Genomic DNA, 140,926 nt, shown 5'->3' on the forward strand with positions numbered 1-140,926 from the left:
CTCTACAAAATATCAGAATATATTTTATGCATTAATTATTTGTAAAAAAATTACTAGCAATTCTTTTTGTGTGTGTGTGTGTGTGTGTGTGTGTGTACAGGATTGTAATCCCATGAGAATATTATTTTTTTGTGTGTGTAAACTACCCCTTTTAATATCATTCACTAATAAGCGCCATTGTTTTCCCAGGCAAACAAATAGTTCATCCAATAACCAGACACTGATTAGAATGGCTGACTAAACTATTGATTTCTTGACTTGGCTGGAAACAAAAAATAAATGAACCAACCCCCATGTGTGAAATACAAGTCTCTGAGAAGAGTTCTATTTATTCTCACACACAGAAACGCCTTTCATACAATCAATGCATTCAACACACCTTCTTCTCTCTCAATAGACAGACAATGCAGAGAGAAAACAAGAGACAGAGAAAGAGATCGGAAACACTTCCTCAATGTTGGATATGACAAAGGCTCGCAGGTGAATTTCACATAGGCAAAAGCAGTAGGAGTGGACAAAATTACATTCCTCATCTCTGGTTGCAGAGTCACTGGGCACTACGGTGACACAGCAAAATGAACACGTAACAGACCAGGAACTTCCGCACACTTCCATACAGCCTATTATATTGGACTTTTACTTCACATGAATGTGAAGATGAAGTTGCATTACAAAAATGAATGAATGCAACCAAACGGTAATCTGGAGGGAGGTGTGCATAATGTAACTGAGCCAAACTGATAAGTACTAGAAATTCATAGAACCACTTCTGAACAGAAAGACAGGTGACGAGAGAGAGAACATGTGGTAGGGTCAGTATGTTTTAATGAGCAGTTTTTGTTCTGTTACTGGGTGGATTTAAGACTCTGACCATTAGAATGTTAATCTGTTTAAAGCCAATCACACTCTTGCCTGAAGAGGGGGAGTACAATCACACACTTTCTCCCTCACACACACATACACATTCATTAGCATTTAGCCCAAAAACATACACACAATAGGTCATTTGCAGACCCAAAACATACATACACCACCCCCTCAACCCAAAACACATACACACACCCAAAAGAAATATTTATTGCTTTGAGTCAATGCAATTTTCATTTAAGTTTCATTTACTCTAAAGTTAGTGGTTTAATGGTTTAATAAAGTCTTTAGCTCATCAAGGTTGCACTTATGTTAACAAAAATACAGTGCAAACAGTAAAATGTCATTACATCTGTTTTTTTGTTTTAATACATTTTTTTAATGTTGTTGTTTTTTATTGCAGTTTAATTTCCTCTGATAGCAAAGCTAAATTCTGAACAGAAATTACTCCAACGTGCTGCTTTGGTGTTAGTTAAACATTAGTTTTTAAATTATGGACACTGTTATTATTATTAAAATGTATTTTAAAATGTAACAAATGTCTTTACCATCATTTTTGATTACTGCGTCTTTAAGTATTAATTACTTTCAAATTAAAAAGTGTTGAAAGTTAGGAAAAAAACACCATAAAAGTTCCTTTTAATAAAAAATTAAAAGAGACAGTTGTGTAATCATTTTGTATTTATTTAGTTACTTATTGAGTATAGGAATAATATATATATTTTTTTTAAAATAGGAAGAAAATTGAGACTAATTATTATCGCTTCCTACTTATTATAATTGAGAAGAAAAACAGACATTCAGGTATTTGGATCTTAGAAATATTGAATAGTGTCTGTTAAATGTATACGTGTTAACATCTTTAACTTTTTCATCATTGTGCAGTTCAATGCACATAAAAGTTTAACTTGATTCCAGAGATTGGGGATGTGGACATCAGCTCTTCATTTACCACAATCATTCTCACTTAAAAAAAGATGAACAAAATAGCAAAGAGTATATTTTGACTGTATGTGAGTGACCTTGTCCTCTGGCTGCACTTCTGAACTGTTATCAAAGCTGATCCCTCTTTGTCTCAGCCTTGGACAAATCTCATACATATAACTCTATACTCTCATATCCCGAGACAGGCTTACTAAAAAAGTAAACTCACAGGTAAACTCGTACTAAAATAGTCGGAACGTCATCTGCAGTAGGCTGCATCTGAAAAGTAAACACGTAATGTAACCGGAAGTACTGTATCTAAAAACTTGTAGTAAAATATTTTAATGTAATCGGCAATGCGATCTAAACAGCAATCTAATGAGTAAAACGGACAATCTTAAAATTCTATCATGAAATAAGGCAATTAATGCAGTTCTGTTCATTAGAATACATGGTGTGTAAAGGGATATTTGTGTTGTGTGTGTGTAAGGGGGATTGTGGGATGAAAGCAGGGCGCGCGTGCTTAAACCTCTGTGCTGTTAGAACAATCGTTCTCCTCTCCATCTCGACCCGCTTTTCAGATTAAGTTTATTGCACAAATTCCACATCAGCTTACAGCACAACGTCCGATCTAACGTCTTCAAAACACGCTCCTTCTAAACCAAGTTTAAATTAGAACCCCGTACAGACAAACCCAAACCGACATCCGAAACTAAAACCATTTTGCGTTTTTTTTCCGATGCGTTCGCGTTTATCTTCGAGGACATAAGTAGATTTTTGTCAAATTTGGCAAAGTTCTGGAGATATCTTTCAGTGACTGCGTCCCCGGAGGATAGTTAGAATGTTCCTAAAGTTAAAAAGACACAAAGAGGCATAGTGTGAGAGGGTTTGATTCCAGTAAATTGTCCTGTTTTGTGTGTAAATGAGTGCTCGGGCCCAGCTGACACAACACTGAACATTCTGAGATAACACAAGCCTTCTCTTCTTCCTCCATTCACTTTCACAAAGCCATCTAGTGGTGTAAAAAGCTACTGGCTTTTCAAGTTTTAGTTATCGAGTTCAAAAGTTTCTCCATAATGACCTAAATAACATGAACAGTCTTTGTGCAGATGTTTTTCTTCTCAAACACTACCTCTGCATGGACACTTACAGTGAAGCTTTAAACATGGTTGGGAATACACAAAAAAAAGCACCATTTAAAAGGATAAATCAGGTCCAGATTTCTACTCTCTCATCATTTACCCACCCTCGTGTCATTCCAAACATGTTTGACTTTCTTTAAAAAACTTTGTGTGTTTATTTATTGTCAATAAGTCGATGGTAACATCTTTTATAAACTAAAATCTTTTGATATTCTATTCTGCATTCTAAATCTCAAATTAGATTAAAAAAAATATATATATAAAATATATATATATATATATATATATATATATAATATTTTTTTTATTATTTATTTATTTAGTTAGTTCATTTGAATATTAGCATAGGAAAACAAGGTGCCACATTAATTTTAAGCATATATGTAGTGTTTAATGAAACAAATGGAAGAAAATAGATTTCATTTGTTTAGGTAATACAACTTTTGTTTTCAAGGCAAAAAAAAATCTACACACTAGTCTTTCAATATGACATTTATCTCACTTCATTGCCACATGAATTTATTGACCCCTGTATTTTGTGCATTTATACATGGTATAACACTGGTACCATTCAATTTATTACAGAATTTGAAAAGTTCCCTGCCACTTTTTAATGCAATATCATTTTAAAAAGGCAGTCCAGCAAACTTGTCTTTCACTCTCTAGTTTCAGTTGTTGCCTGTTACAAAGTAATCAGATTTTAGAAACAGTCTAGGAGTGCTTGTCAGCAGTTTCCATTAGATACTGTTTTCTGCTCTTGGAACTAAACGTTTCTTCAGCGATGACGTTTTTAATCCTGTCACCATGTTGATCACTTATTGCTAAGTGTCTGCTAATTTCAGCAGCAATCGTATTTATAATCGTTCTGAACACTGATCATCATGAATATACTGTATTTCCGAGGCAGCCAAGCCGAAGTTCACAATGGTCACATTAGGGTTCAGAGGCCAAACCAGCAGCAAACTCCACCAAAGTACGTGTAGGTCTTCCAGACATTCCTTTTCTCAGGTATGGAACTTCATCCTTATTGGTCATGACTCCAGCAATGTCGAGGTGAGCCCAATGATCAGCTGTCACAAACTCTCTCAGGAAGGCTGCGGCAGTGCAGGCGCCACCTGAACTGTGAGGTCACACACACACACACACACACACACACACACAGTGTTATGGCAACTCAAAACATGCACAGTAATTATTAGGGATTACAAAACAAATATACTACTATCCAAAGCTGCTAAGAATTTCAAACGTTTTTTGAAATAGGTCTCTTATGCTCACCAAGGCAGCATTTCATTTACTAAAAAATAAAAGCACCTATGTTAAAAAATAACTGGATTGTACAAATGTAGAACATGGCAGACAGTTTTCCTTTTCACATAATCCTTCAGATATCATTCAAATAAGGCAAAATGATGCCCGGTCTGTTGGTCTGTTTAATTAACTGTTGCGATGCTGTGACATTATAAGACACATATAATATAAATTATTACAATATAAAATCATTGTTTCTATAATAATATACTTTATATTTATTTCTGTGATGCAAAGCTTTCACATGCAAAGCTGATGATTTCCATCAGACAGTAGTCCAGTCTCACAATCCTTCAGAAATCATTCAAATATGTGGATTTACTCAAATGATCAATGTTGGCAACAGTTGTGCTTCCAAATATTTTTTTGGAAACCTTCTTCAGGAATCTTTGATGAATATAAAGCTAAAAAAAAAAGCATATACTCAAAATATAAATCTTTCTAACAATGTAAATATTTGGTATCACTTCTTTTTCAAAAGTGTAAAATTTAAAAAAAAAAAAAAAAAAAAAAGAAAAGAATAAAAATAAACTTTTGAAAAGTAGTGTATATTGTTAGAAAAGATTTCTATTTTAAATTCTATACATTTTTTTTTACAATCAAATAATTCAGAAAAAAAAAAATCACATCCAAAAATGATTAAGCAGCATAACAGCTTCCAGCACTGATTATAAATCAGCATATTAGAATAATTTCTGAAGGATCTTGTGACACTGAAGACTGGAGTAAAGAGGCTGAAAATTCAGCTTTGCATCACAGGAATAAATTCTATGTATGTATGAATCCATCTCAACAGCCTTTAGTTCACATAACACCCCAGTCGAACCATGATCTGCTATTAAAAAAATGTAAACAATGTGTTAAATATGTACCGGCTATATTTTCCAATGTTGTTCAGATCTGCCAGAGCGCTCTCTGTTATTTGTTTGGTGTAATGGTGAAACAGTGGCATCCTCCACACCCTGTCACCAGTAACAATGCTTGCCTAGGAGTACACAAAAAAACAAACAAACATATGAAGACATTAGTTTCCACAAAGCCATACAGCATGGAAGAACAATGCCAATGACGAATGGTATTCAAGTGATTTTAGCATTCAGCTTATTACCTTATGCAGCCGCTCCCACAGCCAATCAGAGTTAGTAAACACGCCTGCAGCAGCAGAACCTAAGGCCACATCCATGGCACCTGCCAGAGGAACAAAGACAGAGAGAAACCATTAATACAGTATGAGTCCGTGTGAAACCGAAAGCATGAATGCAGCTTGTGAGTTGATACCTGTAAGCGTAGCTGCATTTATTATTGCTCTGGGTTTGAAACTGTGAGCATAACACAGAGCATCAGCCAAAATCAGTCTGCCCTCCGCATCAGTGTTGTCAATCTACCAAAGAAAAAACAATGTTCTCTCTCATTTCTATTTCTTACTGAGAATATCTATTTGTCAGAGTCTATAGGAATTTGAGCAGAAACATCATCAAATTCATAAAGTTGTCTTTTGGATGTGATTAATTGCAATTTATTGGTTGACAGCACTGATATAATCACATAAGAAATGTACTGTTTATGGACTTTACACATTTTTTTTTTAATCAAAATATTTTTATTCAGCAAAGGCACTAAAACAATGCAAAGTGACTAACTGTTGTTATCTGTTGATAATAATAAAAAAATGTTTCTTGTGCACCGGATCAGTATATTATAATGTTTTCTAAAAGAAACCTACCATAACAGGTATAAGATATAGATTTTCCATATATATATATATATATATATATATATATATATATATATATATATATATATATATATATATATAAAATGGAAAGGTTTTTTAAGTTTACTTAACCCTTGTATTTTAATTTAAAGCTTATTTTGGTTTCAGCTTGACAGAGATAAAATAATACTTGTCAGACACCCATTTAAAGACCCCTGGAGAAACTCAGGATAACTTTTTTTTATTATTTATAATGATAACATATGATGCAGATGTCAAACAGTAACATGCAGTCTCTTTGTGCACACAGGTACGACATATACAGGAGGAGAGTACCTGAATGGTTTTGCCATTTTTGGCACGGACAACATCGCCTGGTTTATTTGCTTTTCCACTAGGCATGTTTTCACAGAGTGGTGCCAAACCTGAAATAAGAAACAAGATTAGTCTGTGTGCCAACGGTTACATCAGACAGCGTCTGTGACAGTGGACAGACCAATGATATTGATGGGGAGTTTCAAAGCTGCTGCCGTTACTACAGCAGAACACACAGTGGCTGCTCCACCCATATCTGCTCTCATGGCATCCATGCCAGAAGAAGGCTTCAGAGAGATCCCACCGCTGGAATGAGACGGACAAACTTATTACTTGCTTAAAAATCACAACTACTGATGTTTTTAGGTAAAGATATAATTACCTATCGAAGGTGATTCCTTTTCCCACCAACACAAGAGGAGGCTGGGCAGAGTCTAAACTGCCTTTGTAATGCAGCTCCAGAAAGATAGGGGGCTCCTCTGAGCCTTTAGAAACGCTCAGAAAAGCCCCCATTTGCTCACTCTCAATCCAAGACTGAGGCCTTCAAAATGAGTAAGAAACAAACACAAGAGTGTCACGTTGCTTTCTGATTAATGAAAAGTATGACAGACTTTGATGAACTTTGACACTACCTCTTGTGGACAGCCACTTTGTGAGCAAAGGGTGAGAGTTTCTGCTCTATAGTGTTTGCGAATACAGTGGGAGTGATGTGATTGGCTGGAGCTTCCATCAGTTGTCTAGCCAGGTTCTGCCCGTCCCCATAAAGAAGACCTTTCTGCCATGCTGCTGAATCCACACTGCGAAGAAACAGGAAAATCATTCTTAGGATGAGCGTAAGGGGCGCCATGCATGTGGCTTTATTACAAATCATGGAATAAGTCTTCTAATATTTAAACATCCGTGTTTTATGTACCTCCTGTACGGTTGGGTTGTGACACGGACCTTCTTCTTGGTTTTGAGCTCATCGTATTCAAAAAGCCCGAGCACAGCGCCCTCTGCTGCTGACTGCCCATCTCCACAAGGGTCCACCTCCACATGAGCTATTTCCAGGTCCTGAAGCTGCCTGCAGCCCGCTGCACAGACAGGAAAATGTTCAATACATGTACTGTGAACAACAAACTACTTATTCCACAAGACAACAATTACATTGTGTTACACAGTATTATATTTGTAAATAAAAAGCAGAATGAACAACCTTCAATACTCAAGTTTTTGTTCATTTCATTTATGTGAAATCATTTTTTTTGGAGTAAAATACACTTTCAGACCAAAGGACAGAAAGATTTTGAATATTTTTAAAGAATTTTCTTCTGCTCATCAATCCCGCATTTATTTGATTCAAAACATAGCAAAAGTAGTAATATGGTTAAAACAGCTTTCTATTTAAAAACATTTTAAAATGTAATTTATTGCTATGATTTCAATGCTATTTTACACCAATCACATGATGCTTTAGAATTCTAATATTCAGATTTGCTGCTTAAAAAAACATTAATTATTATTGTTATTACTGAACACAGTAGAGTTGTTTTTTAAGTTTCTTTGTTGAATAGAAAGTTAAGAACTGAATTTATCTGGAATAGAAATCTTTTGTAACATTATAAATGTCTTTATCAGTAATAATAGTAGCTATTTACATGACAAATATGATTAGAAATTACAAGTATAACAAATACAATAAAAACCAGCAAACAAACGTTCTATTAGATTATTTTTTTACATTAACAAAATAAAAGGTTCACTTCATAAGAGTTTTCTACATATATTAAAATCAGGATAGTCCAACAAAATATGTTTAAATGTCTTTATCATCTATTTTGATAAGAAAAATATATATGCTTGCTACTATTTATTTCTATAATTCATCATTAATAAATATATTATTTATATTGATTGAACGCTTTTATATTGTATACTGTATAATGATTCAAAAGCTTTTTATTTTAGATAAATGCTGAGTTTGTGGTATTTCTGTTTATCAAAGAATAATGAAAAAATACTCTGTTTTTACTCTGTTTAATAGACTGTTTTAAATATCGATGACAATAAATAATAATATTGTTTCTTGAACAGAAACTCAGCATATTAGAATGATTTCAGATGGATCATGTGACACTAAAGACTGGAATACTAATAATGAAAATAATCACAGGAATAAAATATGTATTTTAAAGTGTAACATTTTTCACAATATTACTTGTATTTTGAATTTAAAAAAATCTTTAAGAATTCTTTTAAAACACTCAAAAATCTCAGTGTCCAAAACATTTGACTGGTAATACTATGACAGGTTTTCTTCAGATTAACCTGAACACAATGATATCATTTACCTGATACAGCTGCACGAATGTTTTCCTTACAGTTGTCCCAGTTTTCTTTTCCACACACACCTGCGTCGCCCTTACCAAGACCAACCACAACTACACTAGGGAAATCCTTCACAAGAAAAGGACTTTTGTAAGAATTTACTGATATACTGTAATCAAGCATCTCAAGGACAGTCAAGATCACGTAGGACTGAGTTCACACCTGATGCAAACCATAGAAGATCCTGCTCTTGCCTTTTTTCAGGGGAGGTCCAGACCTACAGAGCACAGAGGGGGGATTAAAGAACGGATGGTGCAAGAATCGAAGAGACGGACGAGAAGTCAGATGAGTGACTTACATCGACAGCATTTCTGACAGTTTTCCAGAGATCGAGGTGTCAAATGCCGCCGCTGCCTCTGTGAAATGTATCCCGTCATTGTTTGGCTGATTCTCATACACGCCGAGAACTAAACCCTAAATAATTACATTCAAACATAACAACAAAAGCAACACGAACGGCTTGTCAGTGGCCTGTATGTACAGAGAGACATTCAGCGAATTATGAAACTTACTTTTCTTGTGCTGGAAGCGGTACTAGACTTTGAAAAAAGTCTACAGTTGTGTTTTCGGATTACAGTAAGCAACGCCCTTCTGAACGGTATCAACATTATTCCTAAAGTTATGAAACAGACTCAACCGTGATGGAGATAAACCTTAGAAAGCCACACGTGACATAAAAGGTTGAAAATCGCTCACAGGCGCAGCTACTGACGTCATCAAAAGACGACATTTTATTCCAAAATAAAAGTCAAAAATGTATTTTAAGTCATACATTTTAATGGACTTGCTTTGCCATCTGTATTTAAAAATAAATAAACTCTGTAAGGACAAGATGATCTTGTTTAATTTAATTCAACATTTCTATTCAACTTTAAATTCAAACAATAATGACAATTTGTATGTTGTATTAGTTCATAAACACTTTAAAACCAGCATGCTTGGTACCAACTTTTACATAATTTAATCTTAAATAAATAAACAGGACACTTATATGCAATGTTGAAAAATAATATTGTGTTTACATTTTAAATACCTGGTTTATTGGTTCCTTTCGAAGTTTCGAAGCGATTTTAAACGTGCTATTAAATATTAATTATCAATTAAAACCCGTTTGATTAGTCTCATCAAACAGTGTATTTTACTTCATTTCACCGTACCTTTTTAACTCTAGGCAATTAAAGTATAAGTCTTGCTGCCAAAAGATAGCGCTGAAATAAAATCATGTACAAGATTATGTAAACAGTGCACGAAGAATAGACATAGAGCACGAGTATTTAACTTTTGCGCACTATTTTGTAAGTGAATTAAAGTGGCCCAACATTCTCTCGAGGCTACTGCGCATGACTTTCTGACTGCTCGTGTGAAGTAGGCTCGGCCTAAATGTTTTCATCCCGTTCGAAAGCGAAATTGGCCTCGAACGGCCGCCGATCGAGGGTAAAAGAAGGCGAGAAGTCTAAGCCGTCGATGCGTGTATTGTTACGACCGCTGAGTAAACGGGCATTTTAGAGGTGTGCGGATTTTGGCGGCGATCGGGAGGAGCTTCCGCTACGCCTCGCGTGTCACTAGGCCCGCTGACCCACATTCGCGAGACCGCTCGCTCGAGGAAGTGCGCGCATGAAATTCGGCATAGGATTTCTGTTTATTGCACCGATTATTCAACGCAACGCAGCGCCGCATCGTGATCTCGGGGCCAAGGAGCGTATATCTGACAGGCACCTGTGCGAGTGTGTTTTTTGGTAGGTACCGAATGTATTTATGTTGTTAAAGGCAGTAGTTCCGCGATACGTACATGCAGCTGTGCAGGAGGAAACCCACAGTGTGTGTAAGAATTTGAGAAGAAGTATTAAAAAGTAATATTATCTAAGTGCGGATGTAACTGTTCATGCACTGACGTGACATTTCATTTATCTTCATGACAAGTTTGGTATATTAAGGACGTTTTCTTACAACGCCAGTGTCCTCGTTTGGAGGATTTGACTTGAATTTGAATGAATGATCGGTATGTTTGTTATTACAGCTGTTTTGGTTGCAATTTCCATGTAATTATTTGGCTGGAGTGGAATGATGAGCGTAATGTTTGAGGCTTGAGGTCTTACTAGCATACTTTAAAATACACACTTCAATTCTGTCATGATTTGGTCTGATGCAGAGTGAGTGTGACTATTTGAACCAGCAAGTGAAAATGTGGTAAAGGTCTATATCATTTGTAAAGGCAACTATTTATGTTGAGTAAGCGGTCATGTGACCCCAAGCTCTGTCCGTCAATTAACCTTTAACCTCTGACCGTGGCAAGTCAGAAACATATTGAACTACGCTGTTAATTCTTCATTTAATTTATCTGATTGTTTGTTTCCACAGGCTTTCACGTTGGCAAGTCGTCTTCACCGATGTCTTCCCTATGCGTTAGGTTTTTTAACCCCAGACCGATCCATAAAACAGCTTTATCATGAGCTCCAGAGACAGGTAGAGCTCAAACAAACTTGTTTGGGGTTTTTGCTGGAATAAAGCTTTTGTAGAAACCGTGATACGTTTTTCATGATTCTTCAATGAATGAAGAGCAGCATTTAAATTGCATTAGCACTCCTTCATTTCTGTAACGTTAGAGGTTTCTTTTTAGTCACATTTGGTTAATTTAATGCGCCCTTGATGAATTAGGGTATTAATTATTTCCCCAAACGTTTAAATTGTACTTAAATTAATTTAGACGCTTTAGTAGCACAATGTAGTAGTTAGATACAGTTAATGTTTTGATTCATGCATGCATAGCAACAACCTGCTTATTAAAATATAATTACAATTTTATATGCATTTTCAGTGTCCCACTTTCTGCATGTACATATTAAAGAAAGTACATTAGGAGTTGGTCGTCAGCATTAGTCTATTTTTAGAAGCACATGGCTTCTGTTTCCTTCTCTTTTTAGTAATAAAAAAAAAACAGGAATTCTGTGACGCAGACATGTAACCGTATTGCAGAAAAGAAAAAATGGTTCTCCATCATAAAGAGAATAAATGTGTGTCCTATTTTAGGGATGATTGTAGTGTTTTTGATGGGCTGATGGAGGAAGATGAGAAAGATAAGGCAAAACGGTGAGTTAAATTGCTCTCAATTAAATTATTACTTATTAAATATTTTTGGGTATAAAATATTGTAGACATGAGTATTTGAATGTGAAAAGCTGCATTTCTGAAATTCTGCGTTCTTGCAGTATTGCATTGTTATTAAAAACACCAGCGTTTTTCTGAGTTTACAGTTCTTCAACATCTGAACTAGGCTTATTAATATGGCTTATGTTTTTCATTTCTCTCATGAGCCAGGAAAAGAGTAATGGAAAATGTCAATATCATAAACGCATCATAAAACCTTGTTTAAAAGCAGCATTTTCCAGGTTCTGCTTACATGCTTCTGCTGTTGGTGTAAAGGTTAATGTTTACAGTAAAAGTTTTCTTCCAGCATGCCTAAAGTGATGTTTTTATGATGAATAAGCACTTTCAGCCTTCTCTAATGCTTTGTTTTCTCAACTTTATTATCTTCAATTACAGAGTTTCAAGAAATAAGTCGGAGAAGAAAAGGCGAGACCAGTTCAATGTTCTCATTAAAGAGCTTGGCACCATGTTGCCCGGAAATACGCGCAAGATGGACAAGTCTACAATATTGCAGAAAAGCATAGACTACCTGTGCAAGCACAAAGGTGAGGCAAATAATTACTGCAATAATGAAATATCTGTAGTATTATTTTTCCATGGCACCCATGCACACAACAGGTGTGTGTGATGGGTTCTAATGCATACACACACACACAGAAAACTGTTTACATCCAAGTGGAATGCTGTAATAATCACTTTTCACAATTAATTTATCACAGTAAAAGTTATAATCTTGATTTATTACGCTGTTCTGCTATCACGCTACTCATGCAGTTTTTGAAGTATGCGTGTTTTGAGCCATATGCTAATTTTCTGTATGCATTGTATACCTGGATAACCTACAAAATACCAGAAAGGTGTAGTAAAAATCACCTTATACATTTTTGAGGGAAACATTGCAGAATTTTTCTTCATATAATGGACTTTAAGGGGTTGAAGGTCCAAATTGAAGTTTGATTGCAGCTTAAAAAAGGCAGATAAGAAAAAAGGTATCTAGTGAAATGGTTGGTCAGTTTTTCAAAAAAAAAAAAAAAATAATAATAATAATAATGTACATACTTATTAACCACAATTCCTTGACTTGCACTCTGACTACATGTGTTATATAGTCATGTTAGAAAGGTCACGTGTGACGTAGGGTTGGAGGAGAAAATGAGAATAAGTGCAGCCTCGGTGAACATAAGAACCTTCTTTTAAAGGTAACTTGATTACCGAGCCAAAATGTAGGTAGTGTAGTCTTTGAGCAACTGAAACATTCAGATCCTAGGAACACGGTTTCTAAGGAATTGTTTTTGTTCACATGCAGAAATTGCTGCACAGTCTGAGTCGAGCGAGATCAAGCAAGATTGGAAACCTCCATTTCTTTGCAATGAGGAGTTTACACAGCTGATGCTCGAGGTATGACCCTGCTTCGGGCAATATGTGTGCTTGTATTTGTTTTTCTCTTTCTGTTTCATCCTGTTGTGAAAGATGTTACCACTAATAAAAAACGAGTGCATCCTCATTTATGTTAAATGTTTTTACCCATTACTTCTGCATTTTTAGTTTATGCATTGAAGCTATTTTAGTAATGCATTTTTATGTTGGTTTTTTTTTTAAGGCGCTGGATGGGTTCTTCATAGTGATGCTGACAGACGGCAACATCATTTACTCCTCAGAAAGTGTAACTTCTCTGCTTGAGCATTTGCCTGTAAGTGAGAGCTGGCAGATTGTTTGCAGTCTGTTTGAAGATTTAATTTGGTCTTGCAATTGCTACATTTTATATTTGTCGTATGTTCATATATATGTAAACATGTTTGTTTCAGTCGGATATGGTGGATCAGAACCTTTTAAACTTTCTACCATTGGGGGAGCATGCAGAAGTCTATAAAGTGCTGTCCTCACACCCAGACATTGAAAACCTCAACTCTGATTACCTCAAATGTGAGTATCCAACCCCAAACCCCCTATCAGATATCTGTTTTGCGGTGGTATTTTTCCCTGCTCCGTAGGGCTGGGCGAAATACCAATTATTTGTGGCGAAAAAATTAAGTGTTTATTTGGCCATTAATTGTTTGGTTGTTAAATTGACTAGCTGTGTAAGATCCTTTCTTGACTGGCTTGTATTGAGAGCATTAAAAGTAAAGAGCATTCCTACACTTGAGTAGCAAAAATATCATTCAAATAAGAGACTAATTGTCTTTTTAGCATTTCAAAATGACATTAAATGAAGGATTTTTATGCATATACATAAAAATGTATGTTTATGCTTTATTGTATGTAATATAAATTTATACTTTCTTTACATTGGAATTTAACGTATTTTTATGTATTTCTGTCAATTACATTCCTTTTTTCGATTTTTCTTTCACTAGTTTCAAAGGCAGCATTTCTAATAGAACTAATTTTTCAAGAAAACAGTTTCAATTTTAGTTCACAATTAACTGTTGAGTGTTCATTTTAAACGTGAAAGCTTTATCACTTAATAGTCTTGTCCTGCTTCCCACTGAGATGGAAAAAATGACTCTATGCCAGTGTCTGCTGCCTCAGCATATTTGCATTGTACAGGAGCGATTCTAATTCATGCGCCTAATGTTTTTTCGTTGTTGTTCGTTTGTCTCAGCCAAGAACCAGATGGAGTTTTGTTGTCATATGCTCCGAGGTTCTGTGGATCCCAAGAAACCGCCTGTGTATGAATATGTCAAGTTTATTGGCAATTTTAAGTCACTCGCCAACAGTGAGTGTTTATTTTCCTCCTTGATTTAAACCGACTAAATACTAGACCATATGTTAACCGCGTTCATTACTGCCCAAAGCAAAATGTATAGACGGCCAATTTCTTTTTCAACACAAATCTCCACTTTGAATGCTCTCCCAGTGCCTCTTGCAACCCGAAATGGCCTCGAGGGAATTTTACAGCACTCGTTGCAGCCTGCCTTCGATGATAAAGTCTGTTTTATCGCGACCGTGAGGCTCGCCAAACCCCAGTTCATCAAAGTAAGCTGAAAATCATCAGAGCAAAAATAGATCCCCCATTACAAATACTCTGAAAGCAAACAGCCATAGACATGCATCGTAACAAAGCACTAGCGAAAGCATTCTAATATCGACCTGTTTGTTGTTATTGATTACGTGCAGGAGATGTGCATGGTAGAGGAGCCCAATGAAGAATTCACATCTCGACACAGTCTGGAGTGGAAATTCCTCTTATTAGATCACAGGTTTTCACACTTACTCAACAATATCATTTCCTCCGTGTTTGTAACGTCCAGTTTTTCCTTCACTGAGATAATCTGTGTGTTCTTTTGTTACAGGGCGCCTCCTATCATTGGCTATATGCCCTTTGAGGTGTTGGGAACGTCAGGCTATGACTATTATCATGTAGACGACTTGCATTCATTGGCCAAATGCCACGAGCATTGTGAGTTTTAAACTAACTAACATTTAACATTAACTTTCCTTTAGTGGCGTATTTTTCACACGTCTCTATTATTCTCTGTCTGCTTGTAGTAATGCAGTTTGGAAAAGGGAAATCGTGTTATTATCGCTTTTTAACAAAAGGGCAGCAGTGGATTTGGCTTCAGACTAACTACTACATCACCTATCACCAGTGGAACTCAAGACCGAGTTCATCGTGTGCACGCACACAGTTGTGAGGTACGCAGAGACTCTGATTGAAAGATACCATGAGCGACCTTGCTTCTGTTTTAATTTTGAGTGGTTTTTGTCTTTTAGTTATGCTGAGGTGCGAGCGGAGCAGAGGAGAGAGATGGGTATAGAGGAATCTCCCCCTGAGCTGCCCGGAGATAAGGTGAGATGCTTCTGATATAGTAACCTTTCAGAAATAGTCCACTAATGTGATGTAATGGACAATGGCTTATCTAAGAGAGGCTGCGATTAAGTTTTTTCATTGCAGTGGTGAAAAAAACGCCCGTTTATCCAATGCGAGGTTCAGTATTGATTGACTTATGAGATTGAACTGAATGATTAACAGATTAATGTGTCTTACTTATGGTAAGTGAACTTAATGTTGTAAATACATTTTATTATATACTTGCTGACTGGAGTTAGATAATAAATATATATGCACACACACACACACACAGCACTGTTGCGCTGCAGAGTTCTCGAGTTCGAATCCCGACTCAAGGACCTTTCTCCAAACCTGTCCCCTATCGCTCTCCCACTTCGTTCAAAGGCAAAAAGGCCAAGAATAAATTAAAAAACAATTGTTCTCCGTATCAGTCATGGCAAAAAAAATTCCTAACTTTCCTTTCACTTTCCAGCAGTCTCAGATTTCTGGCTCTGAATCGGAGTTAAACACCTCCAGACTGAAGGAGGTTCTGGAGCGCTTCAGTAACAGTCGCACACCGTCAACCTCCTCAAGGAGCTCCCGCAAGTCTTCACACACCGCCGTGTCTGACAACACCTGCACCTGTAAGCCTTCAGAAGAACTGAAAGTGTGCTCTTCTGATGTGTTTTCCTGGTTTTGTGCCCGTTTCAATCTCTTGTTTCTGTATGATTTCATTAGCAACTCCCTCTAAGCTGCAGATGGACGTGAGCACTTCACCCCGGCCCGCCACCGTTGACATGACACCCCAACGTCGCTCTTCTATCAGCACCCAGGTGAGACTTGTACATTAATCAATGTCAATACTTGGCAGTAATTATCTTACAAAGCAGTCCTAACAAATGGTTGTGTCTCATAGCAGCCCGAGTAATAATTGTGATCTTATTGGCATTATTTTTGATAGTCCATGAGTTCTCAGAACACCAATCAGACTGAATCTCCGGTCCAAATCAACCAACAGCAACAATCTCAACCACAGCAGCAGGTTCAGCCTAATGCCCTAGTAAGAGTCTGGTTTTATTTTTAGTGGTTTCCTATGTAAGCCCCTTTCCACCACTGAATTGAGAAACAAAAATATAATTGCAGCTTTTCGTTTCACAACTGTGACTTTAAAACTTGCAGTTGCAAGTGAATATATTACAATTCTAAGGGAAAAAAAAGTCATACATTTTTTTTCATTTTAAAGTCAAGATTTTAAATCACTGCCAGAAAAATCTGAATTGTGAGAGGGAAAAAGTCCTTTTTAAAAAAAAAAAAATCACAATAAAGTGAGAATTTCGAGATGTATACAAAATCTTAAGAACATTTCAATCTTTTTCCCCTCTCAGCATTGCACTTTATAACTCACAATTGTTTATAATACAATTGTGTGCTTATATTATGTAATTCTTAGGATTTTTTTTTTGTAATTCAGTGGTGGAAACAGCTTCCATAGTTTAGTTTTTTTAATTGACTTGCTTTTGATCTTCGTCCATGACACCATGATTTTCTGTGCTTTTTGAATGTAGTTCTCTGCGCAGTTGAACGCAATGCAGCACCTCAAGGAGCAGTTGGAGCAAAGGACGCGCATGATCGAAGCTAACATTCACAAACAGCAGGAGGAACTGAGACAGATTCATGAGCAGCTCCAGAGGGTGCAGGGACAAGGCCCTCAGGTACACATGTGTAACTGTCTGAATATTGCTATTGATTTTTGTTGTTATTAAGAAACAAAAGCCTGGGATTCACGATGGTGTCTTTCAGATGATACTGCAGCAGTCGGGTGCTGGACTGAGTGTACAGTTGCCGCAGGCTGGAGGAGCACAGACTAACATTTTAGGGATTGGAGCGCAGACCGGGGTTGTAACTATACAGGGCCAAAATGTGACAAGTACAGCACAGAGCGGGACTGTTCCACAGCAACAAGCCGTTTCACAGCAACAGGTTCCTCGGTCCCTGCCGCAGGGCTCTTCTGTTACACAGGTGACTTTTATCTTTTTTGCTCTGACAACCACTTGATTAGTCTTTTATTAAAAATGTAATGTCCCTAATGTATTCTGAACTTTCAGATACAGTAAAATCGGGTCCTTTTAAAATGTGTTATAAACGTATACTACCATTCAAAAGTTTTTAAAGTTGTAAATGTTTATTAAAGACATTTTATTAGACTGCATTTGTTAACTAAATTAAAAAAAAAATTAATATCAAGAAATATCATAAGTGTCACATGATCCTTCAGAAATCATTCTTACATACTGACTTGGTTGTCAAGAATCTTTTTGTGCTGCTTAATATTTTTGTGCAAACCAATGCATTTTTTTCCAATTTTTAAACATACATTTAAAAACATTTATTTTCAAATAAAAAAAATATTTACTGACCTTCTTCGTCTTCTATTTTTTTAAAGAAATAACTCTGTTGCTGTTTAGATGTAAGAAAGACTTTAACTGACATTTGTAAACACTACAGAACTGATTGGTATTACCAGTACCTTTTAGTTGTGTATTGCCTAGTAGCTTTTAAATAGCTCATTAACAATGACATAATCTTCTGTTCTCCACTTTATTTGGTGACATCATCTAAATGCATGATATCATTTTTGTCTCTTTCTCTCGCTCTCTTTCTTTTTCTCAGTGCGGTCCTGTGTATAATACCATGATGATCAGCCAGCCCGCCAATGCAAGTGTTGTGCAGATACCCAGCAGTCTGGCATCAAAAATAAATCAGGGAAATGCAATCAACAGGTGCATGTCTTTCCTCCATATCTCTTTTTTTCAGGACACCTTCTACAAATATTATCGTTATTATTGAATTATGTAAATATTTATAACTTGGTCTTTCTGTGTCACTCTCAGGTTTCCTGCCGGGCAGCAGTTGGTTACTAAGATTGTGACGGCTCCAATGGCATGTGGCACCGTCATGGTACCCACAACAATGTTTATGGGTCAGGTTGTCACGGCTTACAGTCCGTTTGCACAGCAACAAGGTCAGACACAGACCATAGCTCTGCAGCCTCAGTCAACGGTTCCTGCAGAACAGCAGGCTCAAACTACCACAAGTCAACAACAGGGGGCGACACAGCAACCAACAAAGCAGCAGCAACCATTTTTACAGGTAAGCAAGCAAGCGCACGTTGTAGTTTAATTTTGAGTCTACTGAGCTATGATTCGGTAATTGGTATGCATCACTACATGACATTCTATATGGTCTTCATACTAGTTCAGTTTATAAGCTTTCTTATAATCCTTTTTGTTTAAGTCAATATTTAAAGACCCTTTGTAAACTCTGGTACTTCTGTTTTGGGTAATCTCAAAAATACAATGGATATACAATAATGATTGTTATATAATATTTAAATATTTCAAGTAAATAGCTTTATATGTATCAAAGACAACTTTTAAACATTTATAATATAAGAAAAGTTGAAAATTGAGCTCCATATTAATTGAGTGTCAAATCAGCATAATCAATTTATTTCTAAAGGATCATGTGGCAATGAAGACAATGAGTTAAATGAAGATTCATCTTTTAAATCACAAGAATAAATTAGCAAATTATTTTAAGAACCACTGAGCCTAACAAATCCATTTAGATAGCCAAGTAAAACTTCCATCAGTTTATTTAATTAATTTATTTCAGGAGAAAATGAGTCAACTTTAATTTTAAATAAAGTGTTTGAGCTGTATCTAATTTTCTGCTATGTATTTGTCAGAGCACACGCCTTCTTCATGGCAACCAGTCCACACAACTGATCCTGCAGGCTTTCCCTATTCAACAGCAAGGTACATTTCCTCAATCACAACAGCAGCAGCAGCAGCAGCTGAAACCACAGACTCAAAAACAGCAGAAAGCAACCCCTTCTCGTCAGACTGACAGCACTAGTGCCAAGACTCAGTAACAAGGATGAATGCAGCAGTCAGTCCGATGGAGGAGCCGGCTAACATAGTCTGCTCTAGGAGATTATTGGTGCTGTATTTCATTTTGAAATCTCTACAATAAAACCGCTCTTCCTGGAAGCACCTTAGAAGATTTTAAGACAAGAAACTCCCTCAACATGGCAGCTGCGTGGAACACAACACCACCAGATGGACGCTGTGGCAACCGTGCGGAGCGTTTCACCAGACCAACAGGTGGTTGCCAAACTCATTATTTATTTCAACAGCAGAAAGCGTAGGATTGCTGGCCTTTGCATGGTCTTTGCCAAACAGAAACCCTGTTCTCAGTCTTTCACTGTAAACAGCCCAAAGAACTGAGTTTGTACAGTCTTGTGTACAATACCATGTAAATACACAACCGTAAAGGAACAAAGCAAGATACGGAATATTTTATATGCTGCATGAAAAGTGTAAACTTTCATTTGTAATTCCAGTTTTATGATTTCCATTTGTAAGTATTATTTTAACGTTTTTATATTATGCATATAGTGATGCTTCCTACTTTTAACCCTTACCTGACAATGGTCTCTTCATGTATAGTTATTGCGTTTAGTTTTTTTTTTTTTTTGGTTTTGTTTAGTTTTTTTGTGGGGAGGGATTATTATACCCCATTGTCCCTGACATACAAAAAAAATATCCAGTTTACATTGAGTTGTAATTATCACACACATTTGATGCAGAAGAATCAAAGTTGATGGTTTTAAGTGCCAAAATTTAGCTGCTTTGTTTAAAAAAAAAAAAAAAAAAATCTACATCTAGCTTTTTGTTGAATGTTGATTTGCTTTTTAGCCAAGTCATATTAGTCCAGTAGAATGTTTTTGTGCACCTTTCCCCTTTACTTATAGCACTTATTGTGTTCATACACACTAAAATAGTCCATTCTGCTAGTAATTGTGACCTAATGGTCTTTTAAGTTACTTTGTGTATGCATGAACAGTACACGTATTTCTCAAATGAGAATGACACGCCATGAATAAGCTTTGAAATCCTCATTCATTTTTGCTTTGTTCTCCCTCATGGATTTGGGAGCTATGCAAGAAGCCACATCCAGGGCACAGCGTTTCTGTTCGTGTGATTGAGGACGGTCTAGAGTACTGTGGACCTTTTTAGATCCCATTTTCAGGAAAAGAATGAGTATATTGTCTTCTTCCTATTTTGTTCCAAAGTTGTAATACGAACCGAAGCAGGGTTATTGTGCAGCTGTAGAGTCTTAAAATTAAGAGTGATCTTCCTTTTGGTGTGTGTGTGTGTGTGCGTGTAAGAGAGAGAGAGAGAATTTAAAGTGCGGGATATTATATCAATAACAGTTTGTGACACTTCCAGTATCGCTGTTTTGGTTGCTACTGTGTGTATTAAGCCCAGCGATGACCAATCAGTTCTTGCGTTGCAGTAACTTGGCATTCTAGATGTTTCCCCGTTGGCTTGTTGGCTATATACCTCAGAAATGGTTTTATATACAAAGTATTCAAAGCAATTTTATTTTCATATGGCAAAAGACTTCCGTGTTAACAGAATTGCTGTGTATAGACCGGTAGCACTGTTAAAGGTATATGGAAACTGAATAGATATTTGACATTGACTTTTGGAATTCCAAAAGTGGAGATGCCCCTTAAAAGTAGATGCCCAATTTTATTTTTGTTTTTGTAGTGTTGTGTTGTGAGGTTTGTAAGATTTTATTATGCACTAAAACCCTCAGTTATGTTAGCTGTTACTGTTGGAACCAGTGTTTCTCATAGTGTGTACAATCAAAAATGACTTTAAAAAATATATGCCCCCAAAAAAAGCTACTGATAAGCTGAAGACAGAACCGATACGAACTTTGGATGTCCCTGAACATTTCAACCTTCTGTATCAATTATTATTATTGTTGTTATTGTATGCAACCAAACGATTGTGCACTTTTGAATATGATAGTTATTTGGTTTTAACCCCAGAAATTTCATAGGCATTTGTCCTGATGAATATCAGCAGGTTGAATGAATAATGAAAAAAAAAAAAATGAATCGTTACACGAGTCCAAAGGCGTTTAACCCTAAAACGTGTTTATTTTGCTCCTACTGAATTGCTGTGCATTTCAGTGTAAAATCATGTTAACATAAATGTTTGCCCACAGATGATATTACCTTCAGTGTGAAATTGTAGGAACTGTCCATTGTCAGTTTACCAAAAACCTTTTTTTTTTTTTTTTTTTTTTTTTTTTTTTTTTCTCCACAATATTCAACCTTGAAATAAAGCAAACAATGTTATTCACATCGTCTACTAAATTGTCTGCTTCAAGATTTACTTTTCATTTTGGTATTTTTAAGGTGGCATAAATTCATAACTACAGTGCTAAATGGAACAGCTAATTGCTCATGCTAATTAACAGCAAACATTTCTGAACTCTTCCATTGTATCGCCAGAGAAACCGATAACTAGCTAGTTCAGATGGTCAAACACTGCACTTCAGCATAAAATATATGCATCATTTTTAGGAAATGGCACAAATAATGTAATTTTAAAAATACACAATTTCTACATCTTTTACAACTTTTCATTTATTTTCAATGATTCTGTATAAAAACAGGCGCATTTACTACTTGCCTTTTCCAGACATAACACTCTAAAAGTTGAAAAAATAGCTGACACTTCACATATTTACAGAGTCAAATCTCATAGCAGGTATTTGTCACAGTCAACGTTCAAAAACATTTTCATTCTTTTTGAGACCAACATTCCATCTTTCAATTGTGGTTAAGTCAGCTGGATTCATTTTTGGAATAACTTGGAATGCATAAACGTATCAGAATTAATAAGATAATTATTCCAGATATGTTTATCACCTTTTAAGCATGCTTCAGAACAGATACTTGTCTTACTCCAGGTAATGTAGCCAGGTTAGCCACTTTTGAAGAATGGAGCCTATAGTCAGTTATTAAAGGCGCAATGTACAATCTAAATATGATTATCTCAGTTTTACACAGCAACAAACAACTTGTATATATATACACATTCTCAACAGCTCAAAATTTCAAGTCCAAACTCAAACAAAAATGGTCAAAAAAATGAACACATCCTAGGTTGTTAATAAATATGACAGTTATACCAGTAAGTACAACTTGAAGCTGAGATGGGGATCTCATCGTAGATACATCAATGCAATATAGCACTCACTCGAGAGTAATCGCATGCTGAAAATAGTACAAATGCATAAACGAAAACCTCCATTCGTTGGTATTAAGTGCTTTAGATAGTGACACATTAAACCGGAAACCACCTTGTTTTTTACCTACCTTACTGTTCAGTTGAGACGTACTTTCAGGTCAAAGACAAAAGAATACACAACACGACATCATCACAGGTCACTACACAATGATGTCATCAGTAGAGCTGGTCATTTATCTGATGAGGTAACATTAGGTTCTATATCTAAATGCTCGCCTGGCCACGGTAGCTGCTCATGCACTCAAAATACTATGCAGATCAATACCATATAAACGGAGCCCAGCTGCATTTAGAAAAATACATTAACAGTTACATGACATGCGTCTTGAGTAATTTGAAATATAATGGAAGACGATGTTAATGGAGATGCACTGAGCCAAAGCAGGAGATGCCCTTAAATGCCACAATTACAGTTAGAACTTAAATGGAGGATAAGGCTTTTAGGTCAAACCTACTGAGAAAACGAGGCAAAACAAGGAGATGAGATGCCGTTTATATGCTTTCATTCTCCAGAAAAACATCATTTGTTGCCTGCAGCAGGGGTTGAGTTGAGGCTGTCGAGCTGCCCACAGAACTCAGCCTTTGTGCCCTCTGCAGGCCTGGAGGAACAAACGCCTTGCAGCTGCTGCTAGTGCTGAGATTCAAGTAATCCTGCAAGACACGGTTGGAAACCTGCAGTAGCCGTAGAAGCTGGTTCAGTTACTGCAATTTTGAAGCTACGCTGACCGAGTCAAAACTTACATGTCTGGTGGTTTCCGACAGCAGGAGTTCAGTCCTTTCCACCAGTTTCTTGAAGGTTGGTCTCTTCAGAGGGTCAGCACTCCAACACCATCTCATTACCTCATAACTGAAAACACATAAATGCCTCGTCATCATTCTTTTAAAAAAAATTTATACTTTATAATAATACAGACAGGAATATGTATTATTGTTTATTATGTATGTTTATTATGTATATATAAATACACACATATGAGATATATTTTGTAAACATTTAAATATATACATTTATATGTGTATATTCTTATTTGATGTTATGCATATATTTAATATATATAAAAAGATTCTTAAATATATACATGCATGAGTTTGTGATTGAATGATTTCTGAAGGATCATGTAAATATAAAAATTGAGTAATGGCTAATGAAAATTAATTTTGTATGAAAATCTGTTGTTACATTATTTAAAAAATCTAAAAGGCAATTATCAATTATATATGGTTGATATAATATATACATATACTGTATGTATATATATATATATATATATATATATATATATATATTTATTTATTTTATTTTATTTTATTTTTCTGCAACAAAATAACATGCAATTGTGACTTTTTCCTCTAACAGTCCAGAACAAAAGAAAAGCTACTATTTTGAGAAATTTCTCACTAGTGTGTATGCCATAATATGAAGCACTGAACTGTTCATAGACAGTAAAATAAATTCTCTTACACTTCAATTGGGGCAAACTCAGGTTCACTCATTCTGTATCCATCTTGTATCATCTTATAGAATGTGGAACCGACTGGAATACCCGGATATGGCGTGTTACCTGCAGGAAGATTTTCACCTCATGAGATCTTTATAATGAGTCACTCACAGGCACTGTATTAGGCGTAGATATGATATTTAATAGGCCTGATACCAGCTCATACAGACCCAGAGAGAAGATCTCCCACAACAGAATGCCGTAGGACCAGACATCACTCTCAAAAGTGTACACACAAGCAAACAGGCTCTCTGGGGACATCCATTTAACTGGTAAGCGTGCCTAGACAGAAAACACAACACTCTATTAATGCATCCTTAAATACATCTCGTTTTGTGTTCCACAGAAGAAATAAAGTCATACAGATGACATAAGGCTCAGTAAACAATGATAGATCTAATAGATCTAATAAAATCTGAAAATGCTGTATATTTTGAATATTAATATAGAGACCCGAGTGTGGTAAATGATAATACTACTTCCTCACATTTCCTCTCAGGACGTAGCTGGAATCTCTTGTGATGTCACGTGCCAAACCGAAATCACATATCTTTGCTACCCGACCCTGAGTCAGTAATACATTCCTGGCAGCCAGATCTCTGTGAATACACTTAAAATACACAGCAATACAGATAACAGCAATTTGTTAGTCAAAAAAGGCATTCAAGAAAGGATAACGTTTGCAGATCTGCATGTTCAACTCACTCTGAACTTGAGAGGTGAATAAGCCTAATACACACTTACATTTTTAGAAGTGAGGAAGTCCATGCCTTTAGCCACTTGATATGAGAAGCTGAGTAAGTCCTCAGTATCCAAAGAGAGATCATCTTTGTCATCGCACCATTCTGAGAGAGATGATACAGAATGAAAAGTGTACGATAACGGATGTTGCTTGCATTCTTTTGAGATGCACGTACCTGTCTGAGTCGACCTCTTCTGATACGACCTCATGGGCATGTATCCATTATCAGTGCCCTCTCTGTGTGCGTGCATGCATATAATAGACGTGTATAACATTACAAAAACCCAACAATGGACATCTATACATCTCCACCATATTTCTCACACGCATATTTTACCTTGAAGGCTGTGTTTGGCTGAGCAGATTTTTGTAATATCCATCGCCTGTTTTGGAACTGAAAAATGCATCCCGCTTTCTTCTTAGAAAGTTCAATAGGTCGCCATAGCAACAGTATTCTGTGATCACCAGAATGGGGCCTGTTGGAAAATGTCCAAAAAAATTTCAAAATATAATATTTCTCCCTTTTGTCATCCTAACCATGTGTGATTTTATTCTGTGAAACATTAAAAAGGAGATGTTTATTCTATTTTTCTGGTAGAAATAGCAAAATGAAAAAGTGCAGCTCGGATATTTTACTAACATCTTTTCTTGTGTTTTAAAAAAAGGGACTGGAATGACGTGAGTGAAAATGCATATATTTATAAACTCATAAATGCCTTAATCTGTCACCACTATTAATCGCATACCTCCGACTGTACAGGCACCAAGCAAGTTGACAATATTTATATGATTGCCGATGTAGCTCAGAACCTTTAACTCCGACATTAGAGCCTCTTTCTCAGTGGAGTGAGCACTCGCTTTGGAAAAAGATCAAAGACATTCATTTTTTAGATTAAATACATTAACACAGTTAAAAATATACTGCAGGAAAACAACAATAAACCCAGGTTTTATGTATTTTAACAACCAGTGATTCGAGTCTTTATAAACATGCTTTATACATGTTACATCATACATACTTACGTTTTAGCATTTTTACAGCTACAGTGGTCACTGTGTCTGCTGAGCAAAGTCCATATGCTGTAGCTGCCACCACTTTACCAAATGCTCCAGAGCCGAGGACTTTACCTTCATCGTGACAAATAACAAACCTTTAGTTTTTATTTACCATTACTACTATGAAATTCACACAAATTAAATAAACAATCTACTAGATGATTCTTGTAGTTCAATAGTATTTTTAATTATAGTACATACGTTATCATTAGAAATTTAGATTTATCTTATGCTTATTTATTTGATCACAGACACAGTAAATCAGTGGTTTTATTAAACTTTATCGCAATTCAAAATAACAGTTTCTGTTTTAAAACGCTATTTATTTCTGTAAAAGCAAAACAGAAATTTCATAAATATGCTGATTTGTTACTCAAAAATATTTATCATTATTATCAGTGTTGAAAACTGTGGTGCCGTTTCGATGCATAGAAAGTAAAAAAAAAATTATTTAGATTTTGTCAGTTTTGATGTATCCTTGCTGAATAAAAGTATTAATTTAAAAGAATAATAATAATAATCTTACTGACCCCAAAGGTTGAATAGTAGTGTAGGTACCTTATATTTATATTAAACGTAGTAAGAAGGCTATGCAATTATGAAGGATTCAGATTACATAAAGATTATAAATTATAATATGCCTTTACCAAAACGCAGTCTCTCCCTTGGAAACTCCCATTTGGGGTCATAAGGCAGCTGCGTTGGGTCTATGTAGGTATAATTGTTGCCATCAAAACTTTCGATCACCTTCCAGTGGATCTCATATTTGGGTTTCTATGACAGAAAATGCAAATAAACAAACTGAATTCATAACTAACAATTTTATGCTACTTTATAGTGTCTAGTGTGAGTGTTTTGGCTCAGTACCTGCATGTATTTGTAGAGCAGAACCACCAGAAAGAAGCTGAGCAGAACAGAAGTAGACACGACTCCAGAGAGCAGAGGGGTGAAGAGTTTATGAGGCACTGTTCTCTCTAGGGCGAGAAACCAAGCAATTCATAAATATACAGATTTATAAATACAGAAACCATGTGTGTTTTAAAACAGTTCTGTTAATTCTTCTTAATTCACTGTGCCATATTAATAAGGCTAGAGTTGTCTGTGAGTGTTTTAAATCTGTTGTTCAGAGGATTTTAAGAGCTTAGCTTCAGTATCAAAACCTAATGTGCACACGCTGCACAAAATAATAATCCCTTGTATCTGTCAACAAGCTCAGTGTGTGTCTGAGAACGTTCAGGGATTATCTGTTACCAGCTGTGTGTGTGTGTGTGTTTGTGTGTGTCTACTGCTTTCAGTAACAAGGCATGAATGACCCACCTCAACAGAATGACTGTTGTTTTGGTATGTCTGGGGAAATTAGCTAATAATCAGCTATGAGCTTATAAAACTAAGTAAATTAAATCTGACAAAATCTCAATTTGGCTGTATGAATCTCAGTTAACTGTACAATGTATTTTACTGTACATTTTTTTTAAATGAAGCATCTTATGCTCAAGCCTAAATTTATCCACCTAAATATATTAAAAACAGTAATAATGTTCATTATTACAGCAGAAATTACTTCAGTGTCACATGACCCTTAAGAAATCACCGTAACATGCTAAATGGTGCTCAAGAAACATTTTTTAGTTACTAAGTTATTTATGATGAAAACAGATGTGTTGTATTTTGTGGAAATGGTGAGATAAATAAATAAAGTTTAAATATATGAATACAATTATTTTTTTCTTTCTTAGAGGTCCAATGAGTGTGTGACAAAACTACATTTCCCATCCTTCTCTCTGGCACAATAAAAAGCATCTATTACAGACCTAATGCACATTCTTTGCTTTTCATTTTGTTGCATTAGTGTGAAAAACGCTTCCTGCCTTATCACTAAGTGAAAAAAGAAAAGTAAACATGAAAATGCATCCATTTTGTCCAACTAAAATCACTTGAAACACATCACATAGTAATTATGACTTCTGAACTTGTAAACAGCAGTTTCCCAAAGGACCTGAAAGCAGCATTAGAGTTTGGGGAAAATCTGTAGAAATCTTCTGGGCCTGAGACCGAACTACTATGCTACAACAGGACTGTAACACCCATACACACTGAAGGGGACACTAAAGTAGAGCGTGACTTCCAGCACGAAACATCGGTTTTAACACTAAAAGAGCATGAGGGAATATAGAAGAAGCAAAACATTTAATATTTGGGTCTGATTTAGCTAGCAACGTAAACATAAGTGTATTTGTGTTCTCACCGCTGATGGAAAAGAGGGTGTACGCCTGCTCTCCCTGGGTTGTTGCCACACACTCAAGTGTGTGAAATTTTCCTTTGCTGACATTAAGTCGACTATCCACCTCGCTTCGTCCGAATTCTGCCCCTGACACTTTGACCACTGCAAACTCCTCATCTGCCAGTGTCGCATTCAACAGATGTGAGCACCTGTCAATGGAGAGAAACGCTATTTAGAGCCAAAATAATATGACGGAAAACTATTACAATATTTTTTTTTACCACATTTGACTAATTAAGAAACACTATTCTGTTCCAGAAAGCTTACTGCAGTCTCGTGAAAGCATGACTGTGCAATAGTTTGTTTACTCTGGTACTTGCATAACATAAGTCAGAGATGTGTGCTATTGTACAGTTGCTGAGTGTCTTATAGTGGTTTATATTAGCCTGTGAGTCATACCGTGTATGTGGTGGCTCACAGTAATACCAAGATATTTTTGGGACAGGATATCCTGAAGCGACGCACCGCACCTGTCCATCAACTGGCCCCTCCTGGGAAACTATCACGGGTTTACCTAAATAAGAGGTTTACTGTATTTATATGAAGGCAGTATGAAAATGAAGTTTATTTAAGCCCCGTCAGTCATCTGAACTTACATATAACATGGACAGTGAATGACTGATTGACAGATGCATATCTGTGATTGGCTGAGAATGTGTAGATCCCGCCCTCTGATCCATGAACTCGAACCAGCCTCAGTTCACTGACGTACCTGCAACATCCAGACCAGCTATACTCAATATCTGTGTGCGGTTCACATAGAAATGTTAGAAAACACATACACCCCAACAACATACAATTAATATTTTTATGTATTCATTATTTAACATTCAAATAATGGTGAAGTTACCACAGAATTGACTGTGTGTGTGTGTGTTTACCTGTACTGCTGGTTGTGCAGTGTAATGACGTGTTCAGATGTGTTTTTGAGCTGTTGATTGTTATACATCCAGTAGACTTCGATGGGACTGGGGTATGAAGTCATCTCCACGCTAAGGGTCAGGCTTTCTCCCTCCCTCACCTCCACCACCCTGTCCTCTCGCTCCGTAAGGTTAATGAAACCATGCTCTGCCACACACAAGCAGACTTCCTGTTGTTCATCCTATGAAGAATCCTTTGATAAAATTAATATTTAACAATGTATGGTTAAAGCAAAAACCATGCATGAAATAGGGGACTTATTTCGTAGTTTATCTTACTGATTTTACTACGTGGCCCATCTGGCTCTTCTTGCTCTCTTTGGTTGAAGTCAATGTTTGAAAATGACAGTTTGATCCAGCTTCAATCCACATTTCTTACCGTAAACCTCCAGATTGACAGTTGCCATGGAGACACCTTTCTCATTCCTCGCAATACAGCGATAAACTCCTGAGTCATTCATCTTCACAGATTTGATGTGCAGTCCTACTGAGCGCTGATATTCTCGAGAACCCGGCAAGATGTTTGATTTTTGGCTTTTCTCTGCAATCTAAGTCATGATTAACAAGAACAGTCCCGGTCAGGTACTGTGCTTACAGAAAGTAATCTGAGATTATGCGATAAGTGTGTGGATCTAACCGTTTCAGAAGGGATACTCCAGCTCAGGCTGATATCAAAGTTGCTGTTGATGGTGCTACAGTTGAGCACAAACTCCTGACCCTGGATCAAAATCACATTTTCGATTCTGGATAGGCTGATCGATGGCTCCGCCTCCGGGACTGTATTACAAACAGCAAATAGGCACATTAATACATATAGGTAAACGATTGTTAATTTTCGGTAACACTTTACGATCACTGCCCACTATGAATCATTAGTTAAGCATTAGTAAATAGTCAATTTATCATTTATAAAGCACTGTTCCAATATTAATAAGCATTAGTAAGCAGTTTATTAATACATCTATACATTTTGTTCTTGAGCATATCTATAATGTTTAATAATTGTATTTTCGTACTTTATTAACAATGAATTTTTAATTTCTAAATTATTATGTTATTTTCAAACCTATTATTTAGTAGTTAGCGGTAAGATCATTTAGATAGCTTAAATTATTAATAAAATGTATAAATGTACATTTGTAAATCTTCTTATTATAATAGTTGCTCAGTGTGGTAATAAGTGCTTTATTAACACATATCCCTGCTGTAATTCATGATTAGGTCATGTAGTTATAAAATATTTAGTAGTTGCCAGTCGTCTATTTTGTGAGCTCATCTAAAGTGAGGTCTATTTATACCTAGTAAAGCATTTAAAAAGGAGATTTAAAGGCTCATTTAACTTCCATTTTTAAACACAGCACAGAGGGAAAACACGGACATATCTTTTCAAGATGCAAAATAACATACTGTACATCTGTACACTTCACAAAAAAATTCCAAACAAACCTCTGCAATTTCATAGAAAACAATAAAATGAAAATTTGAGCACTGTATACAGTTTAATTCTTTTTGCATCTTGAAAGAAATATGTCTGAGTTCTGTATCCTTCTGTGCTGTGTTTGTTTTTTTCTGTTGATAACATTTACTTCCATGCTATATTTTCCCTACTATGGAATCTGTTTGGTAACCCACATTCTTTATCTTCTTTTGTGGTTAATATAATAATAATAATAATAATATAATAATAATAATAATTAAAAAGTAAGTTGTTCCACAAATTGTTGACAGAAATGTCACTTTTGGGTGAATTATATACCTTTTCAAAAACTGTTCCTATACACACCTGGCAGCACAACCAAGTTATACTGGCTTGATTTCACAAGTTTTTCATTCATCTCTCCCGCACAAATGTAGCAGCCCTCAAAAGCTCTGGAGACGTTTTTGATGGTGATCCCTCTCTGAGGATGAGCACTGAAGGTGAGGCTTGCTGGGAGACCAGAGCCACCGCAGGTCAGAAGAGACAGATGACCGACGGCTGGATCTGTTACTAAACAAGGAAGGGTGCCATCCTCTCCTTCCCTCACCAAAAGGCCACCTACCACGGGCCGCACAAAAGGGTTCTCTAAATCTGACAGAAAAAGTGAAAGGGGAGACATTTTAGTCTGAGAAAATATAGCGAGAGATGAGAAAGGAGAACAAAAGATATGCAAATCAAAGAAGATTAAGGAATGAAAGAGTGCAAAACAAAGGGTGTTACATTAAACGCTGGAAGGATTTTTATATGAGGAAATATGAGTGTGTGCAAAAGGTTTATCGCAATTTAACTGGCAAAACACCTATGTCATTCAGTGACAGTTAACAATAATACAAATAAAGGAAAATAAACCAGATATACACTAAGGTGTGGTTTGAGTACACAGCTTAAGGACATGCATTTGTGCTTTAACAAAAAACCTATTCAGGCTGTAATACTCCTTCAGGACTGAAGTGTGGGAACTGAGGCCAAAGGACAAACAAACCTTAAAAAAAAAAAAATATATATATATATATATATATATAGCGACACGCACAATCAAACTTACCTTTCACATAGATGTAGATGGAGCTCTTCTCTTCTGTTTGAGTGTTTTTACAGGTGTAGCGGCCCATGTGCTGTACCTGTGTAGAGGTGAGGTGGATGATACGAGCTCCATCTTTCTCTAGCCCTCCATCAATTTTCCGACCTTTTTCCCGCATCCATTGCACCTTGCTCGCCTCTGCATCGTCATGACAGCTGATTTGCAGTTGTCCACCTATTGGTATCACCAGATGAGTGGCATTGGGAGTGATAACAGGTTCAAACCACCCTGGAATACAAACACATACAAATCAATTCACTGTGCATACAGAGTCAAGGCTAATCAACAGCAGAATCCAGCAATCACTTAATGCATCGCTTCAAGAGTCAGCAAATCTTTGAAGGTGAGAAGGTCTTTATGGTAGACAAGCAAAATAAAAAAATGTCAAATAAATAATAATAAATATTTAGCATAAAGTAATTGTATGGATATATATATATATATATATATATATATATATATATATATATATATATATATATATATATATATATATATATATATGATCCATACAATTACTTTATATATCTTTTTTAATGTAAATTATGTATATTGACTTTACTCACTTTATTCACTATTTTTCCTATTACAAATATGATTTTATGCAAACAATAAAATACATTTAATTTAATTTATGATAGGTGGAATATGACTTGGTGACATACTTCGTGATATTCATCCAAACTGTTTTCTTTAGCGTTCATATTTTAAACAATTAGCGTTACGTTCTCCCATTAACCATGACTAAATCATGACTAATCAGTTACATCACCATGATTTATTGTCCAGATGAATCAAACGTTACAACGCAAGCGAACCAAGTGAAGTAAGGTTTTGTATGAGGTGCATTAGTGACCAAGACAGCCAATTTTTCAGGCGAAGTCTGGATCCCATTTACCTAACGGACCCGAGCTTTCCCGCTAGATTAGAACGTTCAGTCATTCGCGTAATTCATACTGGCGCGAAAACACCAGCGGAATAAATAGCGAAGAATCGATCAAAGCAACACTCATAACATCCACAGCATTTCAAGGATATACAATTGTTTCAGGGATGGGTTTTAACGCCCATTCCCTTGACTGTGTTTACTAAGTGTCCTGACAATTTCTGTCAATGTTGGCAATATTGGGTTGTTACGCTTCATCCGGAAAAAAATTAGGCTACTAAAGTAGGGTCTTGAGTTAGAAAACATACTGAAACCATTATCACACGTAGCTAACTATAATGGGGTGAATCTTACTCTTTTTTTTTTTAGTTCTGAAAATATTTTTCCTTGTGTTTAAAAACAATATATTGAAAAAATAATTATTATTTCGAGCTCGTAAAATAAAAGCAGCAGTAACTCGCGATAATCTCACCTAGTACAAAATGCTGCACGTGAACCTTCTTCTCAGACTCGAGCAGCTAACGACAAACTGACCATTAGTTAAGAACAGTTTGTACTGTGACTGTCATTAATGTATTTCGATAGTTATTGTGATCGTTATGTTGACAGTAGTTTTGTTAGTTTGCCGACTGCTCGTTCTGCCCTGGATTTATTTGAAGAGACTCTAATTACACGCTAATTAATTATTGACACTGTGCACGACACGGTATTCGCGAGGTGCTTCAGTTAACTCCCCTAATAACTCAAATTAATCGACGTCTTTCTAGTTCAATAAATGCATAGATAGACACAATAAATCAATTATTAAACAACTATAACTATGGAGAAGGCACACTAGAGCGTAGCCTAGCTGCAGATGGACAAAAAAAATCTAACTGTTAACGGACATCATCTGCATCTGTCGTCAAAACAATTGGATAATTCTCGGGATATTAGCCTAATCATCCGCTAATAATTAACAGTAGGCTACACATACGGATTACGTAGGCAACATGAATAGGAAAAAAATACAACAAAAAATAATAATAAACATTTTTTATCTGAACAGTTGAAAATATTACATGTTCCTACCTCCAGGTATGGCGAATAAAAGTAGAACTGTACATAAAAACCAAATGTGCCCCATTCCGTCAGTCTGTGTTCGTGTGTCTGTACATTAGTAGGACTCTCATACACAACTGACACACTCTCTCTCTCTCTCTCTCTCTCTCTCTCTCTCTCTCTCTCTCTCTCTCTCTCTCTCTCTCTCTCTCTCTAATTCTCTGTTCTCACTCTGTGGCAAGCCTTTTTAACACTTACGCCCTCAATCAACAGTAGTAGTATCTATTTTGCTACTAATTGCTTTTTAGTTTATTTATTTCTAAGTATTCCAATATTGATGTGTTTTTTTGTTTTGTTTTTTTAAAACTATATTATTCAGTGAAATTTAATCTGCATTGTTCATCCTTCTGATCATTTATTTAATTGGAGAATAGGAGTGGGGTATCATTATGATAAAAAAAAATTCTCACATTAGACGCAATTAACAGTAGCATTTTATTAAGTAGTTTTTGAAATCTCCATTCGCTACTTTAACATCTCTATTGTTTTCCTCTCATGCCTAATGAGTTTAGAGAACACTTGACAAGAGATCAGAGACCATCTTGAGTTATTTTTTAGTTACCTCTGACCATAGAAACCAGTCGTGCTTGAAGTCCCGGTCATGTTTGACTACTGCATGTTTATATTTCTGTAAAACAGGAAGCCAAGGCTGATGATTTATGTAATCAGATGTATAATCACCCCGGTGTGTTCAAAAATGTGTATTATGAATGGGAATACATTTCATATATATTTTACTTAGAAGAATGTCTAGGAGTATCGATAATTAAAACAGGTTTGATTTTTGTGAATATTTAAAATAAAAGATCAAAAGGATTAACAATGCAGATTTATTTAAGTCATGACTGATAACAAATATTTTCACTCTTTTAATCCACAGCAGGGTCTCACATCCTCTCGCTCACAAGTGCTTGTCATTGTGAGTGTCTGTTTTGTTTCTTTAGTTTTGTTTTCTCAGGGCAGTGTTGCCACCTTGTGGAACAATTGGTAACTGCAAAACAAATTCAATGTCCGTGTGCAACCCGGGTGGCGAGCATTCAATCCGTCGATGAAACTATCCCTTGCATATGTGTAAAAAGTGAAATTGGTCTTTAGTAGTACTACTATATTAACTTTTTATTTATCATATGTAATGACTAATCAGAATTTTTACATAATAGTTAAATGGAATTAGTTAAACTCACGTTTAGTTAACTAGAATTAGAAAAACTGGAAAATATGCTAGAAACTGAACAGTTGCTACTAAATAATAATTAACACGACTCAATTATTTCTTAGCAGACATGAAATAGGTGGCAGGGAAAATTGCAATGCATCATTTTCAGAAGCGAATAAGTGACATCTGATTTACAGATCCAATAGAATTCAAAAGCAAAAAAAAGAGATGATGTTGATGTTAAAGTAGCTTGCCATACTCTGTCTCCCTCTGCCTATGTTTACCAGCTGCAAATATCAATGTTGTTTTGAGGTTCTTGGTGCATAGGTACTGGACATCACCCAGTCCAGCTGACGTGTGCATACGGGAAATCCAAAGAGAGTTTGCATTAGAACTGCCCTTGTTAAGACGACAAATTGCAATATTCATTATCTTAAGTGGAGGATTTTGGACGGTGTCACGTCTTTTGCAGCAGTTCAGCAGCTCAGTCATTTCTGTGTTGCCAAGGACTACTGACATGAATTTAAAACTTATTGCTCTGCCTGCCCTCTCATGCACGCGTTAATCAATAGAGTTTAAAATGTTGCTGCTCTTCAATGATGACGTGCTGTCTGCTGCATCAGAATCATCTTGAGAGTGTGTGTGCGCATGTGTGTATGACCCTCAGTAAATAGGCACCCAATACACTGTTTCTGATATTGTTTTCCTCTAACACAATTACGGCGACTGGGTCGACATCTTGGCCTTTCTAACCTTCAAGTGGTTTTGCTTTCTCATTTTACTGTGACAAACTTCAATACGACACCTGTAGGAAAGTGCTTGTTATGCAGGGGGCATGTGTTTTGTGTCAGTGTAGCTACCTTGTGTTTGATCAATTATTCATGAATCAGAGCAGGTTTTTGATACTGATAGGTCCTTACTCATCATCTGCAGGCTGTTTGTGAGAGAGATAGAGATGCTGACTCACTGGTCTTTCTTTTCAGAAGTGACTCATTGCTTCTTTTATGGACATATGATCACTTTGCCATTTTGAAAAGAAACAGAAGTCCTTTAGTATTGTTTACTTGTTTTCACTGCTGAGATCAAATGCTTCACTGCTATGCATTGGTTGTGTAAACAGATAGATAGATAGATAGATAGATAGATAGATAGATAGATAGATAGATAGATAGATAGATAGATACTACCAACTGCGCACCACTGCAGTATAAAATTTATCAGTATTAAAATGGCCTTTTAGAACAACGCAGACTGAAATCGAGAGTAGTCTAATGGACTAAGATGCCAACCTAATGAAGTTTGTCCACTGGATTTTTGCTGACCATGCAGACAACCTCATCTGCTTGACCAAGTGACCATTAGGGTCTTCAATCCATAACAGTATGATCGGTGTGTGGTGGGTTTTTTTTTTTTTGGTGGTTTTTAAGTGTTGCTCTATGCATACATATTGAGAGTACTTTGCTTTTGTGGACCGTTTTATCTATGTCCATTTTAATATTGTACAAGTGCACATCCTAAACTGACATTACCCTTACATAAAGGGATAGGTCAGTCAATTTTTTATATTCTGTCATAATTTATTGACCCTCGTCACTGAACTATGAACAGTAAAGAAAGTTTTATTCTAGAGCTGTGGATTTGTTTTGTTAGTGACCAGTCGCTAAAGGTGTATAGACATCTATTGTATCCATTAGCATTCTTCTTCTACTTCTTCTGCTCTTTAGTCTATAATTACAAAATGACTAATTTATTACTCAGAGGACAGTCTTAACATTAATTACAGCACATTTGGAGTCTCTAACTCAAACTCTCTAGCACCACCAAAATTGTTGTTGTAGAATTTTAAAACCGAAAGGGCTCAGAATTCGCTTTTCCTGCGATTTATTGGGTCAAAATTATTACACTAAATTAAATAGATCATCTTTACATCATGTTAACACAAAAACATGAAATTCAAATTCAAATTGAATCATTCACTATAACCTGCAAACTAATTTGCCAAAGAGTACGCCAAATTTGATATGAGTATATGAGTTTTTTACCATTCTGTGATGAACTACATTTTCCATTATCCTTTGCTTGGGCTCATTAAAATGTAATTTCTTTCACCTTTGTGTGATTTAATAGTTTGGTGCTCAGTATATAGGTTGTGTGTTTTAGTCAGTTTTCATTCCTGCTTCCTGTCCTTATTGTGTTCCCTGTTGGATATTTGTCTATGTTTTTCATTAATATACATTTGTTGCACTTAGATCTTCACCTTACCTTGTCCTTGCTACCATCAACATAATGGCTCACCAGAAGATGGATTTTGCAGCAAAACCAGACCAAAACGTTTTTTTCAGAATGGTCGTAATATGGACTATACTTGTCTCATGACACACTTCCAATTTGAAATAGTATGGCTCAGTTATTCACTAATATGTATATTTTTAGTGTGCTGTTATCTTAGTTGAATTAACGCCTAATAAAATAAGTTTGCGAGATGATTTCAAAATCTAGATATTCTCAGAGACAGGAGAAGATATATTCTGATTACTGTGTACAGAATTTTCCAAACTCAATGGAATGTGAAGATTTAATCCAACATAAACCAATCAGTGAATAAGAAAAAGAATAAGAATAAGAGCAATGCAATGCATGCAAATAATACAAATTAGCCATAGTTTTACTACAAATAAAAAAATTGCAGTTGAAGTTAAAGCATTTAACTACAAATTTAACCCTAGATTAACTATGGTAGGCCATTTGTAGTTTTTGTTGTTATACTACAGTAAAACCATGGTTATAAGGGTGTTTATCAGTCATATTCATTTGAATGGTCTGTAAAAGAAAAATACTGTTCATGAGAAGACAAGCACTGATATGGCTCGAACACTGAAGTAGTTGTGCAAGTAATCCATTGAGGCTTATGTGGCGGAGTTCATTTTGTAGAGCCTCCTTGTGCCTGGTGAGGAGGCTATGTTAAGAGTAGTAGCTTCCTAAGATGGCCTCAGCTGGACCCTGGCACAGTTAATTGATTGTCCTGAAGTTTTGAGGATGTCCCTTTACAGTAGGGTATGCTAAGGAGGGAACTAGCTCTAGACATTTTTGGGAGGGAACAGTAGATGCCAAGTTCTGGTGGCCAAAAGAGCATAACCTTCCATAGATTCCAGCATGCTTCAGGATCACAAGCCCAGTGTTTGTATTGTCTTCCACTCCTGAGAATCTCTACAAAATAATTGCCAATCCTGAGCCTTGTCCCATCATGACCACCATGCCGTTCACAGCTGTCATGTATATTGCACTTGAAGCTAGTAAGGCAGTGCCTAGGTAACCAAAGCTGATGCCCCCTCTGGTGGATCCATCCCTGATGTCTGTGTGAGCAACAGGCAATCCAGGGACCTTGGCGCTCTCAACCCAGCATTCTCAGCGGTTCTTCAACCTTTCCCTGCCCTTCCAGTAATGGCAGTCACCATTTTGTATGTCCATGAAACCGCTCAAGAGCCTGCTCCAGTCCATGAGTCCACTCCAGAACCTGCTACAGTCCATGAGTCCACTCCAGAGCCTGATTCAGTCTATGAATACACTTAAGAGCCCACTCCAGTTCATGAATACCCTCAAGAGTCCACTCCAGACCGTAAAACCTCTCCAGAACCCACTCTAGTCCATAAGTCTTCTCCAGGGCCAGCTTTAGTTCATGAGTCCACTGCAGAGCCCAATCCAGCCCATGAGTCCGCTCCAGAGCCTTGTCCAGTTCAACAGTCCACTCCAATGTCTGCTCCAGTCTAGTGTCAGCCTTCCTGCGTGATCCGGCTTGTTGTTCCCCTGCACCATCAAATCTTCTGAAGTGGTCCTCAGCTCTATCTGCTGCACTGTGGTGGTCTTCTGCTTCATCGTGGGGATGCTCTGTCACATCTGCTCTGCCCTGGTGGACTTCTTCTCCATCCCAGCTTCCTTCTCTGCCAGCTCCACCCTGGTTCTATGTTTTACCTCTGTCTCCAGGCCCTATTTTACTGCACGGGCCTTGACCACCACACTCCCCTGATCCACCTCCACTCCATCTCCCTTCTGGATTTCTGTAACGCTGTAATGCTCTGTAATAATACGCTCCTTAAAAAGAGGGCTATGTCACGACCATCAGCTGGAGTGCCCTATCTGTCCAGAAGGGAGGACTCCTCCCAAGTCCTTTACCATTCTGTCATCTACTACATTCACCATTAACCTTTGCTTGGACTGTTCTGTGTGTCCTTTACTAGTTTGCTGCTCACTATGTAAGTCATGTGTTTTATTTTATCAGTGACTTACTATGTACGTCATTGCATTTGCTTTTTTGTATTACCTTTTCTTTAACAAACGTTTGCTACATATAGATCCTTGTCTTATCTCACCCTTGCCACCATCATAACACTTTGTCATCCTGTCTTTTGAATCGAGGATAATACCAATGATGCCATAACAGGTCATATCATCTGCCATATTTTCTTTGAAAAACTACCTTTTTAACTACTTTTTTATAATTTTCAGACCATGCTGGCAATAAGTTTATTAATGAAAAAGAAACTATTTAATGTACCTCGTGATTTTTTATTAGAGTACAGTGGATTTTTTTGTACTACAAAGTACAGTAAATTTGTGTGTGGACATTTGTTTTATTTTCTCTTCTACAGTGAAGTAGTTTAGTTTGTTATGGAAAGTTCAGGATTTTTGTAGTATTTGAAGCTAAATTTTCAGTGACATTTGCTCTCTAGATCCAGCACTGACTGTCCCTGATAGTCCGTTCACAATCTGTTAATCACATTCTGTGATTTGCTTATTTAATAAATAAACAAACAGCAATCTGTGATGGTATCTTCCAGAAAGCCATTTCATGCTATGGACAGACATGACAGGAAATGCATGTTTAACTTACTTGTGAGAGTTCTAATGCAGACAGTTACGGAGTCGGTCTGAAAATTATGCAATCCTGACTGTTTTCCAGAAAAACAAAGAGATTAAGAAATGTTAAGATGCTAAACTGAGTGTCTAATCAAAACAATGAATCTGATTAACTGGGTTACAGAGCACTTTAAATCTCATTAAGCTTATTGGTGTTGGGAAGAAAGCAAAAACAGAAGGCGAGAGGAGAAAGAAAATGTGAGGCTGAGAACTGAGAAGGAGTGGGTTTACTAAAACAGAAAACAGACAGATTGAAATTAATAAAGTTAGACCGAGAAGAAATATGGATGGAGAGTTATGTATTAGTAGAGCGGAAAGAGTGATCAAGATTGCACAGAAAAAGATGCTTAGATTAATAAAGGCAGTTGTCATAACTCAAGTCCAATCATAACTGCATTATAAACATTTAAAACATTCCAGAATGCATTAAGTCTATAAGCCTGTCCAAAACCACAACAGTAGTCATTTGATATTCACAGTTGCCTCAATGAGCATCGCTGCAGTTTAGCTGGTCAATATTCTACTTCCATTCTTCAATCAATATGACAAGACATTTTGACCACAAGGAACATATATTGTATATGTGCCTGACACTAAAGCTAACATTTTGTTTGTACAGCCAATTTGTGTTCTTCACGAGATGTTTTCATCAATACATTTCAGTATGGATTGGAGACATGTTTTGAGACGAAGTGATCTGTGTAACCGTTCTTTTTTTTCATTAGTCATTGCTACTGCCTGTAATATCTTAAAATAAGATAATTCTTAAAATCCTTAGCATCTGAGGAGTGGTCTTCAAAACAAATCAAGAAGGTTTACTGAAAACCTATTTTGTTTTGGGTTTTTTTTATGTATTTTAAATACATAAAAAAGATAAAAGGAGGATAAGAGGACAAAATTTAATGAAGATGAGAAATAGTGAAACCAATAGTCACATATTAATATCCAGTAAGAAGATGAATATGCATACTAATCACGGTATGGTTGGACGACCCCACCCCCAAGTATTTTTATCATTTCATTTGAACATAAAATTTTATAACATTTAGTCAGTTGAAACAGTTAATTCATTTTAATTAAACCGAAGATAACTAAAGTTAAATGAGCCGTGTCTCTGGAAAACAGTCTTCTGTGGCAGTGTTTGCATGTTTCCCTAATTTACACACTTGATTCAGATCATCAGCTCGTTAGGAAAGACCTTCATGAATTCCATAAAATGAGTGTGTCGAGATAAGGGAGACATGCAAAAGATGCAGAGGAAGAGGATTGAAGCTACTTATCTATGGCATTGCATTGCATTGCAAGAACTCCAAGATGCTTCAAGAGACCTTCCTACTAAGCTACTTTTTTTCATTTATGTTTCTGTGTTTCTGAGTAGCACAGAGCTCAACTCAACGAATCAGTAAGATATCACCATCTAGTGGCTAAAATCAGCACCGTTTGCAGCGCATCGGAAATGTTGAACGGATTGAGCTGTTCACGGTTCTGAAGCAAAGCAGGCCGCTGTCCGTGGTGCTGAGGCCTGTGTCCGGTTGATCGTACGGGCAAAATAAAGGCGTACTTCTTTTATGCGACCCCCAGTTCTACACCAAACAAAACAGAATCGATGCAGGTTGAGATTTCCGAGTCATTTGCCCATTTATTGCTTCAGTGACTTAAATCGTTCCCATAAAAACCCTCCCCTTCCTTTCTTTATTTGAATGCTCGGTGACCTAGTATAGTCTCGACTGAAGTGACATTTAACATTTTGAAGCCCTCGTTTGTATGACCTATAAGATTCTGATGTAAAGGAGCTGGAGATATTTGATTAACTGTTATAGCATCCAATAAAAATTCTGGTTACAGCACATTGATTTAAGTGTGTAAGTGCAAGACATGACAATTCGCTCGCATTAGATACAAGTGTGTGTGTGTGTGTGTGTGTGTGTGTGTGTGTGTGTGTGTGTGTGTGTGTGCACGCGCGTGGACACCTCTGGCAACCAAACCAAGCGAAGGCAAGTAAACTGTATAAGGTTTCGTTAGGTGGTAAAGGAGATCCAGCTGACCGCTTTATATCTGGTTTCCTGCCTTTTCCCTAACGCCGTGTCTCTCGCGTTCCTTCAGCGTAGTATTAGAGTATTTAACTTATATACCTACCGCAGTTATACTTTAAAGTGTTACGCTGTTCGCGATGAAGTTTTAAACTTCCTCGCAGCTTAGCGCGGAGCTGGCTCGCTGTAGCGGAGAGAGGCGGGCGTCGCGCGGGGTCGTGTTACTTTGCGCCTTGCTTTTCATAGGAGGAATGGGGTGAGGAGTGAAATGCCAACTCTCTGGAAACAGATCGTGTTCTCCTTCGCTTCCATACTCAGCATCGGCTCTGTGGTGCTTCTGGTCGTGGCGCTGGCCACGGAGCGCTGGGTCACCGGGACCACGCTGTGTCAGACCGGGGTGGATCTGGTGAACGCGTCGAGGCCGGAGCTCGAGCAGTTCACGGGACACATTTACTACGGCCTCTTTCAGGGCGGGAAAACACGAAGATGCGGGCTCGGGATCCGCCGCTCCAAAATATACAGTAAGAAAACTAACCTCTAGATTACATTGTGATTAAACATTCAGTTCGTGCACTTGTGGTTAGAACAGCTCTTTTAGTTCGCTTTTACAGTGTTGTTTATGTTGTTGTTTTTATTCATTTATGAATTAAATAACTTGTGTTTGTTTGCCGTATCAAAGCTCTCTGGCAGTCATACTATGCAGGCCTGTAAAATGTAGCTACACTATTATTAAAAAAAAATGGTGTTATTTATTATTCTAACAATATTTTAAAGATATTCAGACTTAATTTAGATTAAGTCTTAATTTAGGTAGTAGTTTTTTCACAATATTACCGTTTGTAATCTATTTTTGATTATTCAGCTTGAGTAGAAGACAAAAAAACATTATAAAATCTTAGCCCCAAAGATTTTAACAGATTATATTTATATAAATCTATGCATATATTGACATTAACAGGTACTAAACATTTAGGCTACCTATGCTTTTATAAAAAAGTATAAATTCACATTTTTCAGACCTGATCTCTGTCTCTTTCCGTTTCTTTCTCACTAATTCTCCAGTTTTCCCAAGGCTCATCAAAAAAATCAACAGTGGTCTTCACATGATCATTATTTTCTTCCTTTTCACTGCTATTGGCTTTGCAGTGGTCAGTTTAGCTTTCTGTATATATAACGCCAGAAAAGTTCCTTATCAGTCTATTAAAGGACCTTTTGGCCTCTACATCTGGAATTTCACTGCAGGTAAGTCAACGCAACACATAATCTAGAACACAATGTACACACCTCTAAATAAACTATATCAACAATAACAAACTGACTCACTATTACTTCTGATTTCTAATCATGTGTCCGCTCTTTTAATCCCTCCTCTCAGCTCTGTTCAGTGCAATGGGCTTTGCGTGTTTCCTTGCAGCAATCCAGTGCCATCAGCTCACAGAACATGTGGCTAACTACCGTGAGAGCCTTTTCACCCTCGTGATCCTCGAGGAAAATCTTGGCTTCTCCTTCTGGTTGTGCGTTGCCAGCGCCGTAACCCATGGAGCTAACATTCTTGTTGTAGCCTCCAGTAAAATTCATCTGCCTAAAATACAGACTAAGAAACCAGAGGAACCCACGGCCACCGGAGATGACTTTCTCTACTGAAGAAGGATACGCTAAATGTGAAGTCTGTGGAGGAGGCTGTGCATAGAGCCAAACAGAGTGTGTTCATGTGAACTAACATCAACTGAACCTGAGGTGACTTACGGGGTGATATAAGGTGATTTACGACTATGAACTGTGGTAGTCATGATGTAACTGTGCTTTCTATGAGACAGCTTTATTATGTGACAAATACATAAAAGGAGAATCGCTTGAATATGCCGTTTGTTGTGGAGGACAGCAAAAGCTTTTGACTGACAAAGCTTATGGACAACGGCATTAAAGTACGACACTGTGCATGTAATTTAAAAAACGTTACAAGTTATATATGTCTCACCTATTTTCTAGAGCTGTAAAATGTACAAAACATAACAATGAACAACTACTGTCTGATATATAAGAAAAATTTATTTATTCAAGAGTCAATAAACTACACATTTTTTGAAATGTAAAATTTTATCCATTTATTTATTATTGTTTTTAAAGTAAAACATTAATAAAGGCTACAATATTATTAATACTAATAATATTAATATTAAAATATTATATTTACAGTACATGACCACTACGTACGAGCATGACCACTATTCACCCATTTTTGCCATTTCGTTGCCATGAGATAAAAGCAAAAATAAGCATTATTATTTAGCCATATTTTGACTCGAAGCCATCCGGTAACAGCTTATCATATATATGTACAAAAATAGACTAAACGTTTCGAAACATGTCAAAATGTTTCATATAAATGAATATTTTTAGCTCTGTACCTTAAACCAGTCATGTTGCAGAATCATGCACAGATCGAGTCGTTTCGTTGGCTCGAGCTGCAGACAAGAGCAGATCAGATGGCAGCGCTCTGTGCAGAAAGAAAGAAGAGACAACTGATTATTACTTTTGACTTCACACCTTCATTAATTTTAACAGCTTATGTCTAGACACCTTATGACTAAGATCATGTTACGATGATCTTACGCAGTGACAGCCCAGCTATGAACCGACAGTTCAGATTGATTATGATCAGGTCGCCGCTGGCTGGAAACACCCAGCATACAAGCGAGAACAAGAGGACATTCGTGTATCTGTAAGAAATAGAGATTCGTGTTTTATGTGTTGTACTAAAAAAGCATTTAGTATAGATGTCCATTAGCATGCTACTGGAGTGACTCCTATGACTCCTGGATTATATAGAGAACTTCATTTGCATGGATCTAAAGTGGAAGAGGAAAATGATTTATGGTGGTTAATTAGAGGTGGATTCCCAAATACTCATTAAGGTGATTCAAAGGGGAAAAAACTGAAAGAAGAAGAAGAATTTGTGTTAGCAACATTTTGGATTAACATACACAGAAATGATATCATTGCCTTTTTAATCCTGAAGAGACGTGTGAGGTTTTGTGAATGTAAACTCATGAAGCATGAGTTTAAAAACATGCAGAGCATACTTGGTCAGTCTTAGAGTTTAAAGAGGTCAGCTGCTCTCAGCAGTGGCCATAAGATGCACCAGAATGGCTTGCAACAAATGCAAAAGGATAAGGATGAGAAATTACTAGCTAAGTAAATAAGTAAATAAATAAATAATAATGGGCACCCCAAGGCCGTCCTTCACACGTCTCGCTTCATAGACGGCTCCAAATCCTCCTTGACCCAGCATATTTCCTATTTCATAGAAGGAAAAGATGTCTGTAAAAGATAAGACAGACAATTCGACAATTTACACATGCATTTTTATAAGCGCAATTGAAATTCATATGTATTTGTAACAAAGTATTAAAATAACACTGCTTCATACCTGAGCAAGGATCAAATAAGGACCTGGTGTGGCCTGAAGTTTGGAGGGTCATTGACGGTGAGGGCAGGAGGGCATCGACATTCTGGTCAGCCACTGTGCAGGATGGAGTTTGGAGGACTTTTTTATTAATTCTCAGACAACTAAAAAGAACCTTCCGAAATGACTTTTTCTTTTCATTTTGAATTCTTCTTCCTTTCCATATCAGAGCTTTTAGGAGCACCATTCCACTCTGACTCAGTGCAGGCTGCAGCTGGGAGGAGGCATTAAACACTGGAAATCTGGTCTGTTGACATCAACCAAAATTATTATGAAAATAACTTAAATATGGTATCTCATTAGCTCCTACTCATATTACTGCAGGAACACTAGCTGTAAAGCAGGGGTGTCAAACTCCCTGCAGAGTTTAGATGCAACCCTAATTAAACACACCTGATCCAGCTAATCAAGTACTTCAGACATGCATAGTATATGTGTTTTAGCAGGGTTGAATCTAAACTCTGCAGGGCTCCGGCCCTCCAGGAATTGAGTTTGACACCCCTGCTGTAAATTATGAAGTGAAAAATGACTTTAACGCAAGTTTCAAAGCAACATCTTACATCTTTTCATTAGCCTAAAAAGTAACCTTATAGTCTCAGACAGAGAAACTAATTTCTCATAAATCTAATAATATTGGCATGTGTTTCTTTTTGACTGTAGCACAGCAATCTTGTGGGTGTATTTTTTTACTAGCACTCCTGTTTCTGAATAACGCCTTCCAAACCCTATATTATTTATTATTATTATTATTTTCCCTACTTTCACCTCATCTACGGGAACCTGTTGGTAGGAGTGGTGGATTGATTTCCACTGTATCACTAATTTAACTAAAATTCACTAATTAATAATTCAACTTAGTCAAACAAAATAAACCTACTGGTAGGCTATAACAGCCGTCATATCACACCTTGCCATCCCCACCTGATGCAAAGAATAAAATGTATATTACACAGAAGAAAGCTTCCAGAAAGTCTAAAAAGTTGCTCACATGTGAACTACACGTTTTGACCAACAGGGTGCACCATTATAGCAGTTTTAGCAAACCAGGGCCTGATATTAGTATGCCCTGTGGACAGAACATGGATGAGGCTCGCTTTGAACTCTTTATCTGTTTTGTGTACCATTCACATTCTATGAAATATAATTAATAAGCAAATAATTAATAAAAAAAGCAGACTGTGTTAATAGGCTGTGTAAAACTTATAGGTTGTCAAAAATGTAGAAAATTCCAAAAAGGGAAAATATATGGTGTTATGGGTGCGGGTTAACGGAAATTACAGTTGGCAGATTGGTTAATATTGCATGTGTCTTGACGTTTGGATGCATTTTTGTGGGGAGAAGTGGATGGAAACCTCAGTGTATGTGTGTGGGTGGGACACAGGATATCTATCCCACAGCACTCAACCATTAGTATCACACTCACATAAACATGAAAAATCTAATAGAACTGATCCCTGGACATAAACACGGTCCCTTTGTGTCAGGTATTGACCTTCGCTCATTGGAAATTATTGATCACATTCTTTCAAGAGAAAGACAGCCAGAGTAAATCTGCGTGCAAGTGAATTCCACACACAGACATTATGAATATAAAATCAAAAGCGTGGCTTGTTTTATGAATCCCTGTAAATGTGTGAGCAGTGTTTCTGCAGCGATCAAAAGGGCTCTAGAGATTCTAAAAGGAAATAAATAGTCATAAATGCAATATCTCCATGATCCTTTTTGCAACCTGTTGCTTTTGTTGGGCACTTCAGCTTTTTGCTGTTTAAAATAATATTAGAATAATATTAATGTTTACTATTAAGAATTTAGTTTATTGGACATTGCCAAATCAATAGTTTTATCCCAGATTCAGACTCTTTTGTCATAATTAAAATAATAATAAAAAAAAAAAAACACTGTATGGTGAATAAGTCACCACAGTTCTGTACACATTGCTACTTCTCTTTACTCCAATTAAATGTAAATTTCACACAAATACAGTCTCCACAAAATATAGGGATGTACTAGAAAGGGGGTTTATCTGTGGATTGGTGCTCTGAGACACAACAATATGAATATAAAAGCACCATAGGCAGGAAGTAAGCTAAACAGCCATTTGGCTGAGCTTTTATCTAAAGTGACTTTTTTTTAAACAATTATACATCAGACGTCAGCGGTAATCAGAAATATTTGGCTACCAACATTCTTCAAAATATCTTCTTTTGTGTTCCACAGAAGTCACAGAGGTTTGGTAGAAGATTAGAGTGAGTAATATTTTGGCATTACTACTCCATTATGCACATGGGAGCAAAAAACTAATTTTCTACGTCTTGACCATCCTTTAGAACTGACTTAAGGGCGGCCACAGGCAAAGCCTCAAAGACCAACTAAAAGCTACTCTGACAACCAAAAGCAGAGGTCATTTCCTCTATTTGGACTAGGCGCACTGTGCCTAAGTGTACAGGTTCAGACAGCCGAATTTTGTCTATGATTAATCTGTTAGCCTTCTAAAAGCACAGATGGATGTCAAAAAGGTTTCTATTGCCACAAAAAAAAGTCTGTATCAGATGCAATCAGAACACTTGTTTGTATGAATGTGTTTTGTGACTATAAATTATGCATCTGCAGATCCGTTGGATATCGAATCTTTGTAGGTTGATGGGGCCACAGTCAATATGTAGGCTATCCCTATAGAGATTATAATTATAATGGGTTCTAACTGCACCTCTTATGATGGAGATTTAAGAGGGAAATGTGTTTTCATAACTAATGATGTATATTCCCCTAAGGCCACTTCAGTACAATCAGTCTACACGGCTCATCTAAACCAGGAGTGAGTTTGTTAGTCTGTGTGTGTATGTGATCAGGTTATAAAGCATTATAAAAGCAAAAATCTGTGATTGTAAGTAAGAAATCCGTTGTTGAGGTTTTTTAACTGTAAACTGTTGCTTCTAGCATGAATAATAACACCTCTGTCAGTAAAAAAAGCTCATTCCCTGTTGTTATAACATCAAAATCCTGACATGCTGCATGCTGCATGTTAATGTTGCTTGAGCTGTGTATATTTCTCTTGGGATTACTTGAAATATAATAACATCATAGATATTTTAGCATAATTTTTTTTCTTAAAGATTGATTTGTTTTTTAAAAACACAACATTTTTCACTTAGTGAACAAGTCATGTAATGCTATATGTAACGCTATATTGAAAAAACACTCATCTACATTATCTACATGGATAACCTGACTTTAAGTAAACTATTCTCTTAGCTTCCCAAAAAATGGATTTATAAAGAAAAATCTTTAAATGAAATTTTGAAAATGCAGTTTATATGTCAGCTGAGAGTCGGGGGGTGAGAGAGAGAGAGAGAGAGAGAGAGAGAGAGAGAGAGAGAGAGAGAGAGAGAGAGGGAGAGAGAGAGAGAGAGAGAGAGAGAGAGAGAGAGAGAGAGAGAGAGAGAGAGAGAGAGAGAGAGAAAGAGAGAGAGAGAGAGAGAGAGAGAGAGAGAGAGAGAGAGAGAGAGAGAGAGAGAGAGAGAAAGAGAGAGAGAGAGAGAGAGAGAGAGAGAGAGAGAGAGAGAGAGAGAGAGAGAGAGAGAGAGAGAGAGAGAGAGAGAGAGAGAGAGGAGAGAGAGAGAGAGAGAGAGAGAGAGAGAGAGAGAGAGAGAGAGAGAGAGAGAGAGAGAGAGAGAGAGAGAGAGAGAGAGAGAGAGAGAGAGAGAGAGAGAGAGAGAGAGAGAGAGAGAGAGAGAGAGAGAGAGAGAGAGAGAGAGAGAGAGAGAGAGAGAGAGAGAGAGAGAGAGAGAGAGAGAGAGAGAGAGAGAGAGAGAGAGAGAGAGAGAGAGAGAGAGAGAGAGAGAGAGAGAGAGAGAGAGAGAGAAAGAGAGAGAGAGAGAGAGAGAGAGAGGGGAGGGTGATAAACCCTGCAAACCAGATCCACCTCAAGAAGGCATTTTATCCCTCACTCTGCTCTTGCTCTCTCTCACACTTAAATTAATTTTCTCTCTTTTTCTGCCTGAGATGTCGTCTCTGCTGAGGGAGGAGATGGACAGAGTCTTGTTCAGACCGGAGGGACAGAAGCTGGAGGAGTTTATAGAAATAGAGGAGCAACAGCAAGGGCGACATTTTCTCTGCGTTTCTAGTAAGAAAAATCTATTTTTTGCACAATTATTTTAGGTTATATGGACCAAATTATTTTAGAAAATCGATGAGATGCTAAACATGCTCCAAACATCCTCAAGTTCATCTGGGGACAGGATCAGATGTTGTCTGTGGAAAAAAAAAAGAGACTTAAATATGCTTTATGGTTGATATGGTTTGATAAATAAAAAACAAAACCAATGTGTGTTTAGTATCTCAGGACAAAGAAGCTCAGATCTCAGTTGTGCTGTGTCGAAGAGGTAAGCATGCAAGGACCAATAAGCTGCAGAAATATGGTCTGGAGGACAGTTATGAAAGAACAGAGATTTGGGCGCTGGAAAACCTGCTGATTCTGGACGGCAGAGATGCAGATACTGTGAGTCGAGTTTAGCATTCATCCTCCTCCCTGTTGTGATTATACATGCTACTTAACTGCATAAAAACATATTTCAAGACTAAATCTGAGGTAGACTTCATATTAATGGTGTTGTCTTATATTAAGAAGTGGACTGCCTTCATTAGAAGATGTTTAGTTTGCGTATCTCTGCTGTGTTAGGACGATCCCTGCTTCTTGATGCATTTCGACTCGGTGCGGCCCGTCAGAGCAGTGAGCTGCGCTGCGAAATACACACTGGCCCGATGTCTGCTGGCCCTGAGCAAGAAGCATCACCACACAGCACTAAAACTTAAGAACTATGACTGGACGTACATTCAGCCCACTGCAATGTATTCAGATCGTGGCGACTGTGTTGTTCTTGCGCAGATCTGCTTCTATGCCTTTAATCTGGTGTGTCTTTCCTTGTGTCCCGTGCCTCTCGCATAGAGAGACATTTTTAGTCTTGTTTGAAGAATTTCTTTTGAACTGGTCCTAAAACTCTTGATGCTGACAATAAAAAGTTCATTTCAGTGTAACCTATAATACCCTCTGGGAGTGTACAAAGACCATGCTTTGTGTTTTGAGCACTTAGCCATGCTTTGAGCACTTAGACCTACAGTAATTGTAATATAACTCCACGGTGCGGTGAAATCCAATTTGTGCAAATGCAACACAAAAGGGTGTTTCTGATGTGCAATGCTGTGACTTGAATATTAAGAATTTGTATTTATTTAAAAGAGAAAGCAAATTGTGGAACCTGTTTTGCATGTGTTTTAGCTGATTCATAAGTCAAGCTGTAATATATTTAATCACATCAAAAACGAAACTGTGAGACAAACTTGTGAATATTACAGTATAAACTGTTTTAATAATCTTGTCATCTGGCGAAAAATCTAATGTTTTCTCGTTTCTTGTGTAGCGCAGTTTTTCTTGTCCTTGATGTTATTGAATAAAATACTGTGACATCCATCAATTATTTAAAGTCAATTTAACAAATTAAACATAGAACATTGAGCATTTGTCACTGTGTGCAAGACAGCTTTAATTGTTTGCATGCATAATATTCTTGTGACCAAATAATTTGGATATTGTGATGTATTAAAAGTAGGCAATTTAATTTAAAACATATTTACGGCGAAATGTAAGTCTACTTACCAAATATGATATAAATGGTCGTTTTTTTTATTAAAATAAACAGTTCGTGATTACAGAACAAGCGCGACTATCCAGCAAATGTAGTTTACCGGTCATTACACAAATATAGAAAGCCACGACTGGCCAGAATGAATTACGCCATTGAGTCGTGTAAAAAAAATACTATGAAAATATTATGTAAGAGCTTAATCGTGCACTACACTACAACCCTTTTAACTCAATACACAAATGACACTTGAGCCAAACCGCCATGCTGACGTCATACATCCCAGCAATGTTTTGGGTCCATGAATGGGGTGGCTAAAAAGTCGCCTGAATCAAAAGAATAAATTAATTTTACTTCCAATGGCAATGCCTTGTTTGTAATGAACATGAATTATTGAAAAATAAAGTATCGTTTTTTCTAAACGTATTCATGGTTCTGGTGAATTTATTTGTTTGTAGTTTAACTAGAAACTGAAATCTGGCGATAACGGCGCAGCGGAAACACGCCTGGCGCCAAATTTTAAGTTTGGATGATTGAACTGAAAGCTACTACGAAGTTCTTTGAGGTTACTATCACGTAAAATTTTGCAGAGCAGCACGTTTTTATTTTATTTTACGGATAAAAGGTTTATGGTTTGTCGAAATGTACATAAAGTCTATTGTACTAGAGGGTTTCAAGTCCTACGCCGAAAGGACGGAGATTAACGGATTTGATCCGTTTTTTAACGCCATCACCGGACTGAACGGCAGCGGAAAGTCAAACATACTGGACTCCATCTGCTTTCTGCTTGGGATATCTAACCTATCACAGGTCAGTTTTTAACACATAAAATATCATACACGTAGCCATATGTCTAAATCTGTCAGCTTTGGGATGTCAGTGGTTTGTTTGTTCAACGATTTGTTTTTGCTTAATAAACAAAACAAATTTCAGTGGTTCTGTTTTATAAATCACTTCTATAACTTTTAATCAGGAGAGATATTTCAGTCTATTATGGAGACAGAGCATGATAAATTAAGAATGGAAATAGTTTGCAGAGATTAAAAGGCAAAATGTTATGCTTTGCAAAATGTTATGTTTTGGTTTGTCCAACCTTGAAGGTTCGTGCCACTAATCTCCAAGATCTGGTGTACAAAAATGGTCTGGCTGGGATCACCAAAGCAACTGTGTCCATCACTTTTGACAACTCCAACAAGAAACAGAGTCCACTGGGGTTTGAGACGCATGATGAGATTACCATAACACGACAGGTATTCCTTAAGATCAGAGTCCGCTTCGCTTTCGCTGATGGTTAGTAGCACATCTCAAAGAGTGAGTTACACAGCTTGTGATTGTATCGTTTGTGTTGTGCAGGTGGTCATAGGTGGACGCAACAAGTACCTTATCAATGGTGTAAATGCAAACAATCTGCGTGTCCAGGATCTGTTCTGTTCAGTTGGCTTGAATGTTAACAACCCACACTTCCTTATCATGCAGGTAACCACCATTATCAGGAGCACTTTTATTTTAAAGTGAACGGCGGTTTGCAATTTATTTAACTTATGTAATGTTACAGGTCATTTCACAATTAAGCATGTGTGCCAGTTGTAGTTCTTTTCATTCCCAATCACTCCAATTGTTTGTTTATTTCAGGGGAGAATTACCAAGGTCTTAAACATGAAGCCTCCTGAGGTGAGATGTTTGTCATTTGAATATACTTGGTTGTGATCTGCTCACATTTGATTTGTTGTAATTAAGCTTCAAACTGATTTGCTCTTTACTGATGGATGAAATTGCATAAACATTCAGTGTCATTGCAATGTCATGTTTTTGTTTTCGTCTGTGAAATTTTTAATAATTGCACCGTTTTAATTCACAGATTCTGGCCATGATTGAGGAGGCGGCAGGCACCAGGATGTACGAATGTAAGAAGATCAGTGCTCAGAAAACTATTGAGAAGAAAGATGCCAAGCTGAAAGAGATTCAAACTGTACGTATATTTATTTTGTTACTTTATTTAAATCACCCAACAATTGGAACAACCAGTAATTTTTTGTGTATTTGTGTGAAACAGATCCTGGATGAGGAGATCACTCCTGCTATGGAGAAACTAAAGGAGGTATGCATTTTTATTTATATACAAAAATATTTTTGTATATCTTTGTCACATTGTATCCATCTTTCTTGTTTCTCCTCAGGAACGTGCGTCCTACTTGGAGTACCAGAAGCTCATGCGTGAGATTGAGCACTTGAGTCGACTTTATGTGGCGTACCTGTTTGTGTGCGCTGAGGAGACCAAGTTGAAGTCTACTGAAGACCTGCAGGAGATGCAGAGGTCTATCGCACAGCTGCAGGAGGACATGAAGCAGAATGAGGCCAAAGTGAAGGAGCTGAGCGCAGAGATACAGGAGCTGGAGCGTAGGAGGGACAAGGTAAGCAGCAGGGAACAGGAGCGTAGGGTAACATTGGTAACAGTCATAGGGTTTTAAGTGTTTTGTGATCACGTACATTAAACATTTAATGTGCATGTCAAAAACACAGTATAAAGTATAAATGCAAATATATTTACATATATATTTACAAAAGTTTTGTTCACTACATTTGCTAGCCAAAATGAGACGCTTGTGACAACCTTTAATCGTTTTCCAATACGCTCTGTTTTTTATATATATATATATATATATATATATATATATATATATATATATATATATATATATAGCCACAGTAATATCACGATAACAAGACCAGTATATAGTATATATATATATATATATATATATATATATATATATATATATATATATATATATATATATATATATATATATATATATATATATATATATATATATAATATACTTTGTGGTCTTGTTATCGTGATATTACTGTGGCTGAATCCTCTGAATAGCTTTTTCACTGCGAAGATGGCCTAACTGTTCTACTGCTCTAATTTATTAGAAATGACTTGTGGTCCTGTTGGAACCCATTTAAGGATCGCAGTCTGTTAAATGGTGTGGTGACCTTGATTTAAATAGGTAGGGTTTCTTTTACCTGAACAGGTTGGTAAACGTGTACTTGTTCTGTGGAGACTGAAGGTCTGTAATAGAGAGTGAAATGGTGGGTAATGGACTGGCAAAAGTATTAAGTCTTTGTACGGGAAAAGATTTTTGAATTTTTTATGATGCAAATTGATACCTGTTAGAAAAGTGTGCGGTTGATTGATTGAATATTTCTGTCTCCTATAATATTCCATTAGCAAGTCTCTTTTCTTTGTCTGTCTCTCTAGGAGGTTGGGGGGGTTTTGAAGACTCTGGAAGAGACCTTGTCTGAAGCACAGAGAGTGGACACAAAGGCCCAAAGCGCTCTGGACCTGAAGAAACAAAATCTGAAAGATGAGACCAAGAAGAGAAAAGAGCTGGTCAAAAACATGGAGGAGGTATTAGAGGAATAAAAACTTGCATCTCTTAAAAAAAAAATAATAATAAATTTAAACTTGCAATAAGCTTACAAATAGACTTAAAGTAAGTTTCAAGATATTGCCAGAAATCTATTTATATTTATATGAATGTAAATGTTAAAACTGCTAACTTTTATACTACTAGGATAAGAAGATGATGTCTGCTAAAGAAGTGGAGGTTGCCAAGGCTATGGATGGGCTGAAGGCCGTGCAGGAGGAAGGGCAGAAAGATGCAGAAGCGCTGGAGGTGGCCCAACAGCATTTTAAGGCAGTGTCAGCCGGTCTCTCTGCCAATGAAGATGGAGCTGAGGCCACACTTAGTGGCCAGATGATGACCTGCAAGAATGATATGAGTAAAGCTGAGACAGAGGGCAAACAGGTGACCTTTTTGACCTCTAACATCTGTCATTAAATCCAGTAATCGCAATGATGTAGGATTGTTTGTCCAATGTACACTTAAAAATTATGCCAAACAACTGATGATTATGGGTTAATACAGTACCATTCAAAGTCTATTTTAATGTATTTTTGAAAATTATTTTAATGCCTACCAAGGCTCTGTTTTAGAATTAATTTTTTCTTACTGCAGACATTAATGGATTTGGTTCTCAAGAAACATTTCTGATTATCAGTGTTAAGTTGTTTAATATTTAGGAAAGTTTTTTTTTCTTTCTTTTTTCTTTTTTTTTTTTTTCAAAAGAACATAATACATTTGAAATAAAAGTCCTTTGTAACAAATGTCTTTGTCACTGTAATTTAATGCTTTTTAGATAAAACAAAACAAGGTATTATGTTTGTAGGTTGTTTTTTGGTTTTTAGGACGATTGTGATTGTTTATGTTCTGTCTCTTAGGCTCAGATGAAACTGAAACACGCTCAGCAGGAGCTGAAGACTAAGCAGGCTCAGGTCAAGAAGATGGACAGTGGCTACAAAAAAGACCAGGACACAATTGAGGCTGTGAAAAAATGCACAGAAAAGCTACAGGCTGAAATGAAAAAACTCAGCTATGAAGGTACTGAATACATTTTGAATGTGATTTGAATGTGATGGTTGAATTAGGTGCAGTTAATTGAAGCCTAAAAATTTTTAATACAGAATTAAAGTGTCATATTAGTCTTCAAGACAGTTCTTTAAAACATTTTCAGATGGGCGAGAGGAGCATCTGTTGGAGCAGAAGAGGCAGTGTTCACGGGACATCAGTCAGCTCAGAGAAACCTACGAGTCCCTCATGGGCCACTTCCCCAACCTGCGCTTTGAGTATATGTAAGAACATGCAGGCCATTTTCATTTAGACTTATTTCTTATTTGTGGTCGAAACACTTTCATTCATATTGACTCCATGATGCTATGTGTATATGTAGGGATCCAGAGAAGAATTGGGACCGCAGTAAGGTGAAGGGTTTGGTGGCCAATCTTTTCACTGTGACTGATGTATCAAATGCTACAGCTCTGGAGGTGGTTGCTGGTGGTCGACTCTATAACGTAGTGGTGGACAATGAGGTGAGTTTTACTTTATAAAACATGTAGATGTCCTCATACCTTTTGAAAAGTAGTTTGTTTTTTGGTTTTCAACGTGCCTTTTTGCAGGTAACAGGGAAAAAGCTTCTGGAAAAGGGTGAACTGAAACGCAGATACACCATCATTCCTCTGAACAAAATCTCAGCACGTTCACTCAATGACAATGTAGTGCGCACTGCCAAAAACCTGGTGAGAGCTCTGAGGTGTTGTTGATTTGATTTTCTTTTATTCTCAGGGGAATTTTATTTAAAGAAAGGATTTCCACGTGTTGTGTTGCAGGTTGGGCCAGATAACGTGCACACCGCTCTGTCATTGGTAGGTTATGAATCGGAGCTGAGGAAGGCCATGGAGTATGTTTTTGGAACTACGTTAGTCTGTGACAGTTTGGACAATGCAAAAAAAGTTGCCTTTGACAAAGGCGTGAGCACCAAAACTGTTACGCTGGGAGGAGATGTCTTTGATCCTCAGGGAACATTGACTGGAGGTTTGTATGTGTTCATAACTGCACAACATAGTCTCACAAAAGTATTCAGGCCCAATATCAGTTCTCTGTTGATTTCAAAATTCCAAATTACATTGATTTATTAGTTATATATATTAATATATCTGTCTATATATCAGATCATGCATACCCTGAGAAATGACCCACTTACTGTTTGAGCGACAAACCCATAGCTACATCTTTGCTATCATTTAATTGTATTATATGTGTGTGTGACCTTTTATACTGGCCCCCCCAATCTTTAGTTCTCATTATCAGAATCAGCCACTAAAGATCCAAAGTGGTTGACCATAATCTCAGTTATGATACCTGTGGGCTTTTTATCTAGTAGACAGATGAGTTTATGGTCTAAATACATTTATAAGGGAAAGTAAAAAAATTGTGTTCTCTAATAACGTTGTGTGTGTGTGTGTTCGTATGTATGTGTAGGTGCACGTGCTCAGACAGCCTCTGTCTTGTCTAAACTGGCTGAGGTGAAGGATATTCAGGACAGTCTGAGGACTAAAGAGGCAGAACTCCGCACGGTAGAGTCTGAGCTCAGCAGCCTCAAGGGAACAGCTGAGAAGTGAGTCTCTGTACAAAATATAACTTCTCAAAATTCTCACCGAACAATCAGAACAAAAGCACAAGGCGGCAGAAGACTGAAATGTTGCTGTTCACTTTCAGATATCGTCAGCTGAAGCAGCAGTTGGACTTGAAGACTGAAGAGGCTCGGATCCTGGAGACCAAACTTCAACAGAGCTCCTTCCACAAGCAACAAGAGGAGCTGGAGCACCTGCGCAAGACCATCGGTACACACAAATAACACTTGTTTTTGGTTCTTTGTATATAAGCCACATTTATAGCTACATAATATGGGTTATTGCTGCTTTTGCTGGTCTTTGACTATCGGGGTGTTCTGCTTCTTTAGAGGAGTGCGAGGAAACTCTGCAGAAGACAAAAGAGGTTCAGAAGAAGGCGGAAGAGAAGTACAAAGTTCTGGAGAACAAGATGAAGAATGCAGAGGCAGAGAGAGAGAAAGAACTGAAAGCAGCCCAGCAGAAACTAAACCAGGCCAAGAGCAAAGCAGATGCCTACAACAAGAGACTGAAAGAGAAACAGCAGGTACTTTCCTGTTACGATGAGTAACCAGTCAGGCTCCAGACTAACAAAGTTACAATGGTTGTGTCACAACACAACAGCTTGAAGCTGAGCACTTGTGAGGGTTTTTTTTTGTTTGTTTTTTGTTTTTGTTTTTTTTAAATCCACCGGTTTCTTTCTGTAGGAGGCAGATGCAGTAGCTCTGGAGTTGGAGGAGCTGAAAAGGGAACAGACTGGATATGAGCAGCAGATTCAGGCTGTAGATGAAGCTCTCAAAGCCATACAGGAGCAGATCGACACCATGACCACTGAGGTTTCGGCCAATAAGGTAAAAAAATGACTTCTTTTGAGAGTTTAGGTATTTATGGGCAGACTATACCTTAAAAATTAACATTTTGGTAAATAAAACAGTTCTGGTATCTGGTTATCCCATTTATAATGTTAGTGAATTAAAACCAAAACTTCACAATATCTTGAATTATGTTTCTCAGAAGAAAAAGTTATTGATTTTTAGAAAGCTGTGTGGGTAAATGACACAATTGTAGTTTTTGGGTGGACAGTCCCTTTAAATGTGATGCCTTTAGTGCCATAAATGTTAACTGTGTTTCACTTCTTCTGTGTTTAGGAAGCAGTGCGTGCTGCACAGGAGCATCTGTCCCAGCAGAAGGAGGTGATTCTGGGACAGGAGAGAGAGATTAAAGGAAAGAGAGGAGAAGCAAACCGCCTCCGAGAGCAAAACAATGATGCTCAGCTCAAAATCAAAGAGCTGGAACACAACATCAGCAAACACAAGAAAGACAGCGCTGACGCCACTGCCAAGGTCAGTGGAAGTTAATGAGATCATTAGACACTAGAGTGTTGTGGATTAGACTCCCTCATGTCTTTGTTTGTTTAGGTGGCCCGCATGTTGGCTGAAAATGACTGGATCTCCTCTGAGAAGCATCTCTTTGGACAGCCCAACACTGCCTACGACTTTAAGACCAACAATCCCAAAGAAGCTGGTCAGAGGTTAAAGAGACTTGAGGAGACTAAAGACAAGCTGGAGAGAAATGTCAACCGCAGGGCCATGAACATGCTCAGTGAGGCTGAGGAAAGGGTACGATATTTGACCTCTTTAGTGACAGTGCTCTCATTACGTTATTACAGAAGTGCATCAAACAGATGAGAATAAAATAGCAGAGGTTTATCTTGGGAAAACTTGAGATTTTATATACAATATCTAGTTTTTTTTAGCTCTCCAAAACACATTTATTTGGTCATAGAGTGCATATTTAATTTACAGTTTACTGAGCAAATTAATTTAATAACAGTCACTTAAATATTGACTGATACTGTATGTTTATCATTTAAATAATGATGATCCTTTGTTGTTGTTTATTTCGTGGTGCCTTGCATGGTTTGGGGAGATTGGGACTAATTTTTGCTTTACTATTTTATTATTAGTATTATCTTCATTTACTTGCTTACTGATAATGATAATATGAATTTCTATTAGAAATGATTAATTACTATTATTATTTGTAAAATGTAATAACACTGTCTGCCTTCTTTCAGTACAATGATCTAAAGAAGAAAAAGAGAATTGTTGAGAATGATAAAGCCAAAATCCTGGAAACAATTGAAGAGTTGGACCAGAAGAAGAATGAGGCTCTCAATGTGGCGTGGCAGAAGGTAAAGTAACCACCCCATGATTCATTCATATTTTACAATTACAACTAGTAAAAAAAAGGTCCAACACTCATGCTGCATCTGGTTCAGTGAAATGTGTGATTTTTGCAGGTGAATAAGGATTTTGGCTCCATATTCTCCACCTTGTTGCCTGGGGCAAATGCTCGTTTGGCTCCTCCTGAGGGCTGTGGTGTCCTGGACGGGTTAGAGTTTAAAGTGGCTCTAGGGAACACCTGGAAAGAAAACCTGACAGAACTCAGCGGGGGTCAAAGGTCAGCCTTTGCCAACTCTTCTGCTAAAAGTAGCATATCATAAAATCAATAACCATTTTGGTTATGGCTCTCCAAGTCAACATTTGTTGGCCACAGATCCATTAGAGCATAGGATTATGGACTGGTTACTGAATATTTCCCTGTACATGTGCTATCCATTGACCATCTGATGCCTTTATTGCTTGTTTCAGGTCTCTGGTGGCACTTTCTCTGATTTTAGCTATGTTATTGTTCAAACCCGCTCCCATTTACATCCTGGATGAAGTGGACGCCGCTCTTGATCTCTCGCACACACAAAACATCGGACAGATGCTGAGAACACACTTTACACACTCACAGGTAATACAAGGAATTAATTATAACTTTTTCTTTTTGATTGTTTGTCAGTTTTCCAGTGTGTAACTGATTTTGATCACAACGTTCAAGGTTTGTTTTTTCATATTCGTTACAGTTTGTTGTGGTGTCTCTAAAAGACGGAATGTTCACCAACGCAAACGTGCTTTTCAAGACCAAATTTGTGGACGGCATCTCCGCGGTCACCCGCACAGCACAAACACATGAGGGAAAGGTTTTATCCCAGCGCACTCAGGAGAAAGCCAAGGACAAACGGCAGCGACAGATAATGGCCAGCTAAACACGCTTGCTATATTGCACAAATATAAAGATAGAAGCCAGATATATTAAGCTTTTGCTACTTTCGGTTGAGAAAAAGAAATTGCCTATTTAAGTGTTAGTACTAAGAGCTTTTTGGTTACATCTGATTTGTGCAACTAATGCATGTACAATTTCTATGTATATCATCATTTTTCTTTACCTATTTTAAAATGCTGTTGCACTCACATTTTCTCCACATTAATTGACATTATGGAGTCTAGTTGCTATACTACTTTTTTATTCTGTAAGTCTGTTCTTCTTTTCTCCGATTCCTTTTGTGTATTTGTTTGTAGGCTAATTTTGTGTTTTTGTATAAATAAAATCTACAAAAAAATTCTAAAATTGTCAAGATGACATCTTGCCCAAGTGTACATTAAAGAAAGCAAAAACATTTATTTTATAAACAAAATATTTGTTTAGCCGTACATTCACTACAAGAGCCTATGTCCAGTAGTCATGAATCATGGAATTTAATTTGCCAATATATAGAAGTCGTCACTTTAACAATTAGCACTTTTGTAGTTTTGATTAACAAAGACGCTCCAAAAAAACTTGCACAACTTTATTTTTAATTTAATGGGCACAAACCACAAAGGGTGAGATGAGACCCAGTATAACATGCCGCTTTACAAAGATTTCATTCATCCATTATGGAAAATATTTTTATACATGCAAACATGGACAAAGACAGGTTTGAGGTTTGAATTTCATTTATGTTACAAACTTCCCTTTAATACACACTTAATACCTTTACACCAACCCTCATTTAAAAAACATTCCATTTTAATCAAAAGTTCCCTGGACAGATCTTTGTTCCTTCTGCCTAACTTTGTGACACCTCTTTTTCTAATAGCGCTGGATGAATGAAAGCAAAAGGTTGACCCAGTCAGTATCTTTACTCATGAAAGATTGATGAAACAAACCGGAGGGGTGTTTACATAGAAACCAGCAGTAGTCACTCAAACTGCTCAAATATTCAGTGTACATGGTTCACGAGAGCTGTTCTGGCTCCGATCAGTCTCTTGCAAAACAAGCAGTTTTGTGTGTAAAACTGCAGAAAGCCTTCTGCTTCACACACACTCCATGATTTCCAGTATCTTCAACACACAACCCAAGATGGAAGGAGTCGAGTGTATTCTCACGCTTGCACATACTGAGACTTTAACAAGGTTAAAATGGTTGGTGAAAATGTTTAAGCAAAACTGAAGCCAAATGTAGTCTTTGCACATTGGTTAAAGCATCAGATAAAAGAGTTTACACTTGGAAAAAAAGGTTTAGGCCTACACCGAGCTGTTGGAGTGTACAGATAAGGGCAAAATATCCGTGTATGCAACATGACTGTGAAGATTATTATAGAAATGTATGGTGGAGATTCTGAAATAAACCCTCAGGACTGTGTGTGTTTGGGCAGGTTATTCATGGCAGGGCTTGTATTTTTCTTCTCATCGTCTGGGCTTTGTCCTTCAGCTCTGGACGGCTGTCTGTTTCCATTGTAGCTAAAGAGCGCTGAAGCTGTTGCCGACTTCTCTCAGCCAGACACTCCCACTGATCACTCTCTACAAACATAAAACAGCACCAGTTTTAATTTAATTCAATCAGCTATTTTTCTAAACGTCAGCGCAAATCAAAGGTACCTTCAATCCTCTTCAAAAGAAGCTCAACAACCGCCAAGGCTTCTGTTCTTACTGAGGAATAGCTTTTGTTTTCTGTAGGAGAAAAAGAATGTTTCTCATGAGCCAAGTCTGAATAAAAGGTCAATAAAAAGATAGGTCAACCCAAACTAAAATTCTGTGACTTTTATTTATTTATTTTTCGTCGTCGAAATTGTTTGGTTATCAACTTTCTTCCAAAATGTGACCTTCTGTTTGGATCTTGATGGTGACTATAATGTTAATTTTTGTGAGCTATGCCTTTAATGTGTATAAGTCAATGAGAATCTCCACCTAGTGGTGTCGCCAGGGCAGTGCAGGTGTCAGACAACATCTCAGTCAGAACAGCAGCGTTCTGATGTTCTTTACCCAACAGCAACAATCTAGAAAAAAAACCACCATGTAGCCGTTACAGCATTTAAAAAGTTTTTAATGCATTCACCGACAGAGCCTTTATTTCCCACAAACAAATTTGTTTAAAGATGTTAGTATACTATACCCCTGATAGAAGACCTTCAAGGCACGCAGGACTCCCAGTTGGACCCTCCATGTGCTCAACTTCAGTCTTTCACACATTGTGCTACAAACCTCATTCTGGAACTGATCTACAACACAAAACACACTCATTAAACAGCACGTATCCCCTGTGTTTGTGTGTTTAAGACTTGTAACTTACTCTGTGTCTGAATGGTTTTAGGCCAGGCCTTTCCAAGTGTCTCAAATGCACACAAGAGAACTTCTGTTTGTAGTTCACGAGCTTTAACTTCATCGTCATCGTCATCATCATGTCTCGGGGAGCTGGCACTCGTCGGCTGATTCTAGAAAAAGCGCTTTTTGAATAAAGTACTAAACGTGGGGCTCCCTAATCACACTTTTAGCAATACTGTTAAAGAGCAACTCAGTTAGAATGAAAAAAAGAGATTGATGGAGATGATAAAGAGATGAGCAAGTAGCGTTTGCTGCACCTTTTTAATGAGAGGAAGCACAATGTCTGTGATTTCCTGAAAACGATCCTCCTGCGTCGACTCCAAGATGTCTGCAGCACTACGCAAGGCTGCCATTTTATAAACCAGACTCTCTTTCTTGCATTCCTTCAGCACCAGATCCAGCACCTCGCTCACCGTCGGCTGACCTGCTGCAGGCTTCTGTAGCTCCGCACTACAGACAGAATCACACGTATATGAAAACATGCGGTGTCTACAGTTTAATGTGTAATTTTTTAAAGCACTACATCTAAAAAATGTCCATTTATTAAAAATTTATTAACCCTAAGATCATTAAAGATGTAGAGAAGTTTGTTTCTACATAGGAAAAGATTTGAAAAATGCCTATGTATACTCAAAATGAGTCTAAACAGCTGATAAAAACATCACAAGTAATCCACACAACTTCAGTTCATCAATTAACACTGATAAAGCAACAATTTTTTCTTTAGTTTTTGCTAAACATCTTACAGATCACGTAAAGTTCTAAGCGCAACTGTAAGTGTGTGAAAGATATAAAAGTCTAACCTGCATTTAGACACTACAGATCCGATTGCTTTCAGCAGCTCTTCCTGTGGATGTACAAGCCATTAGACTTCAGTGGCCACGAATACAGCAAAGACAGAAATCAGTTTAAAACAAACCACAGAGATCATGTTTGTCTGCTTCTAGAGCAGACAGCATTATTAATCTTTGCCCAGGTGCATGAAGTCTGTCCCTCAGCACAACAGATCATGTGTTTGAGAAAGAGCGAGTATATTACCTTCCCTGCCCAGGTGCGTCCAGCAAGCCCCTGCAGTAGTGCACTCAACACCATGCCCAGGTGAGGTGCCACCAGTGAGCCTGTTTGTTGCTTAGCAATAGTCGCCATGGCAGCGGCACCCTGAGCCTTCATCTTCCAGGACTGAGACTGCAGAGCCCTCTGAGTAATGGCTATGAGCTCAGTCATGTACAACCTGATTCCACCAAAGCTGCCTAAAATACAGAATAATTCATTCTCTCATCCTAGCCCGTAACACACAATATAATACGTAGTACACTACTTTTCAGGGTCATTAATATTTTTTAGTAATGACACTATTTTATTAATAATTATGCAGAATATTCAGCTTTGTCATCACAGGAATTAAATACAATTTTAAAATGTTTTTAAATAGTAAAGAGCCATTTTAAATTGTAAAAATATTTTACAATATTACTGTTTTTACTGTATTTTTAATCAAATAAATTGTTTGCTCAGCATAAGAGACTTCTTTGGAAGTTGACAGTTGATATGATTTCTATTTTTCAATCAGCAGTGTGCATATGCCTCTAGTGCATCAAGGCCTGGGTATTGACTGTTTTCTAATTGGATCCAACTTCAGTTAGATTGTGTCTGACCAAACAACTAAAATATGCATTATGAAGTCAAATAACAATTTTGCTAATGTTAAAACGGAAACTAATGCTAAAATGTTAAGGTCTAACAAAGCAACAGGGCTATGTAAGATGAAAAATTAAACATTCACTTTTGGGTTTTTTTTAAGCTTACGTCTAGCAACATGTATAAATAACAGCATTAATAGCCCAGCATAAAATAAAAACTTTACATGTCGAAAGAGCACAGGTAAGATGACTGGTTTAAGTTTTTACAGTTTTTATAACAAATCAAGGTAGTGATAAAATTGCCCTTTAAAATGTAAAGTTCTGTCTCTGTACATTTAAAATGTTATTATTTTCCCTTTAAAAGGTTGTGTATAATAACCTACCAGGTACATGCTCCTGCCAGACCTCAGACCACAGGTTGGCCTCAGCGCTTTCTCCTTTCTCTTCCTCAGGCTCCTGATGCATGCCCAGAAACGCAAGTGGCAGAGCCACTCCAGCATGAGCCTTCAACACATCAGGACTGTAGTGACTGATGGCATGAACCACCAGACAGCATGAGGACTTGTACAGTGCCTCTGAAATGTAAGAAAAAAAAACACTTTATAAACCTAGACAGCATAAGAATTTAATCTTTTTATTCATATTTGGGTGAACCATTTCATAGTCCTCATACCCTCTTTTTCCAGGTACCAGGTGTTCAGTTTCTGCAGAAGCTTCTCAACACTGCTGTCTTTGGCTGTCTGATGGGGAAAACAAGAGTTATTGGTTTGCAACTCTGTAGTTACCTTTGGTTCAACTGAAATATGCATCCAGGTGTGTTTTCGTACCCTGACCAGATGTCCAATGGCAAAGGCGAACGACTTCTGAATGACGCTACTACGGTCATTAATCCCATTTAGGAGTGAACTCATGAGTTTACCTATGGGGCAAAATATGCTCAATGAGACTTAACAAATGTACAAAAACAGCATAACCCTATTCTGTCAGTATTCGTTACCTGAATATGGTGTAAGGTCTTGAGGGCACTGCACTGTCAGTGACACAATCACGCTGGCACATCCTCCCTACAATTGCACATACAACTGTAAGTCTGAGTGTGCATGTGGGAGATAACACTAACAAAACAAAACAAACAAAAAAATCCAGCAGGATGTGTACCTTTGTTCCGAGTCCAATCCCACTCTTTAGCAGATCACAAAGTTTCGGAACAAGCTCTCCTAACACAGACACATCCAAGTGTTGCAGACACTAAAATCCACAAATGCAGCTCACATAAACATTGCCGTTCAAAAGCACACTTGTAAACATGCATATTGATGTGATTTTGTAATAAAATGCCCATTTAATTACCCATTTGAAATGCATCTAATGCGTCATATGAACAGACTTAATGATGCGTCTTACCATATTAATGGTTTCCATCATAGGAGAGGACTTGGCTGCACTTAACCTTGCGGCATCCATTGCACTCTGACACAGAAGGAAATGTGGAAACAATCAGTTCAGTACGTTCAAGACGTGTAAAGTATAAAGCATATATTAGTGCTGTCAAATAACTAAATCACATTCAAAATAATGCATATACAGTATTTTGCGAACAAAAACTTTTATTATGTGTATATTGCAGGGTTTATTTATGTAATATATGTAATATATACATGTTTACATGTATTTATTTATTTGATCAAGTTGCATCACTGATTTTCCTTACCTTCTCCTGCTCTGTGGCTCTCAGACTGAGGTAGTTGAGCACCTGTGGTTCCAGCACGCTCAGGGCCTCCAGCAGAGCCGGGATGAGTCGAGGAGCATGGGGCTTCAGACGGCTGCCTGCTGTCTTACTAATCTTCACTAGAGTTTGGATACTAAAAAGAAAGAAATACTCAGATTTTTACTCCGAATATAAAATGAAATGGATGTGTGTGCACGTGGCTGGTAAATATATGCTTTCTAACCTGAGAGTCCTCACTTCGGTTACATTGCTGACAATGCCTTTATCCAGCAGAGTTGGCAACAACACAGCCACTGTCCTCTGAGCAGCAGCACCTGTTGATTCACACATGCGCACGCACACCTATCGGACAAACACACAGGTAGTCAGTTTTCAGTGGTGTCTCGAGAGTTTGAAATCATTGTGTTATTTAGAAGTCAGTGCTGCAGCTTACTTTACTGAGAGTCTTTAGAGTCAGATCTGCTGCCTTACGAACTGACTCCTACAAAAGGAAACAAGGTGGTCAAATAAAAATCGCTGTAGGTTACAAGCAAAGCACACTCAAAGCAATGCAAAACATGCCACAGCTTTTTAATTTATCACCTTTATATCATCCAGTACACGAAACAGAGTCTCCCAGATTTCTGATAGGCGATCGATAATTTCATCTGCCTGCCTTCCACGTATCAGATCATTCAAAGCCAAGCAACTGGAGAAAAATAAATAAATAAAGGGGGTCTGAAGATTTGAACCCGATCTAGACAGAAGGAAATCATAGTTCTTTCAAGCATATTTAGACACGTTACCTTGACTCTCGCACCCTCCACATGTTACTAGTGAGGTTGGAAATTACATCTTGAAGAATTTCCTTAAAATATTTCTCCACCTGACAAAATATAAATTTTAAAAACAATACAGTTAAGTTCCTGTTAATTAATATAAAGCCATTAGTTTTGTTTAAGCATTGTAATTCATTATTCTGAAAAACAATAATATCTTACAGTGGTTTTATCTGTGACGAGAGCATCCCAGATGCTAGTCATGGCCTGCCTAATGGCCAGGTTGGGGTCAAACTGGTATCTATAGAGACGGGGAACCAGCTGAGGCAGAAAAGGAGCCAGCTGCTCACCTGCTTTGGCTGCAATAATGTTAAACCCAAATGCTGCTCCCTATAGCACAGGAAGAGTCAACGATCACTGCATGCTATTAGAAGTCATAAACATTAGATCACCTGGTTTAATTCAGCTTACCTTCCTGGAATTCCACATGGCATGGTGATTGGCAAGATTCATGAACTTGTAAACAAGATCCGGTTGGTTTAGATCACTAGCCAATGCACAGAGCTCCTTGTAAGTGGAGAGTCCTTGTCTACCAAAGTCAAAACCAACACAACACGATGAAAAAAAACTTCCACTCTTGTAACCTCAAACTTCAAATTGTGGTAACACTTTACAAAAAGGTTCATGAGTTAACATTAGTAAACATGAACTAAGAATGAACCAATTATTCTACAGCATTTATTAATCTTTGTTAAAAGGAAAATGCCACTTTTCCATATTCTTCCCTTAACCTAGATGCGTTGATACATACCATAGCTTTTTCCTTTAAAATGTTAATTTCTGCATTTACTAATGTATTATTAAAACAAGTTGTGTTTGTTAACATTAGCTAATGCGCTTTAAATTAAGGAATAAACAATGATCAACTGTATTTTCATTTACTAACCGTAATAAAGATGAATACGTTTTGTTTATTGTTTGTACATATTAGTTATTACATTAACTAAATGTTAACAGATGACACCTTATGGTCAAGTTTTAAAAACATTTTTAATTTTAAAATCTGTGAAGTCTTACTCCCTAAAATTGTTCAAAACAATCTGAAACATAAATGAACTAGAAGAAGCACGTACCCATCAGGTGATTTACCAAGTGCCTCCCCTTGGAAGACTTCAGTGTCCTCGGAGACATCATGTTTGGCTCTAAAAACAATATAAAAATCTCACAGCTATCAAATGAGTAAGGAGCAAAAAACAATGGACAATGTTTTAAGAGCCCAAAATAAAGATATTAAATTTAATTGAATTAGTAGTCTATATAGAGTATGTGCTCTATGTTTTGGGGCAAACCATAGTTTACCACAAACTGTAATCTAAAAGTGAATAATTATGAAAAGCTGTTTTTTTTAATACCTTCTACCAGTCATTAGAGTTTCCACAAGGGTTGATACCAATTCCTGTTGATCCTGTTCTCCACCAAGCTCATAAACCAGTCCGAGTCCTTTAGATGCCACATCTTGGCTGAGTTCTACACACACAGATCATCACCATCAAGCTCCACGACCTTATATACTGTCAAAATGTGATGCGACCTTTAAAAGAGCGCTATCATGAAAGAGCACTGTGACTCACCATCTGGATCAGACAAGACAGAAATAAAGGCTGTCTGTATCTCCTTCAGATGAGACTATTAAAAGACAAAAAAAAAAACCCATATACTTTATCTTTCTAAATTGAGAGAACATATTATGCCAATGTTTCTTAGTTTGTGTAGATGAGACCGGAGAGCATTTGTGTGTGTATTTACCTGTATTTCTTTGTGATGGCTGAGTTTCTTGACTAGGGACAGGAGCCATATGCAGGCAGCCTGCCGAACGTGAGGGTTTGGACTTGGTATATATTTTGACAAGACAGAGCTCAACACCCAGGGCACTATATCATTATTCTTCACATCTGAAAAATATAAGAAGATAAAAATGAAACAGCACATCACATCTACATGGAAAAGAGCCTAAAACCTATGTAAATGTATGTCCTTTATATTGCTGATGCCTTGTCCAATGTTGCCCCGAATAATTTTTATATTTTCAGTCAGGCAAATAGTTGAACTTGTCAAAAAGAAAAGACAAGTTCACACAAGACAAGTGTGAAAAACATTCAAGCCCCATCGGAGCACACAGTTCCCTCTCTCCATCTCTCACACATACTTACTGTCAGGAGGGCAGAACTGGTCCTCTGTGCATGTCCACACATCTCGGGCAGCTCCAGAGCAGCTTCCTATAGCAGCATTAGTCAAAGCCTCTCCCACAGTAAACTGTAGCTCCACCTGCTTGGCCTAAACAAACACACCACAAACAAATTAAAATGTTAAGAAATGTCCAAATGTTTTTTATATAAAAGATGTCATTTATTTGATATGAATTCACTAATCAACTTGAAATGTGATTAATTACAAAAAAAGGGGTGTTATAGTCCATGTGGAGGGGAGGATCATTTTCAGATTTAGATTAAATATTACGACAGCAAATATATTTTTTGTGAATTGATTTGCATGAATGATTTCTTCACCACAAAAATAGCAATGTGTTATTTTTGACCCAGACTTTAAAAGTTATTCATGCATTTAACTGCCCAGACCTAAACAGAATTTGCATGCAGTTGCTGATAAATGAGGGAGGATGATGACCGATTAATTTCTGTAGTCTAATAGAATCCAATTATATGACCCTTACATTTAGATTGTGTCACATAGCAAGATCACATGAACAAGTGTTCAGTTTTTCCTGAATATGGGCATGACCTCAGATGTCATATAATTTTACACAACAGTTCACTAAATGAGAAATAAGTATTTGTTAATTTATTTGTTTGTTATTTTAGTAATGCCAGTATTGTCTAAGTAGTTCGAAACAAAGCCACAGCAGAACTGGTGTGAATATTTTGTTACTAAATGAATCCACATTTTGAAATGATTGAGTGAGCCAATTATATAATGACAACTTCATAAAGACAGTCAAGTGCTTCATTTGTAAATCAATCAGTTGCTTAAAAGAATAAACCGTTTTTGTAAAAAATATTATTAATACAATTTGAATTTTTTCTGTTAAATCAATATTTTTTCCTACAGCTGCTTTTTTTTTTTTAATGTCTATTCAATTATCTCTCTTCACACAGAAATGGGCTATTCATGTAACTAAAAAGATTACAAGGAATAATCACTTGACAGCCCTAGGTAAAACAAAGTAGATGTACACATAGTAAATAATATTAACTTATAATCAACAATAAACATTCATTTAAAATAAAATACCAACAAATGAGAATGAAAGTTGTAATGTGATGTGTCATGAAGAGCATCACAACATTACCTCTACTGAATCCATGAGGCCCTGCAGGACTTTCTTCTGGTGTGGGAATTCCCCATCTCCCACCGGCAAAAACCCAAGAGTCTGAATGGTCCGTTCTTTCATCTGACAACACAAACAGTGGATGATCAGTACCATAAAACAAAACAAGCCTTCATTTCATTGTGGAAACCGTTTGAAAATAGAATTTTTGCAGAAGCGCTTATTTAAATGAATGGGAACATTAATAATAATACGATTACAAAATCCTTGTCTTGTCTTGTCTTGTCTTGGTTTTACCTTGCCAGTCTCTTTTCCAGATGGGATCCTGGAAAGCAGATTATCCACTAGACTGAGTTTAGAGAAGCCGTTTCCATCCGCTGGTATCAGCAACACGCTGTTACGCCCAATCTCTCCCAATGCTGTCACAGCAGCAACAGTCAACAGAGCAGATTCGCTATCCAAAAACGAACCTGAAGACAAACACATTGGTACCTGTTTGTTTAATTAGGTGAACGGTTTGTTTTTCCTGCAGCAAATTAATGAAACAAAGTTCATGGTATTATTCAAGAGCATCTTAATATCAAGTGTCGTGTGAACGCACCATGTATAAAAAACACATACCGATGGTTTTTGTGGCCATAGCGATTAGTTCTTCATTTTCTTTGGGTGTGGGCTCAGTAGGCATTAGGCTCCGCCTCTTATTCATGTATCTGCCCACCATGTAGCCCAGAGCCAAGATGGCACCATGCTGAGTCTCAGGACTCTAAAGTAAAAAACAAATAAATGCATGAATTAATTTTTTTTTTTTTTTAAAGTAATACATTTCTAAATTATTTCTAAATAGAAAGAAAACATGTTACATTATTTTACACATACATGTGTGTCTTTAGTTGTCTTAATCAGGTTTTGTACAGCAGTTCTAAGTTCATTCCCAGACATAGTAGAGACAACTACGGCATACAGTTGTGCTGCCAGTTCACGCATATCTTCTTTATTCGTGTTCATAAGACCCTGCAAAACAAACATGATTTTTTATAGTCAAACATACTTGAAATCTGAGTCAGACATTCCAGAGGATATAATGTTGGTAGAATTCCTTAGCAGCAGTCTTCAATGTCACTTGACCCTTTAGAAATTGTCATATTAACAATAGTGAACACAGTTGTGCTGCCTAATATTTTTTGTGTAAACTGCAATACATTTTAAGATTCTCTGATGAACATTCATCTAATATCAAAACCTTTGTAACCTGCAAAAGCCTTAACTTTCGCTTCTAATCAATTTAATGTATTCTTGCTGAATAAAAGCATTTAATTCTAAAAAAAAAAAAAACATAATTTGAATCTGGTAACTGGCTTATTTTAAGGTGTCTTTGTTACACATTACATGCACATACTATTATAATAACAATAAATTATGCATAATTAAATGCAAGTAACCCTAAGCCAAACGCTAATAATATAGTGAATACATATAATTCATTAATAGTACTCGATACTTAAAAAGGTATAACTACACTGTAACAATACCACCTGAAAATAAAGTTTAACCAAAAGTCTTATTGACAGTAACAGAAATATAATGTAAAATAATTACTTTAATCCAGTCAATTTTTTCTGCAAAGTTGGGAGCAAGTTTCTCTGGGCACACAGAGACCACTTCCAGGAGACAGTACATCACTGGGATACCTGTATTAATGAATTGGACCACATCAGATCACAAAATAAATCAAAAATAACCCACTTCATCCTTTTCCCGTATATTAGGTTCTATATATTAAATGTATTGGTGACACTTTACAATAAGGTTCAATAGTTAAAAACATTAGTAAACATGAACAATGCCTTTACAGCATTTATTAATCTTAGTTGATGTTAATTTTGAGCTAATGCATTTTTAAAATCACAAATTGTGTTTGTTAAACTGTCATTAATGAATGAACTGAACTAACATGAATAAACAATGAACTGTATTTTCATTAACCAACACTAACAAGGCCGGTTAGTAAATACATGAACTAATGTTAACAAATGACACCTTACTGTAAAGTGTTACCAATATATTACATATATGAGGTATACATATAGACAATCTTTCTGCCCAGGCATATTAAAACTCTTCACCTCCTACGGCTGACAGCAGCTGTTGCAGTAAGTCTATGTATACATGAACTGGATTGGCCTCTCCTCCTTTAGTGGCTGAGGAAGGAGAAGCTTCGCTGGACAGTAATGACTGAACATAGCGTCCAATAAGAGGAGCATCATCCTGCATGTCCATCAGGCTCTGAGATGTGGATGTGGCACCAGCACTATAAGCTAAACACATTCTCAGATAAAGAACTATCTGTGGAAACAAAAGAACATATGTTCAAATAAAAATACAAACTAAATGTTTATTAATTAAATGAAATATAGAACGAATGCTTAAATCTAAAGACGAAAGATGAAAGTCGATTTACCTCTCCGAATGTGGCGGGATTAAAAGGCAATGTGGAAGTACCAACAATGTATTTTGCAGGAGTCTTCAATCTCTGTGCAGCCTATGACATAAAATAACAAAGGTCAGCCTCCATGTATTACATAAGCTGGTAGTTCACCTTGCAAATAAATCACCACGAAAACCCATTTTTATTTGTAAACTGGATCACGGATACTGGGATGCTTAATTCACGATTATATAATTAGCTGCATTATTTGCATTTAGCAACAAACCTGAAGACTCATATGGGGTTTATGACACACAAACTGTAACAAATCAAAGCACCACACCTTTTCCTGGATATAGCTGACCATCTCAGGGAATGACGGCATTGGCCTCGATCCCTCTTTCTCAGTCTTCGTAGACGGAAGAGACCTTAGCGCTCGCCGGGCCTCCCCAGACACCTCTTCACGACTGAAAAAAACATGCCATATGACCTCATCTTTCATGACAACAGAATTAAAAAAAGAAGAAAAAAAAAAAGAACTCCAGGAAGTGCAAGTATACTCACGGATCTCCTGCAGCAAGCAGCAAGAGGTATCTAGATGCTACATGATCAGGAGCAAACACAGTGCCGGCGAATTTCATCGCTACTTGGCGCACCTGTACCTCCGGCTAACAGTTATAAACAACAGGACATTACACACTGTAAATTAGTTTTCTTATTTTATATTTATTCATAGTCTCAAAATTGGTTTAAATAACCTGTTGCATCATAAAGTTGAAGTGCGTAATTTCATATTTAATGTTGACGTAATAAGGCAGTTTTTAATAATAACAACAAACCTTTGTGATATATGCAGCCACAAGTGCTTCCATTAGGTTCAGAAGTGCCCCCTGAAGATTAACGTATGCTCCCACCATCATCGACAAGGCCTCCTGAATGGCCAATCGCACATCAGCGTCCTCCTGTTTCCATTGTGAGAAAGAAACTAAATTACATTTTTGCAACAGGTCACATAACTGGATAACTACTACATTAAGATGTGTAATCAAACAAACCTTGCACATGGACTCAAAAAACTGCTGTACCAATGCAATGTCTTTTGTGAAAAGCTGAGGCATTCGACTGTTATAGAAATGAGGAAAATGGAAAAATACATTTGACATTTTAATTCATATTAAAATTGCATAAATTATTTACTGAAATATATTATTTAGTTTGAAAATTACCTTGAAAGTTTTCCAACAGCAGAATAGGCCATACATAGTAGTTTGGGGTCCTTATTATAAAATAATAAATGAAAGTCATTTTTACAAATACTTATGTAAAAGCCAATATTTGAGATACAACTTGAAACCTAAAATGTTCAGCATGCGTTCATACCTCTTTATATTCATTAATAAGCTTGGTAAGTCCATTCAGCAGCATCAAACCCAAAGGTTTGTTGGTATCTGGGCACCTTCAGATTAAACGCACAATTATTTTCACCTTATCTGATGCAAATGCACACAAAATAGGAAAAGCACTTCAACTACGGGTTTTATACATGGCTGTAGTATAGCCTATAACCTATAAAACATTATTTGTATAGTAGTAAATGTGATTTTCTAGAAATCATTGACACTTACACCATACAGATATGATGTACAAACTGCAGAGTGAGGGACAGAAGTTTGTTGTTGGTGTTTGCCCCAAAAAGTCCATCATAGACAACCTAAACGGACAAGCGATATGTTACGGCATACTTTGAACAAGTTAGGACACGTTACTTCTCGTTCCTATTAGTCTCTCTCAACATGCATCTCGGCTGAATTCACTTTCATTCTGTCAAAAGTTATCTCTCTGACCTGTATATTAGCAGGAAAGCACTCAGCAGCCAGTCTGGAGCGCAGAAGATGAGGCAGAATCTTCATCTTGACTCTAGTGCTGACCGGCTCATGCTTTAGCTCCTGTTTGACTGTGGCACCCTGGGTAAAAACAAACATTATGTAGAACACCTTACTGAGTATAAACGTTGAATCCCTTGTGTGTAATGAATATACTTACTTTAGTTTTGAGTGGAATATCACCCAGGTAAACTTTATACATTTTGTTGATAATGAGTGGATTGTTCCAGTCAATAATGCTGCAGTAGAAAACAACACAAGAGATGAGTTTCAATATCAAGGCCTCATGATTTAATTTAACATATCATTAGAGAAAGTCTAACCTCTGCTTGCTTTTTAGCTCCAGATCAGCCGCCGTGGCGACACTGTGTCTGGTGTCACTTGAAGCCACAACTAAGTGAATGACCGTTTCAACCTCAGGCACCTGCTCTGCCTCTATGAACTTTACAATTCCCAATTTACACTGCAAACAAAATAATATAGAGGTTGCTCAGTAAAGAATCACAAAGAATAAACTGGTTATTTCAGTTCATTTGATTTTGAAGACGAGACAAAAAAAAAAATGGAGCAAAACATTTAAAAAAACAAAAAACAAAACAAAGAATATTCTACAAATATTCTATTTTTTAGCAACCTCACCTGCTCCAGTTGTTCTGGACTCCACTGAGCTTCTCCTATGACTCTTTTAACTGCATAAACGCTCATTCCTGGAGGAGGCTGGGGGAGTCCTTGTGCTGACGTGGCTCCTGCTCCAGATCCCCCTTGTGGAGACGAAGGAGCCGGGCGACTTGGAGGCTCGTTTAACACAAACCTTAACATAAAAGATAAGGGTTAATAGTTTTAATGAAAACAGCATTAACATTAAGCATTAACTGTACACATCCACCTGACATACCCATATGGCATCAGAAGAACATCAAGCATGAACTCTAAGAGGAGTTGTACAGTTTTAGGCCTTTCCGTCAGGACAAATGGGGAAGCTTTAGATGGCTCTGATGGATATTTCATATGATACAGTGTAGGGATCAGCAGGTGCATCAGACTAGAGGGAGAAGACAAAGACTACATCAATACTGTTTAATCTGTAAGGTGTTATTAAATGCTTTTATTAAATGTATTACACTTACCATACATAATACTATTCTAGAAAATCTATTAGAACAAAAGTTATTTCAAATAAATGCTGTTTGATTCAATATTTAAAAAAAAAATCTAGAAATAAATACTACATTATATACTATTTCTAAAAAATAAATAAGCAGCACAGCTGTTTTTATCATTGATGATAATAATAATAATAATAATAATAATAATAATAATAAAAACAATTAAAAAAAAAAAAAAGAAAAAACTATTTTTAGTACCACATTTATACTGCCCTTCAATTTCGGGGAAGCTAAAATAAATATAATTTACACTTATAATTTTGACCATTCTGTTCAAAAAGATTTCAAATGAAGCTGAAACTAACCTGTCCTGTTGGGGCTGAGGTTTACCCTCCATTGCTGTGAGCAGAGTAGGTGCAAGCTCACACTGTTTGGACACCTCCAACCTAGGATAGCCCATCTTTATGTAGATGATAGTGAAGTTCTGCAGGCACAATCACAGTCAAGACAATCAAGTTCTTACTTCATTATATGGGAACAAATTCAACATTATAATGGGACATCTCAACGTTAATAATACGAAGCATTGGCAGTGGTGATAGTAATGTGAGGATGCGATCATACCGTGACAAAAGATGCAGCAGCAGGGTCCTGATACTGAACCAACAGCGTCTCTACAGGAAGCTGAATCTTAGGTCGACTCTTTATCCTTTTGTTTAAGTGTACCAGCAACTCCATAACCTGGAGAGTTCAATAACAAAACCCATTTGTTTAAAAGAGCTTCCTTCTCATTGGTCCTACTATGCATCCCAAGAGGAATGACACTAATAACAGAGTTTTGAACTTGCATCTCTTATTTAAACACACATAAAAAAAGCATTTATATTTTCTTTTATCGCTACATTGGTTTTTAACCATTACAGAGCGAAACATTAATTAATTACATTAATTAGTCATTTTCACATATTTTGTAATATGTATAGGCCTTGTGTGACTATCCATCTTTCAAATGATTCATTTGAACTTTCGTTATTGCAGAGGCTGTAGTTTACAGAACCACTGTTGAAGATTCACTTCACCAACACTGTTCAGTTAGCAAGTGTATTTACTTATTACAATGAAAATGAAAACGAAAGTGTGCATTGTAATGTTTGATGCAGGTGTTCAATTTCAATAAACTGGAAAGGTTTTAAAATAAACAGTTCATTCATTAATTTCCTTCATGTTGTGGAAACACAAACAGAAAAGTATTGCAAAGGGGTGGGGCTAAGTCTTTATTTGAACTCTTTACAAGTTCACAAAAACAGTGACCATGATTTCAGATTCATCTTTTCACAGCAACAGCTGATGCAACCACTACAAAGACCGAAAACATTCACTTATGCTCAAAAAGGAAACAATCCACCACGACTTTTTGAACGGGGTGATGTGTATGTTTTCTTATTTTAAATATCACATATTTCCATTGGTACTGCTCTCCAGAAGCTATATGTATGTATATGTATTTTCTCCACAAAACTGACCCTTCCGATACTTTTCTTTTTCCTCACACACTTACTTTCTTCCGAACCCCCTCTTGCACACTGGATAGTTTGAGGAGGACGGGAGGCAAGAATTTGGATATAATATCCTGCAACTGCTCATCTGTTTCTGCATGACCCAAGCGCAAAAACACACGCTCCAACTGGTCTATAATGGAAAACAAAGAGAAAGCAGGAAAGTAAGTGACAGGCAGAGTTCAAATTAAGCAGGGCTAACTCGCCTATTTTCACATCGATTTTAATTTTAAAAAATAAAAATAAAAATCTCACATGCTTCCTATATGATCACAGGTTAATTATACAAAGCTGGTATTTTAATTAAAACGATTCATTAAAAAGAGACACTATAAAATTACTGCAATGCATCTATGATTGTGTCCCTTGCATAAGTGCATTTTACCGGCTCTCTATAAATCAGTTTACAACAAAAAAAAAAATTAAACAAGCTTGCAATGAACAACAGAAGGTACAAATTACCGCAAATACGGTAAACATATATAATCGCTAGTTGATTAGCCTGTGAACTGAATAGCCTCACTGCTAACCAACGTTCACGTTTATTATCTGCATACTTATATCTCACGCTGTCAATAAATGACAACCAGCACTGGACCATTGTGACATTTAGATAACGCAGTTTTCTCGGTAAAAGGAGGTCGTAATATCCTCCAAATTGGAAAACCCCAAAAGAGGTACTTTCATTTTGGAGCATGACTGAGCATTGGGCCTCAGTGAGCAAATACTAGCCGGTTAGCTGCCTAACTGATATTCACTTTAACAGATATTTATTTATGTAACTACAGATAGACAAATTATATAGGCAGCACGGTGAACTCAGTCTTCATAAGACTGACGAATAACGAAGAGGGTATTGATAGCAAGTACGCAAGTGTGAAGAAATAACGCATGTAGAATGAGTTAAACTTACTGAGCTCGTCCTGTGCAGCCATGTTTGAAGTGAAGTCACCACCAGCACTGCCACTCCTATAGAGACAACGTCTCTCTCTCTCTCTCTCTCTCTCTCTCTCTCTCTCTCTCTCTCTCTCTCTCTCTCTCTCTCTCTCTCTCTCTCGCTCTATATATATATATATATATATATATATATATATATATATATATATATATATATATATATATATATATATATATATATTCAGTATATAAATTCATATATAAATTCAGTTAAGCTTTATTAGCATTATTAGCATGACTGCATTAACATATACAAGGCATTAACATATACATAATGACAGAAACCATAAAGAAACAATAAAAACCATCATCTCTCTTGCTGAAATTTTTATTTTTTTTACTTTTATTAGTTAAAAAAGGAGATTAACTTCACACAATGAAAAACAGCACAACGCACATAAAATAGTTGTCTAAATGAAGAAGATGAACACATTTGACAAAGGACATAATATAATTACACAAAGAATTAGATTACAAATATTTGTATGAACTTAACCCTGTAATCAATACATACACTTCTAAAGCCTCTAAATTCTTAACCTAATCAAATCTTCGCTGAAAAAGTCTTTTATGTGCATTCTGCCTGTGACTGATAGTTTACACTTGTTTGGTTAGAAAGAAGAATATATTTTAATATCATAAAAGTGTCCAGCTTCAGGTTGTGGTGAAGTAAATGTAAGAATATATTTTACAATATTATTTATAGTTCAAGAACAATATTAATTTCAAGAACATTACACAAACCGAAGCAACTTTATTATTCATACATCATTTTTAGAAAGAAGAAAACAAAATTACATTAAAAGCTACCTGAATTTTGTTTATTCAGATTTTTGGTTCCGTTATTTTTCTCAGCTGGTGCCTTTTTTATCTCCATGAGAATGAGCACTATTGTTTTATTATGGACAATAAAACTCAAACGGGTCAAAGGCATAAAATGATGTTATTTATTTACTTTATGCTTTATTTTCTATGTATTGTATTTGATGCTGTAAAGCACATGCCCAGCTGCTGCTGTTATAAATTGTATATAAACAAATTAAGCTTTTAACTTAATTGATCACACTTATAAAGCAAATATATAAAAACGCACTTCAAAAATCCAACAGCTCGAGGCAATGCTGCTGACCGCCAAGGACTTTTAATTTGAATGAGAAACGTTTGCCATTTCCTGTGCATGCATTAATTGGAGATATTTAATAAGATCATTTCACTAGTGGAGTAAATTTAGGTCAGCGTTCGGCTGCGGAAATCTTGACGTGTAGATGAATTGAAAAATACATTTTTACACTAATCATGTAAAAGCCCCTTGCGAGACTAATACAGTTTATAAACGAATAATTAAACGTGGGCTGTTCAAGAGGGCAGTGTATGCAGTGAGTCTGACCACAAGACACTTTTCTGCGAGATGAGCGTCGCGTGATGTTGATCATCAGACGATGCGCGCGCCTCCGAGAGAGGCGAAGAAAGGGGCCGAAAGCTTAATATCACGTGTATCGGTGCACAGTAAAAGCCATGTTGCTTAACAACTGTGTCAGACAAGAGGGAAAAGTTGTCGTAGAAAAGCATTCCCCGCCTCCTGAATGAAAATACGCGAGCCCTATTTTCCACGCCTTCAAACACAAGGAAAATACCGAGAAATACGAGATTTTTTTTTTACCGGATGGGTGTTTGGTTTCTGATCGTAACCCAAGAGGAAAACGGTCGTGATGAGCTTTACGCCTGATAAAACGCTAGCTGAGCTGAACACAGTGTTGTCAGAGGTAGGCTCGTTTGTTGTTCTTGCGCTGAATCGGATGGCAGCATTGTTGTTGTCACGTAGATAAGAAGTTGCTGCAGAATCGAGGGATGTGTTATATTCCTTTGCCGTATTTTCCTTTCCTTTGAACTTAAATGCACCTATGGTTGTTTTAATTTGCGTGCTCGTATTGCTTTGTTATTGCATGTAGGACAGGGCATTGTGATCGGTGCTGTCTTTTTGCCAAGAGTAAATACGATAGCATTTCATATTCATTTTATTAAATGAGTAGTATAGATAAATAATGCATCATAGATTGCACCCGTGAACCCTTGTAATGTTTCATTTAAAGAATATTATGCTCTTATTATGGATTTGTGTCATATATAAACGCTCGCGCACACACACGCAAAAGCAAATTCCTATTTTATTTTTTCAATAAAATTGTATAAAACCATCCTGAAATGATCCTGAACAGCCTTTCACATTCAACCTTTGATTACGTTTTATTTATTTGTCTTTTTTCTGTATGCTAGTGTACACCTAACAGTTACAAAAATGACAAAATTAGCAGATACACTACCATTCAAAAGTTTGGGAGCAGCATGACTTTAAACAAATGCTGTTCTTATGAACTCTCTGTTCACTGAAAAATATCACGGTTTCAACAAATTTATTAAGCAGCACAGCACAACTTTTAAGAATAATAGAACATGTTTCATAAGAACCATATCAACATATAAACAATTATTTAAAACGAAGCTTTGAAATCACAGGAATAAAATGCACTTGTTTGATTAAATGCATGGTAAGCATAGATTATTTATATATATATATATATATATATATATATATATATATATATATATATATATATATATATATATATATATAACCTCAAAAAAACCTTGTATATGCGTTTTGAATTATTGTCTCGGATGACTCATCATATACTGCCCAAATGTTCACAAAAATGAGAGCCTCCCATAACCACAAGTAGTAAATTGTAGTTTAATAGACTAATAGTAATTATGATAATAAAGGACTTCAGGATTTCATGCTAAATTTTACTGTTTCAACAGGAAATTGTCAGTAACAAAAAAAAGTGTAATTGTTAAAAAAAAAAGTATTTATAATGATACTTTGAGTGAGGAAATGTTTTTTCCCTGTTTACACTAAGGTGATCTGCCCAGGTGAGGTGGCGTGGTGCTGACAGATATGGAGGTGGGAAGTCTGCCTGTCGAGCTCTGGCGCCTCATCCTGGCGTACCTGCCTCTGCCAGATCTGGGTCGATGCTGTCTGGTGTGCAGAGCCTGGCGGGAGCTCATTCTGAGTTTGGACAGCACACGTTGGCGCCAACTCTGTCTAGGATGCCCTGAGTGTCGTCACCCAAATTGGCCCCGTCGGCCCCACCTGCCCCCGGTTTCCTGGAGAGAGGCTCTCCGTCAGCATGCTCTTGCCAGCCGCACCTGGACCCAGAACGGCTCGGACCTCCACTCGTCTGCCTGCCTCCATCTTTTCCGCCGGAGGAAAGACCGCAGGGTTTGGCATGTGGGGACAGTAGCGGGAGGCGGTTATGAGACTCTTAGGGGAGCGCTGGCTGCGGCAGGGCCGTACGATAAGGTGGTGCTCCACGCGGGTGTGTATGAGGAACAGGTGGAGGTGTCCCTGAAGGTGCCTGTGGAGATTGTTGGAATGGGCAATTTGGGGATGTGTCGTTGCTGGTTAGCTTTGATCAACAGTGCCCAACAGCGAGGCTGTGCAATCTGGTGTTCATGCCGGCGTGGTTTTCACCCGTGGTTTATAAGGTGAGTTTTCATACTTCCACATCAAAAGGATGCAAATTGTAACATCTGTGCTTATTCAACGAGAAAACACTGGCATCCATAATTGGCTGCTTAACACATTCTAAACCCTATTAACTGAGGGCTTCATCTCAGTGCCCTTAAAAATATATTATTTACTCTTTCCCTCAGCAATTTCATGTTCTTTCTACAGGTTTTCTGTGTGTGTCTATGTCTGTCTGTCCATCCATGCGATGATCTATGTTCCTGTTTTTCTGTCTGTTCATCTATTCATCATCCATCCTTCCATTCTCTCTCTCTCTCTCTCTCTCTCTCTCTCTCAAAAATATAAATACTATTTATCTGTATATCTAGCCATCCCATTTTAAGGCTTCCATAAATGAGACCAAATAATAATATTTTAATGGAAATCAGGTAAAAACAGTTGAACTTCACAAACAATATATCAACATGAAATTAACAAACAAAATAACACATTCTTTTCTTTGAAGTTTTTTCTGAAGGTCACAAACTTGAACAGTATAACATTTCAACTGTAAATTTAGAGGTTTTTGTTTTATACACTAGACATTGGTTTTAACAAACGAAAATCATTTTAATTGGATGAAATGTCTCAACTAACTAACTAACTAACTAACCAACCAACCAACCTCAATTTTCCCTTTTACACTCACCAACTGTTGTAAATCTGGCACCAGGCTGTCCAAACTCGGTCCTGGAGGCCGGTGTCCCGCAGAGTTTAGCTACAAACCTAATTAAATAGGTTAGAAACCTCAATGCAGCTGTGTTGAGGCAAGTTGGAGCTAAACTCTGCGGGACACCGGCCTCCAGGACCGAGTTTGGACAGCGCTGATCTAGCATCATCTGCATCTCCATCTCCAGGTTTTTTTTTTCAGATTACAACAAGCAGAGCCTTACTGCTTTGATTGGATGACAGACGTCCAATTACATGGACAGCAGGCTGTAAATTAGGTGAAATGCTCCAGAAGCAAAAAAAAAAAAAAAACATGAGCTGACATGTGATGCACATTGTAATGGACTCAGAGTTTGAAGGGGTTAAATTGTTAATCAAATGTTTTGCACACAAAATCACAAATATTATTTTTAACACCCATTCTGAGCCTCTGTCTAAAGTGAACGGTTTTAAAGGGTTACAGCACCCCAAAACATTACATTACCCTCATGTTGTTCCAATCTTGTAAGACCTTTGTTCATCTTCAGAACCTCAGAAACGAGGACATCGTCAAGGACATGCATAGTCTGGATCCAACCCTTAAATAATCTAAGATGACCGTACACCAGAGAAGAGGTGATCAACCCCTCAGCAGATGCCAGTCCTCAGACAACATACCTAATTGTTAAATATACATACCAAACCATATGTATATGTATATATTCACAAAATGGCACTATAGGGTAACACAGAGTAGATGAATTGTTGATGAAGTCGCCATTATTGTTTTCTTAGCACAAAACGTCTTAGCTTAATAAAAAATTGTGGTTAAACCCCTGATGTCACATGGACTGTTGTGCCGATGTCCTTGCTGTGTTTGTTAGCCTTGATTGTGTAAGGACCTTTGCAGCCTATGGGAGGGTCAGAGATCTGTCAGAATTCATCAAGAATATTTTAGTTTGTGTTCAGAAGATGAACAAAGGACATATGGGTTTGTAACAACATAGGGGTGAGTAATTAATGATAGAATTTACATTTCTGGGTGAACTACCTTCATACAGGAAACAGTATATTAATATTTAAACGCTGTTATATTGTATTAAGATAATCTTGATTCTTATTAAGACACTGTTAGGTTTCCTATAGTGTTATAATTACATATTTTCTCTTTTCTTTCTTAGACGTCTTCTGGTCATGTCCAGTTGGACAACTGTAACTTTGAGGGCTGTCAACTGCACATCCGGGGTCCAGGGACGTGTCAGGCTCGTTTCTGCTCCTTTGCCCAGGGCAGCTCAGCCCATTTTCTAGGAGTGGCCATCAGTCTAATGGACAGCTGTGAGTTCTCAGGGGGAGATTCTGCCTCTGTCACTGTGGAAGGTGCTCCAGTCTCTGAACGCAACTGGGCCTTCAAACACCTGATTGCCTTGGCCAAGACCTTCACCATGATGACTAGTAATGCGTCAGCTGAAATATCTAATCAGAGCGGGAAAGACAGTGTGGGTGCTGGAAGTCATGTAAACACACCCTTGGAAGGAGTTAACACAATGGAAGGCTGGAATAAACAGGAAGTAGATTGGGAAGCAAACTGGGCAAAACAGAAAGGTGGAGATAGCCTTCTTCCAAGTCAGGATGGTACAATGATTGAGGAGGATGGCATGGAAACGTCGAGTGAGTCAAGTGAGGAAGATGATGTGCAAGACGGTGAGAAAGAGCACGTGCTTAAAACTTTCATATGATCAGCACGGACTGGCACATCTCACCAAAGCAGATACGCCCGATTCTTCTGCATTTCCTGCGCTGTTGAGTCTGTCTGCAGAACTGCAGAGGGATGCAGAGGCACGGGACTTGGTTGCATCGGTTCAAGGCTGCCTGCTGCGGCGATGTCTGCTGCGTGATGGAAAAGGTGGCGTGCACCTGTGCAATCACGGTCAAGCTCGACTGGAGGCCAACGTGTTCAGAGGGCTCAACTATGCAGTGCGCTGCATCCAGAATGCCAAAGTGTGTAAAACCTGCGTGTTAATGTCCCATAAAGCTGATGTGTGAACGTTTGACAACCTTAAAATAACTTTTTCAAGTTTAAGGTGCAGTAATATATATATGGAAGGTTTTAGTTGGCTTGATTTGCCTGAGAAGTATAAATAGGGCAGCTTTAGGTGCTTTGGGAAAGATTATTCACTATTACTAACAGTATTGGGGGTAACGCATTACAAGTAACGCAAGTTATGTAATCAGATTACTTTTTTTCAAGTAGTAAAATAACGCATTACTTCTTTAATTTACAAAGTTTACTTTTTTTGGAAAAAAGTAACACTAGTTGTTTTCCCATTTATTGAGTGTTGGGAGAAATCAGAAGGTCAGAGTCGTGTGAATGTAGTGTGTAGTTCTAGACTAAACGTGAATGTGCATTATTTCATTTTGCGCAAAAAAGATTTAGTATTCATCAAAATTTATTAAAATGGTGAAATGCAAAAAATGACAAACCTACAATATTTATATACGGTAGCACAAATCTAATCCCATTTTTTTAAAATATCTTTGCTGATGATCTAGTTGAACCGTACTAATAAGCAAAAATTACTTTAGATAAACTTAAAATTGTGCTTCATTGTTCTTTAATTGCTGAAGAGTATTATATTAAAAACAATCAAACTGTGCTCATATTTATAAAGTAATGTAAAAGTAACACAAAAGTAATGTAATGCATTACTTTCCTAAGTAACATAATGCATTTTAATGCATTACTTTTTAGGGAGTAACATAATATTGTAATGGGTTACTGTTAAAAGTTACTTTCTCCAACAATGATTAATAATAATACAGCCCTGAGTGTTGGTCAGCCAGAATTAAAATTTTAAAAAATGTATTGTTTATATTCCCCCAATTTTTATAATAAAGTGCTCTGCTCACTGAAAGTTAATATAAAAAATTCTACAATACAACAATGACAATTTATTATTAACCCTAACCATGACACTGTTAAATGTAATATATAGCAAATCTTTTTTGTACTGGATAAATAAAGGTAATTAATATTATAATTGTTTTCATTTTAGCGCTTTAATTTGAGAAAAATAGTATAGAATTGTAATACTGACATTAATCCTTTATCAGTATTGTTTTATATATATATAATATATATTTAAGCACATGCCAGTTTTTTCCTAAAATAATTTGTCATTCCGTGCTGCTGGTTGCACAAAAATCACACACAACATATTTAATAATAGTGCAATGTCATTAAATATTTTCTGTGCAAATCTTACACTCTCTTTTATCTTCTTTTCATTTCCTGGCTCTCTTTCACCAATGTTTTATGCTGTGTGTCTTTTTCTGTTTAGATGGTGATGTTGCGTAATGAAGTGTGTGGGTGCAAGGCGTCTGGTGTGTTCCTGCGACTCTCTGCTCAAGGTCTCATTGCTGAAAACAACATTCATTCCAATGGGGAAGCTGGTCTAGACATCCGCAAAGGGGCTAATCCTATTATACTGGTACACATTTCTTTTAGTATGCTGAAAGAAGGAGGAATTTATACAGTAGATGGATTAGATCAAAGTTTTTGTTTTTCTTACCCCAATGACAGTTTTTTTCAATGGTGGAAAAACTATTTGCCAATGTTGTAAAAATGTATGTTTCTATTATGCGGGTTTGCTTTTTAAATTAGTAAGTGTAATCAGGAGAGCTAGTGCAGAGGAAAGTTTTGAAAATATATTGGAATTTCCACCATGCCAAATGTGATACGTTGTTTTTTTTTCTTTCCCTTTCTTTTTTCCTGACTACAGTGTAATAGAATCCACAGTGGCTTGCGTTCCGGGATTGTTGTCCTAGGCAACGGGAGAGGTTCTATACGCAGTAACCAGATCTATGGCAACAAGGAAGCTGGCGTGTATATTCTTTTTAATGGCAATCCTGTTGTCAGGTATACAGTGCCAGGGTTATTGTGTTTTATTCAAATAAAGTTGGATGACAGGAACAAAATTAGATATATTTGTTTGCTATCATGAAACTAATAAGAATAAAGATCTGATTTCTGTTTCTTTCTCTCTTCGTGACAGTGGAAATCACATTTTCCAGGGCCTCGCAGCAGGCATAGCTGTCAATGAGAACGGAAGAGGACTTATCACTGGTCCGTTTGACTGCAGTACCATTTTCTGTTTGGCATATATGTGCTTCAAACACAGTAGACCTTGACCTTTTAGTGTTTCCTCAGGCTCTTGAAAAAGCTGAATTAAATTATGCTAAATCAATTTGAACTGCTGCTTTACTTCTCTCGTATCTGATAGAGAATGTTATAAGGCAGAACCAGTGGGGCGGTGCTGATATCCGTCGAGGAGGAGATCCAGTTCTTCGCAATAACTTCATCTGTTACGGTTACTCAGACGGAGTGGTGGTGGGAGAGAGAGGGAGGGGCCTCATTGAGGGCAACCATATATACGGTGTGCAAATTTCATACTCCTGTGTTTAAGGCATTTGGCAGATGTTATGCATGCTTTGTTTATTCTGTAGCTGATATGCATTAGAAATTATTTAAGTGTGTGATAAGAAGTAATTTTTCCGTACATACTCCACCCCAAAATGAAAACTTTGTCATTAATCCCATAAACCCCACGCCGTTTCAAACCCGTAAAAGCGTCATCTGTCCAGAAATGTATGAAAACAGTTAAAAAAATGAATTGTTTACCGTAATAAGAATACAGTAAAAATTACAGTGGTCTAACATTGTGTTGTTCAACAAAAGAGTTAATTATTTTGGTCATGATGGTCATGTATAACTGTGTGTTTTGTAGGGAACAGAGGCTGTGGGGTATGGGTAATGTCATCTAGTCTACCTCAGCTCATTGGAAACCATATTACCCATAACCGCATGTATGGGCTAGCCGTGTTCTGCCGGAAGGACACAGAGTCTGCTGTGAGCCGAGAGGGCTATCGCTCATTACAGGAAAGAGAGAGAGGAGTCGGGGTTGGAGAGAGGGACAGAGGAGCTCCAGAGAACTTCAATGAGGAAGGAGAACTGATGGCATGGGAAAGCGACATCGATAGCGAAGATGAGCGCTTTTCTTCTCGCCGGCCAATCACAGTTGCCCTTGTGGAAAACAACTGCATTAGCCACAACGGAGGTGATTATTAAAAAATAATGTGTGTATATGTTTGTGTATATGTATGCATAAATACAAACTTTATATAGAGAAATAAAACCGCTTATATTTTTGGATACAAAAACAATCACGTAGCAGAGATTTACTATATAGTATATGTATATTGCTATCATTATTTGGTGGCCCTTGGCGTCCCTAGTCAACTTCACTTGATCATATTAGATTGACAGCTCACCTGTCTGCTTTTTTCTCCTCTGTCTCTCCAGCTGTTGGAGTGTATGTGAAGAGCAGTGAGCCTCTGAACGTGGTGGCAAACATGGTGAACAGTAACAGAGGAGATGGTGTGTCTGTCATTCAGAGCGCTCAGCTGACACGTTTAGTTGGAAACTGTGTCCTCTGTAATGGCTGGACAGGAGTGGCTGTGGACAGAGAGTGTCGAGTTGAGCTGCGTGGCAATGGGGTTTATGGCAATAACTGTCACGGAGTCTGCTTCCGAGGCGATGGGCTGATTGTGGAAAATGATGTGGTCGGAAATAATGCTGTTGGAATACGAGTGATTGACAATGCAGATGTTAAAGTGAGCATGCTTCAGTTTTACAGTCACATGTTCGAAAAAGTAAAAGGCTACAGTGTCGGTGTCTGAAAATACAGATTTTGAATAGTTTTATTTCTAATTATTGACAATAATCATGTTAATAGTAATAGACATATATTTAAAAAAATTATATCAATAGACCTTTCTTAATACCACATGTATTATATTAGTAATATGTTTATATAATATTACTTAATTTGTTGCTATAATTATTATTACAATGCAAAATACTTGCTTAGAGTATTCTTATAGTATATTTTAATTATTATTAATAATACTTTAGCTGTTAGAAATGATTACTGTGCAATGAATTTCTGTCCAATGTAAGGATAAAATAAAGTATTACTACAATAAAAATATATGCTTAGAATACATTTATTATTATTAATAAAAATAATTTAATAATTATGCTTAGAATACATGTATTATTAAAAAATAATATTATGTTATAAATAATAATTCAATAATTACTGTCCAATCGATGTAAGCATGACATTAATAGAATATAGTATTATTATTAAAATTAATAAATTGTTAATAAATAGGCCTTAGCTATGTGTCAATGATTTTTTTTCTGTTGTAATCATAAATAACAAAACTTTTTTTAGGCTTCATAGATGTGCCTCTAAATGGTAGAAAAAAAATTAGAACAATTTAAAATAGATTTGTTTTAATGGGAAATAAGCTTTGTAATCATTAAATATTATTTAGTTATTTTTAAAGCTTAGCATTATTCAAAAGCACTGGTTGTGTAGTTAATGACTGACAGGGAAGCAAAGCCAAAGCTCATGTATTGTCATCAGATGCTGTCATGTGCTTTGTGTTCTGCAGGTATTGAGGAATCGTGTTCAGGCGTTGCGAGGTTATGGGATTTCTGTAAAGGAGCGGGTCCGAGGTGTGATTCAGGAGAACCTGGTTTATCAGAGCCACCCTACAAGTACTAAAGCTCCCATATGGACAAACAAACAGAACCTGGAGTGTGTTGTACTTAACAACTCTCTGCTCACACCCAGGTTAGATACATTCACTTGTCATAAGCACAAAACTCTCTGACTCTGGACTACAAAAGCAGTCATAAGGGTTTTTGTTTTTTTTATTAAATGAGATTTATATATCATCTGAAAAAAAGCTTTCAGTTGATGCATGGTTTGTTAGGATAGGACAATATTTGGCAGTGGTACAGCTATTTGAACATCTGGAATCTGAAGGTACTAAAAAATCTAAATAATGAGAAAATCTTCTTTTAAAGTTGTCCAAATGAAGTTCTTAGCTATGTATACTCCTAATCAAAAATAAAGTTTTGATATATTCATGGTACATAATCTTACTCATTATCCTAATGATTTGTTCGTAAAAGGAAAATCAATAGTTTTGTATTGTTGGGTATTGCTACAAATATACCCCTCCAACTGGTTTTGTGCTCCAGGGTCACATGTTGTTTAAAAGAATAGGCCAGTTTCATATGTCTACATATAATAATGCACCAAAATTAATTCTTTTTTTTTTTTTCTTATTATTAATTTCTTACCAAAAGCGTTTTTACAGAAAGCTGAAATTGACTAAAATGTTTAATCAACTAATTAATCAAATGTATTTAATAATTGACATTAAAAGTTATATTTAAACATTTAAACTTTAGTGTCAATTATTAAATACATTTGATTAATTTACTTGATTAAACATTTATGAATCAATTAAAACCTTTTTTTACATTGATTTAATGATGGATTGAAGAAAAAAAAAAAAAAATATATATATATATATATATATATATATATATATATATATATATATATATATATATATATAATTTTTTCTTACTCCAATCCATCATTAAATCAATGTAAAAAAAGGTTTTAATTGATTCACAGATTAAATAATTAAATAATGAAAACAAGGTAAGTAATAAAGTGCATATGTTTAGCTGGGGTTTTTTTAATTCTGATGTTCATTCATGTTTATTTTGTGCTGTAACTAGTAGTAAAGAAAAATAGCTAATTGGTTCACATTGTACCCTTCCAAAACTGTGCATTACTAATAGTCTATGGCACAACATATTTGATCTGCATTACTCTTTTTGTCTTAGATCACAAGCACTTTGGGCCTTGGATAATCCACCTCCTCGTCCCCACAATAATAACCCTTCTAGTGTCACCCCCTCCACACTTCCTGCTCACCTTGCCATCACCATGACAAACAGAATCACTGCCTCTGTAGAAAGTGGTTGCCATAACAACGGCAGTATCTTTTGCTCAATTTTATGAGGTACATATTTCCTGGCTTTGTAGCTCCACAACATCGGATGGATATTCCTACAATGTTCCCTCAATGTGAACCCTGGGTGAAGGAGGTGATGGCACTGCTTCAGTGTTGGATGAAGACTCAAGCACATGACATTCAAATGATCAAAAAGCACTTTAATACAATTAACCAAAGGTAGGTTGCTTAGTAGTCCGATAATCAAAGGAATTTAAAGGATTAAGACCATCTTTCTGATATACTTGGATCTGAAATGAATCAGTCCACTCTCTCTAAATTGATCAGTGTTTAAAAGCAACGTACTGGAGTTTGGATTTGATCATGTACATGAAGCCTGGCTGGTTAACAATCCAGCTGAAAGCACATTCAGTACAGGACACTTTTCTGCTGGAAGCAGATCCCTTCAAATCAAGCATCTATTTACCATGAATTAGTAAAATACGTGGATTTAATTGTCCAGTGGTCCTACAGCCTGTTATTATCCTTTTAGACATTCACACACAGTCAGGAGGGAGAAAGAGACACAAGGGAAGTTGAAGTGAGAGACATGTCACGTGGCTTACTCTCTCTTCCCAAAAGACCAGATCTAGTGCTCAAAATAGAAGATAAACAAATTCAGTGCACATTGGGAATTGCAGTCCTGCTGGCTTCAGCTGAGGTTCTGTAATGGACAACAACAAAACAGTATGCATTGGGTACCACGATGAAGCCAATCACGAGTCGAGGGAATATTCAGCTTTTTCCTATAAAAACACTTTATTTTATTTTTTTATTTACATGTGAGCATTATTGAAGGGCGAAACCGAAAGCTACCGAATGGAAAGATTGAAAGACTTTGCAGGAAATTTTGAAAAAAACTATTCAAAGGGGATAGTCTAACCTAAATATGAAATTGTTGTCATCGTTTACTCTATCCTCATAACCACATGTCATTTCAAACCAGTATGGCTTTTTTATATGATGAAACTTAGAAGACTACTAGTAATTAAATAGCTTTGGTTCCCACTGACTTTCACTGTATGGAGAACAACATGAGAGTGGGTAAATGATAACACAATTTTACTTTTTGTGAACAGTCCCTTTAAATGTGATTTTAAGGGCGCTGATTCAATAGGCCTATCGATGAATCATTTATTTGAACTGTAAAGAGTTGGAATTACATGATTCCACAACGTTCAATCATGTAAAGGAAACATTTAGATATGCAATGGCCACTATGGTAGCCGTTTTATCATTTTGGAGACTGGAAGCAATCATAAATTAAAGCTAGACTTGATTTGAGTGTTGTTTGAATGTCAGTAAACCTTAGTACTAATAAAATAACAAGAAACTAATGATAAATTCTAACTTCAATCAGTCCGTTATCCTAAAGTAGTCACAGGGCCTAAAAGTGATTGGATTCCTTAAGAGACCATGGCTATGTTCAGAATGGAATACTAATTTATTTACTAAACTTTGCAAAGTATATGCTTTAAATTGTCGGTTATTTTTTAAAGATGATATAAAAGTAGGTATAATTCTGAATCCACAAACACTCATTGACCTCATTGAATACGAGTGGCGAGAAGTTGTTGACTTTGCCAAATGTAGACATTTTTACACACAAAATATTTTTTAGTCCAAACAAATAAGATACTGTCATTTCTGTTATTTGATTGTACTGGAACTTTAGAAGTTATTGCATGCAAATGTCGGATGATTTGGTATCGTGAACATTTGCGCACTATGCATAGTGTACATTACTGCAGGAATAGTATGCCATTAAGAACATAGACCATCGCTAAAACAATGGGTCTTGTAATGTGATTTAGTCCCAGAACACTAGACCTTATTTATCAAAAAGTAGCCATCTTCTGTTAGATTTACAGCAGGCTGTTATTTTTGTAATGTTCTCATACCACTGCTGGTTTGATTTGTAAAGTGCAATATGTATCTACATTAATGTGCCTATTTTTACAGTATGGTTTTTATACTTCTTGTGCAGTATAAATATAATGGCTGTCATAGCAAACTAGCTGATTTCTGTTATTTTTGTCTGTAGTTGTATATTGCATAGACATGGACTTGATTTATTTTTTTCTTAAAGATGTTTTGATTTTGTTTTCCTTGTTTGTTATACAATGGAATCGCACCCATGTTGATTGATTGCTAATCACTTTCAGGTATGTGCAAATTTAATGCAATCTATTTGAATAAGGTTGTAAAACTAATCTGAAAACAGGCAATACCAATTTCTGTTAACTGAATAATCTGATTTATTTTCAATTCAGTCTTGCAAGAACACTCATTTTAACGCGTTTAAGTTTGTTTCCAGCTTAGAAACCCATTACTGTCCACAGCTTAGTTCATCCTCTTGCGTTTCCTGCGTTCTATACGTCGATCGTAATGCACCAGTGGAAGCACCAGAGAGGCCATCCTGTGCTCCTCCTGTGTCCCGACCTCTTCTCTACTGTGGGCTGACTGACGGGACAGGGTCAGCCCCATGGCCTTGGCCACCTCCAACATTCTGCACACAGTGTCAAAATAAGGATAATAGGTTTTTAGAGCAGTGTTTCTTATGCTTTCACTCTAAAGCACACATTTGTCTAAAAAAAAAAATTAACTAGGACCCTCCTAACTAGGAGTGTGTTAAACTAAAAATGGGAACCTTTGTGATTTGGCGGTTTATTAACATGACAAGTGTTTTGAGGGCCTAAAAAGGGTTGTGTCAATTACTAAAAAATGATAACGACAAAAAAAACAAAACATTTATTCATCTTAAGTTAACTTCAAAATGCACTTATCCATTATTAAAATAAAAAACAAGACGTATCTGTTAATGTTTAATGGACCGATAATCAAATGTTTTTTTATTAACTATCGTTAACAAAGACTAGTAAATACTGAAACACTGATGCACTGCTCATTGATAGGCAATACATTTACTAAAGTAAACTACTGAAAAAGTGTTGCCAAGAAAATGGTGAATATACAGTTCCACAATTAAGATGTGCAATAATGCATTTGACTTACCTGACATCACTGATGCGTATGTCTCTGTGTAGGATTGTAAGGTTAGCCTTCTGATCACCCATGTGCAGCAGTAAAGCCAAACAGTGTGCAGCCAGTTTCATACGCATAGACGTCGACAAAGTATTCCTGAGGCTAGAGACCAGCAAAACTTGCATTTATATATGGTAACTGTCTGAAATTGTAATTTTTTTTTTTTTTTTTTAAGATGAAGGCAAAAATGAAGTCATAGTTAGAATACACACCTGCCATTGTGGAAACTCTCCACTGTGAAATTCCTCAGCACTTTGTTGTTAATGATTTTAGGACATCCATCCTCAATACCAACTTCAAATGAGAGAAGCAGATTAGGTTTATTAAAGCATCTAGAATATGAAGTTTCAACTCATGCATCTTTAAATGCAATCGAATCGTTTAATTTGGTTTTGATTATGTTGATCAAAATGAAATCAGTTTAAACTTCTGATATATGGTTTTCTGAGCGCGCGCACACACAGAAACCGGCTGTCGCGAGGTATGCGAGTACTAAAAATCGCAATGGCTATACAGAGTCAGCTAAACTAGTGGCACAGTAATGAATACTTCTTTATTTCTTTCAATCACTTACATTTGAAGGTGAGACGTTTCTGTGACGACACTTTGAGAAGGAAGGACAGGTACCAAATACATCGAGACTGTCTGTCACGAGCTGTATCCTCTTTGGGAAGTAATTCAAGATGTCTAAGAACAGTCTGTGGACTAGAGAACACAACTGGATGAATAAAAAAAGTTTTTAAAAATGATCTCGAGCCAAACATTATGGCTTCCTAAAATAGCATTGCATCTTTTACATTGATAAAAGAAAAATCTCTAGCAACTAAACATGCTTTTCAACATATATAATCTGCTTCTGAAGCACAAAATCAGCCATTTAGAATGATTACTAAAAGGACCATGCAAAAACTTAAGACTAAAGTAATGAAAATGCAGATTTATCATAGGAATAAATTACAAATTAAGAGAAATATTTAATCAGAAAACTATTTATACTGTAATAATATTTCAAAATATTAATGCATTTCCAATCAAACAAATGCAGCCTTGGTAAGCATAACATCCTAATTTTAAATTAAAGATACATATTCAAATACATGTAAATAAAAAGGTCTCTATGCATGTTACAATAAAATCATTTAAAAAAACACTAGTCGAACGCATGATGTTCTCCTTACCAGTTCTCAGCTCTCATCTTCTGCAGGTCTTCAGGGGTCAGCGCTGCCATCTTTGCTCCAACATCCTTCAAAGCATCAAACTCATTTGGAGACAACACTAGAAGAAAGTTAAGGATCTCGACACAAAAAAAAAAACACTGTAAAGATGAGTGATAAAACATGGAGAGGTACATAGACAACAAAAAAAGGATACGTTGGTCAAAGGGGTACACATCTTCTGCTTTGTCTGCCTCCGTGTTGCATGGAGGCAGGAAGAGGGCTGTATCCGTCTGAGCCTCAGTTTCAACCACTTCATTACGCAGAGCTTAGAGACAGAATCAAAAGGGTCAACGTCAGCGATACTCTTTAATGTATATTTTAGAAAGCTCATGTAGTTACTTACCTTCCACTCCTTTCTGATTTATGACGTTGGTAGCAGCCAGGGCCACAGCCTGCTGAAGAGTCTCGTTGCCCACCTCATTGAGTCTCCTGGAGCTCAGAGCACGCTTCTGTTTTGTTGTCCCAAATGCTTCAATGAGAGCATCCACCTGTGATCAGACACAGAATACACACCATTGATTTATTTAAATACACATGAAAATTAACCTCTTCTATGGTTGTTCTATGAAACACCTTGGATATTGATCAATACATAAACTATACATTCAACAAAATAAATCAGTTGCCTTTTCTCTGTGTGTCTCAGGTTGCTTTGTGTCTTCATTTTGTGCTGATTCACCTAAAAACACAAACACAGACTCAACAAACGAACTTCTTTTTAATTGACATCCTGTTTGGCCAAACAAGTTATAACGCTCGGTCTCTGCTGTGGAATATTTAGATTGTAGATATTACAGTACTTTTGCAACTAAAGGAGAATAAAGATTAAGGAGGAGCCATAATCATAAAACAAGAAGTTTGCAAACATTATAACTAATAGATTTCCATGGCTTTTTCACATTTAAATTGATAGATATCAATTATTATAGTCAATTACGTTTCAAGACCAGAGAAACAACCAATTACAAAGTTTCTGATATTTCCATGACTATGAGGAGCCCTGAAAAAAATATTACAGACCATATTTACCTGGTATAACAGGAAGCATGTTAAACAGTTGAGCAGTATGTACTTTCATTTGCATAGTTTCCTTGTCAAGAACTCCCACAAAATACCTGTTAATAGAAATTTTAAACCAGAGACAGAAATATTATTGAGCTACTAAAAAACTAATACAGCTCGATTTGATTATAACGATCCTATTGAAACTGATCTGATCTAGACGATGACATCTCTGCATTCAATAATGAAATGCCTTTAATCTTGTCAATATGCTTTACTGACACGCTACTGATATTCTCCGATTTGATACTGTTCAGTATTTTGACAATATGTATTGTAAAAAGCATTGTATGTGACTAATTGAAAACCTTACCTGCACAGATTATTACACTGCAATGATCCAGCCCCAAAATTGCTCCCAGCATAGGGAAGCCTGTCTGACTCTGCAACCTGACAAGCGAACAGGCAATATTTCTGACCACCACATACACCAGATTTACTTACTAAATCACTGCAAAACCCCCAAAACTTAAACGATTAAATGTGCATAAGCCGTTTTACCACAATTCGTCTGGTTTTCTTTCTGGGATTGTCATCATCTGAATGTTTGTAGAGTTGGAAGTCCAACTCTTCTGCTTTTTTCACGTGTCCATTAGAAAATTTAACTACAATGACAAGAATTACGTTTACAAATAGAAAAAAATACTATTTTAGACTCTTTGAGAATACATTGATAATGGTTTACACGTGAACATTACGTGTGCACACGTGGGTGTGTTAAACACATATATGAAGTATAAGAAATATACATTACCATAAACGAATAAGGCCACAATTTGTATTTCGTCTATCTATCTATCATGTTTTTGGATGTTCTAAACTTACCGATAAGCGCATCCTGCCCCGTTTCTTTGTCTAACTTCCACGAGCAGGTCGCCGCCATTGTTGTCTTTTCTTCGGCTGATATTCACACGCAGACCTGCTCGTACAGCGACATCCAGCGGCTGAGAAAACTTTCTACTTTGAGCTGATTGGAAGATTGCTTTCTTAATAGAGCATTATCGCCATCTACTGTGTAGTATCAAATAGTATTTGGGGGCTTGTTCATTTTACGTGGTATGGGTCTAAAATGGACCAAGTTTGCCACGGTAACGGTTCTGTTCAAATGGAAATATATTTGGTTTGGTTTGATATATATTTCATTCCATTCAGTAGTTTATGTAACACAGGTGGCTCTTTCGGGAGTGTGTGTGTGTGTGTGTGTGTGAGCGTCGGGGAAAATAATAGTGTAGGTGCGGTTTGATTGGGCAGCGATTGCCAAGTGAAAGCATCCATTCTTCTGGGAGCAATTGATTGGGTGTGGTAATATACCTTTGCGGGGAGTATCGCGAGAACTTCTTCACGCGACTCAGAGCCTGCTGAGTAAGTGTTGTGACATCGCGAGAGTTACTCGTACGAGTAAAAGTTTTCAACGAGAAACATCGTCGTAACACTCGTGGTTATTTCCCCCTGCTTTTTCCGGGGCGTTACAAAGACACACTCATGTATGAAAATAAAATGCGTCTTTATTTAAAGGGCGTAATAAAGCGCTGTTTTAAAATTCGCATTATTTGAATTTCAGTTTGTTTCCACTGACATTCCAATACGTCACAGCGCTTCGGTGCTAGACAACGAGAGAAAGTTTGCATTTGTTTATGCGTTTGGTTGATGCGTTATCTCAAAGCGACTTGTAATCTACAATAAGTAGCTATTCAAAGTCTTTTCACGATCTACAGAGATAGTGTTTTTGACTGTTCTACCGGACATCATGTCATTTACTTCATCCGAGAGTGAAAATGTCCCTGACGACCCTCACAGGCCCAGAAGCGACACATTCTCCGCTGAGTTGGAACTTCGCAACAGCTTTGAATCGGACTCCGAGGAGGCATGCTTTGACATCATGCATTGCATAAAAATGAGCTGCAGCCGCATGTTCATGCAGGACAGAGGATGTAATGACGGTTTGGGATTGCTGAGCGTTGGCGGCATCTCCTCTTGTGAAAGCCAAATCGTCCGCAGTCCTCCGATGTCCAGAACATCCCTCCATACATCCTACAAGGCTCTAGAAGCAGCAGGGCCTTCAGAAAGCATGGATTTCTGTAGTGACCACGAAGTGTCTTCTATCGAGTCTACATCTCTAGGAGTGTCACCTGCAGACTCTGTGGACAGCAGTACAGGTAACACTGAAATGTGGACCTGCACTACAGTATAAGAAGTATCTAGAAGCACTATAGAGTATAAAGTTCCCAAGTCTCTGTCTCATATTTAAGATTCCTTTACATTGTTGTATATTTTGCATAGAAGCAATTTTAGACCAATGAATGTAATACTCACGGGACATATTTATTAAATGTAAAGTCCAAGTGAATGCTTCTTCGTTTTCGTTTTAGAAATCCATGTCAGTCTAAGGAAGAAAGTGAAGAACAGGATCTGCTCATTCTTCAAGAGGACATGGAATGCTATAAAGCGTCCTTCGTTCAGTGTTGAAACACTGACAGAGCCGTTTACGCCTCCGTCAAATGACACAGATCTAGACGGTGCAGATTCAGCACGTCTTGCGGATCCTAGGCTGGCTGAATGGAGCTTTGACAGTGCCAACAACCCCTTTGAAGGAGGACGTGACAATAGCCTGGAACTGTTAAGCATTAGCAGTGAGGAACGAAGTTGGTCTCGGCAGAGTGGCCCTGCTAGAGAAGAGTGCGCATGTTCTGATCGTGAGAACACGTACGCAACAGAGTCTTCCATGAGCCTGAAGGAGCCGAGTGACGAAGAGGCGCCTTCTGTGGAGAACAGCACAGGTAAGACCGAAAGTACAGTAAAACCTGGGACATTTGTGTAGATAGTAAATACCAGCACAGTGCACTGGCATATGCAAATGATTCAGTCTTTTTGAATGATTTTTAGAAAAACACCCGGTTTGAGGAAAAGGATGAAGAAAGGGATTTCTTCAGTCTTTAAGAAAGCACGGAAGCCCTTAAAGTGGCCCTCCTTCTGCTGCTGCCGCGGGACCAGAGTTGAGCCATTTGTGCCTCTACAAGAGAACTCGGAGCCGAATCCAGAGCCAGCTGATCCCAAACCACACTTTGTTGCAGAGCCCTTTGGTTTCCAGCTGACTGATGGTAAGTCTGCTACCACGATTACTGTACCCTTCAGAAACAAACAAACAAAAAAGCATTTTATTAGTATTTCATTTTACTACTATTTTATTATAACATTGGTTGTTGTTGTTTGCGCGTGTACTTACGTATGTATGTGTGTATGTATCAGGAAGCTTTGGATTTTTGTGAACTGATTCCAACTACTGGGTTCATTGTGAAGACAGTGGCCACCTCAAGCCCACCACATCAGGATCAGTAGCCTTCGTCTAGCAGACCTGTGACCTGAAGTAGCACATACTTGGTCATATGGCCAAAGCAGGGTGCCAAGTTTCTAGCAGTATTTAGCTCTTAATATAACATGCGTTTTAAAGGTAAATGATTTATTGAAATGTATGCATTTGAAGTACACTGTATAATTTCATTAAGAAGGTTTAAGCTAGTATTTGTGAAATAATCTCCTAGTTTATTGCTATTATAATTGTACAAAAGCATTTCATTTAAATGGATGATGATGTTTAAAATGTTTTTATTTAATAAAATGTACATATAAAAATAATGTCTCTCTTTGTCTCTTACTTTTGGCTGCTCCAAAAGGTGAAATGCATCTCAGAAATGTTGAAGTTTAAATGTAAAGTCTGAATTAAAAAAAAGAGTACAGGCCTAAATATCAATATATTGAGATGAGATTCATTGACGTTTATTTTAGAAAAATCATTATAATTTATTTAAAAATGCAACTTTACCTAAATAGTATAAGATGCAGTCCTTTTGTGACAGGAAATAAAATAAAATTGAATTTCACTGAAATTTGCAATCATAATTTCCACAATAAAGAAAAAGGTTATGGACGATGGTGTGAGTTAAAAAAAATACTTGCTCCTATGTCACTTCTGGGGGGTTATCGCATGTCCTCTAAAGCTGATCGATTTCATGTGATAACCCCTGAAGACTCATAGGTTATGAGGAAGAGCCAGGATACATTAAAAAAAAAACCCTGAAATATGGTGCATATTTACTTTTTGGGTGAACTATTCCTTTAACAGAATCTGCTGCGCATTATTATTTCTAAAGATCAAAATTTATCAGACAAGATTTATAGATCAGGTCTGTCCGCTTGGTACAAATGTTATTTTTAAATTATCAAGAACAAAAGGACTGGAGATTTTTTTTTTTTTTTAAGTTCTTTTTCAAAGAATGGGACAAAATCCACACACAGATCACACCTATGTGGAAAATTAAAGATTGTAATTAATGTACCTTTTTGGAACTGAAAAAAGTGAAATACTGGAAGATGGCAAGATGCACTCGAGTCCGTGATAAAGAGAGAGTTTCAGAAATTACCCACTCATTGGGCAGTGAGCGTCATCTCATTTTTACATGCGAGTAAAGCTGTAGACAGTTGGCATTGTACTTAAAAGAAAATACATGAGCATTTTTAATATTGAAAAATATTTGTGCATGAACACTAGCACACACCCATTACACAAGTACACTAGTGTTCTTTTGTGTGATTCCTCTGTTTCTGGTTTGCAGGTAGTTTATGTGGTTTTGAGTATTGTAAATCACAGTACTTTGCTGGATATCTGATGAGCACACTACTGAGTGCACTGCAGCACTGCAGGGCATCGACTCCAAGACTGTGATCCTACTGGGAAAAGTTGCACTCTGGGTGATGGTTTTTGCATATGATAGATTTGTCCAGCATCACCATGGCACAGTGAGACGGAGAGGTTATCTGGACTTCTACAGACTGACCCGCAGAATAAAAAAACCTTCCACTGCTCATTCACTCTGCAGGTGAAAATATGTTTCGCATTATGTTAACATTCCACTCCTGGTCATTAAGTGAAAAAGTTGCTCATGCTACTACACTTTTCCTTTCTTGCCCCCCCCGACCATCTCTCTGAATGGTATGTCCAGGAGAACCATTCCCCTTAAATTCCCAGTTTCCACCGGACTCTTAATTTTAATCACACCAGGAAGCTGCAGTACTTGGGCCTGACAATCGTCACCACACACACACCGGTAAACTTAAGCCAAAATAGAAACAAAGGTAAATAACAGATACAAAGCAACTAATTTGTGTGCACTCCAAATCAGCAACGATGTATGTTATAAATGAAACCTATGGAAAATAAGATTATAAACCGTGTATGCTTGTGATTAACAAATGCAACTGACAAACAGTTAAACTAAAACCATAAATAAACATGATTTACAAACTGTGTTGTGTGTGTGTGTGTGTGTAAAAGGTGATACAGGTATATTACCACTCATGTGTGGCCACCACTCGGGCCGTCACATTGACACTGAACATACACTGCCTGTTCACCACCTCGATTTAACGAAGCAAACAGGTGATATGATCTGGCATCGCTGCAGCTGCTCAGGTCTAGGTTCAACAATGTTATGTTATTCCATACATTTTTTCTTCTTCCCTGATTGCATGGGCATATTCCAAGATAAAAATGCCAGGATTTATCAGGCTCAAATTGTAAAAAAGAAAGGTTCAGAGAGCATTAGATGTGATTTTTCACACATGGATTGGCCACCGCAGAGTCCATACTTTAACTCCGATGAGAATCTTTGGGATGTACTCTAGAAGACTATGTGAACAGTTCAACTCTCCGTCATCAATATATAATCTTGGCGAAAAATGTATGCAACTCTGGATGGGAACAAATGTTACGACATTGCAGAAGCTTATCAGAACAATCAAAGCTAAAGACAGTCCAAAGAAAATGTGTGTGTGTGTGTGAGCCTTTTTTTTTTTTTTTTTTTTTTTGCACAGGCAGTGTACATTGGTCATGAAATGTACACTGCCTGTACATTTCAATGCTTTTGTTATGAATAAAAGAAACATAATTATAATAATTTTATAACGTGGTAACATTTACAATTTAATTCCACTTATTTTTACTTGATGTTTTCTACACACGTGGGTGAGTTAGACACATATATGAAGTATAAGAGATATACATTACCATAAACGAATAAGGCCACAATTTGTATTTCGTCTATCTATCATGTTTTTGGATGTTCTAAACTTACCGATAAGCGCATCCTGCCCCGTTTCTTTGTCTAACTTCCACGAGCAGGTCGCCGCCATTGTTGTCTTTTCTTCGGCTGATATTCACACGCAGACCTGCTCGTACAGCGACATCCAGCGGCTGAGAAAACTTTCTACTTTGAGCTGATTGGAAGATTGCTTTCTTAATAGAGCATTATCGCCATCTACTGTGTAGTATCAAATAGTATTTGGGGGCTTGTTCATTTTACGTGGTATGGGTCTAAAATGGACCAAGTTTGCCACGGTAACGGTTCTGTTCAAATGGAAATATATTTGGTTTGGTTTGATATATATTTCATTCCATTCAGTAGTTTATGTAACACAGGTGGCTCTTTCGGGAGTGTGTGTGTGTGTGTGTGTGTGTGTGTGTGAGCGGGGAAAATAATAGTGTAGGTGCCGGTTTGATTGGGCAGCGATTGCCAAGTGAAAGCATCCATTCTTCTGGGAGCAATTGATTGGGTGTGGTAATATACCTTTGCGGGAGTATCGCGAGAACTTCTTCACGCGACTCAGAGCCTGCTGAGGAAGTGTTGTGACATCGCGAGAGTTACTCAGACGAGTAAAAGTTTTCAACGAGAAACATCGTCGTAACACTCGTGGTTATTTCCCCTGCTTTTTCCGGGCGTTACAAAGACACACTCATGTATGAAAATAAAATGCGTCTTTATTTAAAGGGCGTAATAAAGCGCTGTTTTAAAATTCGCATTATTTGAATTTCAGTTTGTTTCACTGACATTCCAATACGTCACAGCGCTTCGGTGCTAGACAACGAGAGAAAGTTTGCATTTGTTTATGCGTTTGGTTGATGCGTTATCTCAAAGCGACTTGTAATCTACAATAAGTAGCTATTCAAAGTCTTTTCACGATCTACAGAGATAGTGTTTTTGACTGTTCTACCGGACATCATGTCATTTACTTCATCCGAGAGTGAAAATGTCCCTGACGACCCTCACAGGCCCAGAAGCGACACATTCTCCGCTGAGTTGGAACTTCGCAACAGCTTTGAATCGGACTCGAGGAGGCATGCTTTGACATCATGCATTGCATAAAAATGAGCTGCAGCCGCATGTTCATGCAGGACAGAGGATGTAATGACGGTTTGGGATTGCTGAGCGTTGGCGGCATCTCCTCTTGTGAAAGCCAAATCGTCCGCAGTCCTCCGATGTCCAGAACATCCCTCCATACATCCTGCAATTCTCTAGAAGCAGCAGGGCCTTCAGAAAGCATGGATTTCTGTAGTGACCACGAAGTGTCTTCTATCGAGTCTACATCTCTAGGAGTGTCACCTGCAGACTCTGTGGACAGCAGTACAGGTAACACTGAAATGTGGACCTGCACTACAGTATAAGAAGTATCTAGAAGCACTATAGAGTATAAAGTTCCCAAGTCTCTGTCTCATATTTAAGATTCCTTTACATTGTTGTATATTTTGCATAGAAGCAATTTTAGACCAATGAATGTAATACTCACGGGACATATTTATTAAATGTAAAGTCCAAGTGAATGCTTCTTCGTTTTCGTTTTAGAAATCCATGTCAGTCTAAGGAAGAAAGTGAAGAACAGGATCTGCTCATTCTTCAAGAGGACATGGAATGCTATAAAGCGTCCTTCGCTCAGTGTTGAAACACTGACAGAGCCGTTTACGCCTCCGTCAAATGACACAGATCTAGACGGTGCAGATTCAGCACGTCTTGCGGATCCTAGGCTGGCTGAATGGAGCTTTGACAGTGCCAACAACCCCTTTGAAGGAGGACGTGACAATAGCCTGGAACTGTTAAGCATTAGCAGTGAGGAACGAAGTTGGTCTCGGCAGAGTGGCCCTGCTAGAGAAGAGTGCGCATGTTCTGATCGTGAGAACACGTGACGCAACAGAGTCTTCCATGAGCCTGAAGGAGCCGAGTGACGAAGAGGCGCCTTCTGTGGAGAACAGCACAGGTAAGACCGAAAGTACAGTAAAACCTGGGACATTTGTGTAGATAGTAAATACCAGCACAGTGCACTGGCATATGCAAATGATTCAGTCTTTTTGAATGATTTTTAGAAAAACACCATGTTTGAGGAAAAGGATGAAGAAAGGGATTTCTTCAGTCTTTAAGAAAAGAAAGCCCTTAAAGTGGCCATGCCGCGGGACCAGAGTTGAGCCATTTGTGCCTCTACAAGAGAACTGGCGAATCCAGAGCCAGCTGATCCCAAACCACACTTTGTTGCAGAGCCCTTTGGTTTCCAGCTGACTGATGGTAAGTCTGCTACCACCAGAGTTTCAGAAACAAACAAACAAAAAGCATTTTATTAGTATTTCATTTTACTACTATTTTATTATAACATTGGTTGTTGTTGTTTGCGTGTACTTACGTATGTATGTGTGTATGTATCAGGAAGCTTTGGATTTTTGTGAACTGATTCCAACTACTGGGTTCATTGTGAAGACAGTGGCCCCTCCAGAGCCAGCTCACATCAGGATCATAGCCTTCGTCTAGCAGACTGTGACCTGAAGTAGCACTTGGTCATATGGCCAAAGCAGGGTGCCAAGTTTCTAGCAGTATTTAGCTCTTAATATAACATGCGTTTTAAAGGTAAATGATTTATTGAAATGTATGCATTTGAAGTACACTGTATAATTTCATTAAGAATGTTTAAGCTAGTATTTGTGAAATAATCTCCTAGTTTATTGCTATTATAATTGTACAAAAGCATTTCATTTAAATGGCTGATGATGTTTAAAATGTTTTTATTTAATAAAATGTACATATAAAAATAATGTCTCTCTTTGTCTCTTACTTTTGGCTGCTCCAAAAGGTGAAATGCATCTCAGAAATGTTGAAGTTTAAATGTAAAGTCTGAATTAAAAAAGAGTACAGGCCTAAATATCAATATATTGAGATGAGATTCATTGACGTTTATTTTAGAAAATCATTATAATTTATTTAAAAATGCAACTTTACCTAAATAGTATAAGATGCAGTCCTTTTGTGACAGGAAATAAAATAAAATTGAATTTCACTGAAATTTGCAATCATAATTTCCACAATAAAGAAAAAGGTTATGGATGATGGTGTGAGTTAAAAAAATACTTGCTCCTATGTCACTTCTGGGGTTATCGCATGTCCTCTAAAGCTGATCGATTTCATGTGATAACCCCTGAAGACTCATAGGTTATGAGGAAGAGCCAGGATACATTAAAGAAAAAAAACCCTGAAATATGGTGCATATTTACTTTTTGGGTGAACTATTCCTTTAACAGAATCTGCTGCGCATTATTATTTCTAAAGATCAAAATTTATCAGACAAGATTTATAGATCAGGTCTGTCCGCTTGGTACAAATGTTATTTTTAAATTATCAAGAACAAAAGGACTGTTTTTTTTTTTTTTTTTTTTTTTTAAGTTCTTTTTCAAAGAATGGGACAAAATCCACACACAGATCACACCTATGTGGAAAATTAAAGATTGTAATTAATGTACCTTTTGGAACTGAAAAAGTGAAATACTGGAAGATGGCAAGATGCACTCGAGTCCGTGATAAAGAGAGAGTTTCAGAAATTACCCACTCATTGGGCAGTGAGCGTCATCTCATTTTTACATGCGAGTAAAGCTGTAGACAGTTGGCATTGTACTTAAAAGAAAAATACATGAGCATTTTTTAATATTGAAAAATATTTGTGCATGAACACTAGCACACACCCATTACACAAGTACACTAGTGTTCTTTTTGTGTGATTCCTCTGTTTCTGGTTTGCAGGTAGTTTATGTGGTTTTGAGTATTGTAAATCACAGTACTTTGCTGGATATCTGATGAGCACACTACTGAGTGCACTGCAGCACTGCAGGGCATCGACTCCAAGACTGTGATCCTACTGGGAAAAGTTGCACTCTGGGTGATGGTTTTTGCATATGATAGATTTGTCCAGCATCACCATGGCACAGTGAGACGGAGAGGTTATCTGGACTTCTACAGACTGACCCGCAGAATAAAAAACCTTCCACTGCTCATTCACTCTGCAGGTGAAAATATGTTTCGCATTATGTTAACATTCCACTCCTGGTCATTAAGTGAAAAAGTTGCTCATGCTAATCGAAGTACTCTTTCAGTCACATGTTAAATGCTTGTTAGGGTTCACAACTGACCACTAGATGGCAGCAGAAAAGCTATTATTGAATGTGAGGGACCGAGAAGTCAAAGACGAGGAACACCAGCAGTCACCAGAAAAAAAGAACTTTAATTAAACTCAAAGAAGTACCTTTACAAAAACAAACCAGGCAGACAGAGACAGACCAACAACAACAACAACAACAACAACAACAAAAAAAGCCACCAAAATGGACAACACAACAGCTTATAAAGAGAAAGATGGGCCCATTACAAATTAAAAGAAACACTAAATCAGTGGTTTTCAACCCCCAGGCCGCGGCCCCAGTGGGCCGCAACGGTATTGCAGGGGGCCGCCAGTTATTATCAATAGAAATAATAATATTGCTAATGTACGTAAAAGTGTAGTAATAATTAAATATCATAATTAATTAAATAAAAAAATAATAATAAACTGTTACTATCGTTCACCGATTTAGGCTATGTAACATATTTTTGCTGCATACATTTACATTTTTTTAAATTTTTTGCAGTGGGTCATGAAACATATGTGTTTGGTTGTGTGGGCTGTGAGTTAAAAAAGGTTGGGAACCACTGCACTAAATCATCCCCAGAGAACCTAACCCATAACCAAACAACATAAATAGACAACCAAATATAATTAATAAAATCAGCTACTTTTCCTTTCTTGCCCCCCCCGACCATCTCTCTGAATGGTATGTCCAGGGAGAACCATTCCCCCTTAAATTCCCAGTTTCCACCCGGACTCTTAATTTTTCGTCACACCAGGAAGCTGCAGTACTTGGGCCTGACAATCGTCACCACACACCGCCGGTAAACTTAAGCCAAAATAGAAACAAAGGTAAATAACAGATACAAAGCAACTAATTTGTGTGCACTCCAAATCAGCAACGATGTATGTTATAAATGAAACCTATGGAAAATAAGATTATAAACCGTGTATGCTTGTGATTAACAAATGCAACTGACAAACAGTTAAACTAAAACCATAAATAAACATGATTTACAAACTGTGTTGTGTGTGTGTGTGTGTAAAAGGTGATACAGGTATATTACCACTCATGTGTGGCCACCACTCGGGCCGTCACATTGACACTGAACATACACTGCCTGTTCACCACCTCGATTTAACGAAGCAAACAGGTGATATGATCTGGCATCGCTGCAGCTGCTCAGGTCTAGGTTCAACAATGTTATGTTATTCCATACATTTTTTTCTTCTTCCCTGATTGCATGGGCATATTCCAAGATAAAAATGCCAGGATTTATCAGGCTCAAATTGTAAAAAAGAAAGGTTCAGAGAGCATTAGATGTGATTTTTCACACATGGATTGGCCACCGCAGAGTCCATACTTTAACTCCGATGAGAATCTTTGGGATGTACTCTAGAAGACTATGTGAACAGTTCAACTCTCCCGTCATCAATATATAATCTTGGCGAAAAATGTATGCAACTCTGGATGGGAACAAATGTTACGACATTGCAGAAGCTTATCAGAACAATCAAAGCTAAAGACAGTCCAAAGAAATATGTGTGTGTGTGAGTGTGTTGTTTTTTTTTTTTTTTTTTTTTTTGCACAGGCAGTGTACATTGGTCATGAAATGTACACTGCCTGTACATTTCAATGCTTTTGTTATGAATAAAAGAAACATAATTATAATAATTTTATAACGTGGTAACATTTACAATTTAATTCCACTTATTTTTACTTGATGTTTTCTACACACGTGGGTGAGTTAGACACATATATGAAGTATAAGAGATATACATTACCATAAACGAATAAGGCCACAATTTGTATTTCGTCTATCTATCATGTTTTTGGATGTTCTAAACTTACCGATAAGCGCATCCTGCCCGTTTCTTTGTCTAACTTCCACGAGCAGGTCGCCGCCATTGTTGTCTTTTCTCGGCTGATATTCACACGCAGACCTGCTCGTACAGCGACATCCAGCGGCTGAGAAAACTTTCTACTTTGAGCTGATTGGAAGATTGCTTTCTTAATAGAGCATTATCGCCATCTACTGTGTAGTATCAAATAGTATTTGGGGGCTTGTTCATTTTACGTGGTATGGGTCTAAAATGGACCAAGTTTGCCACGGTAACGGTTCTGTTCAAATGGAAATATATTTGGTTTGGTTTGATATATATTTCATTCCATTCAGTAGTTTATGTAACACAGGTGGCTCTTTTTCGGGAGTGTGTGTGTGTGTGTGTGTGTGTGTGTGTGTGTGTGTGAGCGTCGGGAAAATAATAGTGTAGGTGCCGGTTTGATTGGGCAGCGATTGCCAAGTGAAAGCATCCATTCTTCTGGGAGCAATTGATTGGGTGTGGTAATATACCTTTGCGGGGAGTATCGCGAGAACTTCTTCACGCGACTCAGAGCCTGCTGAGTAAGTGTTGTGACATCGCGAGAGTTACTCGTACGAGTAAAAGTTTTCAACGAGAAACATCGTCGTAACACTCGTGGTTATTTCCCCCTGCTTTTTCCGGGGCGTTACAAAGACACACTCATGTATGAAAATAAAATGCGTCTTTATTTAAAGGGCGTAATAAAGCGCTGTTTTAAAATTCGCATTATTTGAATTTCAGTTTGTTTCCACTGACATTCCAATACGTCACAGCGCTTCGGTGCTAGACAACGAGAGAAAGTTTGCATTTGTTTATGCGTTTGGTTGATGCGTTATCTCAAAGCGACTTGTAATCTACAATAAGTAGCTATTCAAAGTCTTTTCACGATCTACAGAGATAGTGTTTTTGACTGTTCTACCGGACATCATGTCATTTACTTCATCCGAGAGTGAAAATGTCCCTGACGACCCTCACAGGCCCAGAAGCGACACATTCTCCGCTGAGTTGGAACTTCGCAACAGCTTTGAATCGGACTCGAGGAGGCATGCTTTGACATCATGCATTGCATAAAAATGAGCTGCAGCCGCATGTTCATGCAGGACAGAGGATGTAATGACGGTTTGGGATTGCTGAGCGTTGGCGGCATCTCCTCTTGTGAAAGCCAAATCGTCCGCAGTCCTCCGATGTCCAGAACATCCCTCCATACATCCTGCAAGGCTCTAGAAGCAGCAGGGCCTTCAGAAAGCATGGATTTCTGTAGTGACCACGAAGTGTCTTCTATCGAGTCTACATCTCTAGGAGTGTCACCTGCAGACTCTGTGGACAGCAGTACAGGTAACACTGAAATGTGGACCTGCACTACAGTATAAGAAGTATCTAGAAGCACTATAGAGTATAAAGTTCCCAAGTCTCTGTCTCATATTTAAGATTCCTTTACATTGTTGTATATTTTGCATAGAAGCAATTTTAGACCAATGAATGTAATACTCACGGGACATATTTATTAAATGTAAAGTCCAAGTGAATGCTTCTTCGTTTTCGTTTTAGAAATCCATGTCAGTCTAAGGAAGAAAGTGAAGAACAGGATCTGCTCATTCTTCAAGAGGACATGGAATGCTATAAAGCGTCCTTCGTTCAGTGTTGAAACACTGACAGAGCCGTTTACGCCTCCGTCAAATGACACAGATCTAGACGGTGCAGATTCAGCACGTCTTGCGGATCCTAGGCTGGCTGAATGGAGCTTTGACAGTGCCAACAACCCCTTTGAAGGAGGACGTGACAATAGCCTGGAACTGTTAAGCATTAGCAGTGAGGCGAAGTTGGTCTCGGCAGAGTGGCCCTGCTAGAGAAGAGTGCGCATGTTCTGATCGTGAGAACACACACGCAACAGAGTCTTCCATGAGCCTGAAGGAGCCGAGTGACGAAGAGGCGCCTTCTGTGGAGAACAGCACAGGTAAGACCGAAAGTACAGTAAAACCTGGGACATTTGTGTAGATAGTAAATACCAGCACAGTGCACTGGCATATGCAAATGATTCAGTCTTTTTGAATGATTTTTAGAAAAACACCCGGTTTGAGGAAAAGGATGAAGAAAGGGATTTCTTCAGTCTTTAAGAAAGCACGGAAGCCCTTAAAGTGGCCCTCCTCCTCTGCTGCTGCCGCGGGACCAGAGTTGAGCCATTTGTGCCTCTACAAGAGAACTCGGGCGAATCCAGAGCCAGCTGATCCCAAACCACACTTTGTTGCAGAGCCCTTTGGTTTCCAGCTGACTGATGGTAAGTCTGCTACCACGATTACTGTACCCTTCAGAAACAAACAAACAAAAAGCATTTTATTAGTATTTCATTTTACTACTATTTTATTATAACATTGGTTGTTGTTGTTTATGCGTGTACTTACGTATGTATGTGTGTATGTATCAGGAAGCTTTGGATTTTTGTGAACTGATTCCAACTACTGGGTTCATTGTGAAGACAGTGGCCACCTCAAGCCCACCACATCAGGATCAGTAGCCTTCGTCTAGCAGACCTGGGACCTGAAGTAGCACATACTTGGTCATATGGCCAAAGCAGGGTGCCAAGTTTCTAGCAGTATTTAGCTCTTAATATAACATGCGTTTTAAAGGTAAATGATTTATTGAAATGTATGCATTTGAAGTACACTGTATAATTTCATTAAGAAGGTTTAAGCTAGTATTTGTGAAATAATCTCCTAGTTTATTGCTATTATAATTGTACAAAAGCATTTCATTTAAATGGCTGATGATGTTTAAAATGTTTTTATTTAATAAAATGTACATATAAAAATAATGTCTCTCTTTGTCTCTTACTTTTGGCTGCTCCAAAAGGTGAAATGCATCTCAGAAATGTTGAAGTTTAAATGTAAAGTCTGAATTAAAAAAGAGTACAGGCCTAAATATCAATATATTGAGATGAGATTCATTGACGTTTATTTTAGAAAAATCATTATAATTTATTTAAAAATGCAACTTTACCTAAATAGTATAAGATGCAGTCCTTTTTGTGACAGGAAATAAAATAAAATTGAATTTCACTGAAATTTGCAATCATAATTTCCACAATAAAGAAAAAGGTTATGGACGATGGTGTGAGTTAAAAAAAATACTTGCTCCTATGTCACTTCTGGGGTTATCGCATGTCCTCTAAAGCTGATCGATTTCATGTGATAACCCTGAAGACTCATAGGTTATGAGGAAGAGCCAGGATACATTAAAGAAAAAAAAACCCTGAAATATGGTGCATATTTACTTTTTGGGTGAACTATTCCTTTAACAGAATCTGCTGCGCATTATTATTTCTAAAGATCAAAATTTATCAGACAAGATTTATAGATCAGGTCTGTCCGCTTGGTACAAATGTTATTTTTAAATTATCAAGAACAAAAGGACTGAGAGTTTTTTTTTTTTTTTTTTTTTTTTTAAGTTCTTTTTCAAAGAATGGGACAAAATCCACACACAGATCACACCTATGTGGAAAATTAAAGATTGTAATTAATGTACCTTTTGGAACTGAAAAAGTGAAATACTGGAAGATGGCAAGATGCACTCGAGTCCGTGATAAAGAGAGAGTTTCAGAAATTACCCACTCATTGGGCAGTGAGCGTCATCTCATTTTTACATGCGAGTAAAGCTGTAGACAGTTGGCATTGTACTTAAAAGAAAAATACATGAGCATTTTTTAATATTGAAAAATATTTGTGCATGAACACTAGCACACACCCATTACACAAGTACACTAGTGTTCTTTTTGTGTGATTCCTCTGTTTCTGGTTTGCAGGTAGTTTATGTGGTTTTGAGTATTGTAAATCACAGTACTTTGCTGGATATCTGATGAGCACACTACTGAGTGCACTGCAGCACTGCAGGGCATCGACTCCAAGACTGTGATCCTACTGGGAAAAGTTGCACTCTGGGTGATGGTTTTTGCATATGATAGATTTGTCCAGCATCACCATGGCACAGTGAGACGGAGAGGTTATCTGGACTTCTACAGACTGACCCGCAGAATAAAAAAACCTTCCACTGCTCATTCACTCTGCAGGTGAAAATATGTTTCGCATTATGTTAACATTCCACTCCTGGTCATTAAGTGGAAAAGTTGCTCATGCTAATCGAAGTACTCTTTCAGTCACATGTTAAATGCTTGTTAGGGTTCACAACTGACCACTAGATGGCAGCAGAAAAGCTATTATTGAATGTGAGGGACCGAGAAGTCAAAGACGAGGAACACCAGCAGCAGTCACCAGAAAAAAAAAGAACTTTAATTAAACTCAAAGAAGTACCTTTACAAAAACAAACCAGGCAGACAGAGACAGACCAACAACAACAACAACAACAACAAAAAAAAGCCACCAAAATGGACAACACAACAGCTTATAAAGAGAAAGATGGGCCCATTACAAATTAAAAGAAACACTAAATCAGTGGTTTTCAACTCAGGCCGCGGCCCCCAGTGGGCCGCAACGGTATTGTATTGCAGAGGGGCCGCCAGTTATTATCAATAGAAATAATAATATTGCTAATTGTACGTAAAAATGTGTAGTAATAATTAAATATCATAATTAATTAAATAAAAAAAATAATAATAAACTGTTACTATGCGTTCACTATTCCAGGTCGTTGATTGGTTTAAAAACAACCCGCCGATTTAGGCTATGTAACATATTTTTGCTGCATACATTTACATTTTTTTTTTAAATTTTTTTGCAGTGGGCATGGAAACATATGTGTTTGGTTGTGTGGGCTGTGAGTTAAAAAGGTTGGGAACCACTGCACTAAATCATCCCCAGAGAACCTAACCCATAACCAAACAACATAAATAGACAACCAAATATAATTAATAAAATCAGCTACTTTTCCTTTCTTGCCCCCCCCCGACCATCTCTCTGAATGGTATGTCCAGGGAGAACCATTCCCCCTTAAATTCCCAGTTTCCACCCGGACTCTTAATTTTCGTCACACCAGGAAGCTGCAGTACTTGGGCCTGACAATCGTCACCACACACCGCCGGTAAACTTAAGCCAAAATAGAAACAAAAGGTAAATAACAGATACAAAGCAACTAATTTGTGTGCACTCCAAATCAGCAACGATGTATGTTATAAATGAAACCTATGGAAAATAAGATTATAAACCGTGTATGCTTGTGATTAACAAATGCAACTGACAAACAGTTAAACTAAAACCATAAATAAACATGATTTACAAACTGTGTTTGTGTGTGTGTGTGTGTGTGTAAAAGGTGATACAGGTATATTACCACTCATGTGTGGCCACCACTCGGGCCGTCACATTGACACTGAACATACACTGCCTGTTCACCACCTCGATTTAACGAAGCAAACAGGTGATATGATCTGGCATCGCTGCAGCTGCTCAGGTCTAGGTTCAACAATGTTATGTTATTCCATACATTTTTTTTCTTCTTCCCTGATTGCATGGGCATATTCCAAGATAAAAATGCCAGGATTTATCAGGCTCAAATTGTAAAAAAGAAAGGTTCAGAGAGCATTAGATGTGATTTTTCACACATGGATTGGCCACCGCAGAGTCCATACTTTAACTCCGATGAGAATCTTTGGGATGTACTCTAGAAGACTATGTGAACAGTTCAACTCTCCCGTCATCAATATATAATCTCTCCGAAAAATGTATGCAACTCTGGATGGGAACAAATGTTACGACATTGCAGAAGCTTATCAGAACAATCAAAGCTAAAGACAGTCCAAAGAAATGTGTGTGTGTTTTTTTTTTTTTTTTTTTTTTTTTTGCACAGGCAGTGTACATTGGTCATGAAATGTACACTGCCTGTACATTTCAATGCTTTTGTTATGAATAAAAGAAACATAATTATAATAATTTTATAACGTGGTAACATTTACAATTTAATTCCACTTATTTTTACTTGATGTTTTCTACACACGTGGGTGAGTTAGACACATATATGAAGTATAAGAGATATACATTACCATAAACGAATAAGGCCACAATTTGTATTTCGTCTATCTATCATGTTTTTGGATGTTCTAAACTTACCGATAAGCGCATCCTGCCCCGTTTCTTTGTCTAACTTCCACGAGCAGGTCGCCGCCATTGTTGTCTTTTCTTCGGCTGATATTCACACGCAGACCTGCTCGTACAGCGACATCCAGCGGCTGAGAAAACTTTCTACTTTGAGCTGATTGGAAGATTGCTTTCTTAATAGAGCATTATCGCCATCTACTGTGTAGTATCAAATAGTATTTGGGGGCTTGTTCATTTTACGTGGTATGGGTCTAAAATGGACCAAGTTTGCCACGGTAACGGTTCTGTTCAAATGGAAATATATTTGGTTTGGTTTGATATATATTTCATTCCATTCAGTAGTTTATGTAACACAGGTGGCTCTTTCGGGAGTGTGTGTGTGTGTGTGTGTGTGTGTGTGTGTGTGTGCGTCGGGAAAATAATAGTGTAGGTGCCGGTTTGATTGGGCAGCGATTGCCAAGTGAAAGCATCCATTCTTCTGGGAGCAATTGATTGGGTGTGGTAATATACCTTTGCGGGGAGTATCGCGAGAACTTCTTCACGCGACTCAGAGCCTGCTGAGTAAGTGTTGTGACATCGCGAGAGTTACTCAGACGAGTAAAAGTTTTCAACGAGAAACATCGTCGTAACACTCGTGGTTATTTCCCCTGCTTTTTCGGGGCGTTACAAAGACACACTCATGTATGAAAATAAAATGCGTCTTTATTTAAAGGGCGTAATAAAGCGCTGTTTTAAAATTCGCATTATTTGAATTTCAGTTTGTTTCCACTGACATTCCAATACGTCACAGCGCTTCGGTGCTAGACAACGAGAGAAAGTTTGCATTTGTTTATGCGTTTGGTTGATGCGTTATCTCAAAGCGACTTGTAATCTACAATAAGTAGCTATTCAAAGTCTTTTCACGATCTACAGAGATAGTGTTTTTGACTGTTCTACCGGACATCATGTCATTTACTTCATCCGAGAGTGAAAATGTCCCTGACGACCCTCACAGGCCCAGAAGCGACACATTCTCCGCTGAGTTGGAACTTCGCAACAGCTTTGAATCGGACTCGAGGAGGCATGCTTTGACATCATGCATTGCATAAAAATGAGCTGCAGCCGCATGTTCATGCAGGACAGAGGATGTAATGACGGTTTGGGATTGCTGAGCGTTGGCGGCATCTCCTCTTGTGAAAGCCAAATCGTCCGCAGTCCTCCGATGTCCAGAACATCCCTCCATACATCCTACAAGGCTCTAGAAGCAGCAGGGCCTTCAGAAAGCATGGATTTCTGTAGTGACCACGAAGTGTCTTCTATCGAGTCTACATCTCTAGGAGTGTCACCTGCAGACTCTGTGGACAGCAGTACAGGTAACACTGAAATGTGGACCTGCACTACAGTATAAGAAGTATCTAGAAGCACTATAGAGTATAAAGTTCCCAAGTCTCTGTCTCATATTTAAGATTCCTTTACATTGTTGTATATTTTGCATAGAAGCAATTTTAGACCAATGAATGTAATACTCACGGGACATATTTATTAAAATGTAAAGTCCAAGTGAATGCTTCTTCGTTTCGTTTTAGAAATCCATGTCAGTCTAAGGAAGAAAGTGAAGAACAGGATCTGCTCATTCTTCAAGAGGACATGGAATGCTATAAAGCGTCCTTCGTTCAGTGTTGAAACACTGACAGAGCCGTTTACGCCTCCGTCAAATGACACAGATCTAGACGGTGCAGATTCAGCACGTCTTGCGGATCCTAGGCTGGCTGAATGGAGCTTTGACAGTGCCAACAACCCCTTTGAAGGAGGACGTGACAATAGCCTGGAACTGTTAAGCATTAGCAGTGAGGAACGAAGTTGGTCTCGGCAGAGTGGCCCTGCTAGAGAAGAGTGCGCATGTTCTGATCGTGAGAACACGTACGCAACAGAGTCTTCCATGAGCCTGAAGGAGCCGAGTGACGAAAGGCGCCTTCTGTGGAGAACAGCACAGGTAAGACCGAAAGTACAGTAAAACCTGGGACATTTGTGTAGATAGTAAATACCAGCACAGTGCACTGGCATATGCAAATGATTCAGTCTTTTTGAATGATTTTTAGAAAAACACCCCGGTTTGAGGAAAAGGATGAAGAAAGGGATTTCTTCAGTCTTTAAGAAAGCATGGAAGCCCTTAAAGTGGCCCTCCTTCTGCTGCTGCCGCGGGACCAGAGTTGAGCCATTTGTGCCTCTACAAGAGAACTCGGAGCCGAATCCAGAGCCAGCTGATCCCAAACCACACTTTGTTGCAGAGCCCTTTGGTTTCCAGCTGACTGATGGTAAGTCTGCTACCACGATTACTGTACCCTTCAGAAACAAACAAACAAAAAAGCATTTTATTAGTATTTCATTTTACTACTATTTTATTATAACATTGGTTGTTGTTGTTTGCGCGTGTACTTACGTATGTATGTGTGTATGTATCAGGAAGCTTTGGATTTTTGTGAACTGATTCCAACTACTGGGTTCATTGTGAAGACAGTGGCCACCTCAAGCCCACCACATCAGGATCAGTAGCCTTCGTCTAGCAGACCTGTGACCTGAAGTAGCACATACTTGGTCATATGGCCAAAGCAGGGTGCCAAGTTTCTAGCAGTATTTAGCTCTTAATATAACATGCGTTTTAAAGGTAAATGATTTATTGAAATGTATGCATTTGAAGTACACTGTATAATTTCATTAAGAAGGTTTAAGCTAGTATTTGTGAAATAATCTCCTAGTTTATTGCTATTATAATTGTACAAAAGCATTTCATTTAAATGGATGATGATGTTTAAAATGTTTTTATTTAATAAAATGTACATATAAAAATAATGTCTCTCTTTGTCTCTTACTTTTGGCTGCTCCAAAAGGTGAAATGCATCTCAGAAATGTTGAAGTTTAAATGTAAAGTCTGAATTAAAAAAAGAGTACAGGCCTAAATATCAATATATTGAGATGAGATTCATTGACGTTTATTTTAGAAAAATCATTATAATTTATTTAAAAATGCAACTTTACCTAAATAGTATAAGATGCAGTCCTTTTTGTGACAGGAAATAAAATAAAATTGAATTTCACTGAAATTTGCAATCATAATTTCCACAATAAAGAAAAAGGTTATGGACGATGGTGTGAGTTAAAAAAAATACTTGCTCCTATGTCACTTCTGGGGGGTTATCGCATGTCCTCTAAAGCTGATCGATTTCATGTGATAACCCCTGAAGACTCATAGGTTATGAGGAAGAGCCAGGATACATTAAAGAAAAAAAAAACCCTGAAATATGGTGCATATTTACTTTTTGGGTGAACTATTCCTTTAACAGAATCTGCTGCGCATTATTATTTCTAAAGATCAAAATTTATCAGACAAGATTTATAGATCAGGTCTGTCCGCTTGGTACAAATGTTATTTTTAAATTATCAAGAACAAAAGGACTGGAGATTTTTTTTTTTTTTTTTTTTTTTTTTAAGTTCTTTTTCAAAGAATGGGACAAAATCCACACACAGATCACACCTATGTGGAAAATTAAAGATTGTAATTAATGTACCTTTTTGGAACTGAAAAAAGTGAAATACTGGAAGATGGCAAGATGCACTCGAGTCCGTGATAAAGAGAGAGTTTCAGAAATTACCCACTCATTGGGCAGTGAGCGTCATCTCATTTTTACATGCGAGTAAAGCTGTAGACAGTTGGCATTGTACTTAAAAGAAAAATACATGAGCATTTTTTAATATTGAAAAATATTTGTGCATGAACACTAGCACACACCCATTACACAAGTACACTAGTGTTCTTTTTGTGTGATTCCTCTGTTTCTGGTTTGCAGGTAGTTTATGTGGTTTTGAGTATTGTAAATCACAGTACTTTGCTGGATATCTGATGAGCACACTACTGAGTGCACTGCAGCACTGCAGGGCATCGACTCCAAGACTGTGATCCTACTGGGAAAAGTTGCACTCTGGGTGATGGTTTTTGCATATGATAGATTTGTCCAGCATCACCATGGCACAGTGAGACGGAGAGGTTATCTGGACTTCTACAGACTGACCCGCAGAATAAAAACCTTCCACTGCTCATTCACTCTGCAGGTGAAAATATGTTTCGCATTATGTTAACATTCCACTCCTGGTCATTAAGTGGAAAAGTTGCTCATGCTAATCGAAGTACTCTTTCAGTCACATGTTAAATGCTTGTTAGGGTTCACAACTGACCACTAGATGGCAGCAGAAAAGCTATTATTGAATGTGAGGGACCGAGAAGTCAAAGACGAGGAACACCAGCAGTCACCAGAAAAAAAGAACTTTAATTAAACTCAAAGAAGTACCTTTACAAAAACAAACCAGGCAGACAGAGACAGACCAACAACAACAACAACAACAACAACAACAAAAAAAAGCCACCAAAATGGACAACACAACAGCTTATAAAGAGAAAGATGGGCCCATTACAAATTAAAAGAAACACTAAATCAGTGGTTTTCAACCTGTGGGCCGCGGCCCCCCAGTGGGCCGCAACGGTATTGCAGGGGGCCGCCAGTTATTATCAATAGAAATAATAATTGCTAATGTACGTAAAAATGTGTAGTAATAATTAAATATCATAATTAATTAAATAAAAAAATAATAATAAACTGTTACTATCGTTCACTATTCCAGGTCGTTGATTGGTTTAAAAACAACCCGCCGATTTAGGCTATGTAACATATTTTTGCTGCATACATTTATTTTTTTTTTTAATTTTTTTGCAGTGGGCATGGAAACATATGTGTTTGGTTGTGTGGGCTGTGAGTTAAAAAGGTTGGGAACCACTGCACTAAATCATCCCCAGAGAACCTAACCCATAACCAAACAACATAAATAGACAACCAAATATAATTAATAAAATCAGCTACTTTTCCTTTCTTGCCCCCCCCCGACCATCTCTCTGAATGGTATGTCCAGGAGAACCATTCCCCTTAAATTCCCAGTTTCCACCCGGACTCTTAATTTTCGTCACACCAGGAAGCTGCAGTACTTGGGCCTGACAATCGTCACCACACACACCCGGTAAACTTAAGCCAAAATAGAAACAAAGGTAAATAACAGATACAAAGCAACTAATTTGTGTGCACTCCAAATCAGCAACGATGTATGTTATAAATGAAACCTATGGAAAATAAGATTATAAACCGTGTATGCTTGTGATTAACAAATGCAACTGACAAACAGTTAAACTAAAACCATAAATAAACATGATTTACAAACTGTGTTGTGTGTGTGTGTGTGTGTAAAAGGTGATACAGGTATATTACCACTCATGTGTGGCCACCACTCGGGCCGTCACATTGACACTGAACATACACTGCCTGTTCACCACCTCGATTTAACGAAGCAAACAGGTGATATGATCTGGCATCGCTGCAGCTGCTCAGGTCTAGGTTCAACAATGTTATGTTATTCCATACATTTTTTTTTTCTTCCCTGATTGCATGGGCATATTCCAAGATAAAAATGCCAGGATTTATCAGGCTCAAATTGTAAAAAAGAAAGGTTCAGAGAGCATTAGATGTGATTTTTCACACATGGATTGGCCACCGCAGAGTCCATACTTTAACTCCGATGAGAATCTTTGGGATGTACTCTAGAAGACTATGTGAACAGTTCAACTCTCCGTCATCTCTTGGCGAAAAATGTATGCAACTCTGGATGGGAACAAATGTTACGACATTGCAGAAGCTTATCAGAACAATCAAAGCTAAAGACAGTCCAAAAAAATGTGTGTGTGAGTGTGAGTGTGTTTTTTTTTTTTTTTTTTTTTTTTTTTTTTGCACAGGCAGTGTACATTGGTCATGAAATGTACACTGCCTGTACATTTCAATGCTTTTGTTATGAATAAAAGAAAAATAATTATAATAATTTTATAACGTGGTAACATTTACAATTTAATTCCACTTATTTTTACTTGATGTTTTCTACACACGTGGGTGAGTTAGACACATATATGAAGTATAAGAGATATACATTACCATAAACGAATAAGGCCACAATTTGTATTTCGTCTATCTATCATGTTTTTGGATGTTCTAAACTTACCGATAAGCGCATCCTGCCCCGTTTCTTTGTCTAACTTCCACGAGCAGGTCGCCGCCATTGTTGTCTTTTCTTCGGCTGATATTCACACGCAGACCTGCTCGTACAGCGACATCCAGCGGCTGAGAAAACTTTCTACTTTGAGCTGATTGGAAGATTGCTTTCTTAATAGAGCATTATCGCCATCTACTGTGTAGTATCAAATAGTATTTGGGGCTTGTTCATTTTACGTGGTATGGGTCTAAAATGGACCAAGTTTGCCACGGTAACGGTTCTGTTCAAATGGAAATATATTTGGTTTGGTTTGATATATATTTCATTCCATTCAGTAGTTTATGTAACACAGGTGGCTCTTTTGTGTGTGTGTGTGTGTGTGTGTGTGTGTGTGTGCGTCGGGGAAAATAATAGTGTAGGTGCGGTTTGATTGGGCAGCGATTGCCAAGTGAAAGCATCCATTCTTCTGGGAGCAATTGATTGGGTGTGGTAATATACCTTTGCGGGGAGTATCGCGAGAACTTCTTCACGCGACTCAGAGCCTGCTGAGTAAGTGTTGTGACATCGCGAGAGTTACTCAGACGAGTAAAAGTTTTCAACGAGAAACATCGTCGTAACACTCGTGGTTATTTCCCCCTGCTTTTTCCGGGGCGTTACAAAGACACACTCATGTATGAAAATAAAATGCGTCTTTATTTAAAGGGCGTAATAAAGCGCTGTTTTAAAATTCGCATTATTTGAATTTCAGTTTGTTTCCACTGACATTCCAATACGTCACAGCGCCGGTGCTAGACAACGAGAGAAAGTTTGCATTTGTTTATGCGTTTGGTTGATGCGTTATCTCAAAGCGACTTGTAATCTACAATAAGTAGCTATTCAAAGTCTTTTCACGATCTACAGAGATAGTGTTTTTGACTGTTCTACCGGACATCATGTCATTTACTTCATCCGAGAGTGAAAATGTCCCTGACGACCCTCACAGGCCCAGAAGCGACATTCTCCGCTGAGTTGGAACTTCGCAACAGCTTTGAATCGGACTCCGAGGAGGCATGCTTTGACATCATGCATTGCATAAAATGAGCTGCAGCCGCATGTTCATGCAGGACAGAGGATGTAATGACGGTTTGGGATTGCTGAGCGTTGGCGGCATCTCCTCTTGTGAAAGCCAAATCGTCCGCAGTCCTCCGATGTCCAGAACATCCCTCCATACATCCTACAAGGCTCTAGAAGCAGCAGGGCCTTCAGAAAGCATGGATTTCTGTAGTGACCACGAAGTGTCTTCTATCGAGTCTACATCTCTAGGAGTGTCACCTGCAGACTCTGTGGACAGCAGTACAGGTAACACTGAAATGTGGACCTGCACTACAGTATAAGAAGTATCTAGAAGCACTATAGAGTATAAAGTTCCCAAGTCTCTGTCTCATATTTAAGATTCCTTTACATTGTTGTATATTTTGCATAGAAGCAATTTTAGACCAATGAATGTAATACTCACGGGACATATTTATTAAATGTAAAGTCCAAGTGAATGCTTCTTCGTTTTCGTTTTAGAAATCCATGTCAGTCTAAGGAAGAAAGTGAAGAACAGGATCTGCTCATTCTTCAAGAGGACATGGAATGCTATAAAGCGTCCTTCGTTCAGTGTTGAAACACTGACAGAGCCGTTTACGCCTCCGTCAAATGACACAGATCTAGACGGTGCAGATTCAGCACGTCTTGCGGATCCTAGGCTGGCTGAATGGAGCTTTGACAGTGCCAACAACCCCTTTGAAGGAGGACGTGACAATAGCCTGGAACTGTTAAGCATTAGCAGTGAGGAACGAAGTTGGTCTCGGCAGAGTGGCCCTGCTAGAGAAGAGTGCGCATGTTCTGATCGTGAGAACACGTACGCAACAGAGTCTTCCATGAGCCTGAAGGAGCCGAGTGACGAAGAGGCGCCTTCTGTGGAGAACAGCACAGGTAAGACCGAAAGTACAGTAAAACCTGGGACATTTGTGTAGATAGTAAATACCAGCACAGTGCACTGGCATATGCAAATGATTCAGTCTTTTGAATGATTTTTAGAAAAACACCCGGTTTGAGGAAAAGGATGAAGAAAGGATTTCTTCAGTCTTTAAGAAAGCACGGAAGCCCTTAAAGTGGCCCTCCTTCTGCTGCTGCCGCGGGACCAGAGTTGAGCCATTTGTGCCTCTACAAGAGAACTCGGAGCCGAATCCAGAGCCAGCTGATCCCAAACCACACTTTGTTGCAGAGCCCTTTGGTTTCCAGCTGACTGATGGTAAGTCTGCTACCACGATTACTGTACCCTTCAGAAACAAACAAACAAAAAGCATTTTATTAGTATTTCATTTTACTACTATTTTATTATAACATTGGTTGTTGTTGTTTTTGCGCGTGTACTTTACGTATGTATGTGTGTATGTATCAGGAAGCTTTGGATTTTTGTGAACTGATTCCAACTACTGGGTTCATTGTGAAGACAGTGGCCACCTCAAAGCCCACCACATCAGGATCAGTAGCCTTCGTCTAGCAGACCTGTGACCTGAAGTAGCACATACTTGGTCATATGGCCAAAGCAGGGTGCCAAGTTTCTAGCAGTATTTAGCTCTTAATATAACATGCGTTTTAAAGGTAAATGATTTATTGAAATGTATGCATTTGAAGTACACTGTATAATTTCATTAAGAAGGTTTAAGCTAGTATTTGTGAAATAATCTCTCCTAGTTTATTGCTATTATAATTGTACAAAAGCATTTCATTTAAATGGCTGATGATGTTTAAAATGTTTTTATTTAATAAAATGTACATATAAAAATAATGTCTCTCTTTGTCTCTTACTTTTGGCTGCTCCAAAAGGTGAAATGCATCTCAGAAATGTTGAAGTTTAAATGTAAAGTCTGAATTAAAAAAAGAGTACAGGCCTAAATATCAATATATTGAGATGAGATTCATTGACGTTTATTTTAGAAAAATCATTATAATTTATTTAAAAATGCAACTTTACCTAAATAGTATAAGATGCAGTCCTTTTTGTGACAGGAAATAAAATAAAATTGAATTTCACTGAAATTTGCAATCATAATTTCCACAATAAAGAAAAAGGTTATGGACGATGGTGTGAGTTAAAAAAAATACTTGCTCCTATGTCACTTCTGGGGTTATCGCATGTCCTCTAAAGCTGATCGATTTCATGTGATAACCCCTGAAGACTCATAGGTTATGAGGAAGAGCCAGGATACATTAAAGAAAAAAAAAACCCTGAAATATGGTGCATATTTACTTTTTGGGTGAACTATTCCTTTAACAGAATCTGCTGCGCATTATTATTTCTAAAGATCAAAATTTATCAGACAAGATTTATAGATCAGGTCTGTCCGCTTGGTACAAATGTTATTTTTAAATTATCAAGAACAAAAGGACTGAGATTTTTTTTTTTTTTTTTTTTAAGTTCTTTTTCAAAGAATGGGACAAAATCCACACACAGATCACACCTATGTGGAAAATTAAAGATTGTAATTAATGTACCTTTTTGGAACTGAAAAAAGTGAAATACTGGAAGATGGCAAGATGCACTCGAGTCCGTGATAAAGAGAGAGTTTCAGAAATTACCCACTCATTGGGCAGTGAGCGTCATCTCATTTTTACATGCGAGTAAAGCTGTAGACAGTTGGCATTGTACTTAAAAGAAAAATACATGAGCATTTTTTAATATTGAAAAATATTTGTGCATGAACACTAGCACACACCCATTACACAAGTACACTAGTGTTCTTTTTGTGTGATTCCTCTGTTTCTGGTTTGCAGGTAGTTTATGTGGTTTTGAGTATTGTAAATCACAGTACTTTGCTGGATATCTGATGAGCACACTACTGAGTGCACTGCAGCACTGCAGGGCATCGACTCCAAGACTGTGATCCTACTGGGAAAAGTTGCACTCTGGGTGATGGTTTTTGCATATGATAGATTTGTCCAGCATCACCATGGCACAGTGAGACGGAGAGGTTATCTGGACTTCTACAGACTGACCCGCAGAATAAAAAACCTTCCACTGCTCATTCACTCTGCAGGTGAAAATATGTTTCGCATTATGTTAACATTCCACTCCTGGTCATTAAGTGGAAAAGTTGCTCATGCTAATCGAAGTACTCTTTCAGTCACATGTTAAATGCTTGTTAGGGTTCACAACTGACCACTAGATGGCAGCAGAAAAGCTATTATTGAATGTGAGGGACCGAGAAGTCAAAGACGAGGAACACCAGCAGTCACCAGAAAAAAAAAGAACTTTAATTAAACTCAAAGAAGTACCTTTACAAAAACAAACCAGGCAGACAGAGACAGACCAACAACAACAACAACAACAACAACAACAACAAAAAAAAGCCACCAAAATGGACAACACAACAGCTTATAAAGAGAAAGATGGGCCCATTACAAATTAAAAGAAACACTAAATCAGTGGTTTTCAACCTGTGGGCCGCGGCCCCCCAGTGGGCCGCAACGGTATTGCAGGGGGGCCGCCAGTTATTATCAATAGAAATAATAATATTGCTAATGTACGTAAAAATGTGTAGTAATAATTAAATATCATAATTAATTAAATAAAAAAAATAATAATAAACTGTTACTATCGTTCACTATTCCAGGTCGTTGATTGGTTTAAAAACAACCCGCCCGATTTAGGCTATGTAACATATTTTTGCATACATACATTTACATTTTTTTAATTTTTTTGCAGTGGGCCGCGGAAACATATGTGTTTGGTTGTGTGGGCTGTGAGTTAAAAAAGGTTGGGAACCACTGCACTAAATCATCCCCAGAGAACCTAACCCATAACCAAACAACATAAATAGACAACCAAATATAATTAATAAAATCAGCTACTTTTCCTTTCTTGCCCCCGACCATCTCTCTGAATGGTATGTCCAGGGAGAACCATTCCCCTTAAATTCCCAGTTTCACCCGGACTCTTAATTTTTCGTCACACCAGGAAGCTGCAGTACTTGGGCCTGACAATCGTCACCACACACCGCCGGTAAACTTAAGCCAAAATAGAAACAAAGGTAAATAACAGATACAAAGCAACTAATTTGTGTGCACTCCAAATCAGCAACGATGTATGTTATAAATGAAACCTATGGAAAATAAGATTATAAACCGTGTATGCTTGTGATTAACAAATGCAACTGACAAACAGTTAAACTAAAACCATAAATAAACATGATTTACAAACTGTGTGTGTGTGTGTGTGTGTGTAAAAGGTGATACAGGTATATTACCACTCATGTGTGGCCACCACTCGGGCCGTCACATTGACACTGAACATACACTGCCTGTTCACCACCTCGATTTAACGAAGCAAACAGGTGATATGATCTGGCATCGCTGCAGCTGCTCAGGTCTAGGTTCAACAATGTTATGTTATTCCATACATTTTTTTCTTCTTCCCTGATTGCATGGGCATATTCCAAGATAAAAATGCCAGGATTTATCAGGCTCAAATTGTAAAAAAGAAAGGTTCAGAGAGCATTAGATGTGATTTTTCACACATGGATTGGCCACCGCAGAGTCCATACTTTAACTCCGATGAGAATCTTTGGGATGTACTCTAGAAGACTATGTGAACAGTTCAACTCTCCCGTCATCAATATATAATCTTGGCGAAAAATGTATGCAACTCTGGATGGGAACAAATGTTACGACATTGCAGAAGCTTATCAGAACAATCAAAGCTAAAGACAGTCCAAAGAAATGTGTGTGTGAGCCTTTTTTTTTTTTTTTTTTTTTTGCACAGGCAGTGTACATTGGTCATGAAATGTACACTGCCTGTACATTTCAATGCTTTTGTTATGAATAAAAGAAACATAATTATAATAATTTTATAACGTGGTAACATTTACAATTTAATTCCACTTATTTTTACTTGATGTTTTCTACACACACGTGGGTGAGTTAGACACATATATGAAGTATAAGAGATATACATTACCATAAACGAATAAGGCCACAATTTGTATTTCGTCTATCTATCATGTTTTTGGATGTTCTAAACTTACCGATAAGCGCATCCTGCCCCGTTTCTTTGTCTAACTTCCACGAGCAGGTCGCCGCCATTGTTGTCTTTTCTTCGGCTGATATTCACACGCAGACCTGCTCGTACAGCGACATCCAGCGGCTGAGAAAACTTTCTACTTTGAGCTGATTGGAAGATTGCTTTCTTAATAGAGCATTATCGCCATCTACTGTGTAGTATCAAATAGTATTTGGGGGCTTGTTCATTTTACGTGGTATGGGTCTAAAATGGACCAAGTTTGCCACGGTAACGGTTCTGTTCAAATGGAAATATATTTGGTTTGGTTTGATATATATTTCATTCCATTCAGTAGTTTATGTAACACAGGTGGCTCTTTCGGGAGTGTGTGTGTGTGTGTGTGTGTGTGTGTGTGTGTGTGTGTGTGAGCGTCGGGGAAAATAATAGTGTAGGTGCCGGTTTGATTGGGCAGCGATTGCCAAGTGAAAGCATCCATTCTTCTGGGAGCAATTGATTGGGTGTGGTAATATACCTTTGCGGGGAGTATCGCGAGAACTTCTTCACGCGACTCAGAGCCTGCTGAGTAAGTGTTGTGACATCGCGAGAGTTACTCGTACGAGTAAAAGTTTTCAACGAGAAACATCGTCGTAACACTCGTGGTTATTTCCCCCTGCTTTTTCCGGGGCGTTACAAAGACACACTCATGTATGAAAATAAAATGCGTCTTTATTTAAAGGGCGTAATAAAGCGCTGTTTTAAAATTCGCATTATTTGAATTTCAGTTTGTTTCCACTGACATTCCAATACGTCACAGCGCTTCGGTGCTAGACAACGAGAAAGTTTGCATTTGTTTATGCGTTTGGTTGATGCGTTATCTCAAAGCGACTTGTAATCTACAATAAGTAGCTATTCAAAGTCTTTTCACGATCTACAGAGATAGTGTTTTTGACTGTTCTACCGGACATCATGTCATTTACTTCATCCGAGAGTGAAAATGTCCCTGACGACCCTCACAGGCCCAGAAGCGACACATTCTCCGCTGAGTTGGAACTTCGCAACAGCTTTGAATCGGACTCCGAGGAGGCATGCTTTGACATCATGCATTGCATAAAAATGAGCTGCAGCCGCATGTTCATGCAGGACAGAGGATGTAATGACGGTTTGGGATTGCTGAGCGTTGGCGGCATCTCCTCTTGTGAAAGCCAAATCGTCCGCAGTCCTCCGATGTCCAGAACATCCCTCCATACATCCTACAAGGCTCTAGAAGCAGCAGGGCCTTCAGAAAGCATGGATTTCTGTAGTGACCACGAAGTGTCTTCTATCGAGTCTACATCTCTAGGAGTGTCACCTGCAGACTCTGTGGACAGCAGTACAGGTAACACTGAAATGTGGACCTGCACTACAGTATAAGAAGTATCTAGAAGCACTATAGAGTATAAAGTTCCCAAGTCTCTGTCTCATATTTAAGATTCCTTTACATTGTTGTATATTTTGCATAGAAGCAATTTTAGACCAATGAATGTAATACTCACGGGACATATTTATTAAATGTAAAGTCCAAGTGAATGCTTCTTCGTTTTCGTTTTAGAAATCCATGTCAGTCTAAGGAAGAAAGTGAAGAACAGGATCTGCTCATTCTTCAAGAGGACATGGAATGCTATAAAGCGTCCTTCGTTCAGTGTTGAAACACTGACAGAGCCGTTTACGCCTCCGTCAAATGACACAGATCTAGACGGTGCAGATTCAGCACGTCTTGCGGATCCTAGGCTGGCTGAATGGAGCTTTGACAGTGCCAACAACCCCTTTGAAGGAGGACGTGACAATAGCCTGGAACTGTTAAGCATTAGCAGTGAGGAGGCGAAGTTGGTCTCGGCAGAGTGGCCCTGCTAGAGAAGAGTGCGCATGTTCTGATCGTGAGAACACGTACGCAACAGAGTCTTCCATGAGCCTGAAGGAGCCGAGTGACGAAGAGGCGCCTTCTGTGGAGAACAGCACAGGTAAGACCGAAAGTACAGTAAAACCTGGGACATTTGTGTAGTAGATAGTAAATACCAGCACAGTGCACTGGCATATGCAAATGATTCAGTCTTTTGAATGATTTTTAGAAAAACACCCCGGTTTGAGGAAAAGGATGAAGAAAGGGATTTCTTCAGTCTTTAAGAAAGCACGGAAGCCCTTAAAGTGGCCCTCCTTCTGCTGCTGCCGCGGGACCAGAGTTGAGCCATTTGTGCCTCTACAAGAGAACTCGGAGCCGAATCCAGAGCCAGCTGATCCCAAACCACACTTTGTTGCAGAGCCCTTTGGTTTCCAGCTGACTGATGGTAAGTCTGCTACCACGATTACTGTACCCTTCAGAAACAAACAAACAAAAAGCATTTTATTAGTATTTCATTTTACTACTATTTTATTATAACATTGGTTGTTGTTGTTTGCGCGTGTACTTACGTATGTATGTGTGTATGTATCAGGAAGCTTTGGATTTTTGTGAACTGATTCCAACTACTGGGTTCATTGTGAAGACAGTGGCCACCTCAAGCCCACCACATCAGGATCAGTAGCCTTCGTCTAGCAGACCTGTGACCTGAAGTAGCACATACTTGGTCATATGGCCAAAGCAGGGTGCCAAGTTTCTAGCAGTATTTAGCTCTTAATATAACATGCGTTTTAAAGGTAAATGATTTATTGAAATGTATGCATTTGAAGTACACTGTATAATTTCATTAAGAAGGTTTAAGCTAGTATTTGTGAAATAATCTCCTAGTTTATTGCTATTATAATTGTACAAAAGCATTTCATTTAAATGGATGATGATGTTTAAAATGTTTTTATTTAATAAAATGTACATATAAAAATAATGTCTCTCTTTGTCTCTTACTTTTGGCTGCTCCAAAAGGTGAAATGCATCTCAGAAATGTTGAAGTTTAAATGTAAAGTCTGAATTAAAAAAAGAGTACAGGCCTAAATATCAATATATTGAGATGAGATTCATTGACGTTTATTTTAGAAAAATCATTATAATTTATTTAAAAATGCAACTTTACCTAAATAGTATAAGATGCAGTCCTTTTTGTGACAGGAAATAAAATAAAATTGAATTTCACTGAAATTTGCAATCATAATTTCCACAATAAAGAAAAAGGTTATGGACGATGGTGTGAGTTAAAAAAAATACTTGCTCCTATGTCACTTTCTGGGGGTTATCGCATGTCCTCTAAAGCTGATCGATTTCATGTGATAACCCCTGAAGACTCATAGGTTATGAGGAAGAGCCAGGATACATTAAAGAAAAAAAAAACCCTGAAATATGGTGCATATTTACTTTTTGGGTGAACTATTCCTTTAACAGAATCTGCTGCGCATTATTATTTCTAAAGATCAAAATTTATCAGACAAGATTTATAGATCAGGTCTGTCCGCTTGGTACAAATGTTATTTTTAAATTATCAAGAACAAAAGGACTGGAGATTTTTTTTTTTTTTTAAGTTCTTTTTCAAAGAATGGGACAAAATCCACACACAGATCACACCTATGTGGAAAATTAAAGATTGTAATTAATGTACCTTTTTGGAACTGAAAAAAGTGAAATACTGGAAGATGGCAAGATGCACTCGAGTCCGTGATAAAGAGAGAGTTTCAGAAATTACCCACTCATTGGGCAGTGAGCGTCATCTCATTTTTACATGCGAGTAAAGCTGTAGACAGTTGGCATTGTACTTAAAAGAAAAATACATGAGCATTTTTTAATATTGAAAAATATTTGTGCATGAACACTAGCACACACCCATTACACAAGTACACTAGTGTTCTTTTTGTGTGATTCCTCTGTTTCTGGTTTGCAGGTAGTTTATGTGGTTTTGAGTATTGTAAATCACAGTACTTTGCTGGATATCTGATGAGCACACTACTGAGTGCACTGCAGCACTGCAGGGCATCGACTCCAAGACTGTGATCCTACTGGGAAAAGTTGCACTCTGGGTGATGGTTTTTGCATATGATAGATTTGTCCAGCATCACCATGGCACAGTGAGACGGAGAGGTTATCTGGACTTCTACAGACTGACCCGCAGAATAAAAAACCTTCCACTGCTCATTCACTCTGCAGGTGAAAATATGTTTCGCATTATGTTAACATTCCACTCCTGGTCATTAAGTGGAAAAGTTGCTCATGCTAATCGAAGTACTCTTTCAGTCACATGTTAAATGCTTGTTAGGGTTCACAACTGACCACTAGATGGCAGCAGAAAAGCTATTATTGAATGTGAGGGACCGAGAAGTCAAAGACGAGGAACACCAGCAGTCACCAGAAAAAAAGAACTTTAATTAAACTCAAAGAAGTACCTTTACAAAAACAAACCAGGCAGACAGAGACAGACCAACAACAACAACAACAACAACAACAACAAAAAAAGCCACCAAAATGGACAACACAACAGCTTATAAAGAGAAAGATGGGCCCATTACAAATTAAAAGAAACACTAAATCAGTGGTTTTCAACCTGTGGGCCGCGGCCCCCCAGTGGGCCGCAACGGTATTGCAGGGGGGCCGCCAGTTATTATCAATAGAAATAATAATATTGCTAATGTACGTAAAAATGTGTAGTAATAATTAAATATCATAATTAATTAAATAAAAAAAATAATAATAAACTGTTACTATCGTTCACTATTCCAGGTCGTTGATTGGTTTAAAAACAACCCACGATTTAGGCTATGTAACATATTTTTGCTGCATACATTTACATTTTTTTTTTTAATTTTTTTGCAGTGGGCCGAGGAAACATATGTGTTTGGTTGTGTGGGCTGTGAGTTAAAAAAGGTTGGGAACCACTGCACTAAATCATCCCCAGAGAACCTAACCCATAACCAAACAACATAAATAGACAACCAAATATAATTAATAAAATCAGCTACTTTTCCTTTCTTGCCCCCGACCATCTCTCTGAATGGTATGTCCAGGAGAACCATTCCCCTTAAATTCCCAGTTTCCACCCGGACTCTTAATTTTCGTCACACCAGGAAGCTGCAGTACTTGGGCCTGACAATCGTCACCACACACCGCCGGTAAACTTAAGCCAAAATAGAAACAAAGGTAAATAACAGATACAAAGCAACTAATTTGTGTGCACTCCAAATCAGCAACGATGTATGTTATAAATGAAACCTATGGAAAATAAGATTATAAACCGTGTATGCTTGTGATTAACAAATGCAACTGACAAACAGTTAAACTAAAACCATAAATAAACATGATTTACAAACTGTGTGTGTGTGTGTGTGTGTAAAAGGTGATACAGGTATATTACCACTCATGTGTGGCCACCACCACTCGGGCCGTCACATTGACACTGAACATACACTGCCTGTTCACCACCTCGATTTAACGAAGCAAACAGGTGATATGATCTGGCATCGCTGCAGCTGCTCAGGTCTAGGTTCAACAATGTTATGTTATTCCATACATTTTTTCTTCTTCCCTGATTGCATGGGCATATTCCAAGATAAAAATGCCAGGATTTATCAGGCTCAAATTGTAAAAAGAAAGGTTCAGAGAGCATTAGATGTGATTTTTCACACATGGATTGGCCACCGCAGAGTCCATACTTTAACTCCGATGAGAATCTTTGGGATGTACTCTAGAAGACTATGTGAACAGTTCAACTCTCCCCATCAATATACTCTGGATGTATGCAACTCTGGATGGAACAAATGTTACGACATTGCAGAAGCTTATCAGAACAATCAAAGCTAAAGACAGTCCAAAGAAATGTGTGTGTGTGTGAGCCTTTTTTTTTTTTTTTTTTTGCACAGGCAGTGTATATTGGTCATGAAATGTACACTGCCTGTACATTTCAATGCTTTTGTTATGAATAAAAGAAAAATAATTATAATAATTTTATAACGTGGTAACATTTACAATTTAATTCCACTTATTTTTACTTGATGTTTTTTACACACGTGGGTGAGTTAGACACATATATGAAGTATAAGAGATATACATTACCATAAACGAATAAGGCCACAATTTGTATTTCGTCTATCTATCATGTTTTTGGATGTTCTAAACTTACCGATAAGCGCATCCTGCCCCGTTTCTTTGTCTAACTTCCACGAGCAGGTCGCCGCCATTGTTGTCTTTTCTTCGGCTGATATTCACACGCAGACCTGCTCGTACAGCGACATCCAGCGGCTGAGAAAACTTTCTACTTTGAGCTGATTGGAAGATTGCTTTCTTAATAGAGCATTATCGCCATCTACTGTGTAGTATCAAATAGTATTTGGGGCTTGTTCATTTTACGTGGTATGGGTCTAAAATGGACCAAGTTTGCCACGGTAACGGTTCTGTTCAAATGGAAATATATTTGGTTTGGTTTGATATATATTTCATTCCATTCAGTAGTTTATGTAACACAGGTGGCTCTTTGGCTGTGTGTGGTGTGTGTGTGTGTGTGTGTGAGCGTCGGGAAAATAATAGTGTAGGTGCCGGTTTGATTGGGCAGCGATTGCCAAGTGAAAGCATCCATTCTTCTGGGAGCAATTGATTGGGTGTGGTAATATACCTTTGCGGGAGTATCGCGAGAACTTCTTCACGCGACTCAGAGCCTGCTGAGTAAGTGTTGTGACATCGCGAGAGTTACTCGTGACGAGTAAAAGTTTTCAACGAGAAACATCGTCGTAACACTCGTGGTTATTTCCCCCTGCTTTTTCCGGGGCGTTACAAAGACACACTCATGTATGAAAATAAAATGCGTCTTTATTTAAAGGGCGTAATAAAGCGCTGTTTTAAAATTCGCATTATTTGAATTTCAGTTTGTTTCCACTGACATTCCAATACGTCACAGCGCTTCGGTGCTAGACAAACGAGAGAAAGTTTGCATTTGTTTATGCGTTTGGTTGATGCGTTATCTCAAAGCGACTTGTAATCTACAATAAGTAGCTATTCAAAGTCTTTTCACGATCTACAGAGATAGTGTTTTTGACTGTTCTACCGACATCATGTCATTTACTTCATCCGAGAGTCAAAATGTCCCTGACGACCCTCACAGGCCCAGAAGCGACACATTCTCCGCTGAGTTGGAACTTCGCAACAGCTTTGAATCGGACTCCGAGGAGGCATGCTTTGACATCATGCATTGCATAAAAATGAGCTGCAGCCGCATGTTCATGCAGGACAGAGGATGTAATGACGGTTTGGGATTGCTGAGCGTTGGCGGCATCTCCTCTTGTGAAAGCCAAATCGTCCGCAGTCCTCCGATGTCCAGAACATCCCTCCATACATCCTACAAGGCTCTAGAAGCAGCAGGGCCTTCAGAAAGCATGGATTTCTGTAGTGACCACGAAGTGTCTTCTATCGAGTCTACATCTCTAGGAGTGTCACCTGCAGACTCTGTGGACAGCAGTACAGGTAACACTGAAATGTGGACCTGCACTACAGTATAAGAAGTATCTAGAAGCACTATAGAGTATAAAGTTCCCAAGTCTCTGTCTCATATTTAAGATTCCTTTACATTGTTGTATATTTTGCATAGAAGCAATTTTAGACCAATGAATGTAATACTCACGGGACATATTTATTAAATGTAAAGTCCAAGTGAATGCTTCTTCGTTTTTGTTTTAGAAATCCATGTCAGTCTAAGGAAGAAAGTGAAGAACAGGATCTGCTCATTCTTCAAGAGGACATGGAATGCTATAAAGCGCCCTTCGTTCAGTGTTGAAACACTGACAGAGCCGTTTACGCCTCCGTCAAATGACACAGATCTAGACGGTGCAGATTCAGCACGTCTTGCGGATCCTAGGCTGGCTGAATGGAGCTTTGACAGTGCCAACAACCCCTTTGAAGGAGGACGTGACAATAGCCTGGAACTGTTAAGCATTAGCAGTGAGGAACGAAGTTGGTCTCGGCAGAGTGGCCCTGCTAGAGAAGAGTGCGCATGTTCTGATCGTGAGAACACGTGCACGCAACAGAGTCTTCCATGAGCCTGAAGGAGCCGAGTGACGAAGAGGCGCCTTCTGTGGAGAACAGCACAGGTAAGACCGAAAGTACAGTAAAACCTGGGACATTTGTGTAGATAGTAAATACCAGCACAGTGCACTGGCATATGCAAATGATTCAGTCTTTTTGAATGATTTTTAGAAAAACACCCCGGTTTGAGGAAAAGGATGAAGAAAGGGATTTCTTCAGTCTTTAAGAAAGCACGGAAGCCCTTAAAGTGGCCCTCCTCTGCTGCTGCCTGGGACCAGAGTTGAGCCATTTGTGCCTCTACAAGAGAACTCGGAGCCGAATCCAGAGCCAGCTGATCCCAAACCACACTTTGTTGCAGAGCCCTTTGGTTTCCAGCTGACTGATGGTAAGTCTGCTACCACGATTACATTGTACCCTTCAGAAACAAACAAACAAAAAGCATTTTATTAGTATTTCATTTTACTACTATTTTATTATAACATTGGTTGTTGTTGTTTTTGCGTGTACTTACGTATGTATGTGTGTATGTATCAGGAAGCTTTGGATTTTTGTGAACTGATTCCAACTACTGGGTTCATTGTGAAGACAGTGGCCACTCAAGCCCACCACATCAGGATCAGTAGCCTTCGTCTAGCAGACCTGTGACCTGAAGTAGCACATACTTGGTCATATGGCCAAAGCAGGGTGCCAAGTTTCTAGCAGTATTTAGCTCTTAATATAACATGCGTTTTAAAGGTAAATGATTTATTGAAATGTATGCATTTGAAGTACACTGTATAATTTCATTAAGAAGGTTTAAGCTAGTATTTGTGAAATAATCTCCTAGTTTATTGCTATTATAATTGTACAAAAGCATTTCATTTAAATGGATGATGATGTTTAAAATGTTTTTATTTAATAAAATGTACATATAAAAATAATGTCTCTCTTTGTCTCTTACTTTTGGCTGCTCCAAAAGGTGAAATGCATCTCAGAAATGTTGAAGTTTAAATGTAAAGTCTGAATTAAAAAAGAGTACAGGCCTAAATATCAATATATTGAGATGAGATTCATTGACGTTTATTTTAGAAAAATCATTATAATTTATTTAAAAATGCAACTTTACCTAAATAGTATAAGATGCAGTCCTTTTTGTGACAGGAAATAAAATAAAATTGAATTTCACTGAAATTTGCAATCATAATTTCCACAATAAAGAAAAAGGTTATGGACGATGGTGTGAGTTAAAAAAAATACTTGCTCCTATGTCACTTCTGGGGTTATCGCATGTCCTCTAAAGCTGATCGATTTCATGTGATAACCCTGAAGACTCATAGGTTATGAGGAAGAGCCAGGATACATTAAAGAAAAAAAACCCTGAAATATGGTGCATATTTACTTTTTGGGTGAACTATTCCTTTAACAGAATCTGCTGCGCATTATTATTTCTAAAGATCAAAATTTATCAGACAAGATTTATAGATCAGGTCTGTCCGCTTGGTACAAATGTTATTTTTAAATTATCAAGAACAAAAGGACTGGAGTTTTTTTTTTTTTTTTTTTTTTTTTTTTTAAGTTCTTTTTCAAAGAATGGGACAAAATCCACACACAGATCACACCTATGTGGAAAATTAAAGATTGTAATTAATGTACCTTTTTGGAACTGAAAAAAGTGAAATACTGGAAGATGGCAAGATGCACTCGAGTCCGTGATAAAGAGAGAGTTTCAGAAATTACCCACTCATTGGGCAGTGAGCGTCATCTCATTTTTACATGCGAGTAAAGCTGTAGACAGTTGGCATTGTACTTAAAAAAGAAAAATACATGAGCATTTTTTAATATTGAAAAATATTTGTGCATGAACACTAGCACACACCCATTACACAAGTACACTAGTGTTCTTTTTGTGTGATTCCTCTGTTTCTGGTTTGCAGGTAGTTTATGTGGTTTTGAGTATTGTAAATCACAGTACTTTGCTGGATATCTGATGAGCACACTACTGAGTGCACTGCAGCACTGCAGGGCATCGACTCCAAGACTGTGATCCTACTGGGAAAAGTTGCACTCTGGGTGATGGTTTTTGCATATGATAGATTTGTCCAGCATCACCATGGCACAGTGAGACGGAGAGGTTATCTGGACTTCTACAGACTGACCCGCAGAATAAAAAACCTTCCACTGCTCATTCACTCTGCAGGTGAAAATATGTTTCGCATTATGTTAACATTCCACTCCTGGTCATTAAGTGGAAAAGTTGCTCATGCTAATCGAAGTACTCTTTCAGTCACATGTTAAATGCTTGTTAGGGTTCACAACTGACCACTAGATGGCAGCAGAAAAGCTATTATTGAATGTGAGGGACCGAGAAGTCAAAGACGAGGAACACCAGCAGTCACCAGAAAAAAAAAGAACTTTAATTAAACTCAAAGAAGTACCTTTACAAAAACAAACCAGGCAGACAGAGACAGACCAACAACAACAACAACAACAACAAAAAAAAGCCACCAAAATGGACAACACAACAGCTTATAAAGAGAAAGATGGGCCCATTACAAATTAAAAGAAACACTAAATCAGTGGTTTTCAAACTGTGGGCCATGGCCCCAGTGGGCCGCAACGGTATTGCAGGGGGCCGCCAGTTATTATCAATAGAAATAATAATATTGCTAATGTACGTAAAAATGTGTAGTAATAATTAAATATCATAATTAATTAAATAAAAAAATAATAATAAACTGTTACTATGCGTTCACTATTCCAGGTCGTTGATTGGTTTAAAAACAACCACACGATTTAGGCTATGTAACATATTTTTGCTGCATACATTTACATTTTTTTTTTTTAAATTTTTTGCAGTGGGTCATGAAACATATGTGTTTGGTTGTGTGGGCTGTGAGTTAAAAAGGTTGGGAACCACTGCACTAAATCATCCCCAGAGAACCTAACCCATAACCAAACAACATAAATAGACAACCAAATATAATTAATAAAATCAGCTACTTTTTCCTTTCTTGCCCCCGACCATCTCTCTGAATGGTATGTCCAGGAGAACCATTCCCCTTAAATTCCCAGTTTCCACCCGGACTCTTAATTTTCGTCACACCAGGAAGCTGCAGTACTTGGGCCTGACAATCGTCACCACACACCGCCGGTAAACTTAAGCCAAAATAGAAACAAAGGTAAATAACAGATACAAAGCAACTAATTTGTGTGCACTCCAAATCAGCAACGATGTATGTTATAAATGAAACCTATGGAAAATAAGATTATAAACCGTGTATGCTTGTGATTAACAAATGCAACTGACAAACAGTTAAACTAAAACCATAAATAAACATGATTTACAAACTGTGTTGTGTGTGTGTGTGTGTGTAAAAGGTGATACAGGTATATTACCACTCATGTGTGGCCACCACTCGGGCCGTCACATTGACACTGAACATACACTGCCTGTTCACCACCTCGATTTAACGAAGCAAACAGGTGATATGATCTGGCATCGCTGCAGCTGCTCAGGTCTAGGTTCAACAATGTTATGTTATTCCATACATTTTTTTCTTCTTCCCTGATTGCATGGGCATATTCCAAGATAAAAATGCCAGGATTTATCAGGCTCAAATTGTAAAAAAGAAAGGTTCAGAGAGCATTAGATGTGATTTTTCACACATGGATTGGCCACCGCAGAGTCCATACTTTAACTCCGATGAGAATCTTTGGGATGTACTCTAGAAGACTATGTGAACAGTTCAACTCTCCCGTCACTCTGGATGGGAACAAATGTTACGACATTGCAGAAGCTTATCAGAACAATCAAAGCTAAAGACAGTCCAAAGAAATGTGTGTGTGTGTGTTTTTTTTTTTTTTTTTTTTTTTTTTTTTTTGCACAGGCAGTGTACATTGGTCATGAAATGTACACTGCCTGTACATTTCAATGCTTTTGTTATGAATAAAAGAAAAATAATTATAATAATTTTATAACGTGGTAACATTTACAATTTAATTCCACTTATTTTTACTTGATGTTTTCTACACACGTGGGTGAGTTAGACACATATATGAAGTATAAGAGATATACATTACCATAAACGAATAAGGCCACAATTTGTATTTCGTCTATCTATCATGTTTTTGGATGTTCTAAACTTACCGATAAGCGCATCCTGCCCCGTTTCTTTGTCTAACTTCCACGAGCAGGTCGCCGCCATTGTTGTCTTTTCTTGGCTGATATTCACACGCAGACCTGCTCGTACAGCGACATCCAGCGGCTGAGAAAACTTTCTACTTTGAGCTGATTGGAAGATTGCTTTCTTAATAGAGCATTATCGCCATCTACTGTGTAGTATCAAATAGTATTTGGGGGCTTGTTCATTTTACGTGGTATGGGTCTAAAATGGACCAAGTTTGCCACGGTAACGGTTCTGTTCAAATGGAAATATATTTGGTTTGGTTTGATATATATTTCATTCCATTCAGTAGTTTATGTAACACAGGTGGCTCTTTCGGGAGTGTGTGTGTGTGTGTGTGTGTGAGCGTCGGGGAAAATAATAGTGTAGGTGCCGGTTTGATTGGGCAGCGATTGCCAAGTGAAAGCATCCATTCTTCTGGGAGCAATTGATTGGGTGTGGTAATATATCTTTTGCGGGGAGTATCGCGAGAACTTCTTCACGCGACTCAGAGCCTGCTGAGTAAGTGTTGTGACATCGCGAGAGTTACAAAGACGAGTAAAAGTTTTCAACGAGAAACATCGTCGTAACACTCGTGGTTATTTCCCCTGCTTTTTCGGGGCGTTACAAAGACACACTCATGTATGAAAATAAAATGCGTCTTTATTTAAAGGGCGTAATAAAGCGCTGTTTTAAAATTCGCATTATTTGAATTTCAGTTTGTTTCCACTGACATTCCAATACGTCACAGCGCTTCGGTGCTAGACAACGAGAGAAAGTTTGCATTTGTTTATGCGTTTGGTTGATGCGTTATCTCAAAGCGACTTGTAATCTACAATAAGTAGCTATTCAAAGTCTTTTCACGATCTACAGAGATAGTGTTTTTGACTGTTCTACCGGACATCATGTCATTTACTTCATCCGAGAGTCAAAATGTCCCTGACGACCCTCACAGGCCCAGAAGCGACACATTCTCCGCTGAGTTGGAACTTCGCAACAGCTTTGAATCGGACTCCGAGGAGGCATGCTTTGACATCATGCATTGCATAAAAATGAGCTGCAGCCGCATGTTCATGCAGGACAGAGGATGTAATGACGGTTTGGGATTGCTGAGCGTTGGCGGCATCTCCTCTTGTGAAAGCCAAATCGTCCGCAGTCCTCCGATGTCCAGAACATCCCTCCATACATCCTGCAATTCTCTAGAAGCAGCAGGGCCTTCAGAAAGCATGGATTTCTGTAGTGACCACGAAGTGTCTTCTATCGAGTCTACATCTCTAGGAGTGTCACCTGCAGACTCTGTGGACAGCAGTACAGGTAACACTGAAATGTGGACCTGCACTACAGTATAAGAAGTATCTAGAAGCACTATAGAGTATAAAGTTCCCAAGTCTCTGTCTCATATTTAAGATTCCTTTACATTGTTGTATATTTTGCATAGAAGCAATTTTAGACCAATGAATGTAATACTCACGGGACATATTTATTAAATGTAAAGTCCAAGTGAATGCTTCTTCGTTTCGTTTTAGAAATCCATGTCAGTCTAAGGAAGAAAGTGAAGAACGGGATCTGCTCATTCTTCAAGAGGACATGGAATGCTATAAAGCGTCCTTCGTTCAGTGTTGAAACACTGACAGAGCCATTTACGCCTCCGTCAAATGACACAGATCTAGACGGTGCAGATTCAGCACGCGTCTTGCGGATCCTAGGCTGGCTGAATGGAGCTTTGACAGTGCCAACAACCCCTTTGAAGGAGGACGTGACAATAGCCTGGAACTGTTAAGCATTAGCAGTGAGGAACGAAGTTGGTCTCGGCAGAGTGGCCCTGCTAGAGAAGAGTGCGCATGTTCTGATCGTGAGAACACGTACGCAACAGAGTCTTCCATGAGCCTGAAGGAGCCGAGTGACGAAGAGGCGCCTTCTGTGGAGAACAGCACAGGTAAGACCGAAAGTACAGTAAAACCTGGGACATTTGTGTAGATAGTAAATACCAGCCCAGTGCACTGGCATATGCAAATGATTCAGTCTTTTGAATGATTTTTAGAGAAACACACGCGGTTTGAGGAAAAGGATGAAGAAAGGATTTCTTCAGTCTTTAAGAAAGCACGGAAGCCCTTAAAGTGGCCCTCCTTCTGCTGCTGCCGCGGGACCAGAGTTGAGCCATTTGTGCCTCTACAAGAGAACTCGGAGCCGAATCCAGAGCCAGCTGATCCCAAACCACACTTTGTTGCAGAGCCCTTTGGTTTTCAATGATTTATTGAAATGTATGCATTTGAATTACACTGTATAATTTCATTAAGAATGTTTAAGCTAGTATTTGTGAAATAATCTCCTAGTTTATTGCTATTATAATTGTACAAAAGCATTTCATTTAAATGGCTGATGATGTTTAAAATGTTTTTATTTAATAAAATGTACATATAAAAATAATGTCTCTCTTTGTCTCTTACTTTTGGCTGCTCCAAAAGGTGAAATGCATCTCAGAAATGTTGAAGTTTAAATGTAAAGTCAGAATTAAAAAAAGAGTACAGGCCTAAATATCAATATATTGAGATGAGATTCATTGACGTTTATTTTAGAAAAATCATTATAATTTATTTAAAAATGCAACTTTACCTAAATAGTATAAGATGCAGTCCTTTTTGTGACAGGAAATAAAATAAAATTGAATTTCACTGAAATTTGCAATCATAATTTCCACAATAAAGAAAAAGGTTATGGACGATGGTGTGAGTTAAAAAAATACTTGCTCCTATGTCACTTCTGGGGTTATCGCATGTCCTCTAAAGCTGATCGATTTCATGTGATAACCCCTGAAGACTCATAGGTTATGAGGAAGAGCCAGGATACATTAAAGAAAAAAAACCCTGAAATATGGTGCATATTTACTTTTTGGGTGAACTATTCCTTTAACAGAATCTGCTGCGCATTATTATTTCTAAAGATCAAAATTTATCAGACAAGATTTATAGATCAGGTCTGTCCGCTTGGTACAAATGTTATTTTTAAATTATCAAGAACAAAGGACTGGAGATTAAAAAAATAATAATAATAGTAATAATTCTTTGACATTTTCAAAGAATGGGACAAAATCCACACACAGATCACACCTATGTGGAAAATTAAAGATGATTAATGTACCTTTTTGGAACTGAAAAAAGTGAAATACTGTAAATTGACATTGCTAGAATGTTCTGTATGAAACTTCACGTTTTTTCATTGAGGTGTTTCTTCTCAGTT

The 140,926-nt window shown here is 37.5% G+C and overlaps 14 protein-coding genes and 3 long non-coding RNA genes across 19 annotated transcripts; 10 read left to right on the top strand and 7 right to left on the bottom strand.

Moving 5' to 3' along the window:
• Positions 1–3,302: 3,302 nt before the first annotated feature.
• lap3 (leucine aminopeptidase 3) lies at positions 3,303–9,351 on the bottom strand. The gene is made up of 13 exons (XM_043235336.1): positions 9,153–9,351; positions 8,939–9,054; positions 8,803–8,857; positions 8,604–8,709; positions 7,187–7,346; positions 6,906–7,070; positions 6,656–6,814; positions 6,455–6,579; positions 6,295–6,383; positions 5,523–5,625; positions 5,353–5,432; positions 5,117–5,229; positions 3,303–4,053 (listed from the first exon to the last, which is right to left on the bottom strand). Exons 1-13 carry the CDS (start codon positions 9,246–9,248, stop codon positions 3,867–3,869), a joined length of 1,554 nt encoding a protein of 517 aa, XP_043091271.1. The 5' UTR covers positions 9,249–9,351; the 3' UTR covers positions 3,303–3,866.
• Positions 9,352–9,661: 310 nt separating this feature from the next.
• Positions 9,662–21,717, top strand: clockb (clock circadian regulator b). The gene is given in 22 exon segments (XM_043235323.1): positions 9,662–10,376; positions 10,999–11,103; positions 11,668–11,727; positions 12,181–12,329; positions 13,091–13,182; positions 13,385–13,474; positions 13,590–13,707; positions 14,387–14,500; positions 14,642–14,760; positions 14,902–14,984; positions 15,078–15,184; positions 15,274–15,387; positions 15,390–15,420; positions 15,499–15,574; positions 16,053–16,200; positions 16,295–16,389; positions 16,518–16,616; positions 17,122–17,268; positions 17,357–17,575; positions 18,227–18,336; positions 18,448–18,706; positions 19,305–21,717. Coding segments are annotated over 21 exon segments (2,433 nt in total). The 5' UTR covers positions 9,662–10,376; positions 10,999–11,086; the 3' UTR covers positions 19,491–21,717.
• Positions 21,718–22,046: 329 nt separating this feature from the next.
• Positions 22,047–33,877, bottom strand: kitb (KIT proto-oncogene, receptor tyrosine kinase b). 2 transcript variants are annotated; one of them, XM_043235309.1, is made up of 21 exons: positions 33,745–33,877; positions 31,752–32,015; positions 31,013–31,297; positions 29,867–30,006; positions 29,609–29,777; positions 29,191–29,377; positions 28,906–29,021; positions 28,709–28,823; positions 28,274–28,458; positions 26,896–27,002; positions 26,676–26,802; positions 25,996–26,100; positions 25,719–25,829; positions 25,310–25,448; positions 25,148–25,209; positions 24,975–25,075; positions 24,718–24,840; positions 24,401–24,512; positions 24,194–24,293; positions 23,473–23,578; positions 22,047–23,382 (listed from the first exon to the last, which is right to left on the bottom strand). In XM_043235309.1, exons 1-21 carry the CDS (start codon positions 33,797–33,799, stop codon positions 23,224–23,226), a joined length of 2,868 nt encoding a protein of 955 aa, XP_043091244.1. In that variant the 5' UTR covers positions 33,800–33,877; the 3' UTR covers positions 22,047–23,223. The 2 variants fall into 2 exon arrangements, with proteins under 2 accessions (XP_043091244.1, XP_043091236.1); XM_043235301.1 differs by having other exon boundaries at positions 24,975–25,209.
• An 8,265-nt stretch (positions 33,878–42,142) lies between these two features.
• Positions 42,143–43,930, top strand: clrn2 (clarin 2). The gene is made up of 3 exons (XM_043249343.1): positions 42,143–42,395; positions 42,937–43,116; positions 43,250–43,930. The coding sequence occupies exons 1-3, from the start codon at positions 42,143–42,145 to the stop codon at positions 43,516–43,518; spliced, it is 702 nt and encodes a 233-aa protein (XP_043105278.1). The 3' UTR covers positions 43,519–43,930.
• Positions 43,931–49,298: 5,368 nt separating this feature from the next.
• Positions 49,299–51,005, top strand: exoc1l (exocyst complex component 1 like). The gene is made up of 3 exons (XM_043248539.1): positions 49,299–49,463; positions 49,675–49,838; positions 50,019–51,005. Exons 1-3 carry the CDS (start codon positions 49,343–49,345, stop codon positions 50,283–50,285), a joined length of 552 nt encoding a protein of 183 aa, XP_043104474.1. The 5' UTR covers positions 49,299–49,342; the 3' UTR covers positions 50,286–51,005.
• Positions 51,006–51,496: 491 nt separating this feature from the next.
• Positions 51,497–60,428, top strand: smc2 (structural maintenance of chromosomes 2). The gene is made up of 24 exons (XM_043251216.1): positions 51,497–51,789; positions 52,080–52,229; positions 52,333–52,455; positions 52,612–52,650; positions 52,838–52,948; positions 53,033–53,077; positions 53,157–53,390; positions 54,248–54,397; positions 54,564–54,797; positions 55,271–55,430; positions 55,564–55,681; positions 55,780–55,918; positions 56,006–56,125; positions 56,216–56,420; positions 56,868–57,003; positions 57,105–57,229; positions 57,349–57,542; positions 57,703–57,846; positions 58,144–58,338; positions 58,414–58,614; positions 59,073–59,189; positions 59,298–59,458; positions 59,650–59,797; positions 59,910–60,428. The coding sequence occupies exons 1-24, from the start codon at positions 51,622–51,624 to the stop codon at positions 60,090–60,092; spliced, it is 3,600 nt and encodes a 1,199-aa protein (XP_043107151.1). The 5' UTR covers positions 51,497–51,621; the 3' UTR covers positions 60,093–60,428.
• A 231-nt stretch (positions 60,429–60,659) lies between these two features.
• ecpas (Ecm29 proteasome adaptor and scaffold) lies at positions 60,660–77,946 on the bottom strand. Its single transcript, XM_043241056.1, has 49 exons — positions 77,826–77,946; positions 76,915–77,045; positions 75,981–76,097; positions 75,722–75,840; positions 75,146–75,292; positions 74,890–75,061; positions 74,574–74,713; positions 74,411–74,489; positions 74,212–74,331; positions 73,993–74,078; positions 73,748–73,823; positions 73,594–73,643; positions 73,423–73,489; positions 73,207–73,329; positions 72,932–73,035; positions 72,711–72,834; positions 72,401–72,481; positions 72,066–72,285; positions 71,539–71,630; positions 70,819–70,953; positions 70,564–70,705; positions 70,240–70,412; positions 69,964–70,065; positions 68,807–68,930; positions 68,403–68,548; positions 68,228–68,282; positions 68,009–68,123; positions 67,730–67,798; positions 67,068–67,185; positions 66,819–66,986; positions 66,624–66,703; positions 66,421–66,526; positions 66,272–66,319; positions 66,062–66,180; positions 65,821–65,971; positions 65,514–65,579; positions 65,268–65,357; positions 65,107–65,173; positions 64,937–65,028; positions 64,783–64,849; positions 64,493–64,684; positions 63,508–63,719; positions 63,273–63,316; positions 62,727–62,919; positions 62,438–62,579; positions 62,261–62,366; positions 62,056–62,144; positions 61,747–61,818; positions 60,660–61,668 (listed from the first exon to the last, which is right to left on the bottom strand). The coding sequence occupies exons 1-49, from the start codon at positions 77,845–77,847 to the stop codon at positions 61,529–61,531; spliced, it is 5,493 nt and encodes a 1,830-aa protein (XP_043096991.1). The 5' UTR covers positions 77,848–77,946; the 3' UTR covers positions 60,660–61,528.
• Positions 77,947–79,082: 1,136 nt separating this feature from the next.
• On the top strand, positions 79,083–92,043 carry fbxo10 (F-box protein 10). Its single transcript, XM_043247878.1, is given in 13 exon segments — positions 79,083–79,632; positions 80,788–81,300; positions 81,303–81,415; positions 83,267–83,802; positions 83,804–84,083; positions 85,424–85,573; positions 85,865–86,001; positions 86,138–86,208; positions 86,366–86,518; positions 86,870–87,199; positions 87,445–87,755; positions 88,605–88,786; positions 89,860–92,043. Coding segments are annotated over 12 exon segments (2,916 nt in total). The 5' UTR covers positions 79,083–79,632; positions 80,788–80,825; the 3' UTR covers positions 90,038–92,043.
• Positions 92,044–92,269: 226 nt separating this feature from the next.
• polr1e (RNA polymerase I subunit E) lies at positions 92,270–96,407 on the bottom strand. Its single transcript, XM_043247889.1, has 12 exons — positions 96,179–96,407; positions 95,855–95,958; positions 95,667–95,743; positions 95,321–95,406; positions 94,918–94,970; positions 94,635–94,779; positions 94,446–94,556; positions 94,253–94,349; positions 93,649–93,779; positions 93,287–93,368; positions 93,045–93,176; positions 92,270–92,538 (listed from the first exon to the last, which is right to left on the bottom strand). The coding sequence occupies exons 1-12, from the start codon at positions 96,234–96,236 to the stop codon at positions 92,373–92,375; spliced, it is 1,242 nt and encodes a 413-aa protein (XP_043103824.1). The 5' UTR covers positions 96,237–96,407; the 3' UTR covers positions 92,270–92,372.
• A 431-nt stretch (positions 96,408–96,838) lies between these two features.
• Positions 96,839–97,804, bottom strand: LOC122352980. Its single transcript, XR_006251943.1, has 2 exons — positions 97,667–97,804; positions 96,839–97,491 (listed from the first exon to the last, which is right to left on the bottom strand). It is a non-coding gene; the product is annotated as an uncharacterized LOC122352980 (long non-coding RNA).
• On the top strand, positions 97,101–98,171 carry LOC122352858. The gene is made up of 2 exons (XM_043250622.1): positions 97,101–97,509; positions 97,723–98,171. Exons 1-2 carry the CDS (start codon positions 97,101–97,103, stop codon positions 98,169–98,171), a joined length of 858 nt encoding a protein of 285 aa, XP_043106557.1.
• Positions 98,172–98,338: 167 nt separating this feature from the next.
• Positions 98,339–101,837, bottom strand: LOC122352933. Its single transcript, XR_006251942.1, has 3 exons — positions 101,482–101,837; positions 98,577–98,712; positions 98,339–98,479 (listed from the first exon to the last, which is right to left on the bottom strand). It is a non-coding gene; the product is annotated as an uncharacterized LOC122352933 (long non-coding RNA).
• A 684-nt stretch (positions 101,838–102,521) lies between these two features.
• LOC122342774 lies at positions 102,522–105,347 on the top strand. The gene is made up of 4 exons (XM_043236877.1): positions 102,522–102,813; positions 103,027–103,254; positions 103,373–103,435; positions 105,238–105,347. The coding sequence occupies exons 1-4, from the start codon at positions 102,537–102,539 to the stop codon at positions 105,345–105,347; spliced, it is 678 nt and encodes a 225-aa protein (XP_043092812.1). The 5' UTR covers positions 102,522–102,536.
• Positions 105,348–114,559: 9,212 nt separating this feature from the next.
• Positions 114,560–115,492, top strand: LOC122342786. Its single transcript, XM_043236902.1, has 2 exons — positions 114,560–114,851; positions 115,065–115,492. Exons 1-2 carry the CDS (start codon positions 114,575–114,577, stop codon positions 115,490–115,492), a joined length of 705 nt encoding a protein of 234 aa, XP_043092837.1. The 5' UTR covers positions 114,560–114,574.
• Positions 115,493–115,680: 188 nt separating this feature from the next.
• On the bottom strand, positions 115,681–119,774 carry LOC122345585. 2 transcript variants are annotated; one of them, XR_006251013.1, is made up of 3 exons: positions 119,569–119,774; positions 115,919–116,054; positions 115,681–115,821 (listed from the first exon to the last, which is right to left on the bottom strand). It is a non-coding gene; the product is annotated as an uncharacterized LOC122345585 (long non-coding RNA). The 2 variants fall into 2 exon arrangements; XR_006251014.1 differs by lacking the exon at positions 119,569–119,774 and adding an exon at positions 116,349–116,463.
• An 876-nt stretch (positions 119,775–120,650) lies between these two features.
• LOC122345576 lies at positions 120,651–121,559 on the top strand. The gene is made up of 2 exons (XM_043239840.1): positions 120,651–120,897; positions 121,111–121,559. Exons 1-2 carry the CDS (start codon positions 120,651–120,653, stop codon positions 121,557–121,559), a joined length of 696 nt encoding a protein of 231 aa, XP_043095775.1.
• Positions 121,560–132,580: 11,021 nt separating this feature from the next.
• Positions 132,581–135,570, top strand: LOC122342793. Its single transcript, XM_043236914.1, has 5 exons — positions 132,581–132,989; positions 133,203–133,430; positions 133,550–133,612; positions 133,852–133,932; positions 135,461–135,570. The coding sequence occupies exons 1-5, from the start codon at positions 132,581–132,583 to the stop codon at positions 135,568–135,570; spliced, it is 891 nt and encodes a 296-aa protein (XP_043092849.1).
• The last annotated feature ends 5,356 nt before the right edge of the window (positions 135,571–140,926 follow it).

This window comes from Puntigrus tetrazona, chromosome 1 (assembly GCF_018831695.1).
Source record: "Puntigrus tetrazona isolate hp1 chromosome 1, ASM1883169v1, whole genome shotgun sequence".
Classification (NCBI taxonomy): domain Eukaryota; kingdom Metazoa; phylum Chordata; class Actinopteri; order Cypriniformes; family Cyprinidae; genus Puntigrus; species Puntigrus tetrazona.

Bases quoted from the DNA above. Each gene is read 5' to 3' on its own strand.
- LOC122345576 (XM_043239840.1), top strand. From the start codon at position 120,651: ATGTTCATGCAGGACAGAGGATGTAATGACGGTTTGGGATTGCTGAGC. The intron at 120,898-121,110 runs GTAACACTGAAA...TTTTCGTTTTAG, and splicing joins CTCTGTGGACAGCAGTACAG to AAATCCATGTCAGTCTAAGG.
- kitb (XM_043235301.1), bottom strand. From the start codon at position 33,799: ATGGGGCACATTTGGTTTTTATGTACAGTTCTACTTTTATTCGCCATA. The intron at 25,210-25,309 runs GTAAAATATGCG...GCACGCACACAG, and splicing joins AGCCAAACACAGCCTTCAAG to AGAGGGCACTGATAATGGAT. The intron at 24,294-24,400 runs GTCTGTATGAGC...ATCTTCCTGCAG, and splicing joins GTGGGAGATCTTCTCTCTGG to GTAACACGCCATATCCGGGT.
- ecpas (XM_043241056.1), bottom strand. From the start codon at position 77,847: ATGGCTGCACAGGACGAGCTCA. The intron at 77,046-77,825 runs GTAAGTTTAACT...TTTCCATTATAG, and splicing joins GGCTGCACAGGACGAGCTCA to ACCAGTTGGAGCGTGTGTTT. The intron at 68,931-69,963 runs GTAATGTTGTGA...GTGTTTGTTTAG, and splicing joins GCCTCATGGATTCAGTAGAG to GCCAAGCAGGTGGAGCTACA.
- exoc1l (XM_043248539.1), top strand. From the start codon at position 49,343: ATGTCGTCTCTGCTGAGGGAGGAGATGGACAGAGTCTTGTTCAGACCG. The intron at 49,464-49,674 runs GTAAGAAAAATC...ATGTGTGTTTAG, and splicing joins ACATTTTCTCTGCGTTTCTA to TATCTCAGGACAAAGAAGCT. The intron at 49,839-50,018 runs GTGAGTCGAGTT...CTGCTGTGTTAG, and splicing joins ACGGCAGAGATGCAGATACT to GACGATCCCTGCTTCTTGAT.
- smc2 (XM_043251216.1), top strand. From the start codon at position 51,622: ATGTACATAAAGTCTATTGTACTAGAGGGTTTCAAGTCCTACGCCGAA. The intron at 52,230-52,332 runs GTATTCCTTAAG...TGTGTTGTGCAG, and splicing joins AGATTACCATAACACGACAG to GTGGTCATAGGTGGACGCAA. The intron at 57,004-57,104 runs GTGAGTCTCTGT...GTTCACTTTCAG, and splicing joins CTCAAGGGAACAGCTGAGAA to ATATCGTCAGCTGAAGCAGC.
- LOC122342786 (XM_043236902.1), top strand. From the start codon at position 114,575: ATGCATTGCATAAAAATGAGCTGCAGCCGCATGTTCATGCAGGACAGA. The intron at 114,852-115,064 runs GTAACACTGAAA...GTTTCGTTTTAG, and splicing joins CTCTGTGGACAGCAGTACAG to AAATCCATGTCAGTCTAAGG.
- LOC122352858 (XM_043250622.1), top strand. From the start codon at position 97,101: ATGTCATTTACTTCATCCGAGAGTGAAAATGTCCCTGACGACCCTCAC. The intron at 97,510-97,722 runs GTAACACTGAAA...TTTTCGTTTTAG, and splicing joins CTCTGTGGACAGCAGTACAG to AAATCCATGTCAGTCTAAGG.
- LOC122342774 (XM_043236877.1), top strand. From the start codon at position 102,537: ATGCATTGCATAAAAATGAGCTGCAGCCGCATGTTCATGCAGGACAGA. The intron at 102,814-103,026 runs GTAACACTGAAA...TTTTCGTTTTAG, and splicing joins CTCTGTGGACAGCAGTACAG to AAATCCATGTCAGTCTAAGG. The intron at 103,436-105,237 runs GTAAGACCGAAA...TCTGGTTTGCAG, and splicing joins TTCTGTGGAGAACAGCACAG to GTAGTTTATGTGGTTTTGAG.
- LOC122342793 (XM_043236914.1), top strand. From the start codon at position 132,581: ATGTCATTTACTTCATCCGAGAGTCAAAATGTCCCTGACGACCCTCAC. The intron at 133,613-133,851 runs GTAAGACCGAAA...TGCCTCTACAAG, and splicing joins TTCTGTGGAGAACAGCACAG to AGAACTCGGAGCCGAATCCA. The intron at 133,933-135,460 runs GTAAGTCTGCTA...TCTGGTTTGCAG, and splicing joins TGGTTTCCAGCTGACTGATG to GTAGTTTATGTGGTTTTGAG.
- clrn2 (XM_043249343.1), top strand. From the start codon at position 42,143: ATGCCAACTCTCTGGAAACAGATCGTGTTCTCCTTCGCTTCCATACTC. The intron at 42,396-42,936 runs GTAAGAAAACTA...CTAATTCTCCAG, and splicing joins CCGCCGCTCCAAAATATACA to TTTTCCCAAGGCTCATCAAA. The intron at 43,117-43,249 runs GTAAGTCAACGC...CCCTCCTCTCAG, and splicing joins CATCTGGAATTTCACTGCAG to CTCTGTTCAGTGCAATGGGC.
- lap3 (XM_043235336.1), bottom strand. From the start codon at position 9,248: ATGTTGATACCGTTCAGAAGGGCGTTGCTTACTGTAATCCGAAAACAC. The intron at 7,071-7,186 runs GTACATAAAACA...GTTTCTTCGCAG, and splicing joins ACAACCCAACCGTACAGGAG to TGTGGATTCAGCAGCATGGC. The intron at 5,626-6,294 runs GTACTCTCCTCC...TTTCTTTGGTAG, and splicing joins AAAATGGCAAAACCATTCAG to ATTGACAACACTGATGCGGA.
- polr1e (XM_043247889.1), bottom strand. From the start codon at position 96,236: ATGGCGGCGACCTGCTCGTGGAAGTTAGACAAAGAAACGGGGCAGGAT. The intron at 95,407-95,666 runs GTAAGGTTTTCA...TTCTATTAACAG, and splicing joins CAGTGTAATAATCTGTGCAG to GTATTTTGTGGGAGTTCTTG. The intron at 94,350-94,445 runs GTATCCTTTTTT...ACTTTCTTCTAG, and splicing joins TGTGTACCCCTTTGACCAAC to TGTTGTCTCCAAATGAGTTT.